At 42.1% G+C, this 144,179-nt stretch overlaps 2 protein-coding genes and 1 long non-coding RNA gene across 10 annotated transcripts in view; 2 read left to right on the top strand and 1 right to left on the bottom strand.

The window, feature by feature from the left end:
- Positions 1-12,952, bottom strand: part of LOC129059210 (basic proline-rich protein-like) — a 13,404-nt gene extending 452 nt beyond the window's left edge. The window contains exons 1-2 of the mRNA XM_063723730.1: positions 11,612-12,952; positions 1-6,455 (exon numbers count right to left, since the gene is read on the bottom strand). The exon at positions 1-6,455 is cut by the window's left edge and continues 452 nt beyond it. Of these exons, the coding sequence (XP_063579800.1) occupies positions 12,219-12,695 (477 nt within the window). The 5' untranslated portion in view covers positions 12,696-12,952 and the 3' untranslated portion in view covers positions 1-6,455; positions 11,612-12,218. The remainder of the gene's footprint in view (positions 6,456-11,611) is intronic.
- MFAP3L (microfibril associated protein 3 like) lies at positions 11,342-51,949 on the top strand. 8 transcript variants are annotated; one of them, XM_063723729.1, is made up of 4 exons: positions 11,342-11,386; positions 32,474-32,511; positions 32,593-32,904; positions 46,228-51,949. In XM_063723729.1, exons 3-4 carry the CDS (start codon positions 32,607-32,609, stop codon positions 47,157-47,159), a joined length of 1,230 nt encoding a protein of 409 aa, XP_063579799.1. In that variant the 5' UTR covers positions 11,342-11,386; positions 32,474-32,511; positions 32,593-32,606; the 3' UTR covers positions 47,160-51,949. The 8 variants fall into 8 exon arrangements, with proteins under 8 accessions (XP_063579799.1, XP_054410690.1, XP_009238728.1 ...); XM_054554715.2 differs by lacking the exon at positions 11,342-11,386 and adding an exon at positions 11,574-11,654; XM_009240453.4 differs by lacking the exon at positions 11,342-11,386 and adding an exon at positions 12,135-12,317.
- Positions 51,950-62,643: 10,694 nt separating this feature from the next.
- LOC129059137 (uncharacterized) lies at positions 62,644-120,474 on the top strand. The gene is made up of 5 exons (XR_008524868.1): positions 62,644-62,730; positions 95,394-95,531; positions 104,179-104,254; positions 115,034-115,160; positions 116,526-120,474. It is a non-coding gene; the product is annotated as an uncharacterized LOC129059137 (long non-coding RNA).
- The last annotated feature ends 23,705 nt before the right edge of the window (positions 120,475-144,179 follow it).

Genomic DNA, 144,179 nt, shown 5'->3' with positions numbered 1-144,179 from the left:
ATCCCCATTGTGGAAATGAGGTGGCGACTCAAAAGGTGGGAACACACAGGCGGGAGGAAAGAAGGATGCATTGCAGGCTGGCCAAGGATGCTGGCTGGAGAGCCGTCTGCAGAAGACTCCTACTCCTGAGTAATTCAGTGTGTGTTGGGGGGGCAGCTACTCTGCCTCCATGTAATGCCAGCCTATTGGAAAGGGGTTTATTACATTGCACTCTAGGTTGGAGGTATGAAGTGAAATTAAAATGAGAAGAGCACAAAAATTTATGGAGCCCATAGAACCATGCTCTCCATCACTTCGTGTTTGCTCAACAATGAAAGTGCTCTTGTGACCCCCAGGAAACCATTCTGAAGCTGAAGCTCTTCATAGAATTTTCAGGAATAAATCTCATTGCTCAGTCAGGTCATGATGGTTGCTGATATTTGGAGCTCGAACTTAAGTCAGCATTCCTGGCAACTAAACCATCGTTTCAGGATAAATCTTGCACCAGCTTTGACCATACAGGTTCTTCATACCCTGAGTTACAAACAAGTTACAAACAAGGCCCTGGATAAGCCTTAAACTGGTAAGGATCTCATTAAAAGAAAGGCTGAGAAATGTACAGCAGGCTCACAGCAATGGACAGAAATACTACATCTTTGCCCATAAGCAGTTAATGATGCACTTTGGATGCATAATCGACTTTAGACTGCTCACCAGATTTTGCATATTTTTCCTAATCATGGTGACACATTGCACTAGTGCACTATGCCTCATGCAGGCTCCCCTGTGACCATCTTAAGATGGTTGGACAAAGTCTTCCTAAGACCCAGAATAATGTGAAATTAAATTTCAAACATAAATTATATTTTGGTTTTACTGTCACACTGTAGTCCATCATGATCTGAGAGCATTAACCAACCAAACAGGACTTCATCAAGCAATTCTTCACTGGATCAAAACTTCTCTGAGCAAACCCCACTCCAGGATGGCTAAAGCACGAAGCTTTAGCAACTGCGAAAGGATAGAATTGAATCCGAAAACTGCCATGAATCTCCAGTCTCCTTTCACATCAGATAAAACCATATTCATAAGATAAAGGGCAGTGGGCTCCCTGATTTTAACATCTGGCCCTTCCCTCCATAACATACAGAAAAGGTGACTCCTTAGAAGGTTTAATCCTCAAAGTGATACATATTAAAGCCATCAAGGCTTAATATTAAGGCTGAATGGAGTAAATCCTGTGGGCAAGCACGAGCCCCTTGGACATCTCACCCTAGCCTCCACTCACCTGGCAATTTGACAAATCCCTTCAAGACACATAGCTCTGATTGTCACCCAGACATAGGGACTTTCCTTTTAGCCCTCATTTTGGAAGTTTTTGTGTGCATAAGAATTACTGCATAGATTATACACTCAAACATATGTTAAATTTTATGGTCAATGTAAGGGATTTTCTAGATTCATTTTTACTATGTACTAACTTTGGAACCTAAACCTCCATGAGAAGCCACTTCCGTGAATACCAACTGGCTTCTAACCAAATAATCTTTTCTTTTTTCTTTTTAGGTGAACAGCTACTCAAAATGAAGTCATTGCCTTTCTTTCACATATCTAGTTCCTAATATAGAAGAGTTTATTTGAAAACTGTATAAATCAATAGTAAGTTTATGTTTTCATTAACAGGCACTCAGCAATACCTTTATGTGTAGGACAATACCTGGATGCAACAGATGCAAGAACATGAGATGAGTCCTTTGTTCTCAAGGGGCTTTAGCCCTAGTTTGGGAAGATGGGCAATGCACATCAATATAGTTTGCATAATGAAACAATTTTAATGTGAGTGATAAAAATAATACCACTTATTTTGTTGTGTAGCAAAATTCTTCAGACTGATTAAAAATATAAAATTCATTTTATTTTTATTGTTGCTAGTATTTTTTTTCTGTAATGCTGTCACTGAAAATACATTCATCATGCTTAATGTTTTTATTAATCTTCCACCATAAATAAATCATGGGATAAGAGTCACTGTTCAATTTATTTTATGGCTTAAAAAAAAAGACATTCTAGTTCTTTCGTAAATGAACTGTCACTATAAATTATGCAATGTTCCTAAACTGTTAGACAAATCTGGCCTATTTATTTTATAATGAATTAAAATGTACGCAATGGACTAGATTTCCCGACTTATTCACAATACTCGTTTCACTGGTCCGAAATATTGAATCTAATCCATTCTAAAATGCATGAATCATATGGCTAATTTCTCTTGGTGACATTAAGAGCAAATCGTACTGAAGCTCATACAATATTTCCCGATTTACCACTTCAGTGACATGGTGATGTGTAGTCATCTTAATGTCTAGAATGATACAGCCTGAGAGTTAATGCAACAAATGAAAAATATTCTCTCCCCAAAACAATCAATATGCATTTGTTTATATTAAATATATTGATTCCATTAAAAAGTTACACTCGGTTGACAAGAGTATAAAATGAAGACATACCTACCTGCTTCTTAAATTCTGTTTCCTGTCATTCCATGGTCCCGCCCCCAGGCCTCTTTCAAGCAACTGCTTGTTCTAACTGTAACCCCAGACAGAGCTGCAATTGAGAGGTGGACTAGATTTTAGGGGATTCTGAGGAAATCCGCAGGGGTCATCCATAGCACCCAAGGTATCTTGAATAAAACTGGGGCAGGTGTAACAGTGCCTGAAGAAACTGGCAAGAAACTAGCAAGCCCGCAGCCCATGCTTGGGGAAGCAGGGGCAAGAAGAGGACAGTGGAAGAGTCCTTTCAGCCCTAACCTCAGGCTTCAACCTCTTCTGCCATCAGGAAGGGCTGGGAGGCCATCAGGTAGTTAAGGGCAGTGGTGAATGATCACCACATTCTTCCATCATCCTCAACCCTGGTGACCAAGGACAGGGGCCAGGAAGTGGCTGGTACATGAAGCAGGGTAGGACGCTCCTGACCAAAGGTGACCTTGAGCACTCAGTAGGTCTCCATCCTCCTGGACTGCTTCTCAGCTTCTGGGCCCCCAGGCACTGCTTACAGAAAGGTATACTCAGACCATGGCCTTCTCCTTGAGGAAGTGAGATCCTGATGGAGCCAGGGGCAGAGGAACTTTAGGGGAAGCTGGGGAGGTTAAGCAAGGACACCTTAAAAGGGAGTTGGAAATACAGCAGCCTCTTTGAAGCAGGCAATATTGGTTTCTTAACAGTTAAATGCATTCTGTAGGTTGATCTCACAGATAAACTAATGGTATATTCATGGTGAGTCAAAGAGCCAGAGATCCTTGAATTATGTAACTTATGCGTTCCTGACTTGTGTATCACATCTTATGTCTAATGCCTTAGGTTAGACAACAACTACTATTTAAAGCAAACCTATGCCTGAGCCAGTGTCTTACAGGAAATAATCAACCACTTATGCCTGTAGCCTTTGAAAACTGTCCTGGAAGTCAGGCCGACAGGAAGGCTGTTGGAGGCTACAACCTGGCTTACATCTGAGAAGTCTCTTGGATGCTTCTAGAAATGGTTTTGGTTACTCATTTTCCCATAAGTCTTCCCATAACATTATGAAAGAGGGCAAATAATGCTCTCAAGAAAAATAAGTAGCATGAGAGTAAATGTGAGCAAAAACAAGAGGTAGAGACAGAAAACCAGATTAAGACCTTTAGAACCTGAAGCTTCCAAGTACCAAAACAAGTAGGCAGTCAATGCACAAACAAGTCCAAGCCGTAAAATGAGTGTAAGGCAGGGCGGAGGAGCGTGATTGTCCTGTGATGACTATTTTGGTACTCTTTTGTAATACTGACCTTTTTAGAGCTGTCTTTGGTTCTCCCGCTTTTCTGGTGCCCTCAGAACAGGGGCCTGGTGCTAGGTGAGTCACAGGCTGGTTAATGGCTAAGCGATAACCAGCAGTTGTGCTCAGAGTAAACTCATTACCTACCTTGTCTCTTATGGGCAATAAGCAATTAAATGTAATATTCATGTAACAGTCCAAGATTCCTAAAGGCATCTGGCAATTCCCTTTTTAATCTTAGTCCATTTTCAGTAATTAGTACTACAGGCCAAAAGCACATACACACACAGCAGTATACATCACTGAAATCAATCACATTGACACAGATCTGCAGGGTCCTTTTATACTCCACTTTCTCTCTCTCCCTGTCATTGCTAACCCACATCATTATGCTTATTTGCAATTCTTAGCTGCCCTTCTCACCCTATGCTCCATACTTCTGAGCAGCCAGTTGTAATTTCTATTCATTTTAGGAAACTGTCCCAGTTCATTCACAAACACAATGACAACATTCTTCAAATGTTAGGGATGGTTAATTTCAACATGCTTTTAAAATTACTATTAAAGCAGCAAGGAAGGCTCATTGGAACTAGCAGCGAGGAAGGCTCATTGGAACTAGCAGCAAGGAGGGTTCATTGGATTTAGCAGCAAGGAAGACTCTTTGGAATTAGCAGAAGAAATGCCCACCTATGATGAGAGAGCCCATAAACCATGATGCTGAAAAAACAGCCACTGCTTCAAGGTCATCCATACATTTGGCCATACATTCATCGTGGATTAATCAATTTTGCCTTTTTGCTGGCTGACTGAAGTCAGGAAGAAACATGTTGGTAACAGATCTGAAACATGTCACCAGAGAGAAAAGCAGAATCAATACCAAATAGACTTGAGGCCAAAGTCTGAATGATATTTCATACCCACCAACTGGACTGATGGTTGCCTGTATTTTAAAATGCCTTCCTCCAGGATTCTCCAGCATGAGATTCTTCCTGCAACTTCCAGCAGATAGTTCAACAAAATGTATTGGTATCTCTTGTGTGCCAGAAACTTTACTACATTAGACCAAAAAGACTCCTAAACAAAAGCTGCAGAGCTTATAAATGCCTGAATATCATTAAAAAAACATAATTTATTAAGAAATTAGGTCCAAATAAAGAAACCTACTTCCTCAGCTGGATAATTGCAGTTATGACATATACCCCACATAATCCATAAATAAAGAAAAACTATTGATAAGCATATTTATCCATGATCGAGAACAAAACAAACCAGCCAATCATTCCTGGAATGAAGGATAGAAATAATATTTATTATTTGGGGAAGACAGGGTCAGCAACGTACTGAAGGTGACAGCATTTGGCCTCTTATCATGGGGAAGAAAAAAAGGTCCAATTTGTTAGGAACTTCATTTCTGGGATTGGATCAAGTCAAAATTGTGACATCATCTAAAGTAGACTGTAGTGTCAAACACACTTTCCCACTGTGACAATCCACTTGCACATGGACTGGGCCTTTGGGCTCCCCACTGTGAGGCCTCTCACGGTGGGACCCAGGCTTTGGATAGCTGACTCCATGCTCTAGCAAAGCCTCACTTAGCAGTGGGGAGGTCCCAAGAAGAGAAGCCAGATACCCATATAAAGCAAGCCTGCTTAGCCTTCCAGTGTCCTTCGGATCTTACCAAATGAAAGCCAGCTTGCTCCACCTACTGTCAAGCGAGCATCTTATTCTCCCCATTCTTGTCTCTGTAAGTCCCCCAGACACCACTACAAAGGCCTTTGTACACCTCTACCATCCACCTCAGCCTCATCCCTCCTGGCATTGGCCATACTTTGGGGCTTCTCCTCAGCCTCTGCCCTCAAAGGAGCCGCTGTGCCCACACCAGGATTTTTGGTGTCATGACTATCCAAAAGATAAAAAGACAAGGCTGGAAGTTGTAACCCATGCCTGTAATCCCAGGAGTACTTTGGGAGGCCAAGGTGGGAGGATCACTTGAGGCAGGAGATGGAGGCCAGCCTGGGGAACATAGCAAGACACCCATCTCTACAAAAAATTGAAAAATTAGCCGGGCTTGACAGTGTGCACCTGTAGTTCCAGCTACTCAGGTTGTTCAGGTGGGAGGATTGCCTGAGTCCAGGAGTTTGAGGCTGCAGTGAGCCATGACTGCACCACTGCACTCCAGCATGGGCAACAGAGCGAGACCCTGTTTCAAAAAAATAAATAAATAAATAAAAAGATAAAATACAGAATTCTGTTTCTTCTCTCTTAATTCTAGTAAACAACTACTCAAAAAGGGAGAGCCATGAAAGTCACCAGCCTAGAAAATTACAATTGACTTCATGAGCTTCCTTTGGATTTCTCATCATGCAATAGCAAAGTCACAGTTATTCCTACTGAGATCACAGTGACGCTGCCAGAGCCTCCCCTGAGCTTGAGCCCCCCTCTTCTAAGCAGCATTTGGAGGTGAGTGGCGCAGCCTCCCTGTTAAGCCTGGGGACAAAGGATTCACCTGGTGGGCCACACTCTTGGAGAATATGTTGGCTTCTTTGCGTGTTTGTTTTTCCGTATGTTGACTGCTGATGTTTGTTTCCTTGATTATTTGTTTCCCTGGGTCATCCAACTCCAACATCCTCCATTGTATAGTGGGAAAGTGGATGTCTGGCTTTCCTTCCTTCCTGAGGAAGTTATGAATGAGATGAACAAACTCTAAGCTAAATACAAGTCACGACTTTTCCAGAATCCAAAAGCAAAGTAACTGTGAAGTCAAATTCTTTACAAAGTGGTCCCCTCTAGAGCTCAGCCATCCCCCTACTTGGAGTCTCCAGGGCTCTGTTTCATACTTCTCTCACCAAGACATTCCTTTTCTAACCTTCCTCTGCAAATATCCACCCACCTTTCAAGAAATGCCACCCCTACACACAGGAGGCAAAGTTCCAGATGCATCCTTTCTCCTGCCAATAATCCATGGCTCTACATCTGAGTTACTGACTAAAATGAAACCCTGGTGGGGTGGGAGGCTCAGCTGTGATGGTCATTAGTGTCCCAAGCTGACAAACCGTCCAGGAGGGAAGGGCTTTGGTGTGGTCTCAGAGGGAGGTCCAGGAAGGATGTGACCCTTCACGCTGGGTCTTCTGCTGCTGTGAGTTGCAGGCATGCCATTTGATCTCCTGATTCTTCCAGCTGGATAACCACTTAACCCACACACATGCACACCCCCTCTAAGGGACCAATGTCAATGCTGAGTCCAAACCCAGAATGAGGAAGGGGAATATTTTCCTAATACAGTATTGACTCAGCCTTTTCAAGAGGCCTTGCTCTCCTCAACCAGCAAATCACAAGACTAGAGAGAAGTACTGGCTTTCTTTCATTCTTCCCCTAACCCTCCTTCTAATTGTGCTGTTTCAAACTCCCAGGAATAAGGGATAGCCTAATGTAGGTAGGATCATACACCTCTTATTGTCCTCTTCCAGGAAAAGTGTGAGGTCAAAACTTAAAATGCTCCACTCACTCTCTGTTGCAGGGGTTAGAATTTAGAAAGGAGAAGCTGGAGAGTACCATTGGGCCTGCGTCGATTACCAAGTAAAATCTCTATGTGGCTCAACAAGTGCAAAAACAAGCAGCTACTTTACTAGGTTACTCTCCTATGTTCTCCAGACCCTCTAATATAAGCCAAGGCTATGTAATAAGCACAGATATAAATAACACTTTTATTAATGGGCAGACACCTCTCCCACCCACATAGATCTCTCTGCCAAAGAAAACCCAATACAGGAGCTACCTGAAGTTTTTGACCAAGAGTTATTATTCTTCCTTTTATCCATATGACTTAGAACTGTTTCTCACATAGGGTGTGCAGAGTCACCAGGAGGACTTATTAAAAATCACTGCCTCTTGGACTACTCTATCCAGAGGTCTGTAATGGGAACTTCATCCACCAGGTGATCCTGAAGCTGGTGATCAGTTCGCCCATAGTTAGTACCAGGTGCCCCCAGCAGACATTATGAGCTGATAGAACTGTAAAAATTATGCTAATTCCCAAAAGGCTAGTCTGCCCTCCTGGGGTGCCATGCTTTCAACAGAAAAAAATAAACTAAATCTATTCTAAGGAGTAACCACATAATTAGAAGGTTATTACCACGTTGTGAAAAGAAATAAATACAGTGATAAAGAACAATGGAATTTGTGGGTTAATTAGTAATACAGTGCTGAGCTTCATGCTGTTACAGACCAATAAAACAAGGACATCAGACTGGCTCACAAAATACTTCCTGATTTCCGAAGCTGAAGAAAATTCATTGGGCTTAAGGAGGTCAAATCTGACAGCTCAATTATCTTAGTCTCCTAACTTATTGTTAGGAGCATAACCATTCAGCAGGTTGTATATGATGTGACTGTTCTGGCATTTTTTCTTTGCAATCTGTTTATAATTCTCAGCAACTTTTTTTTAAATTAATAAACTTTAAACATTATATCAGTCCATATGTTAAATATTTATTTATTAAGTAAAATTCTATTGAAGACTAAGAACGAAGACACAAAGATGGCTGAGACACAGCCCTTGCGATCAGGTTGCCTACAGTGTAGTGGAGGAGATGAAAGAAAAATCAATCAAGGTTAGGTGTCAAATGAAAACAGGTGAAGTACTCAAGAGGCATTCACCTTGGGAAGATCAGAGGACACCCTGCCTGAACTGGATCTCCAAGGCTTAACAGTTTGTCAGGTGAACAAAGGAGAAAGATTGACAAAAGAACTAACAGATATATGGAGGTGTGAATTCCCATGGCAGGTAATTTGGACTGGTGAGGATATGGGATATTAGGGGACACAGGCTGGAGACTAATCTGGAAAGGAAGGTAGCAGCCAGTTCATGCTTAAAGTTTGGACCTTATCTTGAAGGCATTATGAATTCACTTAAGGATCTTTAGCAGACATATTGTAATATAATTTGCTTAAAAAGAAAAGTCTGAGGAGCTATGGAGGCTGGATTGGAGGGGACACAGAGAGAGGATCCATCAAGGAGTCTGTTGCTCTGTGGTTGATCAGGAAGACGATGGGGACTGGAGTAAGACAGGCAATGAGGCAAGAAAGAGAGGTGTTCCAAAATGAATAAGGACAGGATACATAATGCCAGACAACCAGCTGGATGACCAGGGAAAGGCAGATGAATGAATCTAGGGTAACGCCCAGATTCATCATGTAAGTGACTGAGAAGATAGGGGTACCCGCTAACCAAGCTAGTAAATACAAGCAGAAGAGCAACTGCAGGTCATGAGTTCTGTTTGGGTCATACTGCGTTCAAGTTTCCTGAGGATCATACCAGTTAAGATATTTGGTAGATCACATATGAAAATCTGAACTAGGGGAGATGTGGAGAGGAAGATGTGGTTTAGGATAAAGATGATATCCAAAATATTAACAAACAGGCCTGTAATCCCAGCACTTTGGGAGGCCGAACTGCGCGGATCATTTGAGGTCAGGAGTTCCAGACCAGCCTGGCCAACATGGTGAAACCCTCTCTCTACTAAAAATACAAAACAATTAGCCAGGCATGGTGGTGTGTGCCTGTAGTCCCAGCTACTTGGGAGGCTGAGGCAGGAGAAGCGCTTGAATCTGGGAGGCAGACGTTGCAGTGAGCAGAGATCGCGCCACTGCACTTCAGCCTGAGCAACAGAGTCAGACTCCATCTCGAAAATAATAATAATAAATATATACACACACACACACACACATATATACACACACATACAAATAGTATGGATAAAGGGAAGACGCTGACCAATCAGAACAACTGCCTGATCAACCAGAAAGGATTCCAGAAATGAACACCTAGCATGGCCATGTGAGAACATACCAGCTAACACCCCTTTGACAGCAGCAATCATTAGAGAGGATGACAGCCCTCAGGAAGAAGAGACCACAGAACACCTACAACGGGGCGGTGCAAAGGATGAGAACCTGGAGGAGGAGGATGAGAAGAAACAGTCAGAGAGCGAGGTAGGAGAACCAAGAAAGATTAATGTCATGACAGACTCAGGAACAGAAAGCTTCAGATGGATAGAAGCAGCAGTACAGACTGTTGAAAAGACATCTTGTCCACCTTTGTAAGGCTAGACTATTTGTGGTGTGGATGTCAAGGGGTACCTGGGCAAGTTCAAGGGCACTGCTCAAGGGCATACCACCAACAATGGATTCTCAAAGCACAGGAGGAGGATGAAGGGGACACTCCAGCACAAGCTAGGATTCCATGGCGGAAGCAGCTAAGAAAAGGTATTCTTCCAGGAGTGACCTTCCATAGAGATAGTGTCTCTGACCACGCTGAAGCTGAACTGGAGCCGGGCAAGGCAGAGAGGTCCAAATGAAGGGTGACTCCCACTATCACACCAAGCCCCACTGGGCAGCTAACCTGCCTGCTCACCCTCCTCCTCCTTAGACAGAAAACAGCGAATTCCACTCGCCTTCCTGCTCTCAATGAAAGGCTCTCTTTGGGTTCTTTACTAATCTCGAATCTGTAAAAGTACTTTCCCTGTGACTTTTCTCCATTTCAGTACTGTCTTCTCTAAACGAGAATTAAAAGCAAGTTTCCCACACCGACCTCAAGTGGTTTCTAAGATAGCAAGAGTGCATTTTGCAGGTTCTCTGAGAATTTAAAAGAGACGGGGGAGGGGAGGAAATAGAGTCAGAGTGAAGGCAGAAATGCTGGAAAAGAAAACGGGATATAATACTGCGGAATATTTTAATAGTGGGGACACAAATGTAATAATCACTAAAGCAGGTGGAAAGTTCGTGCTCTGGTGCAATTGTAAAGAATGCTTATTAAATACTTAAAAACAAAGAAAATTTACGTTTCTCAAAAGAACAGCTGAAAAATTCCTTGAGCTAAAATGTGGTGCTATTCGAGATGCCATAAAACTAATGTTAAAATATATCTCATTTCAATCTTTTTGGGGAAAAAAATCAGGCTTTGACTCACTCATACGACAGATCCCACGCACCCATCCACCAACATGGCCCTTGGCATTGGCGACCTGCCCACGTGTCGATGCAATCGTGCCTCTCTAGAGCCCTGCTTCCATCCGTTTCCCGAGCTTCGATGTCGTGACGAGAGACCGCGGCTACATCAACCTTGGGCAACCAGATGCAGCCGCGTGCGGCAGCCTGGCACTGCCCGGAGCATGCTCATTCGGGTCCTGACCCACTTCTGCAGGTCCGACCTCGGGGCGTGGGGTCAGAGGCACTACTTTGTCAGTTTGCCAGGAACAGAGAGGAGCAGAGAGACTGAGAGTTGCTAAAGCTCCTCTCTTGGCACAGCAATCCCTGACCCGGCGGCGGAACATGCCCAGTCGGCCTGCCGGAGCCGCCAGGACCGTCAATGTGGAAAGTCCACCTTTCCGGGTTTTCGCAGCAACCCACCGGGAAGAGGGCGGTACGGGAGTAAAAAGGCCGGAGTGGGGTGTGGCCAAGGGGGCGGGCACTAAAAAGCCGGAGGAAGCAGCCTGGTCCCGCCCCAGAAATTGAGTCTGTCCTCTTTTTTAAAATTGAAAAAAAAAAAAGGAGGTAAGGAGGGGACGAAGCCACTAACATTGCAGGATCGTGCAGCGACACTTCTGTAGGTACTTAATAACTTTAGAGTACTCTACTTTTTAATTAAAAAAATCAACTTATGGTTCATTAGAAAAAACGTGGAAATTACAAATAATTATTTTTAAAGAAAATCAAAAAAAAAAATTCCTGGAACCCCACCACTCGGAAAGTCACCAGGGAACGTCCCGCTGGGTTTTCTTCCAGACTCTTCCATCTGTGGACTTTGCTTTAAGAGACATTTAAGACTTACAGCGCAGTCGCCCGGGAAGGCCTGAGAAGCTTTCGGAAGCAAGGTGGTTTGCTCGTGATTGCATTTATTGCAGGGAAACAGGGTAGGCTTCGGGGTGGGTTGACGGGTTCCCATTTAGCGCCCCAGGATGGGACCCTATGAAGCCTTTTCCTGGGTGTCCTTGAACACGCGTGCGATGCGACGCCCACAAAAGTTGCGGTGGAAGCCCCGGGCGGGAGAGAGAGCGGAGTGAGAGTCCCGCGCTGCCGCGGAGGCCCTGGCTTGCGGGTGTGGGGCTCGGGGGCCGCCGAGGCCCGGCCCAGAGGCTGAGCGGACTGAACGCGGGACTCCCCGGCAACGGCAACCTCTGCTGGCTCCTCCGCGGGGCCGGCCCGCAGCTCCGACTGGCTCGCGCCGCACCGCCCGCCCCGCTACCCCCGCCCGCGGCTGCCGCGAAAACCCGGCGGCTACACCCGCGCCTCCGCGCCGCCCGGCGAGCCGCACTGGGCATGCTCGGCCCCGGCCGGCCCAGGCTCCTGTAGGTGGGAAGCTCCGCGCTCTCGGCAGCCGGCGGCGCAGCCCGCAACGCTGTGAGGCGCCGGCGGAGGCGGCTCGCCCGCAGTAGGCGCTACCGGGCGTCCGGCGCAGAGTGCGGCGCAGCGGCCGCTGTCGGGCTGGCCATGGCGAGGGGTGCACGGCGGCCACCTGAGTGGCGAGGCGGTATCAGGTTAGCGGGGGCGCCCGGCGGGCCGGGGCGGAGGGGCACGGGTGGGAGCCAGCCCCGCACCGGGTCGGCGCCCGAGTCGGCGCCGGGGCCGCGGAACTTTCGGGTGTTTGGGCTGGCGGAGACTGCGGCGGAGGCTGCGCTGCGATACGCCGCAGGGTCCCGGCAGCGGGCTCCAGGGGGTCGCAGGATGCTTCGAGATCCGTGCGGGGCGGGGGCTGGCCGTTTGGGGACCGCCGCATCCCGGGTTCGAACCGTAACCTTCCGAGGGCGAGGAGCGCGTAATCCACTGCCAGCTGCCGGCGAGTCTCCTAGGTGTCGTGGGGGAAGGGGACGCCGAGCAGCCGTAGGGGCTTTAGCTGGGCTCTGGATCCCTGGCATCGCTGTGCCTCAGTTTCCCCGGACAGGGAGGAGCGTGGGCTGGCCAGGGCTTCGGAGAACGTGAATGCGGGTTCCGCGTCGGGAGGGCGCCGTGTCCTGATGCCGCAGGAGTGCGGGCGGCTGTGGGTGCTCGAGCCGCCGCCTCGCTACTGAAGCTCTCGGAGTTTGTCGCATTTGACTCCATAGCAAGTTGACATCGAATTGCTTCATGGCGTGGAATGGGGAAACGTGCTTCATCGGATTAAAATACAGAGTGATTGCAGAACCGATTTATTTTAAGCTTGATCATTCATCTGTCTTCTCCACCCCTGAAAAAAAAACTTATCTTGCAAGCTTTATAAAGCAAGGTAGCAAAAAAAAGGTTTGCAGGTGTATTATCTGCTCACATTGTAGAAGACAGTTAAGATCGAACTGTCATTATTTTTAAGGATACTTAGCAGCAAACTTTGGTTACTGTGGCAATCTTTATTTTGCGTTATCTTCGATTTAATGTTAAAAACTTGGAAACCGAGCATTGCAGAAGCTCAGTGTTTTTTGTAGTTTTCTCACTTTTGTTTCTAGATGAAACACATTTTTTCAGTTGCTACTATGTTGAACATAGTAAAATCCTTCAAGATGAAATACAAGATGGAAAAAAATGTCTTTTCATGAGACCATAAGTTATAACAGTGTAGTTCTTCTGACATTTTACTTTCACAGAAAGTGCAATTTGTAGGTCCCAGTGTGGTTTCTACAGTTGTTTATTCCTAAAACACTTAGTACCATTAACACTAGTAGGATTATTGTATCTAATAGGGGCAAGATAAAAAATCCTATTCTAGTGGGAACTACTTCTGCTAACTAAAGCTAAATTCTCAAGCCTCTTTTCTATAAGTACCACTTAGTGGGTTCGGTTGTTTTATTCATTAAGCTTATTACAAAACACTTGTTTACGTTCTTTATAGACCTTAATAGACTTTAGAAATGCATTGACTTTTCATTGAGTTGTGGGTAGGCTTTAAGGTTGGTGCTTGCTTGCAAGCCTGAGATGGCTCCAGCTCTAATTCTGGATACTCTCTGGGGTGATTTCCCCCAGTATAGAGTTGGCTCTGTCCTGTGATGCTGCATAACCGAGGTTTAATAATAGGAAAGACTTGAAACATCCAGACAACAACAGCAGTAGCAACAACATGATTACCATTTTTATGAATTAGAACCTGCAATCCCCCATTTTAGCCAAATAGTCTGGTTGGTGATGTTCACTGATCCTAAATTTATTTCTAAATACATTTATAGAAAAAGAAGTTTGAAAACCCCAACACAGATATTGAATAATTGTGCTTCTCTTTTCTATAAAAATGCATCAAGTTTAAAATCTTTCATGAAGTACTGCCCGCATGTACACCTTATCCTGAATAGCAGGTCTCATATCCTCAGGTGACATTCCCCAGTAGAAGTAGATAAGAGTCTCCCCTTAGCCTTGGGTTCTTCCTGACCTGGAGGAAGCAGCAAGGCCTCAGTTTACTTTTTGTGAATGTGAGGTTTAATATGGATCAATAGGCCCCCTTCTCGATCCAGAAATCCTAAGTACAAATCCTAAGTATTTTCTCAGTGTTAAGAGACACGATGAAATTTAATCAAAGACTTATTTACATACTGCCCTTGGCTTCAAAAAGTCCACATTTCCCTAACCTAAAACTCAAAAAAAAACAACAGGAGTTAGGTTGAAAAGGGGTTTTATTACTGCTCATGAAGAAAAAAATAGACTTTGTAGGCATGTTACAAAAAAAGGTAATCATTTCTTCTCTTTTGTAGTTAACTATTGGGTTCTTGCAGCTCACTTGCTAGGCACGTGATTTTTAGGTTTATTTCCATGTGTTTAGATTTCTATACTGTATGATGTTGTTGGTGACATTAGACATTTACAGCAAATTACTCCCTTTAAAAATAGATCTACCCCCCAATCCCTGTGACCTTAATTTATCCAACTCCTATTTGGCTTGCAATTTAAATACTCGAGGCATTTTAAATTGTGCTTAATTTGGACTTTTTATTCTACTTTTTAATGCAAGAACTTTTAGATACTGGAATACAAATAAATATTGTAGCCAAGTTGCTTTTAACCTCAACACAGCCTAGTCAGATTTGTTAAACAAGTGTTAGTTTTTGGAATTTAGAAATCATGCAGATACTATCACTCCCCTAAGTTGGCATCTAACCCAGCACTTGCGGTGTGACTTGTCTTTTCTAGCAAGGCCAGGAAGACACTTAAAACTTTGACAATATTTTCAATCTATGGCATATCACATTGCGGTTAGAAATGGCCTTAAAATGCCAGTGGTTAATTTTAAGTTTGGTATAATACCTCCCTGGCATGGTTGAAAGATGGTTACAAAGGGTTTGGTTGATTATGTCATGGTGTAACCACTGAAGAGCTATCAGAAGTAGTTTATAAGTTATGCTCCAAACAGAAGTCCTGTGAATTTATTGGTCTTACCTCTGCTTCCACCTGAGGTCTTTACTCATTAAAATATCACATTAATTTTTTTCCACAAACTTTTGTAGTTAGGCCCCTGAGGCCACAAAAATGAGTAAGAGTAAGTCACAGTCGAGTCAGAGAGATATGCTTGAGGACAAATAAAACATAGTACAGGATGAGTGCTCCGGAGAGGTATGCACATGGGACTGAGGAGGCAGGGAAATGAACCCCATAGATTGGAGGAGGAGAGGACATCATGCTTGGAGTGACATTTCCATGGGAAAAGTCATGATATTTCATTAAGGAATGCCCGAAGAATTAGAAGTCTTCTAAGCAGAGAAGTAGACACTCCAGGAAGAAGGAACACCATTGGGATAGGCAGAATAATGCCCCCCACCATAGGTGTCCACTTTGGAACTTGGCAGATGTGATTCAGTTAAGGGTCTTGCCATGGGGAGGTTATTCAGAATTATACAGGTGGGCCCAATGCACTTCTGTGGTGTGGGAGTTCAACATGGGTCTTAGTGGGCAAAAGTCAGAGACTCTGCAGGGCCTTGTTCCTTCGGGAGGCCCTAGGGGAGAATCTGTTTCTTTGCCTTTGCCACCTTCTAGAGGCCACCCGCGTTCCTTGTTTTGTAGCCCCATCCGTCTTCAAAGCTCAGAACGGCCAGTCCAATCTTTCTCTTGGGGCATCACTCTGACACTGACTTCTGCTTCCCTCTTTCACGTGAAAGAACCTTTGTGATTACATTGGGCCCACCTGAATGATGGCTCGTTAAGACCTGTTTGAACTTCCATGCCCCAGAACTGCAAGACAAATTTGTGTTAAATCCTTCAGTCTGTGGAAATCTGTTACAGGAGCCATGGAAAGCAAATACAGCCATATCCACCGAAAGGTTTGGTGCAGTGGACTAATAGACAAGGGCAGGAGGAGGGGAATGAAGTGGTCCTTTTACTGTGATGAGCTCAGTGCTATGTGAAGGAGTTTGGATTCTGTCCTATTATAGATAAAATATGGGAAACCGGAACATGAAATGAACAGACCGATGCCAGATTTACTTCTTAAAAACACAATGGATAACTAAACCCCAGGTTTCACAGGGCAGCTTGATAAAGAAAGTCCAACCAGAGGTGGTCAGTGGCCAGTAGAGGTGTGGAACCAGCATGCTGTAATTCAGGTCTCTGGATTCATCGGAAATGGCAGCATTTGTATGCATGTATGAAATTAATAGCTTAAAAGTTTTACTCACAATAAGAAGGATATCATAAAGCAGAAGAGGCAAGTCACATTTCACTGTTTCTGCTCATTGTCCTCTAACAGTAATCAGCTGTTCTGCTGTCTGCGTACCATGCATACGTGAGCAAGGAGCTGTGAAAGCTAAAATTTAACATAATTAACTTGAGAATGATGAGATTTCACATGGGCCAACTCTGACCAGTTGGTAATAGCTGCTTGCAATGTCATGGGCTTGTACTGGTTCAGCTGGGAAAGTGCCACAATCAATCACCAATGTTTGCGATGGGCTCCATATTTGACGTTGGTGTTGGGGGATGTGGGAGTTGACAGCTATAATACTACATAAACTAACTTTTGGGTTTCAATATTAGAAATCTAGTAATTCTTTTTAAACATATTCATTTAGTCTCTTTTATGTACAAGGCCTCAATATCTACCTTGCAAAAATGTGTTGTCTCTGGTTACATTGACATCTCTGTGTCCAGAAAACCTAAACTGAAGGATTCTTCTATCTTAGTGTCATAAAATTGGCTTTGAATTGAAACTGAACTGTGTGTAAGAAAAAAATTTTTCAGACAATGTGGTAAAAGAAGGCCTGGGTTAGCAGTATCTGATACTGGGAACAACAGTAAGGCTTGACTAAAATTTATCCTAATAAAAACAAAACTTTATATTGTATAGCTAGCATCCATTGGTATAACTTCATAAGATTTTTACCCAAATGTTCTCGTAGAATGATGCAAAAATAATTGTTTTCTATTGTAAAGTACTAGGTCAGTGTAAACCATTCCCTCTGTCTTAAATCTTAATAGGGAAAAACCAGGATGTGGTAGCTGGATATTTAGGAGTGAGAACCACTGGGACTCAGTGGTAGAGTTGTACTCTATCTGTGGGCAGGGAAGGAAAGGAGGCATTTTAAACAACTCCCATGTAATTAATTGGATTATATGTGTCAGGCTCTGCAGAAGTGCAGAGGGCCCACCTGCTGTGGCCTTTGGAATACTGTGCCCTTAGCTATTCCCAATATTTTTTTTGTTGCTCTTTCTCCGAGGGCTTGTCCTCTGCTTTCCCTGGGTTCTAACCTGGGTCCTCTTGTCTTGCTTGTGGCCCTCTGTGTTCTTTCTGGGTGACTTATTTTTCCTCATGACTGCATCAGTCACCCATGCACCAGTGTCCAGCATTTCTCAAGTCCATATTCCATCCATTCATTGATTCATTCAACAAGTAGTGACAACCTGAGATTTTAATCTAATGAAGGGTCAAATGTGCTAAAAGATAATTGTAGCGAAAATAGGAAGTTATGAGTAAAGGGTGGTGAGAAAAGGAGTGTCTGGGGCTACCTCGGGAGTCCTGGAGGGCTTTTGAACCAAGACCTCAAAGCTAGGGGTTTGCCAGATGTGCAAGGTAAAGAAGGGAACGTGGCTGGAGGTGGTGCTGTGGAAAACTACTGGGAGTTCAGGAAAAAGAACTTGCTGGGGTTGGGGGGATGGGGGGGGGGGAGGCTCCAGAGATGCAGTCAGGGAGGTGGATGGGAGTCAGACTGTGAAGAATCACCTAGGTCCTGCGTAGGACTTGAGTTTCACACTGTTGACACAACGAAGACATGGAATATGTTTTAGATCTTTCACAGTCAGCTGACTTTAGTAATGACATGGTACATGGATTGGAGGCAGGCAAGACTAGAGGCAGGTCAGCAAGGAAGGAGTCCAGTAGAGATGATGAGCACATAACCCAGGGGAAGCCCAGGATGTGGCAGCCTGATATTGAGGAGTGAGAGTCATTAGAACTCAGTGATTGATTTGTTTCTCAGGGCAGGGAAGGAAAAACAATGTCTTTGTAGTGAATCAGATTCTGTCTCAGGTACAGCAGAAATGTGGAAGGCCCACCTGTCTCGAGGGATAGTGGGGTTGGAGCATCTCTCAGGGGTTTTCCTACCAAAGGCAAGACTTTGCAGCACCGGAGAGACTAACTTCCACTGCCTGTGCCTAACCAAAAGGGACTTCAGGCAGGGGAGGAGCTGCAAAGCCCACACACAGCGCCACATGTGAGGGAAGAAGTCGGAACCTTATCACAGGGCACAGACTTTGTAAGAGAGATATAAAAGAAAGAAGAAATTAATTCCCTGATGGACCCTCAGCTTTTGGACTGAAGCATTGGGGACTTGCTAATGCGGCTGAAAGAAAGTTGTTGTGGGTTGGGCTTTCCTAATTCTGGATTGAGACTGTAACTTACTTAGAGGCTGTGCTGAAATTGACTCTGTAGGAAAGAGGAAAGCTTGCTGAGCAGATACTGAAATATAATCCCAACCCCTTCCTTCCACTGGGGATTTGAGTTTGCTGATGGTGTGAAGAAGAGCATAAGGGAAGGGTTTGCTCCTTGAGGAAATAAATGGGTTAGAATAAAGTGCTCCAGAAGTGTCCACTTCTGGGACCCACCTAGTTCAGGTACAGGCTGAGACTAATTCAAATCATTCTCGTCGGTTTACGAAAGCAGGACCTCTTCTTAACAAGATAGGATGCATCTGTTCTCGAGTATCTACCTTTCATATGTGTGTATATATAGATGAGGTCTCGCTCTGTTGCCCAGGCTGGAGTACAGTGGCATGATCATGGCTCACTGTAGCCTCAAATTCCAGGGCTCAGGTGATCCTCCTACCTCAACCTTTGGAGTAGCTGGGATTACAGGCGCATGCCACCATGCCCAGCTAATTAATTTTTTTGTAGACATGAAGTCTTGCTGTGTTGCCCAGGCTGGTCTCAAACTCCTGGCCTCAAGCTATCTCCAGACTCAGCCTCCCAAAGTGCTGGGATTACAGACATGAGCCATTGTACCAGGCTGCATCTGTACCTTTCTGTTCCTTCTTGAAATTAGCAAGGGCTCTATGTTTGTGGCCGTAATGACCACCCTGAGGAGACCATCCAAATCCTTTCTTCTCCAAAGGCCAGACTCCCATGCAAGGAAGTAGATAGATACACAGCGACTGTGCTTAAAGATTCAAAACCCATTTTCCCTGGTCCTAGTCAGGGAAAGGTATTTGAGTGAAGACTAAGTTAGTGTTTGGCTCCCAGCACTTCCTGTTAGGTCTTTACTGCCCAGGATGGCTGTGGGTAGCATAAACTCTTTAGTAACCAGTGAGCATTCTTGCTTCTCAGCTGCTGTTACTGAGTTCATCTTGAAAATTGCTGCTTACCTGCTGAAGCTAGGCACTGGGCTTCACTGCCCCACCCCCGGCCAGGCATGCAATTCTGTCTGCCCACTCCCTGCCATTTCTGCTGGCAGCCCTACGTTGGCGGGAAGGTGTTTTTTGTTGTTGTTGTCGTTTTGTTTTTCTTCAAGGTTTGGACAATCCTAGATTACTTGGTCTTTGAGTCCAGCTCTGATTAGAACTTCTCAAAGGTAACCTGTTTTTCTCCATTTCAAAACACTTTTGAGGACCTTGAAATTCATTTCCAGAAAACATCTGAGTATTACCAATCCTTTGCCTTAATGGAGGCTGGTCATTTCTCATTGTGCCTCTGTACCCAGGACCTGCAGTGGACTCTTGATATCTTCTTGCCTTTGTAAGGCATCTCATCCCTACCTCCAAGTTATGGCCGCCTCTCCTCTTTTCACTGGGGTGTTAGTTCTTGTGCCTAAGTAGTGGATCAAATGTCCCAAAGTCCCCTTTATCGTTTCTCCTAAGACGCCCCAGAGGCCTTCATCTGAAATAGAATTTCTGAAGGAGTTCCCTGCTGTCCCAGAGCTCTCCAGACAGCCTTGCACAGCAGATCCACTGCATGACGCTTGCAAAAACCGGTGCCACCTAGGTTTTTATTACTTGCATGCCATGTTTCTTTCTACCCTTATTTGTCTAGACTAAACCATTACTCCTGCTAGGAGAACTGTCTGGTCTCCTTTTATTCATCCTTCAGGTCTTGGCCAACCCCAGGGAACATTCTGTTACCTTCCCAGCTTGGCCTCCTCTGAATTTCTATGGCATTTACCTAGTTTAGCGCATAATTGCATATTGCTTTGTATGCAGGTGTCACCAAGATTCTAAGCACCTTTGGGGTAAAGGCCTGGTCTTAAACTGTTTTTAATCCCCATAGTAATTGGTACTAAGTGGATAATAGTGGCCTCATAACTACTTTCAGTTCATTTAATTGATATGACTGGCTCCTAATTGTGTTTATCACTTAGATAAAGCTGACTGCCCAGCGGAGACATCACCTGGAAAGTGTGCGCAGCCTAACAGGGCCCCTTTCCATTGAAGCTGAGAGAAAAGCAAAGTGGAAACCACTGAATCCCTATTTTCAACTTTCTTCTGGTGATTTTATTTAATTGCAACAATTTGCCATGTTGTCACACTGAAAAACACTTAGGTGGAAGACTGATCTTAACCACTAAAGTCAGGAAGATTATTAAGATGGAATAAAATTCTGAAAAATATTGGTTTTATGAACAAAATTTTAAAATAATTAGCTACACTGTTATGAGGGTTGCCGAAGCTTTGGTGGGCACTCAGTGACCACTGTGTGCAGGTAACAGGAGCCCTGGACTGAGAGAAGATGTGGGCTCTGCAAGGGGCTTTTCCTGCAGCGTTGATGGCTTGGCCCTGGATTCTTACACTGTTGTGTGGGCAGAATCACAGGCCTGTCCCAGCCTTAGAGTGGTGCTGAGGCTCCAATGAGATAACATCTGTGGGGGTGTTTTGTAAACCATAAATGCTAGGTGAATTGTAAGGGAAGTTAGTTATCATAGCACTCTTAAGAATTAAATCCAGTAGGGTTTGAATTACAGGATCTCTTCTGATCTGTTTTTCACCGAGATCCAGTTCTTAGTGAAAGAGCCTATAATGACACTTTACATGGGAGATTCAGGGAAATGTTCATGATGCAATTCCACTTTGTGATAATGGGCTGGTAAAGAGGAAGGAGGAAATGCTATTTAACTACCCTCTCCAGTTATTGAGTGCATCTTTTCAAACAGATGAAATTTCATCCTGATGAAAGAGGAAACCGTAGGTGATCTAGTTCCTACGCTGTGAATTTGAATGGTCTTAATCAAACAACCACAGACACAGAAATGAGGGACTGTGCGACATTTTGAAATATAAATTAAGTAGGCGATTGCTTTTCACTTCAACAATAACAACAGCATACATTTCTGGCATCTCCGCCTCCTCTTCTGTGTTACCCTGAGCCTCTGTTCTCAGGCCTGTCTTTATCACCAACCTTTCAAATTCCACTGTAAGCAAATGATGCATTTCTGAGGACTGACTTAAAGAAATTTTGTTTTACTTAGTTCTGTGGTTAAAGAATAGACATTTTCCAAAACTGTCTAAGAAATGAATCTGTACCAAAGGCGAGCAATAAGTTAGTAATAGGTCTAACTTTGAGGGCATATAAGTAGAATAAATTCACTCCGCAGATATTCAAGTGTTTGCTTTGAGCAAAGTGTGTTTCTGAACAGTGGGGATACATCAGTAAACAGCGGCAACGACAGGAGCCCAGCCCTCTAGGAGCTCCCATCCTAATGGGGGCACAGTATGTAAATACGTAGTAGTTAATGCTCTAAAGACAAAGGCAGGGTCGAGGTAGGTAGAGCATGATGGGGTGGGCACTGTTTCAAATAGGTGACCAGGAAGGGCCTCGTTGGTTAAAGGCCTGAGGGTTCCAAAGGAAATGTTCCAAGTATCCCAGAACTCATTTCAGATGGTGGGAATAGTAAGTTCAAGGATGCCGGGGTTTACCCATTTCAGGATTAACAGAGCCCAGGGAGGCTGGTGGGGAGTGAGCGAGCGTAGTGAGGTTGGTTATGGAGGCTGTGAATCTGTCAGAGGCCTACTGTCAGGCCATAGCAAGGCTGCCTCTGGCTTTTACACTGAATGACGAACTGCTGGAAAAATGTACATTGTAATAATTTAACAATTTTAGCGTTTTATATTCATTATATTTTGAGACATTCTCCATGCACAGATCGTTACTAATCATTAAATAATAAAAGTAATGAATGCATGGTGCTAAGCACAATCAACAAATATTTGAATACCAACCCTTTTTTTAAATGGGACAATTTTGTTAATGATAAAAATTACATTCCCAAATTGCCAGAGTAGACTCAAGGCCTCTCTGCATTATCAAGTGAAATGAAGGTTTCAAAGCCCAAAGACATGGGCCTTGGTCAGACCCCCTGTGGAACAGCTCAGATTTACACAACCAGCAGTTCTTGGTCTGAACTTGTACAGAAATAGACTCTAGAACATGGACAAAGGTTGGGTCCATGGCATGACCACAGGCACTAAGTTCATTACCTACCCTTAGTCCAGGTAACAAGGTAAAAGTAGTGAGGCTCAGGCTTCACTCCAGCCTGCTCTGGAGGTGAAGTTGGAGGGAGAAACCTGCAGCTGTGCCCAAGAGGACCGGCCCGTCTTCCATATAGGAAGTCCTAGAGGAATCTGGGCTGATTCACATCTGCAGTGAGATGAGAGCATCTGGAGAGGGTATGAATGGGGGGCATCCTAATACTTTGAGAGCTTGAATCCATTTACTCCCTCATTTTATTGTCCAGAATGTAAGGGACACACAAGAAGTTGTCTTGCCTATGGAGAACAAGTTCTCACGGGCTGCGTGGTGCACAAGCTGTGTCTGTGGCCATCTGCCAAGTCACAAATGACTTGGCCATCACAGTGCTTTGCCCCAGTTGTATTTACTGCAATGGAATTTTTAGCAATGCACCAAGAACTCTCTTGTTCTTTCGCTTTTCTCTTTACCCCTCACCGTTTCTTCCCTTTTCCAGCCCCAGTCTTACTCCTGGTTGTCATGATCATACTATGATAGGTTTGGAAAGAACCTAAGAGATGGGTCTGAAGCTCGGAGAGATCAGCTGACTCCCAGGCGTCATCTCCTAGTAAATAAAAAATGGAGGAAAGGAGTAAGTATCCTCACTCCCAGCTTGTGGGTCTTAATCCTAAAATTCTAAACTCGTCTGCTCTTCACACGTCACCCCAGAATTTCTGTTCTTGACCTTAACCTCAGAGCCCAACCCATCTCTTATCCCAGGCACCGGATCCTATCCATTTGCTGTATTATAATCTCAGCTCCACGGCTGCAGGGAGACCTGCAGTGAATTCTTCACACTGGCTGTCGCTAAGAACACTCGATGTGTTTCTGTTAGAAGTTATTCTGTGTCTCGGTTGGGTACTATTAATACTATCCTTCAGGCTCATCGTGAGTTAAGTAGCTTTATTATGAGCTGTGTCCCACCACAAAATAATTAACCACCCTTTGTAAGATTGTATGTGAAATTACCCTCCCAGTTCCAGAAAAGGGAGTTTGTTTGGCCAGTTGGGAAGCCTTGTGTGCACAATCAAATGTGAGGGAGACGTAGGAATTGAGAAAGGCACTTTCATTATCAAGGCCTTAAGGGTTTGCAAAGGATCCAGAATTAGCAAGAAAATGTAAACTCACAATTATTTCAGGTCCTGAGTCATATTAGGAAAGCATATTAAGAAGATTGCCCTCTGATTTATAGACAGTGTGCTCTGTGGGCTGAGAGAGGACGGGGTTTGCTTCCTCCATCCAGGCAGAGCGCGCACAGCCTGGACTTGTGGGCAGGCAGCCAGGGATCACCACCTCCATAAAGCACCTCCCTGATACATGGCATCTTCTAGCCATTTTTCTAGCCAAAAAAGAGTTCTGACTCACTGATGTGTCCAGGCTTCCAGACATGCATCAGCTCCTGCCTGGTTTCACTGTGAATATAGGAGCTTCACACTAAATACATCAGGAACTTCTTGGAAAATGGGCTTGAGATCAAATAAAAACAATTGAAAGCTGGCAGAAGTAGTGCCATCTACAGATTAGCAGGTGACATAAATTCATTGGACTAGAATGAAAATTCGAATCTCTACATGCATCCTCCAAATGAGTAGAAGAATGTTTTGAAAGGACATGATTTTTTAAAGGGGGGAAATGTTGCAACAATATTCTAATGAAAAGAAAGCAGCTAGAGATGCTTCTGTACCAGCTTAGGTTGAATATAGACTCTAATAAGGACGGTGTCAGAGATCAAAGAAAGATGTGAATACAGCATTGTAACCCTCTGATGTGCACTGTGATCCGTTTTAGGGATTGGCCTGGCAGCATAAAGGCCCCATGCATCAGTGTGTCTGTCCCATTTCTATTCAGTTTCCAGATTTGGCTAATTCCTTGGATCATCAGATTTCTGGAGAAATGTCTCTCTGATCAATTAAGGATGACCCAATTAATATGATGAGCCATGATGGTGCCACTGCACTCCAGCCTGGATAACAGTGAGATGCCATCTTAATACACGAATGAATGAATAAGAATAAGAATTTGACATTATGTGCTCAAACATCAATAAACTCTTCTAAATGGTATACCTGTGATTAGAATAGCCTTCATTGCATGTTTCAAGTGCTAGAACAATTTAATAATTGGCTTTATGGAACCAAGAAAACAATCCCAGGTCTGATCTGAGATTATGATTAGCAGTCATGGTCTTTTTATTTTGGTTCTAAGCCACTAAATTAATTGCATGACCGTATGCAATACCATACCTTCTCTAGGCCTCCATTTTTTAGAGTAAAGAAAAACGTTTGTGAAAATATATCCAAGTTTTTCCAAGTCTAATGTTCTAGTTCTGAGAAGAGATGTGTAGACCTCTTTTTATCTTGCTTGATAATTATATAGCTATAGAGAACAACCTTTAATGTAATTTTTTCCCTCCTCCTTTATAAGGGTTTGTGGTTCTCTTTTTCTCTTTAAAAGACTGTAGTAAAGGTCCCTTGAGTGTCTCCCTTCTGATGATCAGGCTTAACCAACATTTATGTTTAGTAGGATGTCAACAGTATCTCATCTCCATATTAGAGTGATTTTTTAAAATAATGATTTGATGACCCTGGGCAATTTAAACAGTATATTTCTGAGAGCTTTATTTTGTGTTATTTTTACTTTTAATCAGAAAAACATACCATGTGAACAAAGTGTGGCGATTCAAGAATGGTTTCTTAATATTATGCCCCATTAAAAATAAAGTTTTATGAAGATGGCATCTCTGGGCCTATAGTTTGTTTTTAAGTTTGAAAAACAGTGATTTAACACAGATCAGTTTTTGAAAAAGTACATGCCTTCTGTGTATCAAAAAAAAAATAACAGCATAAAATAAAATTCTGTAGAGGCCAAACGTTGGTGTAGTTGGAGGAGTAACGTCGTACCCCTCTTAGTTGTTCCATGGGCTTAAACAGCTCATCTGGTGGCTGTTCACAGCAATCCAGCAAGTCTGGGTGTATATTTAGTTCTACCCATTAAGTAGCTGGAAATTATCCTAACACTACACAATTAATAAGTGCGTGTTGTACCAAGAATGCCATGAGGTCTCTCCTGAGTCTCATTTTCCTCCTAAGGGCCAAATACTTTAAAAAGACAGGCTCTAATTCTTCTCATGGTGTGCTGCTGTATGGCTCTTAATTTGTGAGTTTTTATATGTAAATGTCATGACTGTGGCTTGTCATCACAACACCGTCCATCAGCCAGGGGTACAGAGAGAGGAGATGGTGAAGCTAGGAGGAGCAGTGAGGAACCAGGCGGGAGTGACTGTGTACTCTGCCAGGTCACTGCTAGCAGACAGGCCCTCATCCAAGAGTGGCAGCAGAGTGCAGAGTGCTGCCCAGGGGAGTGGTTTGTTGAATTTCTTAATTTGTGTATTCCACTGACAGTGCCAGCCACTGGTTTTTAGTAAATGAGAAACTTCCTTCCTAAGAGCTGTCTGTATAATCATAGGTGCCACTGGTCAGGAGGTCTTGTACTACTTCAACCTGCTATCAGATAGTCATTCTGTACATTCTAATTCCTGTACCTCTCTGCATCTGCTCACTTCGTTCCTTCCCCACTGCTTTTGTTTCAGACCCCTGTTCACTTCCTTCCTGGATATTGTATAATACTAGTCTCCTAGCCAGCTCTACATTGCAGCCATACGAGGATCAAGCTGATCTTTGTAAACACAGAACTAGCCCTGTCACTTCTCCTTTTCAAAACCTGTGAGTGCCCCCATCCTTGGCATTGCATACTATCCGGTCATTTTCTAGGCCAGCCTGCCTTTCCAGCCTACTTCCCCCTCCTCTGTTCTTGCACACACTACCTGGCCATCAGTGCCTAATGACAGACATTTCCCCAGGTTCTCTGTAATCACTGTTTCTTTCAATATTCTATTCCTCTTTGGGTCAGCTTCTCTCCCGTGGTCCACTTGGGTACTTCTTTAAAGAATCACTTTGAGAAAATTCTTCCTGGCTCATCCAAACTATTAATACTTCGATCTCTTGTCTGGTGCCCCAGTGGATCTTTGACACCCGGTGATGGGCAGCTGTCACACTGTCCTGTAACTGTTGATATATGTTCTTGTGTCCCCTGCCGGATTCTGACAAGAGGGGAAAGGCCTGAGTCTCACCTCTGTGCACCTCAACCCCTGGCAGTGCGCCCAGCACAGGTCATTTCTCAGGTAATGCATATCGATTTGGATTGAACTGATCCCCTTTAGATGCTTCTAAAAGTAACCTAAAAGCAATGCCCTTTCATACTTTCCTGGGATTATCACATTTGCCATCTGAATTAGGTATTACCTTTGTGTGATTAGAGGCATCAAGAATCTCTGTACAGAAATAGACTCTAGAACATGGACAAGAAAGGGCAATATGAATCTCTGTAATAGGACTTTGGGCATTGAGATAAGACTTAACTGATTTATCACATAAATGATTTGACTCTGGACTGCAGTAATTGCTAAAGGAACATTCTTGTTCCATAGATTTCTTGGCCCTTGACTTTAGATTCCCATATGCATCTGTTTGTTTTCATGCTGCTAATAAAGACATACCTGAGACTGGGTAATTTATAAAGCAAAGAGGTCTAATTGATTCACAGTTCCACATGGCTGGGGAGGCCTCACAATCATGGTGGAAGGCAAAGGAGAAGCAAAGGCACGTCTTACACGGCGGCAGGCAAGAAAAGAGCTTGTGCAGGAGAACTCCCATTTATAAAACCATTAGATCTCATGAGACTTACTACCACAAGAACAATATGGTGGAAACCACCCCCATGATTCAGTTATCTCCACTTGGCCCCACCCTTGACACATGGGGTTTATTACAATTCAAGGTGAGATTTGGGTGGGAACACAGCCAAACCATATCACCATAGTTTATATTCAGAGATCACCCTAATTACCTAAAATTCAGTATAGTTGATGCCTGAGCAACATGGGTTAGGGGCACCCACCACTGCCCCCCATGCAGTGGGAAATCTGTGTATAATTTTTGACTCCCCAGAACTTAACTACTAATAGCCGGTTGTTGACCAGAAGCCTTTCTGATGACATGAACAGCTCATTAACACATATTTTGTATGCTATGTATATTATATACCATATTCCTACAATAAAGGAAGCTAGAGAAAATACTGTTATTAAGAAAATCTTAAGAAGGAGAAAATATATTTGCCGTTCACTAAGGGGAAGTGGATCATCGTAAATGTCTTCAGCTTTGCCATCTTCAAGTTGAGTAGACTGGGGCGGGGGGAGGGGCTGGTCTTGCTGTCTCATAGGTGGTGGATGTGGAAGAGGGGGAAGGAGAGGCAGGCACACTCAGTGTAACTTCTGTTAAAAAAGAAAAAACCTACATATAAGTGGACCGAGTGGTTCAGACCCATGCTGTTCAAGAGACTCTATGCTGATCCTGAAAGATGTTAGGTGGGATAGAATGGGCCAGTGAGAATTTTATTCTCATTTTTTTTTAATCGCAAAAGAAAATATTTTTAATTTTTGTTTAAAAAAGACATGGATATTTTGAATTCATTATGATATATGGGAAAGGAAGTGGCAGAAACTTATTCATAACTCAAATGGCTTGAGTTGACTACCAGTTTTGAAAAGTTAGTATTCATGTCTTAATGAGTATTTTAGTGCCACTTTCCAATTCATATGAAATGGGGCTTCCCTCTCCATGCTTCATGAGTATAACCCTATGAAGAATGTGTTTTCATCCAGAAGACAGCTTATGTGCCTGTGGCATCATTCCCATGCAAATTAAAATAGGGGTAACTCTCAGTAGGTGTTGCAACAAAATCCAGTTGTATCACTCTACAAATTATTCATCAGAGTAGTTGGGGCAATACCCTAATTGACTCTGCCAAGAAAAAACAATAATATTCGTTTAGTACAAAACACTCCTTACACAAGAGGTCCTTTTCCTTCTAGCTCCAGAAATACATGGGCAACAGTCTTATTGATTATAGGTGGAAAAAGAAGAAATAGGACTGAACAAAGCATTTTATTAAACATTTTTAGATAAAATGCAATGGCTGGGAGGTAGGGAAGGGGTCAAAATAAAGAACATTTGATATTTGCTAAATATTTCTCTTTTGTTCTATTTATAGAAAATAAAGTAGTCTATCAAAGTTTTCCCAAAGATTATGAGGTTTAACAACTTGTCCATTGTAGCTTTTGTTAAGCCCTGGTTTTGAAAGCTGTGGTCTTTGTTCTTGTATTTTGAAGGACTGCATTTTAAGCTGCTGGATTATAGTACTTAGGGTTTACTCTTTGCTGGCTCAAATCCCTTTCACAATGTTAGATTGTTATTTTACTCTTTGCTGGCTCAAATGTCTTTCACAATGTTAGATTGTTATCAGCTAAACTTTTTTTTTTTTTTTTTTTTGGGACAGCATCTCGCTCTGTCACCCAGGCTGGAGTGCAGTGATGCCATCTCGGCTCACTGCAACCTCCGCCTCCCGGGTTCAGGTGATTCTCCTGCCCCAGCCTCTCAAGTAGCTGGGACTACAGGAGCATACCACCATGCCCGGCTAAGTTTTCTATTTTTAGTAGAGATGAGGTTTCACCATATTGGCCAGGCTGGTCTCGAACTCCTGACCTCATGATCCATCTGCCTCAGCCTCCCAAAGTGCTAGGATTACAGGCGTGAGCCACCATGTCCAGCTCAACTAAACTTTTCATGGTGCTGTCTGTAAGATCCTAATCCAACAAGCTGAAAAGGTACATTTGCAGGATATTTTGCCAGCGTCCAGAGTCACGTGACATCTTATGTTCTTCAGGCAACACATTGTAATTTGTTCTTAAATAATTGCCTTTGGATTACATATAAGCATGGCTTCATACAGCAAGTGTGTAAACATGATTATGGGGGCCTAGCAATAAGGAAATCCTACTGAACTATATGTGCAAGTTTTTGCTATCCAGGAGCTGTCCTTGTAATCGAGAAGGAATTTACTCAAAACAGAAAAGTACAAGATCATACACCAGGGAGCAGTGTCAAGTTTGGTAGGTGCACATGCCATGGGGTGATGAGAAGGACTAGAAGTTTCTACCCTGTGAGCCATGGGACTCGCAGAAAGGGAAGGGCAGAAGAAGGCCAGGATGCTGGATGGGCAGTCAACAAACATCATCTCTAGGTGGCACCCAAGCTGTTCGGTGCCCCTCCTTCCTACCCAACTCTAAGCCCATAGCACCTAGAGAACATATTGAAGTTATCTGTATGTCTTTCCCCTACTAGACTGTGAGTGGACATGGTCTGTGGTTTATTGAGCTTTGTAGCACTTCCCATCCCCTAAATCCTGGCAGTGTGCCCAGCACATAATAAATACCTTTTGAAAAATCTGAAGTGAAAGAGTAAATTGAGAGTAAATTCTTACTAAAACTATTAATTCATTAGTGTTAATTCAGTGCTTACTTTGAATCAGTTTTCACAGAATTTTAGAGTAAAACGCTTTGATACAAACAACCTGTAAATGATGCATTATGTCTTCTGTACCTTAGTGACTTTTCCAGATGGGAGAGGATGGGAGTAAAAATGAGGAAGAGGGAAAACATTTTGCTAACTGAAATCCCTGCATAAAATGAAAGTCTCTGCTTCTGTATCTCGTAAGGTCTCTAACGGAACTAGATTCCATTTCAGAACAGTTGCTGTGTTTCTAGCCCAAAGCACCTACTGACATTATTAAAATATAATAGCACAGCAGTATCCCCTTCTCTTTACTCTGCTAGCACAATGTGTTTGAACGTAGAAAGCCAAATGTGGAGAGCCTCTGTTTGAAAACAGCTCTTGAGATACACACTTTAAAATTCAGTTTGATTTTCCATTTGTGGCATTCTCTTTAATTGGGGGGAAAAGTTATATTTACCACCCATATTTATTAAAACCCATCTCCCAACCTGTCTTGTCTCTGATTCTCCCCCGTGGTATTTAGCCAGGCATCTGCTATGGCTCGGGCAGCAGGGAGTCAATAATGAGTGACCCAGCCCCTGCCCTCAACATGCTCACCACAGAATACACCTAAGGGGGTAGCTCATGCATTCTCAGACTTGAGCCCCTGCAAAGGACCCAGTGCTGAAAGTCATTTATAGTTATTTATAATTTATAATAACTTTTTAAACAAAACTCAAGATCTGGCTTTTAGAACACATAACTTAAAAATAGATTTGAGAAGCATAATTTCAATAAAGGATGCTTTATACATTGTGCTAATAATTCTTGTTTATCAAGGCAGCAGTACATAGGTGTTTGGTATACATTTGATTTTGAATCCTTATAATTGTCTTGTACTTGCCCAAGACACACAGCCAGCGAAGGTGGTTATGTCCAGAATCCTGGCCTGGTCTCTCTCAAACCTGAGGCCATGCTCTTCACAGCTGTTCTGTATTGAATAGGTCAGCTTTCCAACCACAAAGGAAACCACAAGTTTAGCCAAGTAAAGAAAGACATTTGCAAAGTCATGGCAGGGTGTCTATCATGCCATTGCAGTCTGTGCTATCTCCCTTCGCCACAGGGTTTCAGCTGGTGGCGTAATGTGTTGGCTTCCTAGGGCAGGAAAGCACTCCAGTTTAGTGGGGTTTATGGAAATCTATGGCAAAACAAAACTCTTTTCTCTCCTACTGAAAAAAATATGATCTGAAACTAATTTATCATCACCAGGTAACCCTTCAGTGTTGTTGTAGGCAGAATTGAAATAATAACTTCTGCCTTTGAAGAAGGCGTGACTATAGGATTAGAATTAAATGGAGGATAGAGGACTAGGTGAAGGTTAGATCTTTGGACATAGAAGTGCAGCCAACCGTAATGTCTGGTGATGTTCCCCAGCCCGTGGGAGGCAGATGAGATTGAAACCAGGGTGTACATGAGTGACCTGGAGCCCATAAGTAACAGTAACACAGAGCAGAGAGTGCTAGATGAGGTGGAGCTCAGAGGAGCATGGGAAGTTGAATGAGACAGTAAGGAGCATTCTGGAAACTGTAATGGGGAGTTAGGAGAATGCCAGAGTGATTCTGATGCAGTCCTTCCAAATGCCGGCAGAGCCCAAGCTGTGACCAGTGACGTAGACTGGAAGTCACGTTTACTGGGAGAGAAGAGGTTAAGGAACACCCAGGTGAACAATTAGGTCCTCCACAATGAAGACAGGTAATGTGGAGGAAAGAGAGCTTGTCATGGTAAGTGAAAGCAGCCTGAATCCATTTTTGAGCTCTACGAAGTAATATATAAATTTAATATAAGAAATATTTGTTCCTATAAAAACTATATGTTTTGATAGCAAAAAAAAATTATGATTTCTGTGAAAAATATAATTCACATCCGGAACATCTTATGATTGTGTTTTGTTTAAGAAGTATGTAGGTTTGGCTGGGTGCGGTGGCTCACACCTGTAATCCCAGCACTTTGAGAGGCCAAGGTGGGTGGATCACCTGAGGTCAGGAGTTCGAGACCAGCCTGGCCAACACGGTGAAACCTCATCTCTACTAAAAATACAAAAATTAGCCAGACATGTTGGTGGGTGTCTGTAATCTCAGCTACTTGGGAGCGGAGGCAGGAGAATCACTTAAACTTAGGAGATGGAGATTGCAGTGAGCCAAGATTGCCCCACTGCACTCTAGCCTGGGCGACAGAGCGAGACTCCATCTCAAAAAAAAAAAAAAAAAGTATGTAGATGTTTGTATTTTAGCTGCATTGCTAACCATTTATAGTGTTTTGAATGTATGAATGCTAATGTTTATGTGTATATATTTTTGTTTTCTTAAAAACAGGTTCTTGCTCAAGTACCAACTCTATGGACCCAGGACAGGTTTGTCCCATGACCTGCTGTGAACAGTGTGTTGTCTGATAGAAGATTCGGTTGGCAAACCATCTCTCTATTGCCTTACAGAGCAAGCAAAGAAGATGGATCGATTGAAGAGCCATCTGACTGTGTGCTTTCTACCTTCTGTGCCCTTTTTAATCCTAGTATCCACTCTAGCCACCGCTAAGAGTGTGACTAACAGCACTTTAAATGGCACTAACGTGGTCTTGGGCTCTGTGCCCGTAATCATTGCCAGAACTGACCATATCATAGTCAAGGAAGGGAACAGTGCCTTGATTAATTGTAGTGTTTATGGCATCCCTGACCCACAGTTCAAGTGGTATAATTCCATTGGCAAGCTGCTGAAAGAAGAAGAGGATGAGAAGGAGAGAGGAGGAGGTAGGCTTTAAAGTTGTATCAAATGTCATAATAAAATATAAACAGGAGCTTTGGAGCCAGCACCTGTGATGTTAGTTCTTCTCATGCAAATGATTTAAAGATCTCATCTTGTCTTGTTTTTCTAAGGCAGGAGAGAATATATATCCTTAAGGATTCAAAGAAGCAATTAATTCATTCTTTTCACTCATTGACACAGAAGACAAAGGACAAACACAGAAGTCTTTTAAAAGGCTTCTTGGAATTTTGTAATATAATACATCCAATACATTATAGAGACAAATGTAAAATGGATTTTCCTAAATAATATATTCAATTTTTAAGAGAGTTTTGTTTTCTTTCATGGAGATGGCTGGAATAAACAATATAGCCGTTGTTTATCATTAAATGTCCATTTAATTCATTGGCCGTTGATTTAAAGACCACACTTCTGAAAAGAAACCTCAGTGCAAGTCTCAGCCACTGGCTGGGATTCCTGGAGACCTGGCTGCAGTTTCTAGGCTGAGGCAGGGAGGGAGGGAGGATGCAATAACAAGGAAGGATGTGGGACAACAGGAGACTGCTTGGTTTTTAATAAATGCATTTCTGACCAAAAAGTGTGAATCACCTCACTCCGGGAAAGACTAGCCAGAGAGAGGATTGGGTCTTCGGAAATCAGTGCATTTCTTGTTTTAGATGCGAGAAGTAATTGTCTGAAAACCCAATCCTGGTCAGATTGACCAGAAGGAGTTAATCTGCTTTCCTAGGCATTTACTGTGTGAAGTAGAGGGGTTGGGGTGGGGGAGTGAAAAGATCATTGTTCTGAAGTAGCAGCTTATTAGTTTCTTCCATTCACGTTGCCGTCCTGTTCCACAATTCTTTAACCAATGAGCAATCCCCAGAAGAGTTTCTGCTCCAGGAAAACCTACATTTTAATCTCTTTCCCTCACTTTATCTTAATTGCCCTGAAAAAAGAATAGAGGCTAATGCTGTATATCTCCTTAGGAGCTAAGTGAATGGAGTTTTCTTGCAGTTGCCTACTTCTGGTTCACAGCTGTGTTCCGAATGGTTAAGGCTGCTAGCCGTCTAATTGGCCAGGATGTGGGGTTTGCTGTAGTGCTGTCACTTACATTACTTTTGGTTAGCCAGTCAAGGTTGTAGAGCATTATAAAGCTTCTTCCTTTAAGTCAAAATATTACATATTATGAATCATGTTTAACCTAGGAGAGTTGAACTTTTACCCACCAAGAGGAATTGTGGGACCATAGCAAAGTTAAATTAGAAGGCACCTTGGAGACATTATAGTTCAAATGCACATTTACTGAAATTTGCCCGAAGTCCTGCAATTATTAAGTGGCTATGACTAAGCCTGTAATCCTAGCACTTTGGGAGGCCAAGGCGGGCAGATCACCTGAGATCCAGAGTTTGAGACCAGCCTGGCCAACATGGTAAAACCCCATCTCTACTAAAAATACAAAAATTAGCCGGGCATGGTGGCACGTGCCTGTAATTCCAGCTACTCAGGAGGCCGAGGCAGAATAATCTCTTGAACCCAGGAGGCGGGCGTTGCAGTGAGCAGAGATCACACCACTGCACTACAGCCTGGGCGACAGAGTGAGACTCTGTCTCAATTTAAAAAAGTGGCCATAACAAGAACCTTTACTACTGACAGTGGAAAGATGAGGGAACACAACCCCTAGCCCACACTGGTTTTGGTTCCTACAGCCACTTCCTCCAGGACAAGTCAGAAGGCAGTGACGTCACACTTGTGAATGGAGGGCAATAGCCATGGTAACAAAGACACTGCAGGCCAGGTACCTTAGCAGGTCTTTCTGCAGGGCTGAGCCATCGCTAGGGAACCCAGGGTGACTGAATCAAAGGGAAGAAAGACCCAAGACCGGAATCTCCCTTTTACATGGACCCTGAAGCAAAGGTTATCCCTGGGTATTAAAAAGCTGGGTTGGGGCACTGAACTCCTCAGTCCTAGAGAGGAAGAGAACTGTGGGAACAGCATAGTGCTGGGGCCTGAATTTCAGTTCCAACATTTTGAGGATTATCCCAAAGTGTAGTATCTTACTGCGTCTGAGATACATATGTGGTATCTTAGCGAAAAGGTCCTTGTAACTGCTGACTCAGCGTTGGCAAGCTGACTCTGCACCGTTCCTCCTTCATCTGTGTATTGAGGGCATTGAACTAGTTGGTAGTTATATTTGGCTCCATTTTCTTTTGTTTGTGGGTGCTAAGATGGACTATAGTAGTAGCCTGTCAGTAGACCCCAAGCTAGTGGCCGCCAGTCAAAAGCCTTTGCTACAGAGAACTGCTCCATCAGAATTCAGCACTCTGGTTGTAGCCAGCAGCCTTGCTGATAAATCAGTTAGCTATTTTAAATCTCTTTAAAACTTTCAAGTTTTAAAAAGAACTTGTGATACTAGTACTTGATGTTCCAGCTCAGCTTTTGTAATTACAATGCATGGTGGTAATTTCAGAGCATAAGCAACATGGGATAATATACAAAGCAGTGTACCTAACAACAAAGCAATACACAGAAAACAACAGAAACGAGAGATTCTTGCTCATAAAATATCAGAATCTGAGAGCTGGAATGGCCTATTGGTAAACCCATAGTCTTTAACTTTTCATTTTTGGTGGGGGAAATGTCCATATTATAACATGGACATAGATTTCCATTTTCAGGCCAATAGGCTAGAAGTTTATATGGAGCGGTGTTTTTTTGTGTTTTGTTTTTTGGTTTTTTTTAAATCAACAAAGAGTTGATTGAATATAGTATGAAAAATACTAGGCCAAGCGCGTGGCTCATGCCTGTAATCCCAGCACTTTGTGAGGCCGAGGTGGGTGGATCACGAGGTCAGGAGATTGAGACCATCCTGGCCAACATGGTGAAACCCTGTCTCTGCTAAAAATACAAAAATTAGCTGGTCATGGCGGTGCATATCTGTAATCCCAGCTACTCAGGAGGCTGAGGCAGGAGAATCGCTTGAACCTGGGAGGCAGAGGTTGCAGTGAGCTGAGATCGCACCACTGCACTCGAGCCTGGTGACAGAGCGAGACTCTGTCTGAAAAAAACAAAAAAAAAGAAAAATGATACTAATATCCTAGAACCTTACCTAGGTACACTAAGACTACTGTTAGAACCAAACTAACAAAATTATAATTTTCATTAACAACCACTGTCATTTACTAAGTCCCTGCACCAATTAGAAATATTATTTCTAATCCTTATAATAAGCCCTACAGTGAAGTGTTATTAATCCTCATGTATACAGATGAGAAACCAGTTGAAACCAGAGGGTATGACACAACCAGAGTGTGGCCAGCGGGTATTCATTCTCCCTCTGTGTCCCACCACATCATCCTTTAGGTCCTGTAGGTGAAAAATGTTGAAGAGCCTCTCACTCAGACTGAGTGAATATGAGAAGAATTCCTAGATGGAAAAGGCATCCTCACTACCGATAGCAAGGTCAGACAGTGTTAGGATTTGTGCCGGAACATGTGTGTGTACATGCCATGCACATGCACAAAAAGGCGTTCAGAAATCATCGGTGAGTCACTCGAGGAGCACACTGCCGTTCGCTTTGTGATTAGCCTGGAAAGGAGCAATTTCATGTCTCGTTTCTGCTGAAAAGGTGAGAGAGCTGTTATTCATGCCAGCCCCCTCCAGGCCCAGAGAGAATGGGGCTATTTCCTGTCATTGGCAGGAGCAGCAGCTGGTTTGCTTTGCTTGCCTGGTGCTGTCACTTCAATTCCACAGGATCAGGAGAGGCTAATGTGTGATCTCTATCTGGAAGACTTTTGTTTTTGTAGTTCAGCAAAGAGCCTGTTTGGGGTAGTCCACCCACCATAAAGCAGACAACATGAATAACCACAGATGGCCACGAAATATACTGTTTTCAGTTTTCCTTTTGCTAGAAGTGAGTAGAAATGTATAGTAGCCAGGAATTAAGTCCTAACTATTTCAGGCACTAATTATCCAATGTGTTTTCACTGTTGCTTCTTACTGTGACTTTAAACCATTTACATTAACATTAGCACCTCTCTGAGATAAGTAACAAGGATTTCAAGAAAGTCAACTGGTTTCACCCCTTGTAAACATGTCTGGGTTTGTTAGAGATTAAGTTTGAAATTCTTCCATTAAGTTAGGTTTTTTACTTTTCCTGTGGATTTGTTTTCTGTACTCTTGTTGTGTCTGGTTGCCAAAAACACTTAAGCACTGAGTCCACAATTGTCACAACTGCTACTATAGTGCTATGGAATTCATTATTATAAATTTTGCCTCTAGTTTACTTTGCTTTATTGTTTTTATCCCTCTACTTTTGCAGGTTTCTTTGAATAGGTTGTAATATGCCTTTTAACTAGTTCTGCAAGGGACCATGACAAGCTGTGTCAGCCAGTGATAAGACTGTAGTTATCACCTCCCTACTTAATATTTATATATCAATAGGTCGGTGTCCACAGCATTAGATGTAAATTATCCTTTACCTCTAAGATCAGTGTGAAGTGGTCTATTAACCTGTTATACTGAATTCTTGTTTAGTATATTAAATACTTAAGATTTAAAACACTCATCAAGACCATGTGCAGTGGCTCATGGCTATAATCCCAGCACTTTGGGAGGCCAAGATGGGAGGGTCACTTGAGCCCAGGAATTCAAGATCAGCCTGGGCAACATAGTGAGACCCTGTCTCTATGGAAAAAAAAAAAGTTAGCAGGGCTTGGTGGCACATACCTGTAGTCCCTGCTACTGGGGAGGCTGAGGTGGGATGATTGCATGAGTCTGGGAGTTTGAGGCTGCAGTGAGCCTTAATCACAATACTGCTTTCCAGCCTGGGCAATAGCAAGATCCTATCTCAAAAACAAACAAAACATCAAATGGTACCAAACACAATTTATGATTTGTGAACATATGTACATATTATTGGAAAATATGTAATTATGAATATATGATTGGAAATTGAGAAGAATCGCTCTATATAGTCTTTAAGGAAGTTCTTTGACTTTTCTCAACCACGGTTTTCTTGTCTGTGAAATAGAGATCATCCTTTTTTACTACAAGTGGGGTTGTGAGTCTTAAATGCTTAGCAGAGGTACCTGGAATATAGCAAGATCTCAGTAAGTGGCACTGCTATTATTATTGTTAATATTATACTATATCCTCACAATAATAGGTTTCAATTGCTAAAAATCCCTGTTTCTTAATATAGTGTGTTTTGTAAAGAAAGAGTTTTCTGGGTAATTTAATATTCTCTCTCTCAATTTCTCAACCTTTCCAAAACTCAGTAAATGCAAAAGAAATTCCTATCCCTTAAATGTTATTTGAAATTTCCAAATAACGTCCTGATTACTATGACAGTGAGTTTGGGATTCTCTTCTCATCAGAGGCCTGCTTTCCTGGTGCATCACTTCTGTGTACAAAGGGCCCTTTGATATCTAATGTGCTTCTACCTCGGAAGAAAGCAGTGTATGTGGAAATTACAAAGTATTATGCACCAGATGAATTTTGCATTTGCCTAACCCCGTGGTTCTCAGCTGGGAACTGTTTTCTCCACAGAGGACACGTGGCCAAGTCTGGAGACATTTTTGGTTGTCATAACCAGTGGGGTCAGGCTGGTTGTGCTCCTGGCTTCAAGTGGGTAGAGGCCAGAGGTGCTGCTAAACAGCCTACATTGCACAGGACAGACCCCTACAATAAATAATTATCCAGCCCCAAATGTCAGTAGTACCCGAGTTGAGAAACCCTGCTGTAACCCAAAGGAGCAACCCCTTGGCTAACTAAAGAATCATTCCAAAGTAGATCCCATAGAAGCAGTTTAATTTACGTTACTAAGGTTAATTTTCTGAATTGAGCCATATCAAATGCCAACCTGTTAACCACCATTTGTGTGTTTCTTCAGTGAGTTGTGCTCCACTTGGGATGTGAGCCCAGATAGCTTTAGTCTTAGCAATGAAAAGACCCTTCCAGATCCATTTCAGATATGGATGACAGCTAAGGTTCCCAAAATGGAAGTGATTAATGTGAACTAAGTGTAGGGTGCTGTTATTTTGGAGGACCACCTGTAGCTACTCTCTAGAAAAGACTATTATGAGCCCATGTATTATGATTCCATGTTCTATGGAATTACATGCTTGGCACTTCTTTAAAAATTAAGATTACCAGATCAAATTAGCTAGAGGAACAGATGTTTCCTTTTCCAGGAAATAAAAAGACAGTAGGTTATTTTCAGGTATTAGTACCTTGAAGTAGAACAGAACTACAGATTCTGAACAGCAAAATCCTTCCATCCCCACCTTCCTGAGTTGAAAGCTTAGCTAAGCCTATATTATCCCAGGCCACCTTCGCTCTACATGATGTAAGAAATAGCTTGTTAGAGCTGCCCTAGTCCTCTCTGAAGAGGTCTCTTGGGAGGGTTGTGGGTGGGGTTGGGGAGGCACAAGAGCACTTGCAGCTTCTGGGATTCATAACCTGATGCTGCAGTGGCTTCAAGGAGCTGTCATCTTCTGCAGAAGCCTTGTAACAGGTGCAGCCATGCAGTGCTAAATTTGCTTTCAATTATGTTTGGTAAAAAGGCATGAATCCTGTCTCTTCAGTAGCCTATATTTCACAAAATATGTGCCACATTTATAGATACAAACACATATGCACACATTTTGTGCTTCTTTGAAGGGTGCCGATTCTACGCAATCCTCCTTTGAATGAATGTTGTATTTCATTTATTGTTTGCATAAACATTTACTGGAACTCTCACTATCTGAATATTTTTAAATTAGTTTCAAGAAACTAACATACTCATTTTGGCAGATTTAATTCTTCTCCTGGAAAAGCATGGGTGTGTGAGGCTTAAGAGCCAAAGTGTCTAAACAGGATAGTTAATACAGTTTTAATCTGTTTATACCACTCATTGGGAATATAGACAAACCATACATCCATCACTGTTTACACACACGCATTCATAAAATGATTGGAAATTTTAAAAGCTTAGCATTTGGGTATAATTTTTTTTTTTTTTTCAGTCAGCTTTCTCAAGTTGAAAATGTTAATTTTTAACGCTTAGTGATCCTAAAGTAAACCTGGAAAGATTTAAGGTTTCGGTAGAAGTGGTGTTTGGAGAAAAGCTGTGATTACAGTATCCGTGGAGGTTGTGCTCTCACTTTCCCTGTGATTCTTCAGTTCAGAATGCATTGCTCATTGCTGCTCCTTGCTGTACAGCAATTATTTGCTCAGAAGTTGTTTGTGTGAGCGTTAGTTCTGATGTTGTCATCTGTTGGTTTCACACTAAGTCACAGTCACCCCTGTACCATAGAATCTCTTGCATTTACAGGTTTAATTGTAACCATAGGATGCTATTGATCTGTTCTCTCACTGCCAGATGGGCTACCTGGCACTGTCCTATTGAGGAGACATTGGGCCATACCACGTGGGCATGCCACCACGGCGAGCACCGTGGTCCCAGGTCAGCTGCCTTCCCGGTGTGGAACCCACCACGGTTATGACTTCTCCCAGAGAAAGTGAGCTGGAGAGGAGAGCTCTGAACTATGTCCCTGGGAAGAAACACTGTTCTTAAAAAGATTTTTTTATTATTATTACCTTGGTTGGTTTACATCATTACTGTTTTTCCAGTCAACCTAGGCTTGCCTGATTTGAAGAATTTCAAGAAGTCTAAGAGTGGGTCATAGGCTACCTTCATTTTAAGTTGTGATCAAATCATCCTTCCAACAGTGTTACCAGCCTGATGACTACCTGCAGTGCATGGGAGTGTCCCTTACCCTACATTCTCAGCAATATAAAAAAAAAAAAAAAGGAAAAGAATTAAGGAAAGGAGGCCGAGCTGGGCAGGAGTCGGCCATCCAGGCTGCGGTGAGTTGTGTGTGATAGAAGGGCCGTGAGCTACCGGGCCTGCTCCTTATGCCTACCCAGCCAGGCAGCCGTCACTTTCCACTGCCGGCAATGTCACTAGCGACTCCCCTTTATTCTGGCAACCTGAAAGATGAAAAAGTTGTTTTAAAAATGACTGTAATCTCTATAAATGTAGTCATAATTTACATATTAGTGATTTTCTACACATAGACACCATTCACATTTCTTGTTTTTGCCAGTGATCTGTTCATAGCCTTTTCCCATTTTTTCTTTTGGGTTTGTCTTGACTTGCTTGATTTATAGCTGTTCATTATGTTTTAGAGTCATTAAGTATTTGTCTGTCAAACATTCTAGAATTTTCTCCTGGCCCGTCATTTGCTTTTAACTTTAATATGGTGTATGTTATATTGAAAAAAATTAATTTAGGGGAAATCTGATCCAGGGGTGTTTTCCTTTACAGCTTCTGAGGTGTTTGAAATGCTTAAAAAGGACTTCCTATTTCCAGGTTATAAAAATATTTTATATCCTGTATTAACTTTATGCTTCTAATTTTACATTTAGATCTTCCGAGTAGTTGGAATTTATTTTTATGTATCACATAAAGTAGGAATTTGCCTTTATTTTCTTGCAAATGAACAGTCATCTATCCCAATAGCCTTCCCCCCTCCCCCCACCCCACAATTTGAAATGCTGTCGTCTTCATCTTTAAACTTCTCACGCTTGGCTGCACCTGCTTCTGGACTTTCAGGTTTCCTCCACTGATTTAATCAGAGTTCACACAAGGCTTTATTGGGAAATGGAGCAAGACTTGAGGATGGGGTCTTAACTGGGCTAAATGTGTGAGGCTGGGACTTGGGGTGGGGAGGAAGAAGGCCTTGCAGGCAGAGAGGGAGCATGAGGGAAGGTCCTGTGGCCCCTCTAAGAAATACAGTAAGGCAAACCTGTCAGGGGAAAAGTCATGTAAATGAGGTCGTGAAGCAGGCAGGGCTCCAGTTCTCCTGCAGGATGGATATAAAGCTCTTGCACATTTGGGGGTCCTCCTGTAATCCAGCCCTGCTTTCCTCCATCTGAGCCCTTCTCGGTTTTCTAGTGGTCAGCTCCAGCGGCTCACAGTGTTCCCTCTTGTGCTCATGTGCTCCCTGTGACCTCAAAAGTTCTTTCTCTTTTACTCCCATTCCTCTCCCTACCTGTGCCAGTGGATCTGGCTTAGCAGTGGCCTCCTCTAGGAAGCCCTTGCTCTCTGTCCCCTTCAGTCCCTCCCAGATGCCATTATACTTACCACATGATGCTGTGGTTGTGTCTCAGAGTCTGTTTTTCTCTTAGAACTGGATGTTTTATTGCAGTCAGGGGTCGTGTCTAACTCATCTTTGTATTCCCATCATCTAGCATGGAGCCTGGTACACAGTTTGCTCAATGATATTTGTTGACTGAATTAGTGAACAAGATAAAAAAAGATCACTGCCCTTCTACAAATGTCAGCTTTGTTGTGTGGCATAACCCATGCCCTGCAGTACAGCTCAGAAACAACATCTGCTAGCTTTTGTCTTTGCAAAGGAGAGACTGTCACCACAACACTGTTATCTACCTCTGGGAGATTTTCACATTTAACTCTTGTGCCTGGAGTTTCTTGGGGAAGAGTGTGACAGGTCCCTGGCAATTTCTAGTCTCCAGGAGACGTGAGATGCAGCAGCCTTTGTCCTGCAGCGTGTGTGAGCATTTTAGCCTAAAGCCTCAGGTGTGCATCACTTTCCAGAACAGGAGCTGAGAGAGAGGGGATGGAGGAAGGGTATTTCAAGGCAGGGGGTGGGGGGGTGGCGGGGCTACAGTGTGTGCAAGGAACAGGAAGTGTGTAACTGAGCCCAAGTGCAGGAAGAGCGTGAGAGTCTTTCCTCTTCTATTCAGAAGGTCATGGCGAGCTGGCTGCCTGTTTTTTCCTCCAAAATCATTGCATGTAGAACTGACTTGGCATCTGCTGCTGACATTTTGGGTTTTATTTGTGCTGAAGTGATGCAGCTTCATGAACATTCAGTGCATAAGCTTGACATTCCCACTCAGCTACAGTTTAAAATACATGAGGACTGCACTGTGTATCCCCATTTCACGTGTAAAGCACCGAAGATCTGTGATAGTCACCGTGGGTGTTTGTATAACTTTCTGGCAGCTGAAGTCAGGACCCTTCTAGAATGAGATGCAGGGCCAGGTATTTACAAACCGATGCGAATGGTAACGTGCAGCAGCGAGAACGTTTTTGAGATGTTCCTATCTGGACAGGTGCCGTGTGGATGGAGATTATTCTTGAGCATGAGCCCAAAGCTGATGTGGGAGGAGCCTCCAAACAGAATTTGCACCGTCTTTAGTTTTCAGAGCTGTATGTGGCAGTACAATGTGCATAAATCTTTATTTTTCACTAATGGAAGGGTAGGCTGAGGCTGAGAGGAAATATTTGGAGTCTTGGTTCTCAGAACAAATTAATATATTGGCCTTTACAAAAAAGGGGGTGGGGGAATACAGAAATACACAACCTTCGAGGCTGCAGACCTTAGTTCTGTTCTATGATAGTCTTAGAACTGTGTTGGCTTCCAAAGACTTGGACTCACTTTGTGGTCCGGTAATAGTATGTTTTAATCCAGGTCACATACTCATTTTACCATATCTCACCCAGAATTCTAAGTGACATTAACATTACCTTAACCTATAAAATAAAGATGACGATTGTTTCCAGAGGAATCTAGTAATGGACTGAAAACGAAAGAGACGTTTTGGTATCCTTGTCCTCCATTGGAAACAGGAAATTGCTGGCAGAGAGAGCTGTGATGATCTCATTTAACTAGATTGTTACAGCTCATGCTATAGGTAATAACCCACCTGCTTTAGGATTATAATATATGCACTCACATTTGTCATGGTTTATAGTTAATATAGTCACTTCACAGATACATGACTGGGCTTCAAACTTTCAGAACAAATAAAATTAAATATTGGATAAAGTATATGAAAACCATTAGTCTGTGGACCCAATGTGCTGGGCTAAGAATCTGAATATACTCCAAGTGATAATTTATCTGCTAGACGTCTCACAGATTTCCCCAAAATGAACCACACATATCACCTAATTAGACTGCATTTGATTCCAAGCTATGCCTCTTTTAACAGTGTCACAAGAAATGTTTGAAGTGTCTTTAAGTAGTTGTCTGAATTGAACTACTTGGTTGTAGATTAGATAAATGCATATCAATAGACAATTAAAAGCATATCTGAAAACTCAAAGTTCACATTCAGAAACATTTTTAAATATTCAATAGAGGAAAGCATTGGGATGTTGTAGCTAGTATTTTCACATTTTACTTTTCTGTAACAATTAGAACATAATGATCACTAAAGTTGTTACTTAGGTTTGGGGAAAAAGCTGTTGATATTACCATCAGATGCCTGTCTTGTTAGTGTTCTCTTCTTCTGTACCCAGGTTCAGACTACTTTGTCCTTATATTTACAGATAATTGTTCCAAAAAGTGGTACAGATGGGGAGGAGGTAAACAAACTGATCCTAACCATTCTTCACACAAATAACCTCACCTTCTCACCCTCCTCCACTCTATTTTCTGCTATATGTTCCAACAAAAGGAAGGTAAATATGAGAAACTACAAGCATAGCCTGTAAGTCTCTAGAACCCAACGTCTTCTCTATGGAATAAGCTTTCAATCAGTTAGACTTTTGTTCTGTTTTTGTCCATGCCTGCTGCAGTCTACTTTTATGAGACATGCAAATTATAAGAAAATAAATTGACAAGGTAACTTTCCTGGCCTCAGGTCATTGTATATTTGAATAAATCTGCAGCTGAAATATCAAAATTTATGTTCATGGGATGAAAGTGTTAGAAGCCTTGCCCATGTCCCATCTGAATTAGCAAGAATTTCACAGACCGAGTAGGTTGGTTTATTCATACACATTCACAAGAAGCTGAAAATTCACTAGATTTTCCAAGCCAGTGTTTTCTACTCTTGGAGGAAATACACTGGCTGAATTGTTAGAAAAGGGTTACTCAGGGACACCAGAAACTGCTCTTCACAGATGTTCTTTCAGAAGGCACAGTCATGTGACAGCATCCACCGAGAGGCTCCCGCTGGATTCGCCCTGGCCAGTGGGAAGGAGGAACTGTAGAACCCCAGGAAGTACCTCATTGACACGTCCAGCTTCCTTAAGAAAGTTCCTTGAAGCAGAGGACACTGCGGGAAAACAGGCCCTGTGTTGCCTTATTCCGTAGTCCATTGGAACCCTGTATTAACAACAAAAAACAAAACAAAACAAAAATTGCTTTTGGGAAATACCAGGCTTTCTGTTAGAATTAAAACTCACTACCATAAGGAGAGCAAACAAATAATATACAGTGCAATAATAGATTCTTAAAAGGAAACTCTGCGTTCAGTTGCCCCAGCTCTCAGGAGAGGTTTCTCTAGTCGGTTCGGGGAACTAGAATGTTTTTATGGAGAAATAATCTGCCTGTTCCTTAGAACTCCCCAAAAGCCTAACTGGGATCTTCATTTGCTCTATGGGACAGTCCAGGGAGGTAGTAGGGTTTCAGAAGGGTTCAGACCTAACACCCTGAAGCCACATCTAGTATCATGTTTCACGGGGGTCTTTGCTAAATTCAAACCAAAGTGTTTCACTGAATTCAAAATATCATTCCTGAGGCAATGCTAGATCCTTTCCAGAGAGGGTGGTGGGGGTAAGAAGACTCACATTTATTATCAATATGTGTTCTCCTTCGTGTCAAGCTTATTTTCAACTTGATGGGTCTGTAATTTATTTGCAAGGCTAAAACAAATTGATATTAATTCATATCCAGCCTCTGAATACTCACATTGTTAGCTTGTAACTTTAAATAGTATAGAATATTCACTGTGGAGTCTCAAAATGAATGACACAAATTATGTTTTAATTAACTGAAATCATACAAGGATTGCTTCAATCTTAAATTTGAGAAACTCAGGTAAACAATTTAATTGCATTAACCTCCCCAGTGAACATATATTCAATGGCAGCATGCTCACTGGCAGGTTAGAGAATCAGTTGCTTTTAAAGTTAAGGAACTCTTCAATAAGAGCACAGTGTCTTCCAGATTGTTTCTCTCATTTTTCACTAGGATGTGGAGTTAGACAATATGGTTTGGTAGTTAAGAGTGCAGCCTCTGGAACTCAAGTTCATCTTCCAGTTCTACAGCTTCCAAGCTGGTGCCCTTGGGAGTGTTGTCTAACCTGACTGTGCCTCAGTTTCCCCATCCTGTAAAGCGGAAGGAGTGTCAGGGGCCCCCTTGCAGAGTTATTGTGAGGATTAAATGAGCTGATGCATGTCACTGCCTGCCACATAGTAAGCATGTGAAGTCGACGTTCACAGTAGTAGATGTTCTTAGAAACGTATCAGTTTGTAGTCATGGGAGCTCTGTGTCCTTGGTTGAATTCTCTTCTCTCCTTTCCGACAGGAAAATGGCAAATGCACGACAGTGGCCTCCTGAACATCACCAAGGTATCCTTCTCAGACCGGGGTAAATACACGTGTGTGGCTTCTAACATCTACGGCACCGTGAACAACACGGTGACCTTGCGCGTCATCTTCACTTCTGGAGACATGGGTGTCTACTACATGGTCGTGTGCCTGGTGGCCTTCACCATCGTCATGGTCCTCAATATCACCCGCCTGTGCATGATGAGCAGCCATCTAAAGAAGACCGAGAAGGCCATCAATGAGTTCTTTAGGACCGAAGGTGCAGAGAAGCTGCAGAAGGCATTTGAGATCGCCAAGCGCATCCCCATCATCACCTCCGCCAAAACTCTAGAGCTTGCCAAAGTCACCCAGTTCAAAACCATGGAGTTCGCCCGCTACATCGAAGAGCTTGCCAGGAGCGTGCCTCTGCCGCCTCTCATTATGAACTGCAGGACTATCATGGAGGAGATTATGGAGGTGGTTGGGCTGGAGGAGCAGGGACAGAATTTTGTGAGGCATACTCCAGAGGGCCAGGAGGCCGCAGACAGGGATGAGGTCTACACAATCCCCAACTCTCTGAAGCGGAGCGACTCCCCCGCCGCTGACTCGGACGCCTCATCGCTGCACGAGCAACCTCAGCAAATTGCCATCAAGGTGTCAGTTCACCCGCAGTCCAAAAAAGAGCATGCAGATGACCAAGAGGGTGGACAGTTTGAAGTCAAAGATGTAGAGGAGACAGAACTGTCGGCTGAACATTCCCCCGAAACTGCAGAGCCTTCTACCGATGTCACGTCCACCGAGCTAACATCTGAAGAGCCAACACCTGTTGAGGTACCAGATAAGGTACTGCCGCCAGCTTACCTGGAAGCCACAGAGCCAGCAGTGACACATGACAAAAACACCTGCATTATTTACGAAAGCCATGTCTAATACCAACCCCAAAAAGCTATGCATATCAAGAAAATCAGGGGCTGCTCCTTGTAATACAGATGTAGTACGCACTTGCCGCTAAGCCTTACCAGGAGACTCTCATCCCTTAGGTAGGAGTGATGCCACTTTAAAAGGAGAAACACCTGCCTGCAGTGAATGGGACTGGAATTTTCCCAGTAGAAAAGGGTGCGAGAAACATCAGGGTGCAGAATTGATATCAGACAGAAGGTGTCTATGTGATAATGAGTTTTAGAGGCTGATCTCTGCCAAATACCTTAATTGGTGATGCCTTCTTGGCAAAGAGTACACCACTGTAAGATTTCTGAGTTCAAGAACCCTGTCCAATGCACCCTGCATTGCTTTTCCTTTTAAAAAGTATAGGTCTGCTACAATAGCAAATGCACGTACGTGGGTTTTTTGCACTTTCTTCTCAGTTTTAATTTTGCTTTTCCTTTATAATGAGGTCACTGTTATTAATACTAATTGTTCATTCTGGTTTAGTCCTCATTGCCATTTTTGTCCTTATGTTTCCCTAGAACACGTACCTCAGAGACTTTGGTATCAGTCACCAGTACCAGGGCTGATATCTACAAGTCACATTACATTTGTCATGTTCCAAAGTAGTTACGAGGCTTGTTATTTTTTTTTCATTCCCCAGGCCTATTTTCATAGATTGCTTTTTTTGTTTGTTTCCAACGAAGCTGCTGTTAAACGAAACTGAGAAAAACTTTGCCCCGGAATAGCACTTTAATAGTCAAAAATGTGTTTACCTGTCTGATTCAGTGAGCCTTTTGGTGAGCTCAGCTGAGATGTAGAGGGAGACTGTAAAAGGTTAAATATACCCACACCACCCATGAAAGTCACTGTTTAAGTTACATCATCCTCCAAATAAAGACTGATTCTTTACCTGGAAAATGTATTGCTTCCAAAGACATCGGATTCAGTGGATTCCTGTAGATTATAGAATATTGGCTTCCAAACAGGCTTACAGGGACCATATGCTGTTGGATGACATATAACCAGGTCCACTTTTGTGAACTGCATAGCTGACTTGGTTGTCCTTAAAGGAGAAAGCGAAAGGTTAGGGTAATAGTAAAGGGAACTGTGCCATCAAATTTTATGCCAAAACGGTTGAATAATTATTCAGTCCTGCAAGAAAGTGGTTATATGTGAGGTGCATGATGTTACAGAAAGAAGACAAAATTAGTCATCCAAAGGCTTAATACCCACTGTGCCAATAACCAGCTGCCTGGCTTTGCACAAGTCTGGGCCTCTCAGGTCCCTTATCTGTAGAAGGGGCAGATGACATGAGCTCTGAGCACTGTTGAAATGGTGTCACTATCTCACAGAACCAAACCAATATTCACATCCTTGCTCCTTTTCACAATCACTTTAAAGATTTTTGCTTTCATCTCTCGGTCCACCTAACATTTTCATGCCGCATTACTTAAATAAGAATGTTGGTTTTGAGAAATCATAGCATTTTAAACAAATTGTGGATCTTCTCCTTCCAAAAAAGCCATTAGGAACACATCTGCAATTAAGATTTAATATTGGTGAGAATGAGTGGTTTTATTTAATTTTCCCTTATAAGCAAAGGAGACAGTAACCTTAATAAACTCATAGAGGCCTTGGCCACATCAGGTAATGGGGTTATGATGTCCAAGATTGCATGGATCACATTGGTGATGAGAGCAGACCCAGATGTTTAGTCCTCACTCTGTCACCATCTGAGGAGGTGACCTTGGGCAACTCACTTCCTCTCTCTGGGGTTTAATCTTTTTCATCTGTAAAATATGCAGATAGTACTTGAGGGTCTACAGGATCCCTTCTAGTTGAAACATTTATAGTTCACAGAAAGTTTGCAGTCTTCCAGGATAACCAACCCCCGTTGCATGAGACAAGCAAAAAATGGGTCCATGAAGTTGGATGCTTTTGCCATCCAAACTTTACAACAAACATTATCTGGCTCTGTAATTGAGAGCAGTGGGCTTGGTTTTAAACCTAGCCTTGATTTGTTTGTTTATAGATAACTGTTGTGGAAGGTGATAGAACTAGTCATGGAGTTTGATCAGACATCTCTTGAAAAGGACTGACCTGTTGACTTCTGGTTAGAAGTGCTTTGGGCAGTCACATAAAGAAATGAGCAGTGAGAAATCAGGAGAAATTATGACTCCTGTTGGGCTTTCTGGACTAGCATTGTATGTTTTTGGGTTGCAGAAAAGTTTTAACACCACCTCTTAGAATATAAAAATTTTCCAGTTGTCATGGAGGTCCACATATTCTTTACCATGGGTTTATATGCCCAAAGCAACAACAGAGGACTTAAGTTCATTTTGTGATACTGTATAAATGTTACCCCATTCTATTCAGTTGTCATTCCACCCAAACCCGTGTGTAGGATTCCACATGGAAAGGAGAAGGCATCCATTCCACCTAGACATTGAATAGTGATAATAAGCTAAAAATGGGCAGATTTTCAGTGGAGCAAGAGCAGAAATATGCGGCTAAAGAATGTTTCCTGATTGGTTTTGCTGCTTTAGACTGCAGTGGGGAGAGCTTATGTAGATTTTCAAAACTTTCTCCCTCTTTAAGGCATCATAATGCTCTCGGTTTTGATAATAGCTGACATAAAGGGAGGTTGACTTAAAATGGGAATTTCTCCTTCCAAAAATGCTACACTCTTCCTATCCATCCTACAGCTTCTTTATGAAATAAGAGAGGCCCTCCTGCTAGAATATGAAATGCAGAAGACCTCATGACTTTCAGCTGATTTTTCAAAGATAAAGTGAACTGTTCAGCTTCATAGAAATTCATGCGAGTGTGACTGAACGTGTGTGCATACACACTCGTGCACATTGGACTCATTTGGGCAGTTTTAAAAGCTTCACACTAAATCCAAAGCCTCGTCCTTTGGGTCGTATGTAGTCATTTGTAAAATCAATTTCTGGCTTCAGAGTCATCCTGGTCATATCTCTAGCAATGTTTTTCTTGAAATTCTGAAAATGATTCACATACGTGTGTACATTTAATTCACTTAGATGATCTGTAAACTTGGATGGTATTTATTCTAAATGGGGAAAACAATTTTATATGGAAAAATCTATGTAATTTATAATGGTTTTGTTTTATATATTATATTTTCATATCTTTAGGGCACATCTACTATCCTCATCTTTTTGTATACCATACTTAGCAAAAAGAAATACTAATACTTGACTAAAATCTCTAGGAACCAAATGTGGTACATGTGATATATAGCTTATAGAAATCGCTCTAAAAATCTCTGAATGTCTCATCCATCCCAAGCATTATTGTGCTGTGTCATTATGTCCAGAATGATTTGTCTTGGATGCTTATGAGCATTCCTTTTTCACAACTAAGGTTGAAAGACCTGACATCTCACACAATGGGGTTCTGGAATTCCCCTTTCCTCCTTTGTCTGTTTTTATTGTTTGTTTCATTTTTAATTGCACCAGTCTATGTTGTCGAAACTTTGTTTTGAAGGGCAAATGTGACATAACAAGAAAGCAATGTGATGGAAAGACTGGATGAATTTAACTATGGCTATGTAAATTATTTTAATGGACTGATAAGATGTTTCAAGTCTAATGCTTGGATCTTTATTTATTGGTGATCTAGGATCTGCTCAGCTCTTTAGCACATGAAGAAAATCAGGTACAAAGGACATTTGCATGTTTGGAACAGCATGCTCTAAGCCCCGTGCAGCCAACACAAATTAACTTGACAGTAGAAACACCAATTCCAGCTGCTGGAAGAAATGGTTTAGAAAGGCAAACCAGATACCTTTTATTCTGCGCTAGGAAATACAGTGTTGATCAGTGCTAAAACTCTTCAGTAGCAGTCACTGTCGTTCTTTTAACTGGGGATTTCCTTTCAGTGTTTGATTTGGTACCAAAACGGAGCATTTACCTTACATTTCAGATACTCTGTTTTATCAGCATTGTTCAGATACTTTCCTTTACCGCTCTTCACATATCCTTTTGGCATTGAGTAATTCTATAAATGTTTCTATTCTTGGTTTTCAAACCAAGTTATTCATACTCTTAAAATATCTACCAAATCTCATTGTATTTTCACATATTTTGAACATCAAGATACTGGTCATTTTAAAAAATCCTTCAGTAAATAACACAGTTTATTTTCCTAATGACATTTTTAGGGTTTCTTCATTGATCAACCAGGTTTGGGTTACACAAATCAATTGTGGGGGAAAAATCAAACAAAACAATTGCTTATTATATTTTCCGAAGGACTGAGCATTTATCTTTTATTCACAAAGATATCATATGAGGATGATAATGATCTTTAACAGATTTTTTAGAGATAGAATTTATAAAGAGGCTGATACTAAGAATACTACAATCAAAATTGAAGCTAGAGAATGTAAAAATAGAAAGTAAATAGTTCTAAGAATATTCTGGCATAAATTATTTTTATTTAGCCAATAAAATAGCCTCCAAATGTGTATCTCAGACACCATAGAGCTGCTAACAGTGAGAATCAAGGAAGATGCTTGCACTTAGATTTCGTTTGTTGTATTTCAGTAGTTCTGGATGTCCTTTGTTAAAATTGGAAAATGGAAAAATGTCTCGACAGAAATGTCAATCTGGTGATTTTGTGAACTGTAAAATGTTCACTTTTAAAAATAAAGTTGTAAACAAATGACTCATATAAGTTGGTATTACAGTAGCAAAAACAGAAAACCATGTGATCTATCCTGTATTTTGATTGATGCTTTAATAAAGGGTTTGCACAGCTGTGTGGAATGTGTGTCGTGTCCCACCTGAAGGGTGTGTAACTGTGGTTTGACTCATTCTTTCCAGTGGTATAAAACCTGCAGTCAGCTCTTACCCCTACCCTTTGCATCTGCAGCATTTCTTGGGAAAAGAGAAAACTGAAGTAATTTGTATGTAAAATCTGCATAATTTCGTCCCACTACAGAAGCCTAACTCTGTCCTAACAAATCTTACAGCAATTGATTTTAATCTATATCAAGAAATAATTTCTAGCACATCACATTGAGCTTGCTTTAGAGAATCCAAGAAAGAAACTCACATCCCTAAAACATTCCACAGGAAGAAGGCATCAGTAGCAGAAATGCCACAAAGCACCTAGACAACACCAAATCCAAGAACATGCTAAATAGGTTTATTTGACAATCAGTAAACAGCAAAAATGAAATTCCTCTTGGTTGAGATGATTTTGTGGAGTGTATATAAGTGAACCAAGAAAGGAGACTACCAAATGGAAAGTGCAACAAAAGAAACGGGCGGCAAATCAATATTGTAGTGCAGGACAGAACAAACAGGCAAACAAAATAGCTGAGTGAGTTATCCAATAAACTGTGCTTGCAGCCATCCACAGGTTTGCTCAAGTAAAAAAGGATTTAAGCGAATTACATTGGCATAAATGGAAGAATTAACAGCGTGTCATCACAAACGAGAAAACAGGAAGCTTTTGTCCTAACTGGGAAATTCTGGCTGATCCCTATTTTCAAGACCAGAACAAACTGCTAATTTTTTTTTTTCAGGTTTTGGAATGTCGTGTTCTGCATGGGTCTAAAGGGGATATATCAGTCAGGCTTAACATTAACAAATGATTTTCAAAGAAGCGTATAGTCACAGAGTTGGAAAATATGAGTGAGGGTATCTGATTTATTTCAAGATTTGTATTATACAAATTTATTCTACAATATCCCTGGCAAGTAGTAGTTCAGCTCTGTCTGAAAATCTCTGAGAAATGGGGAGCTTATGATCTCATGCATGTTCTGTTGTTAGGTGTTAAGTGTTGAGTCAAAAATCCTAATAGTAGTACCCCACCAGTCCTTGTTGAGCCATCTGGAGCTGGAAGCATGAGTTAGTCCTGCCACAATAAAATCATCTTTACTGTCAAGACAAAACTAAAATTATATATAAAAGAGATGGTTACAAAAAAAGATTGGGTGCACCTGATAATACTACATTAGCTATGTGCCATGTGGTGAACACCCTTTTGAATGAATGGTTTCTGCCAACAGGGATGTTAAACACAGAATCAGTTATACCCCCCATCCCCTGAGATGCTGTAAAGCTACAGCTCCTTAAAGAGTTGTTCAGTAACCAGGGAAGAAAATGAGTGAACCAGCAGATTAATTGCCTTGGTTGATTAGTATGTTTTTGAAGGACCATTAGAATTGACTCCCTGAAAAAAGGATGGATGGATAGATAGGTAGATAGATAGATAGATAGATAGATAGATAGATAGGATAGATAGATGATAGATGATAGATGATACAGCTACAGATAAATATGTTTATGAAGTGGCATATTGTGGTGTTTTAAAATAGCAATTGAATTACAGCTGGCACCAATTGCATTTACACTATTAGATAAAATAAGGACACAAGGGGAAAATAATTTTCCTAAGATATGAAGTAACAAATATTACATAATCTTTAAAAATGAAGGTTGATACAGTAATATGAATTTTTCAAAAAACAAATTGCTCACTACCAATGTATTTTCTACCTCTGGCCCAGTTCATTGAAAAAGGTGAATTGTTTTGGTGAGCCCTTGCAACTAACTAAACGAAGTGGATTTTCTTGCAATTCATTTGTGTTTTAAGGTTCATTATGGAATAGGAATCCCAGTGAACCATGCAAAAAATCACCTGAGCATAGAAATCCAACAAAATTAGGGGACTTTTTGCTGTTCAGCATAAATGCTGCACAGCATCTATTTCCTGAAAGTTTTCATGATTTATGTGAAGCTGATGTACATTGGAGACCTCTTGAGTGATCAGTGCCTCTGATTTAAGTCAGATTTACTACTGTGTCTGCTGGTGCTGTAGACTTCTGTTTAGACACTTGGTGAGATGGATGAACAAAGTCCCAGAGCTTTAAGAGGATTCATAATTCTGCAAACCACCAAAGGTTTTACACAAAATGGAAATAAAAACGTGTGTCTGAAGAAGGTAAAGTAATCCTGTAACAGCTGCATAGATTCCCTCATAGTTAGCTGGTGTTTTCTATTTTCTTCCCTGCTAGCATTACCTCAGCTATCTGACCAGCAGACCAACTACTTATGCATGATGTAAAATGCTTGGTTATAGAATAGATTCCAAGAGAAAATTCATCTGCCATGTAGCAGGCCCTTTGTCAGTTTAATGCTGTGTGTGTCTGAAATTATTTAAAACAAACCATCCAAAACTAGGACCTGGCATCAAATTTATGGAAGTGTTTTCATCTAATAAGAAATTTGATCTGTGATGATTGTTGAAAGAAAAAAGAAAAATTTAAATAATAAATCTGAAAGTGTTAAGACCTCAGAAAATTTGATTGCATAGTCTACGTTCTATTTGTAGGGAAAAAATGACAGTCACTAAGAGGAATCTGTGATTGTTAGATTGTTTAATGTGCAGAATAACTTTCTGTATCAATTCAGCCTAAATTGTTTTCGCAATAATAGAGATACACTAATGATATTTCTGAACGCTGACAGATCCTGAAAAAAAATCCAAATTTAAAAATAAATATTTTAGTATCATGTTGACTATTTTATTACCTTCTCTCATTCCATAATGAATTTGAGGTGATTGGATTAAAATATATTCGACTTTCTTTGAATCCCTTGAAATTGGTAATTGCTGTGTTTCATACAAGCTCACAAACTCTCAGTAACCTATTAGTCAAACATTTTATTCCCAATCATTTTGAATCAATGAGAGATTTACAGTATGATTATAAAAGCAGAGCAGGTGGGTGATCTATAAATGTTTCTTTATCTGAAGCTTAAAAAGAAGACTTTCTGCTATCACATAAGGATAATATATTGTTATGCTATGCTCACAAATGGGGTATGTGATGGGGAAAAGACTGCAAGAACCCATAAAACATTTAACACTTCCTCCAAGTTCTTACATATGGAATTGAATTTGGCTTTTTAAACCTTTTTCTTTATGATATTTTTAAAAAATACTTCAATATAAAAATCAATACAAATATAGAGTTACAAACCTTCTTTTTTTTTGAAATGGAGTCTTGCTTTGTCACCCAGGCTGGAGTGCCGTGGCACAATCTTGACTCACTGCAACCTCTGTTCAAGCGATTCTCCCACTTCAGCCTCCTAAGTAGCTGGGATCACAGGTGCCTGCCACATTAAACAATTACATTCACCAGCATAGAGAATTTCTAATATAGACATGATTTTCCTGTGCATGAGAGATCTAAAAAGGATGGTTATGCTTTATGATACCTAATTTAGATTCAGTCCATTGCCCAAACATAAAACCGTCTCACTAACAGGTAGCAAAATGTGTGTACTCACTGTGGTGGGCTGAACCCTGACAACTGTCGTGAACATGTGTGTTTGCTTATCTGTTGCATGTACAAATTTTATCTTTCTAAATACTCCAAGCCTGGGACATAGAACACTTTTTTTTTTTTTTTTTTTTTTTTTTTTTTTTTTTTTTTTTGAGACAGAGTCTCACTCTGTCACCCAGGCTGGAGTGCAGTGGTGCAATCTTGGCTCACTGCAACCTCCACCTCGCAGGTTCAAGCAATTCTGCCTCAGCCTCCCAAGTAGCTGGAATTACAGGCACCCGCCACTACGCCTGGCAAATTTCTGTATATTTTAGTAGAGACAGGGTTTCACCCTGTTGGCCAGGCTGGTCTCGAACTCCTGACCTCAGGTGATCCGCCCATCTCGGCCTCCCAAAGTGCTGGGATTACAGATGTGAGCCACCGTGCCTGGCCAGAACACACATTTTTAAATTAGACTTTTTATTTTGAGATAATTGTAGATTTGCATGTAAGAAACAGTACAGAGAAGTCCTGCGTATCCTCTACCCAGTTTCTCTCAGTGATAACATCTGTAGTATCATTACCAGGATATTGACATTATACAGTTTTCAACTCTGACTCAGATTTACCCAGTTTTACATGTACCTATTTGTGTGTGTGTATGTGTGTGTGTGTGTGTTTAGTTCTCTACAATTTTATCGCATTGTAGGTTGTGTATCCACCACAATCAAGATATAGAACAGTTCCATCACCACAAAGATCCTTCATATTTCCATATATAAACACACCTCCAACCATCCCACCCACAGAACACACTTTTTAAAAAAATCAGTAAACTCTGCTTAATTAGATAACTGAAGCATGTCTGAAACCAATTGTAGTGAGTGTGTTTTTCCATAAAAATATGTGCCAATTTATCAGTTTCTTGGTGTCTGATTTCCTGTCACTTTAAAATAACTTGTACAATCCAGACAGAGACCTGGTTTGTGAATCGGGGACGTCCATACATTAGAAGTCCTAGAAAACCCTTGAGAAGCAGGGCCACCTGCTACACCTACCCTCAGGCAGCTGTAGGTCACAGTGGGGGACTCCTGGACGTCCAGTTCACACCCTAAACTACCCTTGCAGCCAACAGATGTAGAACTCAGAAGAAAGACATGGTTCGAACATGGCTTTTAAAGTCTCGAAGAGAAGTACACCCTCCATTATCAAAATGTCTAGTACTCACCATTGCTCCAGAAGGCCACAGAGTGCTAGAAAATCACAAGTAAAGGCTCAGACAGCCCCTGTGATATTGGTGGTCTTATCCTTACATTCTTCTCCCTTGGCTAAGACAGGACTTAGTATGAAAAGTCCAGCACCCAGGCCATAATGAGCTATCTCCCAATTCAGATGTTATATTAAGAAAGGCTTAAGGAACTTGGTAAAACGCCTAACGCCAATTACCATCCCAAGTATTGAAGTTAAAACAACTGGCCACAGTGTTGAGGGAAAAGAACCTTGGCCCAAACTCCAAGGAGGCTGCAGGAGGTAGATCGCTGGAACAGGGTTGCAATGACACTGGAAGGGTTCTCATTCAAAGCCACTGAAATGTCACCATGAAAGATTTATTTCTTCAGTAGAACATTGTTCTTTTTATGCAAACACCCTAGACTTGTAATCACCATTAACGCCTGTCAGGAATTATTAATTCATAGTATGAGCTGATTTAATCCTATGACTCTACCTAACAACCCACTGAAATCAGAGAGCCTAGGAGGACAGGGGTGTTGAAGAAGGTAAAGAAGAGGGATGTTGACTGCTGCAGGACTTCTGGGAGGGCTGGCCTGGCTGGAGGACCTGAACAGACAGAAAGCATCAGAAATGCAGACCTCTTGGAAGCACAGGACACGAGTTGCCTAAGAGAAGCATGAGAAAACTGAAAAATAACTTCTACTTCATCCTGCTCCGCAGGATCAGCCATGGCCGGATAGCAATGAATTTTTAAAATACGGCAAATAATCTGTCTGCTTAATGTAAATTAATCCTTACAATCACAGAAGATTATCCTCATTAACCTAATTTCCAGTCAAGATATCCCTTCAGTCTGAATCTTGTCTCCTCAAGGATGCAAACCTCAATCCTTAAAGCATTTTGGTCTAAGCTATCTGGTGTCCTGTTATAAAAATTAACTTGTTGCTGGGCACGGTGGCTCATGCCTGTAATCCCAGCACTTTGAGAGACTGAGGCGGGAGATTACTTGAGGCCAGGAGTTCAAGACCAGCCTGGCCAACATGGTGAAACCTCATCTCTACTAAAAATATAAAAATTAGCCAGAAATCACTTGAACCCAGGAGGCAGAGGTTGCAGTTGAGCTGAGATCGTGCCACTGTACTCCAGCCTGGTCAACAGGGCGAGACTCCATCTCAAATTAAATAAATAAATAAAATAAAAATACAAAAATTAGCCGGGCATGGTGGTAGGTGCCTGTAATCCCAGCTACGTGGGAGGCTGAGGCAAGAGAATCGCTTGAACCCAGGAGGTGGAGGTTGCAGTGAGCTGAAAGCCAAGATCATGCCACTGTACTCCAGCCTGAATGACAGAGCAAGATTCTGTCTCAAAAAAAAAAAAAAAAAAATTAACTCGTCAAATCATTTCCAAGAAATTATTCCCTGGGATAGTGGAGGGCCGCTTGTCAGTTAAGTAGCAACATTAAAGCATTCTTCAAATGCTTATTTATTTTGAGAGTGATAAACTAGGATACTTTATTTCCATTAAGCTCAAAAATGTTCTTTATACTTGTAGCATCAATAACATTGCTATACTGCATTTTCCACTCGAAACTCAGGACTAAGCACAAAAATCTCTAGTCCACACTCCAACTATGATGTTTAATTTTATTCAGTAATACCTAACTTTTGTTCTGTTTTCTCTGCACATGATGTATTTCAGTTTTGCAAAATTGTTTATACTTATTTATCAACAGCAGGATGTAACGTTTCCCATCATTTTTTTTGGTATCAAAGAGTATTTAGATAAAGCCAGGTAAACTGTTAAGTCTTCGGTTTACCCTCTATAACAATATTCACTCTCCTTCCTCCTTGTCTTACAGGCAGTTTAGCTCAAGTAATAGACAGTTCCATATTCTAAAGAATGAAAAGGTGAAGTAATTTTCCCAAGTCCATAATAAATTCTGCAGCTACTGGCTATGAGCTCACATCCCTATGTCCACAGTGCTTCCCAGGGAACTTTAAGGATTGCTGGCTTTAGTAACTGTTAATAAAATGAAAACAATATGTCCTCCAGCTAATTAGGATTTGGGGGACTGGATTAAATGTGTTTATTCATAAGGCCCAGTGAAAGGTTAAAAGTACATTTTGAAGAACCTCTTTGGACCGAAAACCATGCTTGTCCAGACCCCTTTTCCCGGGATGGTTGCTCTGGTCTGGATGTCTGTGTCCCCCCAATGCAATAAAGAGGTGGGGCCTTTAGGAACAGATTAGGGCATGGAGGTGAAGCCCTCATAAGTAGGATTAATTCCTTTATGAGAGAGATCCCTTTCGTTTGCCCCTTCTACCATGTGAGAACAAAACAAGAAGGTATCATCTATGACAAAACGGGACCTCACTGTGTCAGCCAGCACCTTGATCAGAAACTTACTGCTCACAGTTCCAAGCAATTTATTGCTCACCTTGATCTCAAGATTGAGAAGGGAGCAGATATAGATGTTACTGGCATGGCTTGAGCTGGGCAGTCCAAGCCCAGTGTTCCAGCCCAAGCCTTGGAACTGGGAGCAATAAATTTCTGTTGTTTATAATCCACTCAGGCTGTGTTATTACAGCAGCCCAGAGAGACTAAGACAATGGTTTCTCTGGGTAGATTTCTTTTTTCGAGAATAGAATGTAACTTTTCCCCCCATTTTCTTTTCTTTGCTACTTGGACCTAATATTTGAAAGGACTGTTTAAAAGGCTTTTGTCCACTCTAGTCTTGTCATGGTGAGATGATTTTCTACAATTAGAAATCTACAGTGAATTCAAGAGAAATAAATTGTGACACTGAAATTACTTTCATGTTATTACATGTCATGGTCTCTCCAAGCACTTGACAGTCACTGGAGGGTCCAGCAGAATAAAACCACATCCTTTCTGCAGTGCAGATATTGGCAGGGACAGTAAATGCACCACGACTCCAGGTTAACACATTCACTGTCCAGGGTGCCCTCCTGTGTTCTAGGTTTCTTTTTCCTCAAAAGAAACAAAGCAAAATTCTAGTGGAAAACAGAATTGGAGAATCCAGTTTCTAGAGCCTGTTCTGCCTTCTCTGCAATCCTCATCAAGCTAGAATGCCTTCAATAGAAAAGTAACCAGCCAGGTGCGGTGGTTCACGCCTGTAATCCCAGCACTTTGGGAAGCTAAGACGGGCAGATCACCTGAGGTCAGGAGCTCGAGACCAGCCTGGCCAACATGGTGAAACCCTGTTTCTACTAAAAAGACAAAAATTAGCCAGGCATGTTTTTGGGCACCTGTAATCCCAGCTACTCAGGAGCCTGAGGCGGAAGGATTACTTGAACCCGGGAGGCAGAGGTTGCAGTGAGCTGAGATCGCACCATCGCACCCCAGCCTGGACAACAGAGCAAGATTTTGTCTCAAAAAAAGAAAAAATAGAAAAGTAACCCATAAGCAGCTGATGAGTTTAAATTTTCCTTTCCTAAATGAGAAGGTGTCTATCTTCCCTGATTTGCTTTCAGGCCGCAAACAGGGCAGCATTGGACATGAATCTCATTGCTGCAAGAAGAGGAAAATACGACTCGTTAAGCGAGGGAATTATTTGAAGACTGAGACGGGAGCAGATATAGACATAACTAGCATGATATGCCAATTTAAACATGTATTGACTCCAAAATCTCGAGCCTGTGCATTTTGATATCGATCACATTTTGTTTTACCCAGCCAGTGCCTGTGGGTGTTCAGGAGCATGGTTCACACCACTAATGGAAAGAAGGACTTCTGTAGCTTCCTGCCGCTTCATTTTTCCAAGAAATTACCATTACCTCCTACTTCCTCAGAGAAGTCCAGTTTCTCCTTGTCTTTTTTTATTGTCAGATAATAATTGCACATATTCATGGAGTACCATAGTGATGTTTTAGTACATATAATGTGCAGTGATCAGATCAAGGTAACTAGCATACCCACTGTCTCAAACATTTATCATTTTTTTTTTTTTTTTTTTTTTTTGGAGATGGAGTCTCACTCTTTTGCCCAGGCTGGAGTGCAGTGGTGCGATCTCGGCTCACTGCAACCTCCACCCTCCAGGTTCAAGCGATTCTCCTGCCTCAGCCTTCCAAGTAGCTGGGATTACAGGCACCCACCACTGCACCCCACTAATTTTTGTATTTTTAATACAGACGGGGTTTCGCCATGTTGGCCAGGCTGGTCTCAAACTCCTGACCTGAGGTGATCCACCCACCTCAGCCTCCCAAATTGCTGGGATCACAGGCGTGAGCCACTGCGCCTGGCCATTTATCATTTCTTTGTGTTGAGAACATTCAATATCCTCCTTCCAGCTATTTGAAAATATGTAATATATAATTGTTAACTTTAGTCATCCTACAATGGTATGGAACACTGGAACTTATTCCTCCCATTTAGCTGTAATTTAGTATCCTTTTATCAAATATATCCCTATCTCTCCCTTACCTCCTTCCTCTTCCCTCCCTTCCTCTTCCCAGCCTCTAGTCTCCTCTGTAGCACTTTTTACTTCTATGAGGTCAGCTCTTTTAGCTTCCACATGTGAGTGAGAACATGTGCTGTTTACCGTTCTGTTCCTGGATTATTTCACTTAACATAACATGGATGGAACTGGAGAACCATGTTCCTGGTCTTCGTATGCCTCTCTGTCTTGGTCTTCTTATGGGGAAAGGCTGGACCAGATCTCTGGCTTTGTCCTCAGCCTCCAGGGGGTAATGAATTCCTTTGTTTTCCTTCTGTCTTAAAATCAGCCAGATGCTCACAGATAGGCCAGTGCTTAAATTTACACAGGAAATTGCTGATATCCTCCAGGAAATATTGGCTTTTACTTGTTCTCATATTTCTGCCACAGTTATCTCTGGTCACCTCCAGACATTCTTCATCACCATATGCACCCCCTAACACACATAAAAAATGTCCAAACATCCGTTTTCAATGCTGTGAGTTAATTTTTCCACATGTTTTATAGGGGGCTTTGAAGGATAAGCCTGTGTATCTCCTTAATTCCACCTCTCTTCCCAAACTTCAAGGTGATCAGGCCTAATTTATCTCCACTCACCTGACTCCTTATTGTCCTATCGCTGGACCTCACAGCTCATTTTAACTTTCCCCTTTCTGAGCCTCCACTGACCTGCACCCCGCTGCTGTCACCACCATGAGAACACTGCCTTTGTTCACCCTTGTTCTTCAGGACAAGTAAACTCATCTCAGAGGCCTCAAGCTATTGGGCCCTGAACTGCTTCCCTATGCGACAGACTGCTTACACACCCATGTGCCCCCTTCCCACCGCACCTGCACGTGTTCATTTGTGCACGTGCACACACTTCACACACTTTCAACCCAGCACTTTGCTGGCAGCCAGAGGCAGGTAAGGAGGAGAAAGAAGTGCTAACAGGTTTATGATTCATTATGATTATTCTCAGAAACAGTCACTATATCAAGAGGGCTGATCTTACAATGGCAGAACCACATCAGCCTATGACACACATGAAATCTCCGTGTCCCCTCTCACGTCCTGCATGGCACAGCATGTGGACAGAAACGCCCTCTCAACCAAAGACAGTTCTTTGTCTTGGTTCTGACACTCCTCTCCTCTCCTCAAGTTTAATGACATTCTAGAGGCAGTAATGAGGGTGGGATTCAGAGCCAGATTCAAAACTTATTTCTGCTAGAGGCCATCTGCCACCACTCTGTCACACTCCCCTAAATGGCTGAACTCTATAATCGCTGCTCCAGGAGTCTAAGAAGGGCCTTGGATCCCTGAGCTCCTGGCTGACCTGGCATCTGGCAGTGTGCGTGGTTCAGTGGCTGCTTTCTTATGTAACATCAGCCCCACCCAACCTCACTGTAAATCCTCTTTCCCAGCATTTGCAGGGTCACAAGAGTCTGGACTCTAGGTGTTATTTAACTAAATGGTAGAAATCCTTTTGAACTCTCTGTAAATCACTTCTTTCTACTTATTTGCTGTGCTTCTCTGAGTGCCTTGTGGCCTCTTTATCACCACCTGTTGAAGGAAATGTTAGATCCAGATATGGATGGAAGGTGGGCTCAGTTGTTTTTTACTTTTATGAGAATATTGTGTAAATAAAATCTTCCTTGTTCTTACTAAATACTCAGGAATTTAATTTCACCAATTATAAAAGTGCTTACTTTGTAATCTGTTCTTAAACTGAATGGGAACAAATCCTATTGTGGTATGGAGTTGCATTCTCTTCTTACCCAGTAAGCAATCAGTTCATAGAAATGAATAGGGCGTATTTACCCTGATCAGTTTCTCTGATCTAATAACCCTGGGTCTATTTCTACTTCATACTGTGTATTAAATTTAAGATAAATAGCTGGAAAAATGTGTGAGGATAAGAAAACGTGGACAGTGATTCCAGATATTTCTCATAATTCCCCCATGCGCGCCTGTGTGCTGTGTTGATTTTCTGCAGACCAGCCGAGTAGGGATTCCCAAAATTCCACAGGATCTTCTTTATGTTATTTGGTAACGAGGTAATTGCGTGTCTCATCAGGATTCCTACAAGTGAGGAGCAGTGGACTCATTCTGATGAGTAGAAAAGTTGGCCAGGAAAAAAATAGACATTTGTTTTTATAAAAATATCCCTCATCTTGATATTGGTACATCCTGACTCATCAGAAAGTGATGTTTCTCAGCAAAGCAAAGCAATCAACCTTTTGTAAAGTTCAAGTAATAATCTTCAGATGAAAGCCAAAAAATGCTTATAAATTTGGTGAATAATCCTGAAGCGCTTATGTTATTAAAGTGTCTTTCTGATTAAGATTATCTCTGAAACAGAAAACTAAGATATCCTGTTTTGTATCTGACATAACTCTAAATTCATCACTCCTTAAAGAAGTCTCCCTCATGACTGATCAGCTGAATCAAATAATTTTCCTTTTTTTCTTTTTTTACGTTTTAATTAATCAGCTGATAAGGTTTGGACACACAGAAGAAGCAGAAAGCCAGTCACTTTGCAGTAATTCAATTTTCTTTATTGGGGTTGCAATTGTCAAGGAAATAACAAGCTCCCAAGATAACACAAAAGTGAACAAAAATGGTTCCTGTCCTGAAGGACTTCACCTTTTTGGAGACTGCATCAGATATGCAGTAAATCACTATTATAAATAGAAGAAAGTAGTAAATACCAGTAATAAATGCCTTCATTGATAAAGAGATAAAATCTTAGTGAAATTCAAGGGAGGGCATAGCATACTTCTGACTGGGAGGAATCAGGAGAACCTTGTGAAGAAAAAGATAATTTCAGATAATCTGTGAATGGTAGATAAGATTTGAACAGATAAATGTAAGGAAGAAAGACTTTCCAAGAAAGAGACTCAATGTCAAATAAGAGGGCACGGTCATAAGGGCAAGGCTGCACTTGACTAGACTCTGGAATGTGATGCAGGTGGCATGAGGAAGAAGGCTGGGCATCATCAGCTGGAGCTGGCTCAGGGACCTCGAATGACCATGTGCAAGCTCTGGCCCTACCACTCGGACAGTTGGACTCACTAAGAAGTGAGTGGGCCTGGCAAACCCCAGCTTTAGAACGATGAATGGAGAAAAAGTGGAGGCAAGAGGGCAGTTCAGGAGGCTGCTGATGAGGTCTGACCTAGGTTAGCGGCAGCGAGGGTGGTTCACAAGGAAGGGTTGTAAGAGAGATTTCTAAGATGGCATCATCAGGGACCCTGCAACAGATGGTTTCCGGCGCAAGAGAGAGGGAGGAGCCAGCCACGTACGGTGGCTCACGCCTGTAACCCAAGCACTTTGGGAGAACGAGGTGGGTGGATCACAAGGTCAGGAGTTCAAGACCAGCCTGACCAGCATGGTGAAACCCTGTTTCTACTAAAAATACAAAAATTAGCTGGTCATGGTGGTGTGCACCTGTAATCCCAGCTACTAAGGAGGCTGAGGCAGGAGAATCACTTGAACCCAGGAGGAGGAGGTTACAGTGAGCTGAGATCACGCCATTGCACTCCAGCCTGGGCAACAGAGCAAGACTCCATCTCAAAAATAAAAATAAAAAAGAGAGAGAGGGAGGAGCGGAAAATATATCAGAGATTTTAAGTGTGGATGACTAAGAGAATGATAGCACCAATAGCAGAAATAGGAAGGAGAACATAAAGGAAAGAGAATGTTTGGAACAATTATAAGTTATTCCTGTGATTTAAAAAAATCCATTTTAGCTACTTAAGAGTGACATAGATGTATATATAAACATGGGATTTGACAGAAATGTTTTCTTTCTCCCAGTACATTTGGGATTATTAAATATCTTCTTGTCCTTGGATTTCTTCACATGGCAGGACTTTCAAAGCCTGCTGAAATAGAAAAATATGCAATGGCATTTTGTATAGTGAAAATACAATGCAAAAACACTGAGTTTTCTAGCACTTAAAAATAGACTCAATAATTAGTCTTCTGTTGGAAATGGAGCTCAACATCTTGATAACTTGACATAGTAATTACTAGAAAGTCTCATTGTTGTTCAGAAGTCCCCAAACCAGTGAAGAGAGGGGAATTAGAAAGACAGGTTGAGCAAACAAGGAGAAATGAAATGGTTTAGGATGCTTTGAGCTTGGCTGTCAGTAGGAGAAAACCCAACTCAAATGACTTAAACAATATTAGGATTTTTTTCTTTTAATCTCACATAACAAGAACTCTGGAGGTAAAGAGGTTTCCAGATTGGCAAACTCATCAGCACAATTAAGTACCAAGGTTTTCTCCAGCCTTCACAGTCTCACTTTCTCCTTGGTCTTTCAACTAGGTTCCGTCGTGGTGTCCAGATGGTAAAAGCACCTACAGGTGTTATCTGATCACACCTGCCATTTGGAAATGAAAACACAAAAGGACTAGTTTTGCTTCTTCTTGTTTGTTTGTTTGTCTCATTTTGTTTTAAGGAAGGGAAATTTTTCTCGTAAGTGTGCCAGGCAGACTTCTCCTCCCATCTCACTGATGAGCACTGAGTGAAATGCTCATCCCTAGGTCAGTCACTGGCTTACACCAATCATAGTAAACACCCTGTGGTTAGCGCCAATCTTTCCTGAAATCAATAGCTACTAAAAGGGGCAGGCTGAGTGCTCTGGCTCACTCCTGTAATCCCAGCACTTTGGGAGGCAGGTAGATCTCTTGAGGCCAGGAGTTTGAGACCAGCCGGAGCAACATAGCAAGACCCCCATCTCTACAGAAAACACAAAACTTAGCTGGGCATGGTGGCACGCGCCTGTAGTCCCAGCTACTTGGCAGCTGAAATGGGAGGATCGCTTGAGCCCGGGAGGTCGAGGCTGTAGGGAGCCAAGAGACAGAACAAGACCCTGCCAAAAAAGTTAAAAAAAAGAGGGACCAGGCGCGGTGGCTCACACCTGTAATCCCAGCACTTTGGGAGGCCGAGGTGGGTGGATCACGAGGTCAGGAGATACGAGACCATCCTGGCTAACACAGTGAAACCCCGTCTCTACTAAAAATACAAAAAAAAAAAAAATTAGCAGGGCACGGTGGCAGGTGCCTGTTGTCCCAGCTACCCGGGAGGCTGAGGCAGGAAAATGGTGTGAACCCGGGAGGTGGAGCTAGCAGTGAGCCAAGATCGCGCCACTGCACTCCAGGCTGGGCAACAGAGCGACACTCTGTCTCAAATAAAAAAAGAAAAAAAAGAGGTTATATGAGGGGCTACATGAGGAAGGGGGACAGGAGGGATGAATGGCATTTGGGGAGCAACCAGTGATATTTCTACAATCCCAACAGTAGGCAAGAAAGAGAAAAAGAGCATGAGCACAGGAGTGCACCAAAAGAGAAACCGATCACCTTAAGAGTGAATTTAGCGGTGCATTTTTTTTTAGCATTTCATATCAATGAATTCAGAAATTGAGAACAATCTGCTCTTATTTTCTGTCACTGTTTCAAGGGACTTTCATAGCTATAGAAACGAGGACTGATTGGCACAAAGTTCCTGGGCTCTCCAGCCACAGTCGTCATTTGGAAGGGAATTCTAAGTCACCAGAGAGCTAACACTTATTCTTGGGAGAATGTGAGAGCAAACCCTCCTTATGCTGCCAAACTGGCACAGGATACTGCAGCCACTCTGCAAATGAACAGTGCACAATAAACAGGCCGAGGGAAAAAGCTTAAAGTTCTAAAAGCCCTCTTGAGGGAAGTGAGAAGGCAGTTCCTGGGAACTGTGAACAAATGCCGTCAGAAAGTGGAATCATTGATTTCTATCATGAATGACTAATGATAGTGATGGTGTGGTTTAGAACAGAAATGCAGCTTCTACAGCCTGAAGAACTACCGGCCTTGTCTTCTGTGATGTTCCATTTATACTTGCTTAATAAAAGCATCCCAATAAATTAGACCATCTCACGTTTGTTTAAATTTGTACATTTCTCATTCATGAAGTATCTACCCATGAATCCAGTTTTCATTTTCATTTGCCATGCCTCTAAGACTTTTTTTATTCAGTTAAGGATGGCTGATACATGTATAAGGTTTGGGTAAGATAAATACTATGTATGCAGCTGAACTGTTGGCATCTTCATGTCAAAGCGCCCAGGGATTTTTGGCATGCCTGTTTGATTGATTCATGTATTTGCTGTCACTAGGTAATATGAAAGCCTCGAAAAATTCATGTGAAAGTATCCAAATCCAACTGAATAACCACCTGTCCTTGACCAGAGAGCTCATAGACCACCCTTTCCTGGATTCCCAACTCACTACCATATACGAGCACTACCATATACGAGCACTACCACAGCCAGGCAGTCAAGGACACCTTGGTCTATTTGTTGGCTGTACCATTCTCCATTCTCTTCCATTCATGTTCTTGCAAATCAGTAGGAATTATTTATTGGTATACCAAAATCAAAATATCCTACTATGGCAAATAATGGTGGTGATGATGAGGGTGATTAAAGTGATCATTCATTCAACAAATGTTATTGATCACCTTCTAATGTATATATGAGGTACTATTCTGGTTTCTGGAGATGCAGGAATGAACAAAGCAAAGTCCCTACCCTTACGGAGCTTATGATCCTGTCAGCACTGCCAGTAAACACATAACCAATTGAGTAAGATAACTCTAGAAAGAAATAAGTAATGTGAACAAAATAAATCAGTACAGTGGTGTATAAAGTTATTATATACATAATATGTTGTGTGTGTGTCTCTTCCCCCTCCATACATACACACACAACACACATACACTTGTTTAGAAATTATTACTAAAATTTTTTTTTCTGTTTTTATTTATTTATTTATTTATTTTTCTTTTTTATCATTATTATACTGTAAGTTTTAGGGTACGTGTGCACAATGTGCAGGTTAGTTACATATGTATACATGTGCCATGCTGGTGTGCTGCACCCATTAACTTGCCATTTAGCATGAGGTATATCGCCTAATGCTATCCCTCCCCACGCCCCCCACCCCACAACAGTCCCCAGAGTGTGATGTTCCCCTTCCTGTGTCCATGTGTTCACATTGTTCAATTCCCATCTATGAGTGAGAACATGCGGTCTTTGGTTTTTTGTCCTTGCGATAGTTTACTGAGAATGATGATTTCCAATTTCATCCATGTCCCTACAAAGGACATGAACCCATCATTTTTTATGGCTGCATAGTATGCCATGGTGTATATGTGCCACATTTTCTTAATCCATTCTATCATTGTTGGACATTTGGGTTGGTTCCAAGTCTTTGCTATTGTGAATAGTGCTGCAATAAACATACGTGTGCATGTGTCTTTATAGCAGCATGATTTATAGTCCTTTGGGTATATACCCAGTAATGGGATGGCTGGGTCAAATGGTATTTCTAGTTCTAGATCCCTGAGGAATCGCCACACTGACTTCCACAATGGTTGAACTAGTTTACAGTCCCACCAACAGTGTAAAAGTGTTCCTATTTCTCCACATCCTCTCCAGCACCTGTTTTTTCCTGACTTTTTAATGATTGCAATTCTAACGGGTGTGAGATGGTATCTCATTGTGGTTTTGATGTGTATTATTACAGACACACTTGCATCCATTCAGAAATCTTCTCTTCATTGGCTGCAGTTCAAAATTATTTTACAACAATAAAAAGTTGCATCAGAACAAGGGCATCAAATCTAACAATTCTTTAATTCATTCAACAAATATTGACTAAGGGCCTGCAACACACCAGGCAGGCTCTGTTCTGGGCACTGGAGATATGGCCTCTAACAAAAGAAATTTCCTTCCCCCATGTAGCTAAAATTCTAGGGGGAGAAAACAGGCAATAAGGAAATACACAAGTCTGTATTATATTGGATGGTAGTAAGTGCTAAGGTGAAAAATAGTGCAGGGTAAAGAGAAAAGGAAGTATGGCAGGTGAGGCCAAGTCTCTGTTTCATATGTAGGGGTCTTTGTATGAAGGCCTCAATAAGAACAAGTGTAAAATCCCTAGAGGGACAGTGCTTGGGTTTCTCTAGGAACAGCAAGGGTCCAGTATAGTTAGTGAGTTGGGAGCCAAAGGAGCGAAGGCAGGGTTGTCGAGGCAGCACTTACAGGATCTCATCAGCAATATTAAGAACTGTGGCTCTAATTTGAGATGGGAAGCCTCTGGAGGCTTTTGAGCATGTGAATACATGATCTAGGAAATCTGCGAGATGGGAAACTTAAGTACTACCTTAAAGTCCAAGGATTAAAATGAAATTGCAGGGGTTAACAACCCTAAAGACTTGCCTTCATTCAGCTGGCTCCAGTAGGGGATAGCACCTCCTTCTTGGAGCCTAGATGCTTTGTACCACAGCGTCTTCGGCCTGTGTTCTCTGCAGAGTCTGACCAGGAGTAGTTTACTCCACTCTTTTTCACACTTTGGCAATGCACCCTGGGGCAGATATTCTTTCAGGCAGCTCAGGATCTAAACTCCTCTACTGTCTTTGAGGAATCTCCCACCCCATGAGACAGAGCCTGCCTCTCACTCTAGAAGCTGAAAAACTTAATACTCTACGAGCTTCCCTTGTAACTAAGATACGGCTCCACAAATAAGATGATAACCTCCTTAGAGATTGAATAGGACAGCAGGAGCCATGCAGCATCCATCCTTTTGAGGTGGATCAGTGGTAGCACTCCACTGCTCCAGGGCCAGCAGTGACAGAGACTGCCATCCATGCTGGCATATGTGATGATGGTGGTACAAGCTGCAGGTTGTATATGCAGCCACTGAGGCTGTGTGTTGTTCTGGTTATCTATTGCTGCACAACAACCCTTCCTTATACTCACAGATTCTGTGGGACAGGAATTTGGACAAAACACGGTAAGGATGACTTGTTTCATAATAGCTGGCTCCTTGGATGAAACTCTAAAATGTCTAGAGGTGACTCTAATGTCTGGGTATTAGAGTCATCTGGAGACTTCACATGTCTGGGGCTGGGCTGGGATGACTCAAACAATGAGAAACTCACTGAACATTTCTTTCCATCTGTAATCATAGGCCTTCTCCTTATTGTCTCTGTGCAAAACTGGGGGGAAGCTGGACCTCGTACGTGGTGACTCAGGGCTCTGAGAGCAAGTGACCTAGCCTGGGAAGTCACATAGCATCATATCTGCTATAATCTATTTTCCGAAACTGTCACAATGCCTATCAAAATACCAATGACATTCTTTACAGAAATAGGAAAAACAATCCTAAAATCTCTGTGGAATTACAAAAGACAGAGCCAAGAAATCCTGAGGGAAAAGAACAAAGTTGGAGGTATCACATTAGCACACCTCAAAATATACCATAAAGCTGTAGTAACCAAAACAGCATGTTACTGGAATAAACACAAACACATAGACCAATGGAACAGAATAGAGAACCCAGAAATTAACCTACATATCTGCAGCCAACTGATTTTTGACAGAGATGCCAAGAACAATCATTGGGGAAAGGACACCCTCTTCAGTAAATGATGCTGGGCAAACTGGATGGTCATACTCAAAAGAACAAAACTAGACCCCTACCTCTTGCCCTATACAAAAATTAACTCAAAATGAATCTAAACCTAACTGTAAGACCGAAGACTATAAAACTACTAAAAGAAAACATAAGGGAAATGCTTCAGAACATTGGTCTGGGAAAGAATTTTATGAATAAGACCTCAAAGGCACTAACAACAAAAGCAACAATAAACAAATGGGAGTATATGAAACTAAAATGTTTCCATATAGCCAAGGAAAGAATCAACAGAGTGAACAGACAACCTATGGAATGGGACAGAATATTTGCAAACTACTCATCCAATGGAGGATTCACATCCAGAATGTACGAGGAACTCAAACATCTCAACAGCAAAAAACAATCCAATTTAAAAATGAGCAAATGATCTGAACAGACATTTCTCAAAAGAAGATATACATAAGGCAAAGAAATATATGAAAGTGCTCAGCATCAATAATCGTCAAGGAAATGCAAATCAAAACCACAATAAGGTATCATCTCATTCCAGTTAGTATGGCTATTATAAAAAAGGTAAAAAAAAACAGATGCTGGTGAAGATGTAGAGAAAAGGGAATTTTATATACTGTAAGTGGAAATGTACACTCATACATAGTACAACCACTATGGAGAACAGTATGGAAGTTCCTCAAAAAACTACAAATAGAACTACCATATGATCCAGCAATCCCACTACTGGACATTTATCCAAAAAATGAAATCGGTATATGGAAGAGACATCTGCCTCCCAATGTTTATTGTAACACTGTTCACAATAGTCAAGAAATGAAATCAACCTAGGTATTCAACAACAACAGATGTATAGATAGAGAAAATGTGGTGAATATACTCAATGGAGTACTATTCAGCCATAAAAAGAATTAAATCCTGTCATTTATGGCAACATGGATGGAACTGGGGGACATTATGTTATATGAAATAAGCCAGGAACAGAAAGTTAAACTCTCACTCATATGTGGAAGCTAAAAAAAAGTTTATCCCATAGAAGTAAAAGTGCCTTATTAACTATTTATGTGATTATTTTTAATAAAATATTTTATTTGTAAGTTTTACACCTATAGATTTGTCTGCTTTTGTTTTTTTTTTCTTTTTTAAATTTGTGTGTGCTATTTTAGTCAGGATTTGGTATTATGGTTATTTGGTCTCCAAAATGGAGTAATCCACCTAAATAAACTAGAAAAAAGCAAAAATAAAGCAAGCGGAAGGGAAGAAATAATAAAGTTAAGCTGGGTACGGTGGCTCACACCTGTAATCCCAGCACTTTGGGAGGCCAAGGTGGGCGGATCACCTGAGCTTAGGAGTTCGAGACCACCCTGGGCAACATGATGAAACCCTGTCTCTACTAAAATACAAAAAATTGGCCAGACGTGGTGGTACCCTCCTGTAGTCGCCGCTACTTAGGAGGCTGAGGCATAAGAATCGCTTGACTCCCGGGAGCAGAGGTTGCCGTGAGCCAAGATCACGCCACTGCACTCCAGCTTGGGCTACAGAGTGAGACTATGTCTCAAAAAATAAATAAATAAAAATTTTTTAAAAGTTTAGAGCAGAAATCAATGAAATTGAAATCAGAAAAATAGAGAAAATAAATTAAATCAAACACTGATTCTTTAACAAGAAAGAGAGAGAAGACATAAATTACTGACATAAACAATGACATAAACAATGAAAGAGGGGACCAGGCGCGTTGGCTCACGCCTGTAATCCCAGCACTTTGGGAGGCCGAGGCGGGCAGATCACAAGGTCAGAAGATCAAGACCATCCTGGCTAACACAGTGAAACCCCATCTCTACTAAAGATACAAAAAATTAGCGGGGCTTGGTGGCGGGCGCCTATAGTTCCAGCTACTCAGGAGGCTGAGACAGGAGAATGGCGTGAACCCGGGAGGTGAGCCGAGATTGCGCCACTGCACTCCAGCCTGGGTGACAGAGCGAGACTCTGTCTCAAAAATAAATAAATAAATAAATAAATAAATAAATAAAATAAAGTAAAATCACTACAAGTGTCTTTATTAAACCATGTGCCATCCTTAGAAACTCTGTGAACTACTCAATATCCTTTAAGAACCCTTTCTCTGATTAAATTATACAGAGTTCTTTCACTTGCCTCTAATAATTCTGACTGGCAAAAACACCAGCCTCACCTGAAGAATTATCCTGCCAGAAAATTCAATAAAAGATGATATATGCAAATGAACTAGAAGCTATGGATAATAATTCTGATTGGCTAAAACACCAGCCTCACCTGAAGAATTATCCTGCCAGGAAATTCAATAAAAGATGATATATGCAAATGAACTAGAAGCTATGGATCATAGCCAATCTCTTCATTCCTAGAAGGCAAGCCCTGGCATCAGGGCCAACTGCACACCTTCTACATATTGCTAAACTCAGCCCCCTCATTCTATTGCTACTACTGTTTCCCATCTTCATCCTTCATCTTCTCTTACTTCCCTGTGTATAATCTCATCCAAGTCAGCTAATCTGCCATGTTTGCCCTCTACTTGAAACTCTCCTTACTTGGCCAGCCATACAATGCTCTGGAGAACCTGCCACCTGCTCACCTCCTTCGCTATCCTTATCTCAGTCTTTCTAGTCACATCTCTCTTGCTCCAGCCATAAGCTTTCCACTCCTTATCTCTGGGTTGTTTTTTTGTTTTGTTTTGTTTTGTTTTGTTTTGTTTTGCTTCAGGAACAACAGACAGCTCAAATACTCTTGTGCTTCCTCCCTCTGTGTCTTTGCTCAGGGGAATCCCTCCATTTGCAATACCTTTCTTCCCCGCTTTCTTTTCCAACCTCCCCTTACAAATTCCTGGCTAATTCCTACTCATTCTGGATCACCTCTCTGAAATCCTTCCCTTCTGTCCTATATGAGTTGGTGCCTCTCCTTTGAATATCTCTGGGGCTGCAGTTAGCATATTGTATCTGTTCACAAATCTGCTGCCCTTCATGCTTGTGCATCTATGAAGATAAGAGATGGACCTTGAGCATCTATGCATCCTCAGTATCACGATTAATATTAGCTCACTGTAAATAAATTTTGGCTAGACACATGAAAGAAATAGGCAGTGGGTTTTGTGTCTGATTGGATTTGCACTCATATCTCCAAAACTCTTTGATGTTTGAATGGACACAGATCACAATGAAACCATCAAAGCCCAAAAGTCCATTGAGTCTTACTTGTTTTAACACGGAAAGACAGTATTTAATAAATAATAGCATAGAGAGAGTTTAGTAAATAATGGCATTTCCTTATATGGTAACACTTCTGCTACATGGAGTATTTATAACATTTCACTGACTTTCCACTGTGCTCTTGAAAAGACTTGAGTTATCAAATCCAAAGCATTTCGGCTTCCATTGTCATCCCTGAAATCAGTTCATGGTTTCTGTAACCATAGAATCTTGGGTCTATGAAAAGTGTGAGGTGTGTGTGTGTGTGTGTTGTCCCTTTTCTCTGATCCAGCATTTTGACTGTTTCAGTTACTGCTGGAGAGAAAAAAAATTCTGGAAGTCCCTCTAAATTTGAAACCTCCATCCATCTTCAGTATATCAGACTACATAAGCCTTACTAGGGCTGTCAAAGGACAATTTTTCAGACTGCTAAGTCTAAGGGCACACACATGGGCAAGTCAGTTCAAACAACAGGGAAAAAAAAGGAAACTAAGAGTAGATGCTGCTGCCTATTTTGACCATTCATGAAATCTAAAATTTAAGAGTTTTCCATATGCAAAGCAACATTTGGCCAGGCATGGTGGCTCACACCTGTAATCCCAGCATTTTGGGAGGCCGAGGCAGGCAGATTGCTTGAGCTCAGGAGTTTGAGGCCAGCCTAGGCAACATGGGAAAACCCTGTCTCTACAAAAAAATACAAAAATTAGTCAGGTATGGTGGCATGCACCTGTGGTCCCAGCTACTCAGGAGGCTGAGCTGGGAGGATCACTAGAGCCCAGGAAGCAGAGCTTGCAGTGAGCCGAGAGTGCACCACTGCATTCTAGCCTGGGTGACAGAGCCAGACTCTGTCTCAACAAAAAAAAAAGCAACATTTTACAGGGAGACTCAGGTGTTTAAATCTCACCTATCTACAGATTCATTATTTGTGAATAGCTTCCCACTTAGATGGCCCATCTTTTGTCTGGAAATAGCACCTTGCCATTACCTCATACATCTCAAAAATATCTGTCTTAAGGATCAGTGAGCAAATACAACCATCAAACTTCATGAGCTCCCCAGAATATTAGAGGTATAAAATGTCAAACTTGATGGTGGCCGTTAATATAAAATGCTGGGAAACATGCTTCATTTGTTTGTGTCTTTGTGTGTTTGCTTTCCAGTGACGTATAAACGTCAAATATCAGGGGAGAAATGTACTGATTCACCAGGTTTAAATCTTTCAGAGGCTAAAATACACTTCCAATATTTTCCCATGTAGCTATTTTAGACCATAGACTGGACTCGTGCCAAATCATACAATCAGATTGCTTCAACTACCCAGATACATGTGGGCAAAAATAGTAATTCCTCACCAAGTTATTATTAGTTTTTGCTGCCTGAATCATGGCTAAGACCTATTTGTTTTTAGAAGGGATATTGACATAATTAAATTATAACCAATTTGAATATTTCCTTCCTAGCTTGTGCCTGTATTAGCAGCTTCTAGTTGGAAATCCTCTCCTAAATGAAGTTTCCTTTCCTAAGCATTGTCAGTTTCTGTGTGAAACTTGAGGCTTTAAGGAAGCCTGACATACCGTGCATGTTACAGGAACATGCTTTCTATTATAAAAAACATTGGTATTGTAATAGCTACTACTGTCTGTTATTTTAGCGCTTTAACGTTAAAGCCAATCACCCAGCAGAATAAGAGATTCTGCAATGGTGAGAATTTCGTATTACATAAAATGTTAGAATACTCAAGTTGATAATGATAACGATGCCCTTTATCTAACACGGAGCACAAGGGGATCACTACATAAATATGAAGTGTGTGTGTAGAATTGGAGTGACCACTTTTGGGAAGTTTTATTTCACTTGATTTGATACAATCTTCATGGCCTGTTGTAACAATCCTAAACCACCTGAACTCATTTCTGTTAGTGGATGTAATATAACTGTATTAATTTGAAGAATAGCTATAATAACAAAAGGTGCTTCATTATTTAGAAGGTATGAGTTGGGTGGTACTTTTAAAACAGCATTTGTTGTTTCCCCAGTTCAGGTTTAACATGAATTAGTGGCCCAATTAGCCCTTTGTTATGAAGTAGGTCTTTGTGAAAATCAGGCCAAATTTAAAATGTATGTGCGTGTGCACATGCAAGAGTGCCAGCGAAAATCGTACAATTGAGCCAATCTCAGAGATTTCATGAGTTTTATTAAGCGAATACTATAAATGCTTTGACCACATGAAGAGAATAGTAATCATCTAGTTATTCTGGTTGCTGCTTCCAGTCTCAAGAATGTATTCACAGAATGTCTTCTTGCAAGGGAGTCATCCAAGGCCCAGGAGGACTTGACTTTCCTCCTGCCCCTAAGGCACATCACTCACAGCCTGAGGACCAGACCTGTGGACAGCAGGGAGAGGAGGAGGTGAAATGGGTTATCCTTGGCTTTGTCAGTTTTTCATTTTCCTTTTATTCCTACCCACCCCCCGATTCCTAATCCCTCTGTTTTCACAAACTCCCTATCCTGTACCCCATTTCTTCTGGGTCTCATGCTTATCCAGCTGTTCAGCAAATCTCCAGTTAACTTTGAATCTGATAACTTATTAAGCAAGATCAAAGTAATGTCTCTGATGGTGGAATTTCAGGCAGATGGTGATGGGCAATTGGACTCAGGACAGGTGATTGGAGCTAATTTGAGAAAGGAGTTTTGGGCCCTTATCCCTCCCAATCTATCTACCCTTAGGTTCTAAGAGCGAGAGGTCAAGAATGTTAGAAATATCCTTTCATTCCTGTTTTTGCCCATCACAAACCTCACCAAATCAAACCCCACCCAATGCCCTTAAAATAGATAAGCCAGAGATATTGGCTTAATCTGATATATCATTCTCCTGTCAATAAAATATTTTTAATACCTATTAATAACTTAGAGCTCATTCTACAGTGACAGATAAAAGTAACATTTTAAATCAGATCAGATAGAAGCACTGACAACACTTAATAAAATGTTTCTAAGCAACGGGGTAAAAAAATCAAAGAATTTCAATAGAGCTGACATTAATAGAATAAAAAAGAATCCAAAAATAGCCTCTTTTTCTTATAAGCAATTTGCTCTGGAAGGTAAAACTAACTCCTTCCCAAAACTCAGCCTATTGAATAATAATGTTTTTCCAAACATCTGACATATAGTCTAACATGGAATGACCATGTAGTAGCCAAGGTTTAATGTGTATCAAAAACTTGGAGAGTAAGCACTGGGAAATAGCAATAATTTAAATGCACTGGCCATATGATATGCCCTTCTTCAACCATTGGTTATTAGCATCACTTACAAATAAAAAGGAATGCTTAATATTCCCCTTTATGTATGCTTTGGGCCCATCCAGGTAGAACTTTTGATATTCCACTAGCTTTGTCAGCAGGATAGACTGATTTCTAGAGAGAAATGAGTGTCTGTAATAGACCCAAATAAGTACTTAAAAGATTCTAGTCTAGAGGAGAATATGTAATGTATTTGTGTCACCCTAATGTCCCAAAACCCAAAGCCCTTTAATACTTGTAGATCAATTTTCCCACCACTGCCTCTTTGAAATTATAACTTAGAAATCAGGGAACAGTCTCATTAGCTTATCCAAGAGATAAGGACAGTGTGTGTGAACAGTCTGCAGAGAAGGCATGTGGCATACAGATGCATATTGTCTGCTCTCTTTTACTCTGCACGTCCACAAAGACACACACACACACACACACACACACATACTCCCCCCCCACACACACACAGGCTTAAGAAAGAAAAAAAGGAGGCCCCTGTGCTGGTCATTGGTCTGATTGACAAACCAGTATTGGTTACTTTGATTTCTCCATTCCTGCTGCCAGTTGGAGGCAGATGGAGAGTCAACGTAGGGGGCATGTGCATCATTTTATTGGAGAAAAAGAAGTTTGTGTGACATACATACATACATGCAGGAAACATTTTTTTTGAGACAAAGTCTCGCTCTGTCGCCCAGGCTGGAGTGCAGTGGTGCCATCTCTCTTCACTGTAACCTCCACCTCCTGGGTTCAAGCGATTCTCCTGCCTCAGCCTGCTGAGTAGCTGGGATTACAGGCGCCTGCCACCACGCCTGGCTAATTTTTGTATTTTTAGTAGAGACAGGGTTTCACCCCGTTGGCCATGCTGGTCTCATATTCCTGACCTCAAACGATCTGCTGGCCTCAGCCTCCCAAAGTGCTGAGATTATAGGCATGAGCCACTGTGCTCAGCTGGAAGTATAATTTTAAGAGTTGTTTACTTAATGATTACCCACTTTTTAGAAAACTCACCAATGTCTATCTATATCTCATCTCTATCTATCTCTATCTCTATCTCTATCTCTATCTCTATCTCTATCTATCTCGTATGTCCACTAAAGCTCACCAGAGATCATTTATAAGATTAAGTGCTCAGGACTTTGTTCTGGCCCAAGTGATTGCACACCTCTGCCAAAATAAGCTTGATTTTTCTCCCATGTTATGTCTTTATATACCCCATATACAAATTCTAGAACTATTGTTTTGCTCTTTTAAACCACCTTCAATGTTCAAGATGATCAAAAATTAATGCATTCATCTGTTTCCACGTCTGCTTGGTGGGCATTTCTGAGACCAGGGCTTGACGTCATGGTTTTCATTGTTTCTATTATTCCCATCACTTTCTATGTAACTTAGTGAAAGTGTAAAGTCATCGCAAAGTGAAATGTCTAAATTTATGGAAAATGATTAGCACAAATTCCATTTAAAATTACTTCCACAAAACCCGAAATTAAGCTGCCAATTTCTCCTACCATTTTTCTGAGGTAGCCTATTATAGTGTGCCCCCAACTGTCCTTCAACCATTATGTATCTTAAGGTTCTATAATAACTACACAAGGAAGTCACAGATGTGAGACTAAAATTGAAAGCAAGGTTAATATTCTTTTTCTCAGCTTCCATCCCTAATACTCCATTTGCTGATCTAGCCATTTTTCACTTTGATAATGTAATGGTGTTTTCATTGAGACATATTGCCTCCATTAATGCTGTCCTGCCTGACGTCAGCATGTATATATAAAAGGCACTATACCATGCAGCAAAATATTAGGTCAGTTACAGCCCATGGCAGTAAAAAAACAGCACTGAATGGATGGACAAATGAAACTGCTTCTAATTACATACTGTGCTTCATCATTGAGAGTCAAACTACAGAGATATGTTTTGCATTGTCCTAGATTAGCCTTAAAACAACTATGTCGATGAGTCAACTAATTTGGCCTCACCTAGGAAGCACCCTGCAGATGAAATGGCAGAGCGTGCGTTACCTCCCTTGCTTGCTTCTTCAAGAGTCCAGGCTCTTAATTCATCATTTAAGAAGAGTCTCAGAAGTGGCACTGAACCATAAAATACTATCTCCAAGCACAGCGTTATGGAATAGTGAAGAATGTTGAACTAAAAAGCTAGAGACTTGTTTTCCTGTCTGCCTCAGCCAATAACTAGTTAGGTTAACACAATTTACATTACACGTACTGCCATTTCAGACGCCCTAAATGGCTCTCAGTTGTCATACAGATCAAAGTCAAGCTCCCCATGTTGCCTTTAATTTCAGCCACTGTTCTCTCTAGTTGTCTGAGGGTGACCTGGCGCCTGGCGAGGTGCTCAGGCTGAGCCTCACAACTTGCATTTGAATCCTGGGTGTGCCACTGATCCACTGCGTGCCCTTGGGCAAGTTACTTAACCTCTTTGGGATTCAAGTTTTTAATCTGTAATTGAGAGAGAATAACAATAGCTACCTTGTAGGGCTGTGATGAGGATTGAGTTGAAATTGTCCTGTCCTTAGTATGATACCTGACAGAGTAGGTATTATGTGTTTGTTAAAGAAAAAGTAGTCCTTTCACTTTAAATTCCAACTTTAACCTATCTGCTCCACAGTTCTTTTCCAAATGAGTAACTATGGTTTGGTTCTTTCCCAAACCCTATATATGGCTTAAGAATCAATGGACAATTATTGAGCTGAGTTAGCAGTTCAAACATGCTGATGTATTCAAGGTGTCTGGGACTTATGAGACTGGTTATCCTTTGATGCTTGATCCACTTCCTAGTTACCCCCTTGTACTCCTTCTTGTATTTCAGTATTCCCTGTGTATGTACGTGTAAGCCTAAAAGGTGACGTTCCCTATGAAGAATCATTTCTCTTTCACCCCACTTCTCCTGGCAAACTTTTGTCCCTCTTTCAAGATGCATCCCAAACATCACCTCTTCAGTGAAGTCTTCCCAATTCCCCAAGTTACTAAGGCACTGTCTTTTCATAGCAGTTTTTTAAATGGCCACAAACTTCTTTTAGAGTCCTCCCATTGAGAGTTAGATTATATGCCCCTTCCCCTTGCACCTGGGTGGGCTTGAGGTTGCTTCATGCAATAGAGTATTGCAAAAGTGATACTAGTGTTTTATGAGGCTGGGTCATAAGAAGTGACGTGGTTTTCGCCTTATTTGCTGGGATACACGCACTTGGAGCCCGAGGCTGCCATGCTGTGAGGAAGCCTGGCTCTGTGGGGAGTCATGTGCACGCACTCCGCTCAGCAGTTCTGCTCATTGTATCTTCCCAGTTGGGGTCCCAGACATCACAAAACAGAAAAAAGTCATCTCTTCTCTGTCTCTTCTGTGCCCTCTCCAAATTCCTAACCCACCAAGTCTAGGAGAATAATAAAATAATTGCTTTATGCCAGTAAGTCTCGGGCTAATATGTTACACACTGAAAATAACTGGAACAATTTTCTATGATTCCAAAATACTTTGTTTAGGCCGAGCACAGTGGCTGACGCCTGTAATTCCAGCTACTCGGGAGGCTGAGGCACAAGAATCACTTGAACCCAGAGACAGAGGTTACAGTGAGCCAAGATCATGCCACTGCACTCCAGCCTCAGCAACAGAGCAAGACCTCGTATCAAAAAAAAAAAAAAAAAAAAAAGACTTGGTTTATGCAAACATTATAGCCCTCGATTACATTGCAGAATAATTTTATTTGTCCTGCTCAATGGATTGCAAGCTCCCCAAAGGCAGGAAGTCTGCTTTATTCATCTTTGTATACCTACTGCCAACCATGGTGCCTGGCACATGACAGATGCTTCACATATGTTTGTCAAATAAATATGTTTGTCATATATGTTTGTCTATATTTGAATATATAGATGTCAAATAATATTAGATGAAATTATTTTAAAATTATAATATAACTTACATTGCCGGGCACAACAGTGGCTTCCTCCTGTAATCTCAGCATGTTGGGAGGCCAAGGCAGGTGGATGGCTAGAGCTCAGGAGTTCAAGACTAGGGTGGGCAACATGGTGAAACCCTGTCTCTACTAGAAAAAATACAAAAATTAGGTGGGTGTGGTGGTGCATGCCTGTGGTCCCAGCTTCTCTAGAGGCTAAGGGGTAAAGATCGATTCAGCCCGGGAGGCAGAGGTTGCAGTGAGCTGAGATTGTGCTACTGCACTGCAGCCTGGGCTATAGAGCCAGACTTCGTCTCAAAAAAATAAAAAATAAATTTAAAAAAATTTTTAAATTTTAAAATTATAATTTAAACTTATAATCACCAGAAATTTTTATCCAGTGCCCCAAACTCCATGGATTCTCAGAAACCCATACAATGGCTGGCAGTGCTTGTATATCTGCATATACATTTAACACACGTCACGTGAGTGTGCACACGCATTTTGTGTGCATTTGTTCTCCCCAGACTCCTCACCCCAGCCTCACCAGCATCTACGTATTATTGGACTAATCACTCAAAGAGATCCCCTAACTTGGGCTAGCTTACAGAAATCCCTTTATTTTTCCCTGCCACATAAATCGTGCCTGCACATAAAACCCTCCTTGAAGTCATTCCTGTTGAATTAGCACAGAACATGACAAAGAGCTGGCCTCTGCCTTCCAAACCAAGCCAGCGGTAAGCCTATAGGATTCTTAATAGGTTCTTTCATGGGATAGCCACACATCCTTTAACCAGCAGTGGCTTGCACATTCTTCCTTGATTGTCAAACACTTTATTTTTATGCAGTTTGAATAAGCCAAGAAAGTAGAGTTTTTGTTTTCATTGCCAGCTTTAGCTGACTATATATAGATACATATTATATGCTCACACAGATATGTGACATATATATGTATATTCACACCAAGTTTTCTCCGTCGGGTTAGCAGCCTGATTTGGCTCCACTCTGGAGCTTAGAGCTCCTGGTAAGACTTCAGGGAATGCTGTTCACTTGCTCCTCCATGTGCTATAGAGGAAAAATCTGTGCCAGCCCTGCTAAATGCCAGGCAAAAGCTTCATTCTGTCTTCATTTATTTTATTGGGTTTGAGGTGAATCTTGATTTAGTTTTCACGCAAACCAATTATGCCACCTTTCAAGTGTCTAATTTTGTAAACAGCATTTCAAGAAGCCACATAAATCAACAAGCCATGTAAAAAGGCCGAGATTAAAGTACACATGAAATTTACCCAGAACTGAAATCAAAGACTCTGAGATTAGAATTGGTGGAGGGATGATCAACTGTGAACCACATAAGTGGGAGATGGGATTTTTCTAGGATGAGACGGTGCCTGGGAGACCACACTATGGATGGTAGTGGGCCAAGAAGAAACTGGCCATTAACCTGTCTGTAGGCTCTGACATAAGAAGAATTCGGCCAGGCGCAGTGGCTCATGCCTGTGGTCCCAGCACTTTGGAAGGCTGAGGCAGGCAGATCACTTGAGGTCGGGAGTTCGAGACCAGCCTCACCAACATGGTGAGACCCTGTCTCTACTAAAAATACAAAAATTAGCCTGGTGTGGTGGTGCACGTCTGTAATCCCAGCTACTTGGAAGGCTGAGGCAAGAGAATCAGTTGAGCCCGGGAGGCAGAGGTTGCAGTGAGCCAAGATCATGACACTCTACTCCAGCCTGGGTGACAGAGCAAGACTCTGTCTCAAAAACAAAACAAAACAAACAGAAAAGTGTCCAGAATAGGCAAACCCTCAGAGACATCGTAGATTAGTCCTTTCCAGAGACTAGGGGGTGGGTAGGAGGGAGGTGACTGCTGCTGGGCAGGGGGTTTCATTTTTGGGAAGTGATAAAAATGTTCTTTTTTTTTTTTTTTTGAGACAGAGTCTCGCTCTGTCACCAGGCTGGAGTGCAGTGGTGCAATCTCAGCTCACTGCAACCTCCGCCTCCCAGGTTCAAGTGATTCTCCTGCCTCAGCTTGCCAAGTAGCTGGGACTACAGGTGCCCACCACCACACTCGGCTAACATTTATATTTTCAGTAGAGACGGGGTTTCACCATGTTGGCCAGGATGGTCTTGATCTCTTGACCTCATGATCCACCCGCCTCGGCCTCCCAAAGTGCTGGAATTACAGGCGTGAGCCACGGCGCCTGGTCAAGAATGTTCTTTAACTGAGAATGGTGATGGTTATAGCTCTGTATATTGCACACCTGAAAAAGATAAATTTTATAGTGTATGGATTACAGATCAAAATACTTCATGGCTTCAAACAACAACTCACTGCTATTTATCACAGTTTTTTGGATGACTGGGTTCAGCTGAGCAGTTCTCGTATGGGTTCTCTCTGAAGTTGCCGTCAGATGCTGGCTGGGGTGACAGTCACCCAAGGCTTTGACTGGGCTAGATGTCCAAGAGAGCTCGCTACATAGCTGGCAGTTGACGCTGGCAGTTGGGTGTTGACCAGGGCAACCACACATAGCCTCTCCATGTGACTGGGGCCTCTCACCAAAGTGGCAACTGGCTTGTCAGAGGGAACCAAGAGGCAGGAAGCTTCCAGGCCAGATGGCACAACATCATTTCCACCATGTTGTGTTTGTTAAAGGAGTCACAGATCCTGCTCACATTCAAGGCAGACGTCACAAGGTCCCATTGCAGAAGACCATGTGGTTTCGGAGATATTACTGTAGGCATCTTTGGAAAATACAATCTGCCATGCTATCCTAAATGTCAAGTTGGAAATAATAAGATCTGCAGAGTGTCTAGTCTATTGCCATGTATAATAAAGAACTGGGGTCCTATAATCATATCCGTGACAATCTCTGTGTGAATAACCTCTTCCCTATTGTATTTAGAAATAAACTCATCCAGAAACCTCAGTTGTCTCTGCAGGGCTCTGGAGGATGGAGAGATGATGGTTTCTGGGTTCCCCGTCTATGCAGGGTTTAATGATAATGGGTCTGGGAAAAGGCACTCAACATTATATCCCACCACAAGGTCAGCATCCTCAAGCACTGTGTTCTTATGGCTCCAAACATCTACAGGTATTTCCATAAAACCTTTGCTCGCCACGCCTCTATGCAAGTTCTAATAGGTTATACTTCAATAAATCTCTTTTTCTTTGCTTCCCGGATGTTAGCAGGGAAGAAAGAAAGATCTACTAAGACTAATCTAAGTAGAATTCCAATTCAGTGAAGTAAGATACTTAGGGTCACATCAACATTCACCCCAAGTTTATTTTACTTGCGTAATCATAATGCTGGGCTAAAAATACACTAATAACATGCATAATGAATAAGGAAACTCGATATTGGTAGGCTTTGGCTGTTACAGTAAAACCCGTTTTCTCCCATGAATCATTTATTCAAATGACCACCCTTCTTTACAGTCCATCTCCTAATCTATACACCAAAATTTTGGCCAGCCATGGCAGCTCACACCTCTAATCCCAGGGCTTTAGGAGGCCAAGGCTAGAGGACCACTTGAGGCCAGGAGTTTGAGACCAACCTGGGCAACATGGTGAGCCCCATCTTTACAAAAAACTTTTTAAAAATTAGCTAGGTGTGCTGGCATGCACTTGTAATCCTAGATACTCAGGAGGAGACAGGAAGATCTCTTGAGCCAAGGAGTTTGAGGCTGCGATGAGCCAGGATCATGCCACTGCATTCCAGCCTGCATGACAGAGACAGACCCTGTCTTTAAAAATTAGATAGATGATAGATAGATAGATAGATAGATAGATAGATAGATAGACAGACAGATAGGTAGATGATAGATAGATAGATGATAGATAGATAGATAGATAGATAGATAGATAGATAGATATAGATAGATAGATAGATTAGATAAAACTTTAATTCTGATCCCACTGCTCAACTGAAACTGTTCTCTATGTGGTCATCCAAACGGTGATTATGCCAAAATATTTAAGAATGCAGGAAGGGGCCCTCACAGGTGATCCTAGAGTGTGGGCCACTTCCTTTTGCATCTACTCTTGCTCTGTCCCCTATATTCCAGCCACAGTGAACTACGGTGAAATAGGCCCCAAACATCTTTCCTATCTGCAAGCCTGTGCTCATGGTGTCCCCTTCACCCAACATCCCCTTCCCATGTCCATCTACCTGTTGAACTTGACCTTGAGGACCGGTGCCAATGTTACTTCCTTTTTGTACCTCTCCTAGTCCATTTCTCCACCATTCCATCAATTGCTCCTTATCTATGTTTTCTGTATTTTATACACACCCTTATAATACCATTTATATCTAATTTTAGGTATTTATCTGTATTCCTTCCTCTCACATTGCATTGCACGCAAAATGATCGTGATTACTATTTGTTGAACTCATGCCTCCTAGCTTCCCTTAGAGTGAAAGTAACTGTCACCACTTTTTGTCCACCTCCTCTTACCCAATCTCAACGGGGAAGATAAACATGACGGGGCAGAAATGCTAGGAGAAAGTCTGCTCTGCAGCTTAGCAGAAACCCAGACACTTAAAAGTGAACTGATCTCATGATTTCAGGAAGCCTAGCAAAAAATAAAATTAAAAAGTGAACTGAAGTTCATGCGAGTGATTGTGGTGAATGCAAAAAGGAAGTGGGATGATTTTTATAGCTTTTACTAGAAAAATAATGACAGAAACCTGAGACGTGGCATGGTGAAGGGGGAAGTCAAAGAGGTAGGAGGCTCTCCTGCCCTGTTTTGAGTACTCTCTGGAATGGCGTTGACCAAATTGCATTGACCATAGAGCCGAGTTAGTGGCTGTTATGTTTTCTCAATGTTCTCAAGATATGTTTTTTCTTCATGATTACTTTAAAAACGTAACTTCTAAGACTATCTCAGTAGTAGAAATCATTTTGGCAGAAGAGAGTAGAAAAATAATCTAAGTATGTATTGCCTGTAGTTACTAAAGTACTCACGCAAAAACCCAACCCACTGAGGTTTTTAAACTTTGATATGTGTCAGGCTCACCTGAAGGGCTTGTGAAAACACTGATTGCAGTGCCTTACCCTGAACTTAGTAGATCTGAGTTGGGACCCCAAATTCATATTTCTCACAAGCATCATCCCAGGTGATGAGGATTTGCTTACCTGAGGACCTCACTTTGAGAACCAGTGCTCTCATTCATTCATGTCTCATGCTGTGACCTCAAGGCGGGGTCACACAGGTCTTCTTTCCCTGATCTGGACACCTCCTCCTAAACCCTCCCTTCCATCTCAGTCTAATGGGGTGTGAGCCCACGCAGTGAGTGTCAAAAGTGCCCAGGAGGCCTGGCGCGGTGGCTCACGCCTGTAATTCCAGCACTTTGGGAGGCCGATGTGGGCGGATCACGAGGTCAGGAGATCGAGACCATCCTGGTTAACACGCTGAAACCCCGTCTCTACTAAAAATACAAAAAAAATTAGCCGGGCGTGGTGGCGGGCGCCTGTAGTCCCAGCTACTCGGGAGGCTGAGGCAGGAGAATGGCGTGAACCCGGGAGGCGGAGCTTGCAGTGAGCCGAGATTGCGCCACAGCACTGCAGCCTGGGCAACAGAGCAAGACTCGTCTCAAAAAAAAAAAAAAAAAAAGGGCCCAGGAACACTGCATCTAAAATAACAGAAATGGAGTTAGAAAGTAGAGAAGTGAGGAAAGGCACATATTTATTACTAATTGATAAAAAAAAGAAAAAAAAAAACAGGCCAGGTGTGGTGGCTCACGCCTGGTTCATGTTCCCTAACAGAGGCTGAACCTAGGATAGGGGAGGCTCCCTGGAAGCAATAATAACCTTAATCCCAGCACTTGGGGAGGCTGAGGCAGGAGGATCACTTGAGCCCAGGAGTTTGAGATTAGCCTGGGCAATATGGTGAAACCACGTCTCTACCAAAAAATAACAAAAATTAGTAGCTATGGTGGCATGCACCTGTAGTCCCAGCTACTCGGGAGGCTGAGGTGGAAGGATCACCTGAGCCCAGGGAGGTGGAGGCTGCAGTGAGCTGTGATTGTGCCACTGTACTGCAGCCTGGGCAACAGAGTGAGACCCAATCTCGAAAAAAAAAAAAAAAAAAAAAAAAACCATGCATTCTACATCCTACAAAACCAAATTTTACAGTCTGTCAAGGATAAGGTATTCTTTCCTTTGAGCTCTTCTGCAAAGACTTAAAATTATCTCATCCACAGTTCTGTTTGATTATTTTAAAAAATATATTGCCCTTACCCAAATGTTTTGCTAATCCTCCCATCCCGTCCCTTCCATGTAGCTAAAAACAATGCAGAAATGCTTGGATAAGAATATAATGATCTGGACTGATTCTCGATATCTGGGTTTTTAAAAAGAAGAATATACTGATAAAAATAATTACAGATATGCATTTGACTTTCTTAACTCCGTATCTACTAGGGTCACTTTGTGCACTGAGATTCAAATAAAATTGGTTCAAATCCCCAGCTCATTTATTGTGGGAAATCCTCTGACCTTCCCAATGTGTCCAGGGACTTCACGGGCTTATGTTTTTGCCTAGTCACCTCTAGCTACTATGTTCTCTTCTACTCAATTCTAAATCTCTCAGGCCAGGTGCAGTGGCTCATGCCTGTAATCCCAGCACTTTGGGAGGCTGAGGCAGGCGGATCACGAGGTCAGGAGTTCGAGACAAGCCTGACCAACATGGTGAAACCCCGTCTCTACTAAAAACACAAAAATCCCAGCTACTTGGGAGGCTGAGGCAGGAGAATCACTTGAACCTGGGAGGTGGAGGTTGCAGTGAGCTGACATTGAGCCATTGCACTCCAGCCTGGGTGACAGGGCGAGACTCCATCTCAAAAAAAAAAAAAAAAATTCTGTCTTATTCCTTGCTTGTTGAATTTAACACTTGACTTGCATGGTCCAATCACCAAGTGGGGCATATGGCTGTTGAACATATATTTCCTCCCAAACACTATTCCTTTAAATTTCTGTTCTACTGTGGGCCCTGCTAAAGATTTGTGGTTAACAGTAGGGGATTATGTAACCTCACAATGTAACTTAAAATTCAATATTAGACTGCTTTTTTCTTTTTTATTTAATTTTATCATTTTTGTTTATTTATTTATTTTGAGACAGGGTCTCACTTTTGTCACCCAGGCTAGAGTGCAGTAGTGCCATCCTGGCTCACTGCAGCCTCAACCTCCTGGGTTCAAGTGATGCTCCTGCTTCAGCCCCATAGGTAGCTGGGACTACAGGCCCATACCACCATGCCTGGCTAATTTTTGTATTTTTAATGGAGACAGGGTTTTACCATGTTGCCCAGGCTGGTCTTGAACTCCTGAGCTCAAGTGATCTGCCTGCTTCAACCTCCCAAAGTGCTAGAATTACAGGTGTGGGCCACCGTGCCCCGCCTTAGACATCTGTTTTTTAAACATATAAAAAAGGTTGTCAACATAGAAAAAGCTAGGGGGGAGGTGTGGAGCCACACACAGTAGAACCACTCCTTTGAACTCTATCCATATGTGGAATTGTTTTACCTTCAAGATTCACTCATTCATTCGGCAAATATTTATTGAGCATCTACTATGAACTGGGCACTGTGAAAGACAGTGTAAGTGTAGACACTAATAAGACAGAGTTGTGTTGGAGACAGACAAATGAGAAGGTTAATACTGTAGACTGTGATGGGTTCATGTTCCCTAACAGAGGCTGAACCTAGGAGAGGGGAGGCTCCCTGGAAGCAATAATAACCTTAAGCTGATTCTTCAAGGGTGATTTGGAAGGAGCCAAGTAAAGAGGAAAGAACAGATAAGGATAGGCTGGAGAGTTAGACTAGGACCAAATAACGAGCCTCCTGAAATAGCATGCTGATGGATTTGTACTTGTAAAATGTAAATTACATACAAAAATTAGCCGGGCGTGGTGGCGTGCACCTGTAATAGCAGCTACTCGGGAGGCTGAGGCAGGAGAATCACTTGAACCCGGGAGGCAGAGGTTGCAGTGAGCTGAGATCATGCCACTGCTCTCCAGCCTGAGCAACAGAGCAAGACTCTGTCTCAAAAAAAATAAAAATAAAAGTAAATTATAGTGCCTGGCACAAAGTAAAGTTCTCAGCAAATGCTTGTTCTTTATTACTTATCCTATGGGCAATAGGACAGATTTTAAGTGGTGTGTGTCCATGTGTCAGGGTGAGAGGGTGAGTGGGGAGGTGTGTTGACATAATAAGATTTGCAGGTTGCAAGATCCCTTTGGCTACAGGGAGGAAAATAGGTTGTAGGAATCAGTATTAGAAGTAGCAAGGCAGTGTAAGAGCCTGATAGAGTGATCTGGCAAAGTATGATGGAAGAGAGAGTAGAAGAATGGCCGTAGAGAAGGAGAAAGAAAGTGGTAGAGTGGTATAGAGATAGGGATGGGGTGAGGGAAAGGTGGTGTCAAGGATGACACGGAGTTTCCCAGCTGAGCAAATAAGTAGATGGTGGTGCCCTTCCCTGAGATAGAGAATTGCTGGAAGAAGACGGGTGCTGAAGAAGAGGGGAGAGGGTGGTGGGGAGAAATAGTGCTTTCTATTTTTTGAAATGTCCAGCTTTAATGCCTGTGGGTCATGCAGACAGCTGGGCATAGACTGAAATTAATGAGGAAATCTGGACTAGAAACATAACTTTGGCAATTTGGCAGCCTTTAGAGAGTAATTAAATCCGTGGGAGTGGAGGAATCACCCTGAAGCAGTCCTAGGGGAGAACCCTGATGGTCACCTTTACCTGGAGGATGAACAGAGGAACTAGAGAGGCAGAACAAGACCAAGATTCCAGAGAAGCAGGAAAAACACAAAGCGCACAGGCTAGAAGCAAGGAGGAGAGCATTTCAACAAGACAGGGTGACACATTTTGCTGGAAATTCAAGTAAGATTAAAAATTTTTTAAATTCCCTTTACTATTCCCTCAGCCTCGTTGAGGCTACGATCTGCCCTTATGGAAATCTTCTCTTTAAGCTCTGTTCTTACCATGTTTGCTTATTCTTGACCTCATTTGCCTTCTTACATAGCTTAAATCCCATCATCAGCCCATATCTAAAATTCTTGGCCAGCAGTTCTAAAACGATTCATGTGAAACAACTTAAGCTGACTCTGTCTGCTGTTAATTTTCCTTTTCTCTCCTTATTTTCACTTTAATCACCATCTATGGCATTTCCCATAGTATCCGTTTCAAATATTTTCCATTTTCATCAAAGCACGAATTCCTTCTCAACTCTCAGACTCAGCAAATAATCCCATCTCCTACTTTATGGGGAAGAAGGAGGTTCATTGGTATGAGCTTTTCTAGAAATTTCCCTTCTCCGTACTTCAAAACTTCTCTCATCTTCTCCTATTTGCTCCCTTTTCCTATATGTTGAAAACAAAAAATTCCCCTTTCCAAATCTAACTTACATGTAACCTTAACCCCTGTCTACCAATTGTCCGCGACCTCTCTCTTAAGATTGGTTTTCTTTCTATTCTCGCCATTGCCTTCCAGACTATTATCAAACTTCAGCCTTCTGTGGTAGGCAGACTCTAAGATGGCCCCATAATTCCTGCCTCCTGGTGTTCCTGACCGTGTACGTCCCCTCATAGGTAGGACCTGTGATTTGCTTCTAACAATTAGAATATGGCAAAGGTAATGGGATGTTACCTATACTGTTATATAGCCGTACGCAGCTAATTCACCCTGTATACCTAAAACAATCCTTCCCCAAAACTGTGCTCTCAAACATCCATTGTTCTCTTTTTCCCTTTTTTATAATATTTCTTTTCTTTTTTTTTTTTTTTCCGACAGAATCTCCCAGGTTGGAGTGCAGAGGCACGATCTCAGCTCACTGCAACCTCCACCCCTGGGTTCAAGCGATTCTCCTGCCTCAGCCTCCAGAGTGGCTAGGACTACAGGTGCACGCCACCACGCCCAGCTAAATTTTTGTATTTTTAGTAGAGACGGGGTTTCAGCATGTTGGCCAGGCTGGTCTCGAACTCCTGACCTTAAGTGATCCACCTGCCTTGGCCTCCCAAAGTGCTGGGATTAAAGGTGTGAGCCACTGCATACAGCCTGTATAATATTTCTTGAAAGGAAAAGAATCTATATTAGCTACATCCACATTATTATCATCTATCCTGTGATGAATTTTAAATAGACTCAAATTTTTGGCTCCTCCCATTGAGAAGTGGAGTCTACTCCTCCACTGGGTTGAACTTGTGGCTTCCTTTTACTAACAGAGTGTGGTTGAAACAATACTATGTAACATCAGAGACAGACTTAAGAGATCAACTGCTTTGACTTTTATGCACTTGGAACAGATCTTCCTGGAATCCCACCACCATGCTGTGAGAAACTCAACCTCATGCATAAAGTGTGTGCAGGGGATAACTGAGGCTCTCTGGTCAACAGCCCTAGCTGGGTTCTCAGCCAACAGGCAGCACTGACAGCCAGTCAGGTGAATGAGCTATTTGGGATGTTTCTGTGCAATCAAGCCTCCAGATGACTGCAGCCTCCCAGTGCCCCAGCCAACACCACTTGGAGCTGAAGGACCACCCAGCTAAGCCTAGAGCCTAGTCAATGCTTGGAAATGTGAGAAACAATAAATGATGCTACTACTTTCTTCTTCTTTTTTTTTTGAGACGGAGTCTCACTCTGTTGCCCAGGCTGGAGTTCAGTGGCACAATCTCGGCTAACCACAACCTCCGCCTCCTAGGTTCAAGCAATTCTCCTGCCCCAGCCTCCCGAGTAGCTGGGACTACAGGCGCATGCCACCATGCTAGGCTAATTTTTGTATTTTTAGTAGAGATGGGGTTTCACTATGTTGGCCAGGCTGGTCTCAAACTCCTGACCTTGTGATCCTCCCGCCTTGGCCTCCCAAAGTGCTGGGATTACAGGCATGAGCCACTGCGCCCGGCAAATGACGCTACTATTTTAAGGTGCTATGTCTGGGGTTGTTTGCTAAGCACCACTAGGAAACTAAACATTCACTTTTCATCCTTACCTCTCTGATGAAGCAGTTCCTTTCAAGAACAGTAATCTTAGTCTCAAAATTTAGTAATCTTTTTTGTTTGTTTTTCTTTCTTGACAGCTCCAAGGCATATGATACTAATGAAATTCTTTTAGTTTCTTCATGCTTTCTTCTCCTTTCATTTCTGTAACATCCTCCGGGACTCCATTTCTTCCCCTCATCCCCTAGATTAAATGTTCCCCAAGGTACTGTACTTGGACATTTCTCTCTATGCCCTCTTGCTTGATAGTCTCATCCAATCTCATTGTTTTAAATATCACCTCTACGCAGGTAATGTTCAAATCCTTTAAGAGGCACAATGATTAGAAGCTCAAGGTCTGGAAATGGGCCAGACAGAGTTTTAATCCTGGATCTGCCAATTACTAGCCATGTGACAATGAACGAGTGGCTTAACCTCTCTAAACCTCCATTTTCTCTTCTCTTAAATCTGGATAATAATTGGATCTTGCTCGTAAGAATATCACTTCAGCCTGCCACAGAGTAAGTGCTCAGTCAGTGCTTTTCAGCATTTTAGTTTCTCATATTACTGCTTCCATTAGAAAAATGATAATGCCAGTATGCATTCTGGGATAAATGGAAGTGGCTGCTCAGGCCAAAGACAATTGGTCTGGGGGCTTTGGCCTCTCCAGCCCCTGCCCAGCCCCCACCCTAGTGCATAATCAATATTTGGGCCCATCAGCTCATTACTGGCACACCAAGGGGAAGCTTTACAGGCAATGGTAGCAATTATCCTTGTATCTGGCCCTGATCTCTCTCCGGGGCTCCAGGCCCACAATAATAACTCTCTGCTGGGCACTATCCCCCCACATTCATCTCCAAACCAGATGATGATTCTCAAAGTGAGGTCCAGGGTCAGTAGCATCAGCACCACCTAAGAACCCTTTAGAAATGCAAATTCAAGCCCCAACACAGACCAACTGAATCAGCAACTCTACAGATGCGCCCAGCAATATGCATTTTAACAAACTATCCAGGTAATTCTGATGCAGGCAAAAGTTAGAGAACAAGTGACCTATAGTGATATCAACTCCAAGGACCAAGGATGCTCCTCCGGCTTTGCTTCCTACTTGGGTTAATTGGTTCTCCTACCCTCCCAGCTACCTGGACTCATAAACCGCCCATTCATTCTTGACTTTTCCATCCTGCCTCCCTGCTGTATCTAGTCAGTCACCAATCCTGTCTTTGCCTCTAACAAAGTTAGTCATTATTCACATATTTCTTTCTTTGTATCTTTTTTTTTTTTTGAGACAGAGTTTTGCTCTTGTTGCCCAGGCTGGAGTGCAATGGCACGATCTCGGCTCACCGCAACCTCTGCCTTCCGGGTTCAGGCAATTCTCCTGCCTCAGCCTCCCGAATAGCTGGGATTATAGGCACCCACAACCACGCCCGGCTAATTTTGTATTTTTAGTAGAGACCGGGTTTCTCCATGTTGGTCAGACTGGTCTTGAACTCCTGACCTCAGGTGATCCACCCACCTTGGCCTCCCAAAGTGCTGGGATTACAGGCATGAGCCACTGCGCCCGGCCTCACATGTTTCTTTCTTGGCTCTGTTCCCACAACCACTCCCGAGGAAGTGCTGGCCAGTTTCTCTCAAACCAATTCATTTAAAAGCCAATTTGCCTGTGACCAATTTCACTAACAGCCAGTTAGGATAAAGCAAATTCATTTAAAAATTAATTTCATGCAGATAAATTGGCCCATTATTTTCTTTATGACTTCTACCACTTCTAAGTTTACTAAGTCTTTACCGCTCCAGATGTTATAAATCTACAAGTATCTAATTCTATTTGTCCAGTGTTTTACACTTTAATTTTTTTGCACTTGACTCTTGAATTGTCTGGAATGTGTTTTGGCTTCTGAGTGTCAAGCGAAGGTCAAATTGCTTGCCTGCTTACCATGCAAAGCAGAAAGCTCCTCATTTACAAGTCTAAGTTCTGAGCTCTCAGCCATTACAACTTTATTCCCCTCACGGCCAAGCAGAAAGATCAAAGACCATACCCAGGAAGGCTGAAGTGCTGCGATTGTTGTTTCACAAGGGCGTGATTGTCCCACTTTCCACATTTTGTAGCAGGACAAGCCGCAGACAAAACCCCTCAGACACCGAGTTAAAGAAGGAAGGGCTTTATTCCGCTGGGAGCTTCAGCAAGACTCACGTCTCCAACAACCGAGCTCCCCGAGTGAGGAATTCCTGTCCCTTTTAAGGGCTCACAACTCTAAGGGGGTCCGTGTGAGAGGGTCGTGATCAATTGAGCAAGCACGGGGTACGTGACTGGGGGCTGCATGCACCGGTAATTAGAACGGCACAGAACAGGACAGGCATTTTCACAGTGCTTTTCTATACAATGTCTGTACTCTATAGATAACATAACTGATTAGGTCAGGGTCAGGGGTCGATCTTTAACTACCAGGCCCAGGGTATGGCCCGGGCTGTCTGCCTGTGGATTTCATTTTTGCCTTTTAGTTTTTACTTCTTCTTTCTTTGGAGGCAGAAATTGGGCATAAGACAATATGAGGGGTGGTCTCTTCCCTTAATTTGACTGACTTCCTGGGAAGAAACATACTTTCTTATTAGCATCTTGAAATGAGCTTACTTGCAAGAAAGTAAGGCCAGAAGTGTCCTTGGACAAATTAGCTTTTAAAATCCTTAAATGTTCAAAAATTAGTATAAGGAAACGACAGAACCAGCGTGGGCGAGGTCTGGGCATGGTGGGCAGTGTCATCATCTCACCTTTATTTCTTCATTTTTTTAAAAAAATAGGCTGGACATGGTGGCTCACTCCTATAATCCCAGCACTTTGGGAAGCCGAGGTGGGTGGACCACCTCAGGTCAGGAGTTCGTGACCAGCCTGGCCAACATGTGAAACCCCATCTCTACTAAAAAGACAAAAATTAGCCAGGCGTGGTGGCACACACCTGTAATCCCAGCCACTCGGGAGGCTGAGGCAGGAGAATTGCTTGAACCCAGGAGGTGTAGGTTGCAGTGAGCCAAGATTGCACCACTGCACTCCAGCCTGGGCAACGAGAGCAAAACCCCATCTAAAAAACAACACCACAATAATAATGTAAGGAATCTAAACCTTCTAGATATTCCCTTCCTCTGAGGCACTTTCTCTCCCTGCTTTTCAACTGCCATTGTGGCCCGAGGAAAGGCAGGACAGAGAAGGAGGAAATGGGGAAGGAGAAGTGACTGTCAGGTAGGAGATGGTGGGCCCACCCCTTCTGCCCCCAGAGGATGAGGCAGGGACTGGAAAGTATAGGGGAAAAAAGTAATATCTTTTCTCATTCAATGCTAGGCTCATGGCTAAGACTCAAATAACAAAAATCAGATTAACAAGTGAGTGCATACAGATTTATTTAATATAGGTATTATGTGACACGGGAACTTTCAGAAAATGAAGACCCAAAGGAACAGGAGATCTGTGGATTTTCATGGACAGTCATCTGTGGATTTTCAAGGACAGTCATGCAGAAGCATACTTGGAGAACGGGGATTATCTTGAGGTAATGAACTCGGGGGTGGGAATTTAACAAAGCCTGCTTGTTCACATTCCTCTTGGCCTTTGTGCATGACATTCCTTCCCTCTGGGCATAGGGCAGGACACCTGTCATGTGAGGATTTTCAGGGGAGGAGGGTAAGGTCGGACAGTGACCTTCCTAGGTTTTAGGACTTGCTTCAGAGAAGAAGGGCAAGAAAAACGTGAGGTAGGCTGGGCGCAGTGGCTCACGCCTGTAATCCCAGCACTTTGGGAGGCCGAGGCGGGCAGATCACTTGAGGCCAGGAGTTCAAGGCCAGCCTGGTCAATATGGTGAAACCCTGTCTCTATTAAAAATACAAAAATTAGCCACACGTGGTGGTGGGTGCCTGTAATCCCAGCTACTCGGGAGGCTGAGGCAGGAGAATCACTTGAGCCTGGGAGGTGGAGGTTGCAATGAGCCACAATTGCACCATTGTACTCCAGCCTGGACAACAGAGCTAGACCCTGTTGAAAAAAAAAAAAAAAAGAAAAGAAAGAAAGAAAAAGAAAGAAAAGAAGGAAGGAAGGAAGGAAGGAAGAAAATGAAAGAAAAAGGTGAGATAGCCTTCCTGTTTCTGCTTTTTCAATTTCCAAGGTGCCATATTTTGAGGCAGTATTTCCTACACCACTTCAGGAGCTAAGAGTTTGACACATTTGGGATGACGGCTCCCTTTCTGGTGTCTATCCGGAAGGGGTGTACAGCATCACATAAAAAGGAGGGGGAAAGCCAAAAACAGAGGGCTCCATGTGGGGAAGTCTCCTGTATGGGCTGGCTCCAGGCCACATGGGCAACTGTAGAACTACAATAGGTTTGTTGCCTGATGTACCCAGTAAGTCAATACTCTGAGACTCCAGGTTGCAGCAGAGAAAGAGGTGTAATCTCAGGTTCGCTGAACAAGGAGATGGGAGGAAACTTCACATTCATCTCCCCAAGGAGTGTGGGCCTAGGGCTTTTTGGGGATTTGGAGTGGGGTGAAGTGTGGGGATCATTGTGTCACACACGTCCGTGTTAAGAGACCACCAAACAGGCTTTGTGTGAGCAACAAGGCTGTTTATTTCCCCTGGGTGCAGGCGGGCTGAGTCCGAAAAGAGAGTCAGTGAAGGGAGATGGGGTGGGGCCATTTTATAGGATTTGGGTAGGTAGTGGAAAATTACAGTCAAAGGGGGTTGTTCTCTGGCAGGCAGGGGTTGGGGGGAGGGGTCACAAGGTGCTCAGTGGGGGAGCTTCTGAGCCCAGATGAGCCAGGAGAAGGAATTTCACAAGGTAATGTCATCAGTTAAGGCAGGAACCGGCCATTTTCACTTCTTTTGTGATTCCTCAGTTACTTCAGGCCATCTGGATGTATACGTGTAGGCTTGGGCTCAGAGGCCTGACACATTGATTGGTTGAAGAACGCAGGGTGAAGTCATGGGAAAGGGATATGAAGAAGCTGTATCCTTATGTGGCTCCTGCTTCTCTGTAGGAGTTGTCAAACGGTTGCTGGAATTCCGGGTCTGAAAAATATCTTAAGTGATCCTTAAGCCAAAGCCTTATGATTCTAATGTCAGAGATTCTATCTATAGAAACAACGGGGGATGCAAATGGTCAGGATCTAGTGCCACATGATTTTCGGCAAAAAGGAAGTGTGCAAAAGAGCAGCCTGATTAATACTTATTATATTCCTGTCCAGAACCCTGCGTGCAATTCTTGTCAACCTGGTAGGGACGGCTTCAGCTGCAGCCAAGGGAAAGGGACAGGAGCACCTGGTTAGACACAGAGAGTTTTGGGGACCTGTCCCAAGTTGCCCCCAGCTCCTGTGTGACATGAAGGAAAGTTCTTTCTCACCCCAGAATGGAGAGGAAGGCCACTGCACCGAGAGCAGCAGGCCCGGCCTGGGAGCTGTCATGGCTGGAGAAAAACACGTCCCTCCTGAAGAGGCCTCAGAGATTTGACAGAAATGCAGCTAAACTCAGAGCAATTTCTAGAACTCCTAGGATCCTGTGGGGTCGCATTAGCAGGGGAAAACCACCAAGGGCTGTTGTAGCCAAGAGCCAACCAGAAAGAAGTTTCTCACGTTTACCTTATGGACACCGGCCAAAGGCCCTGGGGCCAGCCCAGAGCAGCAGCCCCCCATGGACACCAGGAAGCTCCAGAGGACAGTCAGAAGGTCTAGATGAGAGCCCTCTTCCCCTGTGGACACCATGTCACACTCCCAGGTCCCTATACCCAGAGAGGAAGAAAAAGGATATTGAACATTTTCCTAAAATGACTGTTTAAACCTGTATTAGTCCATTCTCACGGTACTATAAAGAACTGCCTGAGACTGGGTAATTTATAAAGGAAAGAGGTTTAATTGACTCACAGTTCTGCAGGGCTGGGGAGGCCTCAGGAAACTTACAATCATGGCAGAAGGGGAAGGAAATGGGTCCTTTTTCATATGGCAGCAGGAGACAGAAGAATGAGTGCCCAGCGGAGAGGCAAGCTGCATATAAAAACATCAGATCTTGTGAGAACAAACTCATTATCAGGAGAATAGGACAGGGGAAACCACCCCATAATCCAATTATGTCCACCTGGTCCCTCCCATGATGCATGTGGATTATGGGAACTACAATTCAAGATGAGATTTGGGTGGTGACACAGCCAAACCATATCAAAACCTATAGGTACAGAGGGGCTGATTAAAAGGCTTGACTGTGCCCCCACCTCCACTGTCCATCACCACTCAGTCGGGTGAGGGAGGGTGAGGAAGATTATATCATTATAGAAAATAAAGAAATACATTTTCTTTGCCTTCTTAGTAGATGTGTGCAAATAGCCCCCATTACATAATAAAAAGAAAATACAGTTAACCCTTGAACAACACAGGTTTGGCTGTGGGGGTCCACTTATACATGGATTTTCTTCCTCCTCTGCCACCCCTGAGAGAGGAAAACCAACCCCTCCTCTTCCTCTTCCTTTTCCTCCTCCTCAGCCTACTCAATGTGAAGTTGACAAGGGTGAAGATCTTTATCATGAGCCACTTGCACTTAATAAATAGTTAATATATTTTATCTTCCTTGTGTTTTTCTTCATAACATTTTCTTTTCTCTAGCTTACTTTCTTGTAAGAATACAGCATAAGATGCATATAACATGCAAAATATGTGCTGATTGATTGTTACCAGTAAGGATTCCAGTCAGCAGCAGGCTATTAATAGTTAGTGGGCAGTCATAAGTTATATATGGGCCAGATGCGGTGGCTCACACCTGTAATCCTAGCACTTTGGGAGGCCAAGGCAAATGGATTGCTTGAGCTCAGGAGTTCAAGACCAGCCTGGGGAACACGGTGAAACCCTAACTCTACAAAAAAATACAAAAATTAACCAGGCATGGTAGCACATGTCTGTGGTCCCAGCTACTTGGGAGGCTGAGGTGGCTTGAGCCTGGGAGGTAGAGGTTGCAGTGAGCAAAAATTGCACCACGGCACTAAAGCCTGGGCAACAGAGTAAAACCCTGTCTCAAAAAAAAAAAAGAAGTTATATATGGATTTTCTAATGCAAGGATATTGGTACCCCTAACTCCTGCATTGTTCAAGGGTCAACTGTACATCCAAAAGCCTTAAAAACTCATAAAGGTCTGGAAATTTCCTACCATAATTTTTTTCTTTTTTTTTTTGAGATGGAGTCTCGCTCTTTCGCCCAGGCTGGAGTGCCGTGGCACGATCTCAGCTCACTACAAGCTCTGCCTCCTGGGTTCACGCCATTCTCCTGCCTCAGCCTCCGGAGTAGCTGGGTCTACAGGTGCCCACTGCCAAGCCCAGCTAATTTTTTTTTAAGTATTTTTAGTAGAGACGGGGTTTCACCATCTTAGCCAGGATGGTCTCGATCTCCTGACCTCATGATCCTCCCGCCTCAGCCTCCCAAAGTGTTGGGATTACAGCGTGAGCCACCGCGCCCAGCCATTTCCTACCATTCCCTCCACAAACAGGGCCAACTTGCATTACTTTTAAGTTTATTAAATATTTAATAAATAAAAACTAATATTTATAAAGCAATATATAATGTATGAAAAACAGGAATTTAATAAAAACCAAATACCCGAGGATCTGTTTGTAAAAAAGGGCACGCCCATAACCCTGAAGACCATCCCAGCCCCTTTGTTTCTGCAGAGAAACTACCATCCTTGGTTTCGCATTCATCGTTCTCTTGTTTTCTCAATAGTTTTACTACATATTTTTGTTTCTCTAAACAATATGTCATTCAGCTTTGCAGGGTTGTTTTTTGTTTGTTTGTTTGAGATGGAGTCTCGCTCTTGTTGCCCAGGCTGGAATGCGATATCACAATCTCAGCTCACTGCAACCTCCACCTTCCAGGTTCAAGCGATTCTCCTGCCTCAGCCTCCCAAGTAGCTAGGATTACAGGCTGTTGGTTGTTGTTGTTGTTGTTTAAACTTTATATAGAGTCTTTGTTGTATGTATTCTTTGGGTCAGCATTGTGCTCCTCAGATGCTCCCATGTGGTTGTCAGCAACTCTAATTCATTCATTTTTCACTGATTAGTCTTCCAGTGCATCTAGACCACCATTTAGTCACTCACATTTGGAGTCTCCTATTGTTAGTTATTGCCAACAGTCCTGATCTGAACATTCTTGTATGGACCCTGGACTGCACGACCCAAGAGTTTCTCTAAGGTAAATATCTAGGCAGGACCAGCTGATGCTATGAAACCTGTACAGACATATAGGCTCCCCATGCTTAGAAGGACCCTATGCTTTGGAACTCTACTGTCTCTTTCTTGAAATCTTAATTTAATTTAATTTTATTTATTTATTTATTTTTTTTTTTGAGACAGTCTCGCTCTGTCACCCAGGCTGGAGTGCAGTGGCGCAATCTTGGCTCACTGCAACCTCCACCTCCAGGGTTCAAGTGATTCTCCTGCCTCAGCCTCCTGAGTAGCTGGGACTACAGGCGCCCACCACCACACCCGGCTATTTTTTTTTTAATTTTTATTTTTGAGACAGAGTCTTGCTCTGTCGCCCAGGCTGGAGTGCAGTGGCGCGATCTCAGATCACTGCAAGCTCTGCCTCCCAGGTTCACGTCATTCTCCTCCCTCAGCCTCCTGAGTAGCTGGGACTACAGGTGTCTGCCACCATGTCCGGCTAGTTTTTTGTATTTTTTTTTAGTAGAGATGGGGTTTCACTGTGTTAGCCAGGATGGTCTCGATCTCCTGACCTCGTGATCTGCCCGCCTTGGCCTCCCAAAGTGCTGGGATTATAGGCGTGAGCCGTCATGCCCGGCCATACCCAGCTAATTTTTGTATTTTTAGTAGAGACGGGGTTTCACCATGTTGGCCAGGCTGGTCTCGAACTCCTGACCTCAGGTGATCTGCCTGCCTCAACCTCCCAAAATGCTGGGATTACAGGAGTGAGCCACTGCGCCCGGCCAAAATCTTAATTTTTTAATAAGCGACTTTGCATCTTCATTTTGCAGTGGCCCCCACAAACAATGTAGCTGGTCCTGACCTTAGAGTGGACTTTCTGAGTCACAGTGTCAACTTTAGTAGACCACTGTACTGTTGCAGACTTTGCAAATGGTTTTCCAAAGGTGTTACACCTGTTTATGTTTCCTACCAGCAGCAGATGAAAGTTCATATTGGTCCACATCCTTGCCCACACTTATTGTCCAACTTGAACATTTTTGTCAACCTGGTGGGTATGAAGTACATTTTGTTGTATCAGTTTTTTTTTGTTCTTTTTTTTAGACAGGGCCTCACTCTGTCAACGCCTTGATCAGCTTTGTGAGACCCAGAGCAGGAAAATCAATCACGCCTACCCAGACTTCTGACCTAAAGAACTGTGAGATCATATATTTGTGTTGTTTTAAACCTCTAAGTATGTCATCACTTATTAGCACAGCAATAGGAAACACAAGTGCCTGTTGGTGGGTAGAACACTGAAGTCCGACAGGTGTGTTCAATCCTTTCACTGTCTCTTAAGAGCTTTTCAACCTCTCTAAGCTTTTGTATCCTCACTGTAGAAAAGAATAAACGGTGTAAATTCCTATTTAGCATATCTCACACAGGTTCTGGGGAAATTCAAAGTTATAACATACCAAATGCCTCATGTGCAATAGATTCATAAGGAATAACCTCCATTCACAAGCCGTGCTCCTGCATCCACGCCTTTGTCTTGCTTCTGATGCTCTAATTTCTTCACATCCACCTGCTGCCCATTCTCCAAGGCCCATCAACAATGTCACCTCTTAGGCAGAGCTTCTGTGACCCACCAAATACAAGTAATATCTTTCTCTTATGAATTCTTGTAGCATGCCATGTTTATCTCTCTCTTTCAGAGCAAGATTAAAGCTCAGGTCTCTTATTTCTGTCGAATATTAGGAAACAACAGAAAGGAAATGCAGAACATTAAAAGTTCCTATGGCGCCCTGCTCATTGCACCACTGAGCTCTGGGAGCAGGTGCAGGTGGAAGGTAGGCCTCGTCCCCCAACCAGCAGTCTATGGATTCTCTGAATTCCAATCATCGCCTCTCAGGATCAAAACTATATACTAGGATCAGGAAGTGTTATGGGTTGAACTGTGTTCCCCCAAAATTCATATGCTGAAGCTCTAACCTCCAGTACCTGAAAATGTGACTATATCGGAAGCTAGGGCCTTTATTTTATTATTATTATTTTAATTTTTAATTTTTTTGTTTTTGAGACAGAGTCTTGCTCTGCTGCCCAAGCTGGAGCGCAGTGGCACGATCTTGGCTCACTGCAAGCTCTGCCTCCCGGGTTCATGCCATTCTCCTGCCTCAGCCTCCCAAGTAGCTGGGACTACAGGCGCCCACCACCATGCCCGGCTAATTTTTTTGTATTTTTAATAGAGATGGGGTTTCACCGTGTTAGCCAGGATGGTCTCGATCTTCTGACCTCGTGATTGGCCCGCCTCGGCCTCCCAGGGTGCTGGGATTACAGGCATGAGCCACCGTGCCTGGCCTAGGGCCTTTAAAGAGGTGATTAATTAAAATGAAATAATTTCTTAACTATGCTTAAATCATTATTGTGAATTTATTTACATACTATTTACCTCCTCGGAGAGATTACAACTTCCTGGGGCAGCAGCTGTGATCTCTTGATGACTGTTGAGCTCCAGCAACGAGTACAGGGCCTGGTGCTTAGTAAACAGTTAATGAATATGTGTTTAATGAATGAAGCCCAGTTCACAAGAAAAATAGCAACTGAGCTTTAGAGACATGAACCCAAAATATCTGGAATCTGAGACGGGTCTCGATCAATCTAGAAAGTTTGTTTAGAAAAGTGAAGGGCATACCCATGTCACAACCTCAGGAGGTCCTGGCAACATGTGCCCACGGTGGTTGGGGTGCAGCATGCTTCTGTACATTCTAGGGAGACAGGGAGACATGAGACATCAATCAATATGTGTATGTGTAAGATGTACATTGCTTTGGTTCAGTCCAGAAAGGAGGGACAATTTGAAGAGTGGGGTAGTGGTTTCCAGGCCACACAGGCTAGACAAAAGAGACAAAAGGTTGCATTCTTTTGAGTCCTTGATCAGCCTTTCACTGAAAACACAATTTAGTCTGGCTCAGTGAATCTGCATTTTTACTTAAACAACAGAACAGAGGAAGCCATCAGATATGCATATGTCTCAGGTGAACCTCATAGGGATGACTTTCTGTCCAGGGAGGTGAAGATAAGTTATCAGTTTACATTGCCAGGGTGAAATTCAACAGAATAATTTCAGGATAAAGAGCTTGAGGCTCACAAGGAATTTCCTTGTGGGCCAATTGTGAGGGAGGTATGTGGCTTTTTTATCTTTGTAGCTATCTTACTTAGGAATAAGACGGGAGGCGGGTTTGCATGACACAGACCCCAGCTTCACTTTTCCCTTGGCCGAGTGATTTGAGGGTCCTGAGATTTATTTGCCTTTCATAGAGAGAAAAAGAATGTTTCAATAAATCACCTTCAGTTCCACTAATTTGTTTCTGTAGGCCCAGTCTGAATTATTTTGGATTCTAAATATTTGAGCATTTTAAATAGGCATGGTTTGTGCAGAATCTGATTCAGTCTCTTCTTGACTTTCTAAGGCAAAATCTAGCCCAAACCAACACTTGTTACCACCTCTTTTCTTTCATTCATGTGATAGTTTCCTGGCATTTGAAGGGCATTTGGTGTTAGCAGACATTTGCATGCATCCTATATATGTATTTTCCTACATATGCATATATATTTGTATATACATACGTGCTTCTCTATTAATATTTTTAATACCCACCCCAAGTAAAAGAACCTTATTTAAAATATGTTGAGATTCTCAGGCCTGGTGCTGTGGCTTACATTCTGAGAGACCGAGGCAGGAGGATGGCTTGACCTCAGGAGTTTGAGACCAGCCTGATCAACATGGTGAAACCCTGTCTCTACCAAAAATACAAAAAATTAGCCAAATGTGGTGGCATGTGCCTGTAGTCCCAGCTACTCAGGAGGCTGAGGTGGGAGGTTCACTTGAGCCTGGGAGGGGGAGGTTACAGTGAGCCAAGATTGTGCTACTGCACTCCAGCCTGGGCAACAGAGCAAGACCCCTTCTCAAAAAGTAAAAACAAAAAACAAAATAAATAAATAAAATATATTGAGATTCTCTTTATTTATGTTTCCTCAGGCTCTAGAGGCTAAGTCCATGTTTGAGCGAAAGCTATAAAAGAGCTAATGAGCACAGAATCTAGAAAAAAAAATAGGTAAGTGTTCTTTCCCTCTCATGAGAAATGAATCAAAATCGAAGTTTTCCCCAAAGGAGGACAGCCTCCCGCAAAAAGACTACTCCTGTTCTTTTCCTCATATCAGCAGTTTGTGCAGTGACTGTGCATTTTATCTGAAGAAACTAGAGATTTTTGTTTAAAGGCCCGAGGAGAATATATTTGGCACAAATCCTTAGAGGAGTAGAAAGCTGTCTCTCTACTTGGCCTCACTTATCTGATTCTCCTCCCCAGAGCAGAATTTCTTATGGCCTGGAGGCTGATCCTCCAACTCGGTACCCAGGAGCCCTGCAAAGATTTAAAGGCTTTGCAAGGCTAGTCTTTGTGGCTTAGCACCAACCCAGCCTGGTTTTGAGCTAACTGTCCCAGTTGACTGAGATTTCTCTCCTTTTTCTGTTATCAATCACTGGCCCAAGTGTTTTATATCCTTTATTTCTCACTACGTGTGGCATTTTCCCCTCAGTATTTAAATTGTTGAGGATTTCAACAGTGCCAATATTTAAGGTATAGATCCAAGAAGACGCCCCCCACCCCAACCCTCCCTCCCCCAGGTCACTCTAACTGAAGTGCTTCTCTCTGCACCCCACTTAATTTTTAGAGGCAATATCTGAGATCTTGTGTGATTTTCAAACTAAAGCTTAATTTAATGGAAGGAGATAAAAGAAAATTAAGAGCATTTCTGTGTTTGTGATTTTAATATTTACAACTCAGGATGGGTGTAAAACAGAAATCAAAGCAATGTGCTCGCCCCTGGTTTTTTGGGTTTTGTTTTTGGTTTTGGTTTTGTTTTTTTGAGACGGAGTCTCACTCTGTCACCCAGGCTGGAGTGCAGTGGCGCAATCTCGGCTCACTGCAACCTCCACCTCCCAGGTTCAAGTGATTCTCCTGCCTCTGCCTCCAGAGTAGCTGGGATTACAGGCGTGCACTACCACACCTGACTAAGTTTTGTATTTTTCGTAGAGACAGGGTTTCACCATGTTGGCCAGGTTGGTCTCAAACTTTTGACCTCTGGTGATCCACCCGTCTCGGCCTCCCAAAGTGCTGGGATTACAGGCGTGAGCCACCATGCCCGGCCTCACCCCTGTTTTTTGTGGGTGTTTTACAGCTCATCAGGAGGCACTGGCATGTGCCGTCTTTTTCCTTTCCACCCTTTCAACTAAAAATAACTTCTCTTGAAGGTAGCCTTTCTTACAGGTGTTACACAATGTTGTTTTTAATGTAATTTATGTGGAAGGATAATTTTGAAGTGGCTATCAAGTTTGCTTCATGGCCATTTATCATAACAGTATTTTGTGATGATAACGTGCCACTGGAGACATAGGGGATTTCTATTTCAGTAAGGAAGAAGAACCTATGAAAGTTTCTTCCTGACTTTGATGAAGTGGAGGTCTAAATGCCATCCTAACAGAAATGCAGGCCACATTTTTTAAAGCTACCCCAGGAAGAAGACACAACAAACACACAACAGTAACTATTTTTTTAAATCTCAGCATTTAAGCTATAAATATTATCTTCTACTTGTCTGAGCACTTTACCATTACAACAAGATTTCTCATTCATTCTTTTGTGTATTTCCCACAATTACGTTGTGATAACAGAAGAAAAGCTATTATTATGTCTGTCTTCCTCATGGGCAAAACCATAGTTCACAGGCTCAAGGTCACATAGTTGGTGAGCCGCAAAAGCTTAAACCTAGTTCTAGAGCTTTCTCACCATATTAATAATGGACTGTCCTTCAAATATAAGTCCAAGCTCTTCGTGTTGCTTTTTCCAGTAATTGTGACAGGCAGTATGAACCATAAACATTCTGTAGCCCCAGCGTTTTATGTCCTGTGATGCACAATGCTTAAAAGCCTGGTCCCAGTTGGGGGCCCAGCCTATAAATGTGAAGTAGACTTTTTATTTAATTGGCCTGTGTGGAGATGAAAACTGTCATCTTAGTTATGTCAGTGCCAGGCTTTAACCATCATATTTTTTCCAGATTGCTAAAATCGCTTTATAGGTTATCTATTCACACTCCTGCTGTGATACAAATTTTTAACAAGAACAAAAATACAATCTCTGATCAGAATGGAGAAGATGGCATTTCACTCATCACAGTAATTATGAAATATTTGTTATGTTCTGTTGAGATTGGGGCCCTAATGATACTACAACCTTCTCTGGTCATCATCCATATTATCCAAAGAAGTATTTTACAACCGTTCTGCTCATCTGAATAATCTCCAAGGGCAGAACATATTGATTTGGAGTGCTTTTAAAAGGATGGTAATTAATGGATTTAGGATGAGCTATGTTCACCCAAATTACAGAGCAAAGATTTATTTCCCTGGATGGTACTTTTATAGTTTTCCAGTGTTGTGTATTTTGTCTCACCAGATAGGGTAACTGGTTATCATTTGCATTCTACTTTAACTTAGAATAATGTCTTCAATTTTCTTCTATTTCGTGTGTAGGATTTATGTGATTTTGGTGTTTTTCTGTCATACTAGGGCTTGACCATTAGGGAAAAAACATATGGATCCAAATGATACCCTTGATACCAAGATTTCTTGGATCCATCATGAACATTCCAAAGCTTATGGAAGAGCTGTAGGTCACAGGACGGCTAGAGAAGGAGAAGAGAAGCTTATTGGATACAACTTCTGAATTAGAGACAGGCTTTATGTTCAGGCTTATTTCTCCTATTCATTTTGAAAATGGCTCGATTAAAACAAAAATTATTTTTAAGTTCAGAAGTACACTTGTGCCAGGGGGATTTGTTGTGCAGACTATTTTGTCACCCAGGTATTAAGCCTAGTGCCCATTAGTTATTTTTCCTAATCCTCTCCCTCCTCCCACCCTCCACCCTCCAATAGGCCCCAGTGTCTATTGTTCCCCTCTATGTGTCCATGTGTTCTCATCATTTAGCTCCCACTTATAAGTGAGAACATGCAGTATTTGGTTTTCTGTTTCTGCTTTAGTTTGCTAAGGATAAAGGCCTCCAGCTCCATCCATGTTCCTGCAAAGGACAAGATCTTGTTCTTTTTTATAGCTGCATAGTATTCCGTGATGTATATGTACCACATTTTCTTTATCCAATCTACTGTTGATGGGCATTTAGGTTGAATATATGTCTCTTTTCTTGTGAATATTGCTGCAATGAAGATACATGTGCACATGTCTTTATGATAGAATGATTTATATTCCTTTGGGTATATTCCTGTTAATGGGATTGCTGGGAGGAATGGTATTTCTGTTTTTAGGTCTCTGAGGAATCGCCACACTGTCTTCCACAATGGCTGAACTAATTTACATTCCCACCAATAGTGTGTAAGTGTTCCTTTTTTTCTGCAACCTCACCAGCATCTGTTATTTTCTGACTTTTTAATAATGGCCTGTAAGGAACACGGCTGTCGTTTGTTCAAGGACAGGCCAAGATAGGATGTTTACATCCTGCGTGACTTGCGAGTTTAGAACGCACGCGTAGAACTCCACTTGTTATCACAGCTATGTAGCCATAACATGGGAAGGCCATCCCTTGCTCTAAGCCAGTATTGTTTGCAAAAGGTATAATTGTCCTGCTGACACTGTACAGGTGTACTGGCACCCAGAGAAAGAGAGAGAGAGCCAGAGGGGTCTGTCTTTGTAGATAGACAGGAGGGAGCCAGGACACAGCTCAGCTCACTTGTGCCCAGAGAGAGAAGGAGTTAAGCTGCTGACCCTGAAGGCAAGGGAGGGCCGGCGGTGTAGCTGTGTGTGTGGGAGCTGCTGAACTAAGCAACTGAGACAGGGCAGACAGTGTGAGAGAGCTAGTGTGAGAAAGCTGTTAATGAAAACTGCTGCTGAATAAAGCCATGTCTCATCTACCTGCTGTCTCTCGAGTGTTCTTCCAGCTCCCTGCCCCATGTCCACCCACTCCCCTCAGCCCTCAGCTGGGGCTGGAACCTGACCCTGAGCATCACATAGCCAGAAAGTGGCTCAATTTTTATAGTGATAAGGATAGGAGGACTGTGAGAAAAAAAAAAAAATCTTTTCATGGAGAGAAAAGGTTTAATTTTAGAAAACTTTCAAAATACACTCCTTTGAACTGGGCACGCAGCTTCATACTGTTGTTCCCACGATGCTATGGACATCAGGAGGCCAATCAATGGTTCTAAAAGCCCGTGTGCCTCACTCTTTCCCTGGAGCCCCACAACATTTACAGCCACAAAGGAGAGATTTCCAGGGTGGAAACTCAATTCCATTTTCTTGATGGTATGGTAGTGGGAGAAAGAGAATAGGGAATTGTAGAGGAAGGAAAGAATTTGGTGACAAGGCTAAAAGACTCAGCAGCATTCTAAAGTATGCCAAGACCAAAGTTGCTGTTTCCTGGTTCTGAATCTAGAAATAGGCCCAGGAAGCAATCAAAACATAACTTAATTCTTTCTATATTAATATTCATAATTATAGCTAACAAGTACTGCACAAAGCACTTTACTTGAATTATTTAATTTAATCTGCACAAGAAGTCTTTTAGGTACCATTATTATCCTCATTTTACCAACAAGGAAAATGATGTTTAAAAGAGGCTAAGTAACTTGCCCAAATTATACTTGTAGTACGTTCGACAGACTGTTACCAGTCCCATATCTCCTTGATTCTGGAGTTTATACTTCCACTAGACTTCTGCCAGAGGATGTTTTGTGGAAGACGCTTCTGCTCTGTGGGGCTTTCCTAATTTGCCCCTAATACTAACGCAGGTTCCCAAGTCTTAACACTTCTCAGGGACTTAGATAAAGGGCAACCGGGTGTAACAGAAAGAGGCTGAACTAAGAGTCAAAACCTTCCCCAGCAGCTGCACTTGCTAGTCACATGAACCTGTGCTACTCATTTGACCTGTTGGAACCTCAGATATAGGGTAGGGATGATATTTTCTCTTCCAACCTGACATGGATGTTGAAAACAGCAAATGTGAGAAAACTGTAGAGATGAACATGATTTGAAAATTATGAAGTGCTTTCTAAATGTATTAGTGTAAGAATCAGAGTGGATTTGAGGGGTGAAATCAATTTGGGTAATCTTACACATCTTACACATCACCCCTACAAGGTGGGTGGTTTCTAGGCATCTCAAGAGATTTAAAATAAAAGTTGAATAAGGGAACAGTCTCAGAACACTAACGTACCCGTCGGCCAGGCGCGGTGGCTCATGCCTGTAATCCTAGCACTTTGGGAGGCTAAGGCGGGTGGATCACCTGAGGTCAGGAGTTCGAGACCAGCCTGACCAACATGGAGAAACCCCATCTCTACTAAATATACAAAAATTAGCCAGGCATGGTGGTGCGTGCCTGTAATCCCAGCTACTCCGGAGGCCGAGGCAGGAGAATCACTTGAACCCAGGAGACGGAGGTTGCGGTGAGCCAAGAACACGCCATTGCACTTCAGCCTGGGCAACAAGAGCAAATCTCCGTCTCCAAGAAAAAAAAAAAGAACACTAACGTACCCAATTTATTTGTCTTCCTTCTTTTCCCTAATCTCTCCTTCATGAAAATTGGTTGAAACTATTAATGCTATATTGGCCCACTGTCTTGAGCTTCTCAGCCTCTCTCTTGATTTCCTTATCTGCCAAATAAACATGATGGTCTAGATCTGTGCTGTCAACACAGCACTGGCCATGTGTGGCTATTTAATGGAAATTAAGTTAAATTAAACATTTAGTTCCTCAGTCACACCAGCTACATTTCAATTACTTACATAAAGCTAGTGGCTACTGCATTGGCAATACAGAGATAGAGCATTTCCATCATCTCAAAAAGTTGTACTGGAAGGTGCTGGTCGAGATAATTTGTAAAAGCCAATCCATTTCCAACTCCTATTGAATTAAGCTGGTTAATTGTTTCTTGTATGCTTTGAAGCCCTTTTGCAACTGATATGTGAACACCTGTGCACACCATGTCCAGGAAGGTATTGATTTAGTCAACAAAATATGTAACAACCGTGGTACATTATATGTGCTGAATATTTTTAAAATTTCTAATTAAAACATTTCCCAAGACAATATATTTACATTAAAAGTCTAAAACAGAGCTGGGCACGGTGGCTCATGCCTGTAATCCCAGCACTTTTGGGGGCCGAGGTGGGTGGATCACCTGTGGTCAGGAGTTTGAGACCAGCCTGGGCAATATGGTGAAACCCTGTCTCTACTAAAAATACAAAAATTAGCCAGGTGTGGTGGTGCAGGCCTGTAATCTCAGCTACTCAGAGGCTGAGGCAGGAGAATTGCTTGAACCTGGGAGGCGGAGGTTGCAGTGAGCCAGGATTGTGCTACAATACTCTAGCCTGGGTGACAGAGCAAGACCCTGCCAAAAAAAAAAAAAGAGGAAGGTTGAAAAAGGGAGACTTTAATGTGCTTAAAAAGAGAATTCTTATTTATACCAATTTTTTTCTGACTTCCTTTTGAACCTAGAAGGGGGTTTCTTTTATATATCTTTGTTGTTTGTGTGACCTAATTCTGTCTTAGACAAATAAAGAAAGTGGGCACCTCTGCCAAATAACCCTGCAACCTAAAACCTGGAGCAGTTCTCTGAGAAGCAGCCACTTCATCCCTGAAGGTATCTGGCATTTCAAACACACTGAACAAAAAAAGAATACATTTGTTTTTATTCCATTGTTTAAGATGCTGACACAAACACCACTCATTCATAAACTGAAAATAAGCACAAAAATCCTCTACTACTTCAAGACAAAAATGTCCAAGTTTAAAATTTTTCAATACAGTTATACCAGGGTTTTTTTTTCTGTGACAATCTGGCAATACTTGAGAATATCTAATTCCACTTTTCTCCTTTTCTCTCTATCTCTCCTTATCCCACTCCTACCCCTGCTGCTTCTTCTCTCTCTCTCTTTGATTTGTCATCATAAAGTAGACTAGTTGTATTTATGTTTTCTCCCTGAGTCCTACACTTTCAAAAATCCTTATAGGCATAATGACACCACATTATGAAAGTGTGAAAAACAGGAAATGGTGAGGAAGACAGCATCTGTAACACCACCAGTTCTTCAATGGCTATTAGCACTGTCATGTATTTCAAGTTTTCTTACATAAATACTTTTTAAAAATTTTTACTATATAGATATCTTTAAAATATACTTGCAACTGTACACTTTTTTTTGAGACAGGGTCTCACTCTGTCACCTAGGTTAGAGTGCAGTGGCGTGATCTCAGCTCACTGCAACCTCCACCTCCCAGGCTCAAGCGATCCTCCTACCTCAGCCTCTTGAGTAGCTGGGACCACAGGCATGTACCACCACACCTGGCTAATTTTTGTATTTTTTATATAGACAGGGTTTTGTTATGTTGTCCAGGATGGTCTCGAACTCCTGAGCTCAAGCAGTCCTCTCAATTCAGCTTTCCCAAAGTGCTAGGATTATAGGCATGAGCCAACATGCCTGGCAACTATACACTTAAAACAATTTTTTTTAATTTCTTACATTTACCGACATAAAATTAGTGCTTTAAATAGAGCACTTATTTATTTTGTTTACTCATTCCTCCTAAAACCAGCCCTGATGGTTAAGGGAGGAAACAAGAAGCACTGTCTCACTGTAAAAATGGCATTAAGCCAGATAAGCCTGGTCAAGTTTCATGATGCCAAGTCATTAAATAAGCTCTCCACAAGGACACAGTGGGAACTTTCTACACAGAAGAAGGTCTTATGGAAGTTGGGAGTGGTTAGAAGAAAGCACAGCCATTCCCCACCCACCTCTAAGAAAACACAAGGTTGGTCTTAGACTGTGTAACTATTTATTCAGATTCTCACTGGGATAGTCCAAATCCCACAACCTCCTAAGGCATATGTGGGCTGCAACTCTTATTTTTAAGAATCCTTAAAATTCTCAGTGGATTTGATTTACAGTCCAAAAGAGGATAGTCCACTCCCCTGTCCTAAAGACTTACTTAATAATTAAGGTTTTTGGGGGACCAAATAACAAAAGCTACATCTGGCTAACTTAAGGAAAAACGGAGTGAGATGTCATTGGAAAGATACTGGAGTAGCCCATGGAATTGAGAGATGGATTAAAGTACATGATCCTCTTCTTTAGAAAACTGCCGTCAATGTGACTCAGCTCTGAAAACTCCCAGACTCTCTGCCTTCAGGTCCAAATTTCCATTTCCAAGGCAAGAAATTGAAACAGTTCAGTTGAGTCAAGCATGTACCAACCAACAGTATCACATGGAGCCGGCTTGGATGCTGGAAGCTCCTCAGTGACCCCAAGGCATCCATGGTTATCTAGACTCAAAGAGCTCCATCTTATTCTGAGCAACACGTTTTCTATATATATATATATATATCTCTAACTAGATCTTTCTATTAGGCTAAATATAAATATTAGATTGGTGCAAAAGTAATTATTGTTTTTGCCATTGAAAGGAATGGGGTGGGTGGGAAATGGCTGTGGTTTCTTCTAACCACTCCCAACTTCCATAAGACGTTCTTCTGTGCAGAAAGATTCTGCTCTGTCCTCTAGAGAGCTCATAATATAATAGGGGGATGAGGTCTGCCTTAAAGAGGAGAAAGCCTGTGCAGGGAGGCGGGTGGGGAGGAAACGCGGTTGAGGAAGAATTCCTGAGGGAGACGTTCCTATGTCCCTCAAATTCAAATACCAACTAGAGTCACATTTGATCAGTAGAACAACTATCCTTGTCCCAATAGCAGCTATACTGAGAGCAGCACCAGCTCCCAGTCACTGCCTGGCAATCTGACAGTGTGAAGCCTTCAGAGACATTCTTTTTTGATTTTTTGTTTTGTTTCGTTTTGTTTTCTGCCTCCTGGATTCAAGTGATTCTCCTGCCTCAGCCTCGCGAGTAACTGGGATTAAAGATACCCAACACCACGCCCTGCCAGTTTTTTGTTTTTGTTTTTGTTTTGTTTTTGAGACGGAGTCTTGCTCTGTCATCCAGGCTGGAGTGCAGTGGCACCATCTTGGCTCACTGCAAGCTCCGCCTCCCGGGTTCACGCCATTCTCCTGCCTCAGCCTCCCGAGTAGCTGGGCCTACAGGTGCCCGCCACAACGCCCGGCTAACTTTTTGTATTTTTAGTAGAGAAGGGGTTTCACCGTGTTAGCCAGGATGGTCTCAATCTCCTGACCTCTGGCGATCCACTGGCCACGGCCTCCCAAAGTGCTGGGATTACAGGCGTGAGCCACTGCGCCCGGCCCTTCAGCTACATTCTTATACTGCAAAGTTTAGGAACAGAGAGAGCTGATAACACCAAGTTCAAATGCAGTTTCACCAGTGGAATCTTCCCTAGGCATCCAGCGAAAACTGATCTTCTTCCTCAAACTCCTGCAGGAGTGGTTACCTTCTGGGGCCTGGCATTACTATAAAGTGTTCTGTGAATCTACATGCTCCCCCCAATCATTATCACTAGGCCGAGCGATATATCTCACCCATATATTTCCCACTGCTTTCAAATATGTATCATTGTTGTGATCAAGTAAAGCATTCCTAGGACGTGTGTAGTGGCTCATACCTGTAATCCCAGCACTTTGGGATGCCGAGGCAGGTGGATCATCTGAGGTCAGAAGTTCGAGACCAGCCTGGCCAAAATGGCAAAACCCTGTCTCTAAAGAGGAAAAAGCCTACGGGGCTTTTCTCTACTAAAAATACAAAAATTAGCCTGGCGTGGTGGTGGGCGCCTATAATCCCAGCTACTGGCGAGGCTGAGGCGGAGGCTGAGGCAGGAGAATCGCTTGAAGGGCGGGGCAGTGAGGAAGGTGCGGTGCGGGGAGGTGTGGAGGTTGCAGTGAGGCGAGATCACACCACATCACTCCCACCTGGGCAAAAGAGTGAAACTCCATCTCAAACAAACAAATAAGGGCCAGGCGTGGTGGCTCACACCTGTAATCCCAGCACTTTGGGAGGCCAGAGGCGGGTGGATCACGAGGTCAGGAGATCGGGACCATCCTGGCTAACATGGTGAAACCCCGTCTCTACTAAAAATACAAAATTAGCCGGGCATGGTGGCCGACGTCTGTAGTTACTCAGGAAGCTGAGGCAGGAGAATCGGTTGAACCTGAGAGATGGAGGTTGCAGTGAACCAAGATCGCGCCACTGCACTCCAGCCTGGCGACAGAGCGACACTGCATCTCAAAAAACAAACAAACCAAACAAAAAACAAAAAAAGAAGAAAAGCATTCCTGACTTCACAGTAGTTTTATACATATATACGTTTCCTCGGCCAACAAGTAATTTCAGTAACCATTACATGTGGGGTTATCTCAAAGGTTTGCTGTTAAGAAAGGGCCACTCTAGATATGATGTGATAAGGAATAATATGGAAGATCAGCAAATGTCCTGGTATTGGCTGGATAAAAAGAATAGAGGAAACAGGGCCAAGGCAAATATGATTTTCTAGGCAACACCTGGCTTAGTCAGGAGTAACTGGAACTAACTCTAAAGCCATTCTTCATAGTAATTGCACTTTGTGATATATAAAATTATGTCTCATAAAAGCTGTGTTTAAATTAATGGCATATTAAATAAACATGTATTTACATTGGGTTAACTTTAGTAATTAAAATTAATTAGTATGCTAACTTCATGAAGTTAAACTCAATAAAGCTAAACTTGCTAGGAAAACAAAAAAGGTGGCTCATGCTAAAAAATGTTGGGAATCACTTTAGTCTTTGCCATTCCTGTGACAAATACGACCTCATAAGTGATCATTGTCTCTCTGAAAAAAAAATTCCATAAGGAAAGAAAAATCTCACAAGCCTATTGCTAATTACTTCACTTCAGATGTAACCAGACATAAAGGAAATTCAAATGAATTCGAGGTTGAAATTGGTCTAAGGAACAATATTTAGCTTTGAAGGTGAATTTCAGCATTGCTTTCCCTTTTGCTGAATTTGCAGTTTCCCATATGGTAAGTGATGCTGATTTGAAATTTGATTTTACTGTCATGTTTTTCCCTAGCAGTTCTCTTAATGGCTGGGTTCCAAATTTCACCTAAATGCTCCAATTGTTGAGCCGTAAAGCTGGTACAGTTCTAAAGCTATTTTTCAGACAAATTACCATACAGAGCAATGTTTTAGTGTCACTGTCTGGAGCCTGTGTGGCAGGACAAGGAGTCTGAGGCAGAGGTGGGAGCTTTGCCAGCTGAAATACGGGCACCTAGATTGTGCAATTCTGCATCATGCCTTGTTCTCAGGGGATGCCACAGTCACATTTCAGGAACAACTCAAGGCTCCAACAGCAGCAGGAGCATCTTGTTTCCTGTTTCCTAACTCACAGCCTTGCAGTGCTTGTCAAGTCTTCATTTCCTTTTGTGCTTCAGGAGAAAAATTGTAGCCTGGTGTTAGCATGGTGATTACCTGGCCAAAATGGAATTACGCTATAGACTGGTAGAGCTGTACCTTCTCATTCCTTTTAACAATGATTTCAATCCCTTTTCTCCCTTTCTATCACCCTGCATTCTCTTCAGTCTCTCTTTCTCCTTGCAGATAGATGATAGATAGATAGATAGATAGATAGATAGATAGATAGATAGATAGATAGACGGATAGATAGATGGGTAGACAGACAGATCTCCATTTCCATCTTTTATCTCTCTTCTCTTCCTAATACAATTCACACCAACAGGACCGAAGGCTCCTAGGGCCTCAAGAATCCAAATAGATAGCTAACAGAGTTTTGCAGCACTACTCAGAGTCAGGCAGTCTAATTGTAGGTAGCACCATCATTTTCCATCAAAGAAAAGAGAACAAATCCAGGAACAATCAGAGGGAAAATGAAACATTTTTTGTTATTGCTTTTCTTTGGGACTGTGAATAATGTTTTTAATGTCTTTTTAGGTGCTTAATATTTCAGGTCTAAAACTGCCTGCTTGTCCAATTGAAATATTAAGTCAGCAGATCAATGATGATACAGTCTGCACTGTTACATTTTAATAAATAGTAATGATAATAACAATTAACCTCCCCTATGCATTCTTTGTACAATGCACTGTGCGCTGAAACTCTCCTCCCACACCCTGTAGTACATCTGCTGTTTCTCATGCTGCCTGGAGAGCAAACATATTTTCACTCCATCCTACTCCATCCTGTAACATGGTTATCAGGTGTTGGGGGTGGGGACGAGGGAAAGGATGAGAGAAGGGGACAATGATAAACAGAGAAAGACAAAAAGGGCACAGAGAAGCAGAGAGAAATGTATATATACGCATACATTCTGGACTTCAGGAGGAAGAGAGGTACTGCCTAACTGTTCTCTCCCTGACACATTCTCTAAGGCATCCAGGCATACACACAGCTGCATCGTGTCACTGCAAGTGGCTCCCAAAGTTGTTCCTGTTCATCCAGGAAGAAAGAAAATCCCACCAAAGATTGAGAGAGATCAATGAGTGTATTTCCAAAGAACCTGAAAGAAGATGTTTCCATTTGGCCCTCTTACCCTCTATCCAAGCTCAGAGGGAAATGCACTCAGGAACTTTAACGGCCAGCACAAATTCCATTCCAAGCCATGGAGCGGGAAGGGTACATGACACCAAGTGTCCCACCAGACGGCCATCTTGCTAACTAATACACCTCGGGATTACATTTGCATTTACACAAAATGTGAGCTTTGGGAGCCAGACGTATTATTTTGGTTAATAGTTTGGCATGTTCTCAGCTTGGAAGCCTGAGCGTATGTGATGGGTCAGTAACACAATAAAAGTAAGGGGGAAGCATTTCTTTCCCCAGTGGTGAATTTCTACCCTATTCAGGAAACAGACTTTCCAAATCAGCCATTACAGCTGTCTGGATCGTTCATACCATTTGCCATTAAATATACCCAAGAAGGAAAAACAGTGTCTTTGTATTTGCTGTTAAATGTAATCAGAGACAATCTTTACGATCATTCGGGATCATTATTATCAGCGTAATTACAGCTTTAGAGAACAATAATCATACATATGTGTGGTATAGATATGCGGGGAGTCCAATGCAGAAATGCAGAAGAGACAAAAGTGCCTGTTAATATTTTACAAAAGTTGTAATTTTATTGAAAATTAAGTAATTTACATAAAGGAACAACTTCATATAGGATTTTTTAGCTCAATGTGTTCAACTAAGTAGAAAAAATTACAGGGGGAAAAAAAAACCTTACCCAGTACATTGATGCCTGACATGATGCGATTAGAAGTAATCTATATTTTGCAAGTTTAAGAATTATCTCTAGTTAAGATGTAATATCTTTGTATGAGAATGTGCAGTGACTCCTAGAGTCAATAACTGTGTAAGTATCTGTGTGTGTCCATTTATTTTGTAAAAGAGAGATGATATGTTAAAACATGTCCTCTTTCTTTTTTCTTCCTCACTTGCTTGCATATGACATTTCCCCTCTTCAACCAGAGGATTCCATCTGCCTCAGGGAGAATTAGAATTACTGCAGAAATGCAAAGAGAAAGAAAGTTTTTGACTGCCAGCATAGGATTTTGAAACCCTTAGAAACAACAGTCTTGAAAGCCTATAAATTTGAGAGAGAAAAGGGATTTCTAAAGCCTCAAAAATTTCCTTTACATCTAACAAGCAAAACTAGCAGGACTGATCATAAATTCACACTAAGCCATTGCCAGGAAGAATTTAGAATGTGCCATAAAGTTTCAACCACAGAAATAAAACTGAAAAAGGCAACAAGAAAAGCAAATATAAATAAAAAATAAACAGACCAAAACAAACAAACAAACAAAAAAACCAAAACTACAAAAAAAAAAGTTCCAACCAGAAAGAAAAGGTTGCACTCAACAGGTTGTTTTGCAATTATAAGTTTGTGACTGTCACACACGTCTGTGTGAAGAGACCACCAAACAGGCTTTGTGTGAGCAACAGGGCTGTTTATTTCACCTGGGTGCAGGCGGGCCGAGTCCAAAAAGAGTCAGTGAAGGGAGATAGGGATGGGGCACTTTTATAGGATCTGGGTGAGTAGTGGAAAATTACAGTCAAAGGGGATTGTTCTCTTGCGGGCAGGGGCGGGGGTCACAAGGTGCTCAGTGGGGGAGGTTCTGAGCCAGGAGAAGGAATATCACAAGGTTAATCACTCAGTTAAGGTGGAGCAGGAACAAATCACAATGGTGAAATGTCATCAGTTAAGGCAAGAACCAGCCTTTTTCACTTCTTTTGTGATTCTTCATATGCTTCAGGCCATCTGGATGCATACGTGCAGGTCACAAGGGATATGATGGCTTAGCTTGGGCTCAGCGGCCTGACAGTGACAAGGGAGTTGTGAGAATGAATGGGATAATATGCCTGAAGCACTTAGCACAATTATTGTCGCTGAAAAGAGTCAAGCTGTAAAATATTTGAAAAGGTTTATTCTGAGCCAAATATGAGTGACCGTGGCCTGTGGCACATCCATCAGGAGATCCTGAGAACAAGTGCCCACGGTGGTCAGGAAGTCATGAGACATCAATCAGATACATTAAGAAATACATTGGCTTGGTCCAGAACAGCGGGACAACTCGGGGGGCGGGGCAGGCTTCCAGGCCATAGGTCAATTTCACGTTCAGATTTAGATTCTGGAGACCAAGGTTCTTCTGAAGTCTCGTAGTGGCTGCCCTTAGAGACAACAGAAGACAAACGTTTCCTATTCAGACCTTTAAAAGGTGCTAGACTCTAAGTTAACCTCTTCAGGATTGGGAGGGCCTGGAAGAAAAAGATCTAGCTATGTTAATAGAGTTTCTCTACAGATGCAAATTCTCCGCCACAAAGGACAGCTTTGCAGGGCCATTTCAAAATACAGCAAAGAAACATGTTTTGGGGTAAAATATTTTTATTTTCTTGTTTGTCACGTAATGTTATGCAAGAGTCCGATTGGAAAGTAAGTCACGATATATAGGCTTAAATAAAACCCATCTGATGAGAATTTATGGTTTGTAGGGCATGCCTCTCCAGACCCCTTAGATAGGAATTTGGCTAAGATAAGAAAAAAATCAGAGCTTAGTCCTCAATTCCCAGCATTTGATAAATACTCTCATGTTTATAAAAAACGTTATTACAGTTAACACATTACCTGGTAAATATTACCTCTCTACTTGTCTGCTCCCATCCCACTAGACTAAAATGGATTGAGGGCAGGGATTCCGTTTTATTCATTCCTTCATCCTTAGCTCCTATCACAGAGCTTGGTACTTGATAAATTTTTGTGGAGCGAATGAACCTCACTAGTTCTCTGAGACAAAGAAAGCATGCAGTAAGAAGGTCGAGTGGTCCCTGCTCTTTGTTGTTCATTTACAACACACCATCATCTCAAGCACCAGTTTGTGGTTGGTTTTGTAAAAAAAAAAATAAAAACCTAACCAATCTGAGTTTTAGATTGGGTAAGGATGAGATTTTTTTAACCTTCTGATGATAAAATAATCAGATGGGCTACCCCAAAATGTGGAGGACCCTTTATGCTGAATGAGCTTTTTGAGATGTCAACAATATCTGTCCTGGATGATTTAGACATTCCCTTGCCTGCAGAGAGAGAGCTGGGCCGGATCATCTCTGAAAGTGCCTTCAGCTCTCTATTATCACTACATGATTCTATTAACCAGTTAATATTTTTCCTGTAATTTGCCCTTAGCAACTGCCTAACAACATTTCAGGTCCTTCCATAGGATGCAATGATGTGACATTAATCTAATATCACGTCCCCTCTCTGCCTGTTTCACCAACACCTCTCATTCCTTGACCCTGAATAATGATTCAAGGACATCTTCTTTCCTTTTCTTCAACTAAACTAAGACCATCCTTAGGGCTTTAAACCAGTACCCATCATAGGCTCAGTGCTTACTAAAAATCTACCTGGAGGTTCAGATACTTCATTCACCAGGCCTTAAGTTCTTCTGTTGGATACAGTGAGTTCTAGATTTCTCTTCAAAGAATCAGTATGTCAGTATGTTCAGTTTTTTGTCCCCCATTTTAAAGTTTAGGCCGGGCACCGTGGCTCACGCCTGTAATCCCAGCACTTTGGGAGGCCGAGGCGGGCGGATCACGAGGTCGGGAGATCGAGACCATCCTGGCTAACACGGTGAAACCCCGTCTCTACTAAAAATACAAAAAATTACCCGGGCGTGGTGGCAGGTGCCTGTAGTCCCAGCTACTTGGGAGGCTGAGGCAGGAGAATGGCGTGAACCCAGGAGGCGGAGCTTGCAGTGAGCCGAGATAGTGTCACTGAAGTCAGGCCTGGGCGAAAGAGTAAGACTCCGTCTCAAAAAATAAATTAATTAATTAATTAATAAAAAATAAAGTTTAACTTCCTCGCGGTTTCAGTAAACAACCTTTTTCACCAGTTTTAATCAGTAGTTCACATCTGTTCCCCTGGTCACCAGCTCCATCCTGACTCATCCCAGTCACCTCCTTTGACCTGCCTGAGTCACCCCTGGTTACCTGCTCTGACCTAAGTCACCTTTAATTACCTGTTCCTAACCATCCTTCCTACCAAACTACTGACCCTGCCACTCTGGCTCATACCCCTGCTCTCTTTAAAATAGCCATTTGGAATTAGCTTAGACTGTGCAGTCCAACCGTAGCCAACAGAGGAATGACACAGCAGTAGGGGCTACCTGTGTCAGGAATAAGAACCCCTTCCCCTCCCTTGTTCAGGTATGCTCTTGCCATTACTCCATTTGTGAGTCGTACCCTTCTATAGAAGTAAAAATTGCCTTGCTGAGAAAATTAAATTTGTGTTCAAGTGCTATTTCTTTGCAGCACCGAGGAACAAGCATTTTGTTTCTAACACTTCTGTTTCCTTCTTTCATCCCATCCAAACTATATTCTTTTTTGCTGTTATAAACTAAAACCAATGGCTAATGATAAAAATTGGATTCAGAATCTGGATGCCCTCACATTTCAAAATATCTGAAAATGCCCAAACTCACTGTAAGCTTGTGTCTATCTTTGCTGGGTAGTACCAGCTGACATCTGTCCACTCACAAAGACAGACTGGAGAAGAGAATCCAAGGGTCAGAGGATCAGAATAACATGGTAGCTCATTTCTTTCTCACCTTCCAACCTTTCTACCATAGGACAGAGATTAGAACTGTTTATTTAAAAGGATTTACTGACACAATTGCTGTTACAGCTTCACAAAATAGCTGACTTGTCCCTAAGGAGAATTTGAATCTGTGTAGCTTCACAAGGCCTTGAGCCAAAGGTAGCTCTTTCCCTGCCAACGACTTACATGTGGTTCAACTTTGCCTCTGCCGGGCATGTCTTCTTTAAGCTTGGTTAATCAAATGAATGGGATTCAGTGATAGCAATAACTGCCCTCTATTGAGTGCCTAATATGTACCAGACCCCCTAGCCAGGCAGTGCCACGCACATCGTGGTCTGCATGGATGGCGGCCCTGGAACCGTGCGATGCTGCAGCCAGGCCTGCCATACAATCATATAATTCAATTGTAACCACACAGGGTAGAATTATCATTCCCATTCCAAATGAAGAAAAAGGCTCATGAAGGTAACTAAACTGATCAGGGTCACACAAATAGTAAAGAATAGAGCTGGATTTGAAACTCAAGTCTGGTAACCAAAGACCCTGCTATTGTCAGGAATTCTGCTCCATGCTGTGGAATTCAAAAATAAGCAAGGGGGGCTGGGTGCAGTGGAGGCCAGAGGATCGCTTGAGGCCAGGAGTTCAAGACCAGCTTAGACAACATAGCAGGATTCTGTCTCTGCAAAAATTATTTTCTTATTTTTTTTAAATTAAAAATTAACAAGTGGACCGGACTTTAAAGACCCTGAAATGCAGTTGGAGAAAACAAGACACATTCATGTAAAATTAAATAGCAATGAGGCCAGGCACAGTGGCTCATGCCTGTAATCCCAGCACTTTGGGAGGCCGAGGCGGGCAGATCACAAGGTCAAGAGATTGAGACCATCCAAGTCAACACGGTGAAACTCCATCTCTACTAAAAATACAAAAAATTAGCTTGGCATGGTGGCTCACACCTGCAGTCCCAGCTTCTTGGGAGGCAGAGGCAAGAGAATCACTTGAACCTGGGAGGTGGAGGTTGCAGTGAGCCGAGATGACACCACTGCACTCCAGCCTGGGTGACAGAGCAAGACTCTGTCTCAAAAAAAAAAAAAAAAAAAAAAAAATTAAATAGCGATGAGATGTTGAAATAATGGCTCAAGTCAAAAGAGAAAATGTGTCACGGGGCAGACCATGATTCATTGCTAAATGGACCATGTAGCAATAATTGTTACAACCGTTTAGAGAACACAGGTTTACAAATATTTACAAGTTTTGGTAAACATAGTCCATGTACTGGAAATTTCTAAATAAGTTCCTAAAACTGGCGGCAACACAAAAGCAAATAATAAGAGAAAGACATGACCTTGTTTCTACTGCAAAAAGTCCTCGTAGAAGAGAAGCCACCAGGCACTTGTAGGGAAGCAAAAAGATAAAGGGTCTATGGCAAAAATTTCAGAACTCTGTGAGAATGATTAACATGATTTTTTTTTTTTTTTTTTAGAAAGTTTTGACTTCAGATTTAGCTTATGGCCTTGGGAGCTCAGGTTTAAAATGTGTAAATTATATTATTTGAAGTGAAAATGTGATACATGCTTTGGGTTTTATTTTATAATTTAATAATTTAATATAAAATAAGCTTTAAAAGCTATGGTTTTTACAAAGAAAACTTGAAGGATTTTGTTTTTTAAGTTTAAGACTGATAAGTAGGAGTTGCACTGGCAAAATCTAAATAGTAACTTCCAATTTAATTCTAATGTTGATGGATATAACAACTAAAGTATTGTGTTCTTCATGTTCTGATCCTGTGAGTAAAGGAGATGCTGATAAATGCTACTGTTCTCTCTTTCAAATCTGCATCGCAGATAGTAGTCATGTGCACTTCTGACTAAGACTAAGTAGATGAGAGTTTATAAGAAGCCTAGGAACCAAACGCCAAAATTAGACTTGGGTTTTGAATCCTTCCTATGCCAGAATGATGATGCTTTCCTTAAATAGTTAACCAACTGGTTTGTTAAGCAAAGCATGTTACAGTAATAAAACTAAGGGGGCAGAGATAAGTATGCCTCTACATAGTTATATATGACTAGAGAAGAAAGACTAGTATTTTATAGACCAGGGATGTTTCTTCCAAAACACTAGTCCCATAAGGCAGGGGTCTCCACCCCGGCTGCCACAGACCGGCCCTGTTAGGAACTGGGCCACACAGCAGGAGGTAATTGGCAAGTGAGCATTACGGCCCAAGCTCTGCCTCCTGTCAGATCAGCGGCAGCATTAGATTCTCATAGGATCGTGAACCCTATTGTGAACTGTACATGTGAGAAATCTAGGTTGTGTGCTCCTTATAAAAATCTAATGCCTGATGATCTGAGGTGAAACAGTTTCATCCTGAAACCATCCCCTTTCCCCTCCTACCCATCCTTCCATTCCCCTCCCATCCCCCATCACCCCACCATCCATGGAAAAATTGTCTTCCATGAAACCGGTTCCTGGTGCCCAAAACGGTTGGGACTGCTGTTATCGACCTTAATATGCAAATCACTTTTACATGTGCGTAACCTTGGAAACCACCTCTGGGATAAACATTATTATTGGCTCCATTTTATAGATGAGAAGTTGATCTTAATGGAGTTAAGTGATTTGCAGAACCATACTTAAACACAGATTTCTGGCCAGGCGCGGTGGCTCACGCCTGTAATCCCAGCACTTTGGGAGGGCGAGGCGGGTGGATCACGAGGTCAGGAGATCGAGACCATCCTGGCTAACATGGTGAAACCCATCTCAACTAAAAAAAAATACAAAAAATTAGCTGGGCGTGGTGGTGGGCACCCGTAGTCCCAGCTACTCGGGAGGCTGAGGCAGGAGAATGGCGTGAACCTGGGAGGCAGAGCTTGCAGTGAAGGGAGATCGCACCACTGCACCCTAGCCTGGGCCACAGAGCGAGACTCCGTCTCAGAAAAACAAAAACAAAAACAAAAACACAGATTTCTTAATTCTGACTCCAAGAATTAAAAAAAAAAAAAAAAACTATTGAAAGTGACTTATTCTATTAGAAATATGGGATAAGTGCCCTTCTTTATTTTCATTTACTGCTATGGGAAACTTGATTACCTCTTCTAAGCCAATATGTCTTCAACATCAAGACACACAAGATTTCAAAATGTAATTGCATTCTGATACACGTAAAGAGTAAAAAAAAGAATGAAATTAGAGACAGGTCATTCATGGTTAAAAACACTGGCTTTGGAGTCAGACTGGCATCAGACTCAGCTTCCAGCTTTTAATAGTAATGTGAGCTTCAGGAAGTTGTTTGACTTCTCTGGGCCTCAGTTTCCTCATTTGTAAAATAAAAGTAACAAGATCTAACTCATAGGGTAGCTCTAATCATTAAAGAACATATTACATTCCGAGAGCTTAGTTAATATGTGCTCAATAAATGTTTAAGTCTACTGCTATCATTTATTCAAAAAGCATTATATTGAGTGTGTATTAGATGGCGGGAATATGGAAGGAGAGAATATGGTGCTTGCCCTCATAAATTTTGTATTTTAACCCCAGTTGCCACCAAAATTTTTATCATAAAGTGCATTATTAAAAAATTTCTGAGCATTATACCCAAAACATGTATGTATATGTTAATTTATAAATTATATGTATCTATTACTATACTAAAAATTCTGTGCATTATAAAACATACACAATAAATAAATGCAAAAGAATAAACAATTAAGAGCCTACTGAATTATCTTGCACAATCTTTGGAATGTACATACCACACTTTGGAGACCATTGTTTTAGCCCAGGGATTAGCACATTTTTCTGTAAAGGACTGGATAGTAAATAGTTTTGGAGACCACACGAAGTCTCTGCTGCCCAATCTTCTTAGCTTTTTTAAAAAAAATTGTAAGCAACCCTTTAAAAATGTAAAGCAATACTTACCTCCAGAGCTTTGCAAAAACAAAGCTTGAGCTATAGTTTGACCATCCTGGCTTTAGATCGTAGACTGCTCTAGGGTAAACGAGTCCAGACAGTGAACTAGTAAATACATAATTACTATAGTAAGTTCTAGATGAAAGAAACTGTTTAGCTCAATGGAGAATAAGGGAGAGGTGGCTGACGGCAGCTAAGATGGTCAGAGAAGATCACATCTCAAGTGAGGCCAGAAGGTGGGGAAGGAGCCAGGTACAGAAGACAGAAGAAAGCCTTCCAGGCAGACGAAGAACAGGCAAGGACAAGGTCCTCAGGTGGACAAGAACTTGCTTGACCAAGAACTGACAGGAAGTCTGTGTGCCTGGAACTGGTGAAAGAGGGGAAAAGAGCAACATGTGAGATGAGGTTTGTGAGTTGGGCAGAAGCCAGCTTTGGGGAGTTTTGAAGATGATTCCCACCAAGTAAAGCCTCTGAAGCAGAAATGTAGTTAAAGAAGATAAAATCAGCCGATTGTATGTCCCCAGAATGTGAACAAAGTGAAATAACAACCAGAAGGTGGTGGATCAAGGACTGGTTCCTGGGGCAGAAATGAGAGTTAAAGAGAGGTCAATTGTTTTGATTATGTCCTCAAGCTATTGAAGACAATTATTAAACTTATAAATCCTTTATTGTTATTCAGCCTTGAAATAAAGTCATGCTGTTCTGACTATCATGAACCAAACCAACGGAGTTTAGAACAAAGCCCTTATATTCCCACGTACACATTTTTTTTAAGTTGTTCTCTTCAAATTAAAACTGCATTAAAACGTCTTCCTTGGAAGACCACACAGAAGCAGGTAACACTGGTTGCCTCCAGGGAAGGAAACTGGGCATCTGTAGCACAGAGGAGGGAGGGGGACAATACACCATGTATCTTATTGTGCTTCCAGATTTTGAACCGGGTCACTCTAATAACTAGTCAAAACGCAAATAAATAAAATTAAATTTAAATTTAAACTTTTAAACCACATTAATTTTGTGCAACCTCAGAAGAACGAAACAGTTCTCTAAAGATTCATTTGACTGAGACAAACAGGCACTCTTGCCATTCAAATAAATAATAACAAAACGTGATTAAGGTAACAACTTTGCAAAATGGGTGTGTACATGTAACAGCATGATACATAGAAAATGCATAAATTAATGAAAACATTCACTTTAACAGAGAATGGAAGCAGTACAGGTAATTTTTTTTTTTTTTGAGACAGAGTCTCACTCTGTCACCAGGTTGGGGTGCAGTGGTGCGATCTCGGCTCACTGCAACCGCCACCTCCCAGGTTCAAGCAATTCTCCTGTCTCAGCCTGCCGAGTAGCTGGGATTACAGGCATGTGCCACCATGCCTAGCTAATTTTTGTATTTTTCGTAGAGACAGGGTTTCACCATGTTGGCAAGGATGGTCTCGATCTCTTGACCTCATGATCCACCAGCCTCGGCCTCCAAAAGTGCTGGGATTACAGATGTGAGCCACTGTGCCCGGCCCAGTACAGGTAATATTTTAAAAGCCAATTTATACATTGGAAAACAGGGTTGGCAGTTCCTCAAAAAGTTAGAGTTACCTTATGACTCAGGAATTCTAGCTGAGGTATATTCTACCTAGGTATATTCCCCAAAGAATATGGAAACTTATGTGCCCATAAAAACTTGTGTACAAATGTTTATACTAGCTTATTTATAATAGCCAGGAAAGTAAAAACAATCCAGTTGTCTGTCAACTGATGAATGGATGAACAATATGTAGCATATTCATGCAATAGAATATTTTTCTGCAATAAAATGAAGTGCTGATAAATGCTACAACATAGATGAATTTGAAACCTTATGCTAAGAGAAAAAAAAGCTAATAACAAAAGACCACCTATTTTATGATTCTATTTATGTGAAATATCCAGAATAGTCATATTCACAGAAACAGAAAGGAGATTAGTGGTGGCACAGGGCTGATGGGGGAAAAGGAGGATGGAGAGTGACTGCTGGCAGGTACTAGGCTTTGTTAGGGGGCATAAAAATATCCTAAAACTAAACCGTGGTGATAATTGCATAGCCCTATGCATATTTAGTGAGTATACTAACACCCATTAAATTTTACACTTTAAATGATAAATTGTATAATATGTGAATTGTATCTCAATAAAGTTGTTTTGGGTTTTTTTGTTTGTTTTGAGACAGGACCTCTCGCTGTAGACCAGGCTGGAGTGCAGTGGTGTGATTTTGGCTCACAGCAACCTCTGCCTCCAGGGCTCAAGCTATCCTCCCACCTCGGCCTCCCAAGCAGCTGGGACTACAGGTGCACACCACCATGCCAGGCTAATTTTTTATTGTATTTTTCATAGAGATGGGATTTTGCCGTGTTACCCAGACTGGTCCCAAACTCCTGGGTTGAAGCCAACCACCCACCTCGGCCTCCCAAAGGGCTGGAATTAGTGTGAGCCACTGTGCCAGGCCTGTTTGGTTTTTTTTGTTTTTTTTTTTTTAAGTCAACTTACAAAGGGCTATTCAAGCACCACATTGTAATGTAAAGTATAGGTGAACTGCCACTGAAAACAAAAGAATAACAAGGTCAATATATGAACACTTGGATTTATAAAAATGGAAACCAATAAGACTTCTTTTGTTATCAAAAAAATCAGTTTGGGTTTCGTATTGCACAGAAAGTGCGATCTCTGTGGAGTTAGTTATTCTGAAACACATCAAGTTGCCTGCAGCAATCCTCTTTCCTAACTGCCCTTGATTGCGCAAGGTGCAGGCTAAAGAGGTGAAAATATTACAAAAATATTAAAAGCCCAGAAATCAATGAGAATGGCCTTTAAGAAGCACTTTGATACACACAGACATTCAACTTGTGTGCATCAGGACTGAATTCCCTTCTGCCTATGAGAGAACACACGTCACGAAACTACAGGAAATCTGCAAATAGATCATCTACTTGTGAATAATAAAGAGTTGGTGCACTGTACACGTATGGCTGATTCCTATAAATCGCCCTCTATTGCTAACAGGTTGTTATACTGATGAAGTTGGCAACAGTTTCTTTTGTTTTGTAAAACATTCCTATTTTGCTTTATAAAGTTTTGTTTTGCCAATTTTGAAAACTCCTATTAAGGGAGGAGACCACCCCCATATTGTCTTATGCCCAATTTCTGCCTCCAAAAAAAGAAGAACTAAAAGGCAGAAATGGAATCTACAGGCAGATAGCCCAGCACTGCGCCCCAGGCCTGGTAGTTAAAAATCAACCCCTGACCTAACTGCTTGTGTTATCTATAGATTTCAGACATTGTATGGAAAAGCATCGTGAAAATCCCCGTCCTGTTCTCTTCCATTCTGATTACCGGTGCACGCAGTCCCGAGTCACATAACCCGTGCTTGCTCAATTGATCACGACCCTCTCACCCAGATCTCCTGAGAGTTGTAAGCCCTTAAAAGGGACAGGAATTGTTCACTAGGGGAGCTCGGTTTTTGAGACGTGAGTCTTGCCGACGCTTCTGGCCGAATAAAGCCCTTCCTTCTTTCACTTGGTGTCTGAGGGATTTTGTCTGCGGCTCGTCCTGCTACACTATAATCAGTGTTTGAGAGATTCATACAGTAATTGAAGATATTATATACTATCTACAGTAAATCTCATTCTTGCCACATAAAATAATTCCAGTGAGTTATCATATACAGTCACATTCAAGTTCCCTTGAATTCAATGGTTAGAGAGAGGTCTATTTACTCTTTTCCCTAAAACTAAATTTTTAAAGACTTGGCTCAGTCTTAATTTTATAAGAGCAAATTATTTCAGGAATGATGTGTTCAAAGTATTTTTCAAACTTTTCCAAAGCAGAATGACAAGCTAAAACAAATTTATTTATTCAGTTTGTACTACAAGATAGAAAAGTATATAATAGGGAAGAACTTGTTACAAATATTAGATAAAAATTATGTATTTGCCAATATTGTCATCCATTAAAAGACAAATTATGGCTTATGGTAGCTCTCCTAAAATAATATAATTTATATCTTGAGTCCAGACATGTTTCTCCCCTGTAGACTCATATACCCAGCTGCTTATGTGACATCTCCACATGAATGTTTAAATAGACATCTCAACCTTAACACGTCCAAAATATAGCTGCTGATCTTTGACCCCCAAACCAACTCCTCCTGAAATCCTCCCTACCTCAGTTAAGGACAACTCGATGCTTCTAGTTGCTTAGGCCAAAACTTTGGTAGCAATCTTAATTCTAATTTTCCTCTTAAATGCCACATCCAGTCAGTAGCAAATCCTTCCAGCTCTATTTTCAAAATATATACAGAACTTAAACATAGACTTTCCTTGACTTCCACTGCCACTTCCTAAACCAAGCTACCATCATTTCTTACCTGAATGTCGGCAACAGATTCCTAATAGGCTCACTCATTACTAATAGGCCTACCATTAACTCATATAGCAGCTTTGTGCAAATTAGAAAAAGATGATCTTCCCCAAGAACATCTGCAAGAACACTGTAGAAATAAATACTACAAAAAACTCTGATTCAACACTGTCACGGCCCCCCCAGATTGTGGTATACTTGTGCAATGCACAACCTGCCTAAGTGTACAAAACTGCCTTGCTTGTTAGCATGGTATATTTCTATTTATTTTTCTCATTTATTGTCTATTTCTTCCAATAGCATTCACTCTTTGTGAGGGTCAGGATTTCAGTGTCGTGTTCACAGTTGTAGCCCCAGCACCTAAACAATACCTGATACATGATATACACTCAATCAATAGATGTTGACCAAAAATGTACAAAGAACAAGGGTCACATCACCAAAGACCCTGGGCATAAGCTGCCAGCAGGATAACCTAAATATTCTTCTGAAATCAGTTGATTAGATGTACATCCTCAAGTACTGTTGATGTGGAATGAGGATTTGAAAACAGGATCTCTTTGGATGGTTAGTTTCCATTGTAACAAACATTGCCATGAAGAAAATCCTTAGTAATGTGTAAGCCCCAGCTGCAGGCAGGAAAGTATAACTGAAAACAAAGTGGATCGAGAGGTCAACAACAGGCCCTCCAAGTCCACAGTGCGACAAAGCATGGAGACCTGAAAGAATGCACTGTGCTGGGTAGGAATCCAATTGCTTCTATGTGGAGAGGAGCAGAGAAAGAGGAAGATAGATAGATGGGGCCTTTGCCATCTCTTCTCTGGCCTTGAGATGATTCATCATACCTAACCATGACCTTTAACAAAACTTTACAGAAGATTGGAAGGTTAAGGACAAATCTGTACAATAAACAGATTTATTTACAACAGCTAATAGAAAGAATTGACCTTGAAGCCCAATGGCCCAACCCAATCCTTTAATCCCGAGCAAGCTCTCAGCAGGCTGGTTCAACCTCCACCAAAGGGATGCCCCTTAAATGGCCATGTATTTGTCTAGGTCCAACTCTGACAGCACCGCCCCCCCAACAAAATAAAAACTTTCTCTACTGATTTAAATGCCTATTTTTGAATTTCCTTCTCCAAAATGATTGACAGTGGAAATAGTCAGCCCCTACAAATAATATCTCATTGTTTGCTCTCAAAAATGTAAAACTAGTTGGGATGGTGGCACAGCTATAGTCCCAGCTACTTGGGAGGCTGAGGAGGGAGGATCACTAGAGCCCAGGAGTTTTGGGCTGTAGTGTGCTATGATTGCACCTGTGAATAGCCACTGCACTCCAGCCTGGGCAACACAGCGAGATCCCATGTCTTAAAAAATCCAATACAAATAAATTTAATTTTTTTAATTTAAAAAAATTTGAAATAAGATGAATCAAATAAGACAAACATACTCCTCAATATCTGAGTTATTCATCCTTATGTAATACCAATGTACGACTCCAATATCCTGGTCCCCACTGCACTGTACTTTTTCATTCCCTCCTCCAGAGTGAGTTGAAGAGATTAAGGCAGCACATTCCTCCAGCCATGCTCTAGCTTCAAATTCCACACCCCACATGCAAATGCTTAGTAAAAGAAGCCATGAGACATCCAGATTTGGTAGGTGGGAAGGATGTTTCTAATTCCGTAGGGCTTAGCCCTGCTTATGCAATGGAGGCTCTATCACACAGTGCTTGAGAGTGAGGACTCTGGAGCTAGATGTGTTGGATTCCAATCTGAATTCTACTGGTTACTCATCTGTGTGTCCTTGGGCATACTATTGAACCTCTCTGCGTCTCCATTTCATCAATAGCAAGGGATTGTAACAGAGTTACTATGAGTATCACATTAATACAAATAAAAAGCTTACAAGAGTACCTGGCACATAGAATTTGGCTCAATAAATTTTAGTTATAAATATTGCATTATTAAAGAGGGTATTTAGCATCCCATTTTGAGCATTTTCACTGGGACCCTTGTCAATTTCAGCCAGCCACAAGAATAATATTTAAATCCTCCTACTACTTCTGCATAACCAAAGGTGACTAGCAGAATGGTCTCTTTCTGAACATAGTCTGAACAAAAATAAATTCCAATCTCTATTCATAGAAGGCAAAAACAAACAAACAAAACAAACAAAAAAACCAAAAAACCCTGCTTGTAACTCTTCCAATGACAATATTTTCCAAGTTCAAACAATTTTTTCAAGACCAGTCCTCATTAGGCACCTAGTTAAGAAATCTGGACTTTAGACTGATGGCAATGAGGAGGCAATGAAGGATTTTCTTGCTTTGTTCTTTTTTTTTTTTTTTTTTTTTTGAGACAGAGTCTCACCCTGTTGCCCAAGCAGAAGGGCAACGGTGCAATCTCAGCTCACTGCAACCTCAAACTCCCAGGCTCAAGCGATCCTCCCACCTCACCCTCCTGAGTAGCTGGGACTACACAGGCATTGTGCCACCACACCCAGCCCAGAATTTTAAATGAAACATTACTTGATCAAACTTGTGTTTTGAGAAGAGCACTCTGGCAACAATGTGAGAGCAAAGGAAGGGCTATTGAGAAGGAAGTCCAAGTGCAGGCCACTTCAATTACCTAGACAGGAAATAAGAAGGACCAAACCCAAGGCAACAGGTGGAGGGGATTGTGCCAAACCATCTTCTATGGCCATCACACCTCCAGAATATCAAATTTAGTAATCACCTATTTTTCAGTTTTTTTTTTTTTTTTTTGAGACAGAGTCTCGCTCTGTCACCCAGGCTGGAGTACAGTGGTGCGATCTCTGCTCACTGCAGGCTCTACCCCCTGGGTTTATGCCATTCTCCTGCCTCAGCCTCCTGAGTAGGTGGGACTACAGGCGCCCGCCACCTCGCCCAGCTAATTTTTTGTATTTTTAGTAGAGACGGGGTTTCACCGTGTTAGCCAGGATGGTCTCAATCTCCTGACCTCATGATCCGCCCGCCTCGGCCTCCCAAAGTGCTGGGATTACAGGCGTGAGCCACCACGCCCAGCCCAGTAATCACCTATTTTTCAGCTGAATCTAATAACATTTGACTTGTATGATGTTAAAAAGTGGTGGGTGCGGCCGGGTGCAGTGGCTTATGCCTGTAATCCCAGCACTTTTGGAGGCCAAGGCTGGCAGATCACGAGGTCAAGAGATCGAGACCATCCTGGCCAACATGGTGAAACCCCATCTCTACTAAAAATACAAAAATTAGCCAGGCATGGTGGTGCGTGCCTGTAGTCCCAGCTACTCAGGAGGCTGAGGCAGGAGAATCGCTTGAACCTGGGACACGGAGGTTACAGTGAGCCGAGATCACGCCACTGCACTCCAGCCTGTTGACAGAGCGAGACTCCATCTGGAAAAAAAAAAAAAAAGTTGTCAGGGGGTGGGTGCATGGACTTAAACACTTGGCTTCCAGGTCTCATACAGGAAAACATGAGCAAATGTCATCTATGAATTTATAGTATGCTTCCTATTAGTGAATGGCTTTGCCTTTCCACAATGATGATTACCTGATAATAAAATTCAGCATTTAAAATAGAAAATTATTAGACTTGGGTAATGGCACCCTCTTCTCTGAAAACTTCCAGGACCTGGGCAGGAGGCAGAAAGGGCATGAGGCTCTTCTGGGAATCAGCACACATTCTCCAGTAGGCCAGCAGAGTGAGGGGCTTGGAGGGCCAAAGGCCTCTGTCAGAAAGAACCATTGTTGCCAGATCCATGGCACCTCTTTATTTTCTGAGGGCTCTAAGGATGAGCCTGGCAGCTACACTTTTATTGTAGAACAGAATTCAATTTTCAGTTCTTTCTCTTAACCTCTTTCCCTAGAACAGACACAAAAGCAAGAATTGTTTCTTCAATAATATGGTGCATCAGCATCTTTATTTTCTCAGCTGCACAAATGCTTTTTAGTATATCATTTGGTCAGCATTATCTTATTCCTATAGAACAAATAATGGAAGCACAGAGAATAACAGTGGGTTACCCAGTGTCATACAGCTAATCAGCTTCCAAGCTGTATGTCACAAAGCTAACCAGCTTCCAAGCTGTAACACTCAACGTTATCCCCACTACACTTAGTAGACGCCTAGTGAGTCCTTGAATTTCAATCCAGGGCTCCACTCAAATATTGTTTTTGTAAGCAAAAGATAAATTAATCCTACCTTTTGAGAGATAGGATGCAGAAGAAAAAAGAAAAGAAATGTTAAGATTAGATAATCTAAGTGAGAAAAGTAAAATAAGTAATAATTTTAATCAGTGCCAGAAAAACATTTTCAGCAAATAATGGTCTCACTGATATTTTATAAAACGTGAATCCCCATACACGGTATTTCTCTAGTTTCAAGAAGCACTGTAGATGAATTATTTAAAAAGTCATGTTTTCTTCAGCAAGCCTTCCCCTCTTACTTTGTTTTTGTTTTTTTAGAACTACATCTCTAAAGATTTTTAAAAATTTTTTATGCTAAAAGAAAATAGTAACTCTTGTGACTGATGTTCCAGTATCCTAAGATACACATTGTCAGATAAGCAAACTATGCAACACTGCATGATATAAAACAGCTTTCAGGAAAAAATATTAATTTTATCTGGCATATCTGGCATATTTGGGACCATAAGATTTGCTTTACTCACCGTTAGAATTTCTTCATGAGTCTTTTCTAAAAAATAGACAAATGGTGGTTTAAATTAACAAACTAGGTCCCTACAACCACAATTTCAAGCATTGTCTGTCTCTCCAGAAGTACACTAAGATTGATCTAGTTCTTTCTATTCTTAGATTTCTTCCTTTTATACTTCCCAACTGTCATCATCCTCCAACACCATCGAAAATCAGGTTAAGACAGAAATAAATGTATGTTCCAAGGGCATTTACCTGGGAAGAGTTTTGTTCTCAGAAGGACAAAGTGTATCATAGATCCAGCATCCCTCAGAGGCTGATTGGAGGTGAGTTACAATTCATACACACACTCACATGTTTTTTCCATAAACTGAAATAATACGGAAGGTCATAATATCTCTCCCACAAGGAAAAGATAGTATGTTATTCTTAAGAAAAGTCAAACGTTTGTGATTTTTTTTGTTCTTTATGCGTCTCACTAAAACATATTTCCATCACACTTGTGAATCAGTGATTCACCACCACCCTACACTCCTGGCTCAAGAAAAAGTACAGAACAGGATTTGGGCTGGAAAACTCTTCAGATCTGTAGCTAACAAAGAGCAGATTATTTAAAGTATAAACCAAGCTGAAATCACAGCCTTTATTGGGCACTGACTATGCGCTAGGCACAGGCAGGCTTGCATGTGCTGTATCCTTACCACAGTCTGTTGAGAAATGTATAATCGACCTAGTTTACAGAAGAGCAAAGTCAGGTTAGGAAGATTAAGTAATTTTTCCAACATAATACAACCAATACATAGCCAGCCCTGGATTCAAAACCATATCTGCTTTAGTCACTTGTCCCACGAACATTTTACTAAGATGCTGTGAGCCAGGTATTGTTCTAGGACCTGGAAATATAGCAGGGAGCTGACATTCTAGTAGGGGGAAAAAGCAATAAACAAACGCACGTGAGTGTGTGTGTGTGTGTGTGTGTGTATAGATATAGATATATAGTAGATGTAAAGTCAGAGAGTGAGGATTATCACAAAGAAAAATAAAGCAACTGAGAGGAGGATAGAGAGAGAAGAAAAGAGGGTGTGGTTTGGATGGGGTGTCCAGGGAAGACCTCTGGGAAGGTGAATCTGGGCGGGGCCTGGATGGAGTGAGTGAAAAGCAGTGTCAGCATCTAGGGAAAGAGGCTTCCCGGCAGAGGGGGCATCAGGGGCAAAGGCTGAGAGATGGTAGTGATTCTGCAGCATGGTTGAGCAATAGCACCGAGATCCATGTGGCTGTAACTGCAGGCAAGAGGAAACAGAACAGGAGATGAGGCTGGAGGCGCAGCCAGTCAGAAGAACTTTGGGTCCTCGCATAAGGAGATGACAAGCAGTTGGGGGTGTCTGAGGCAGAGGGCTAGATGATCGGTTTCACTCCATGCCACTGTCCTCTGTATGTCACTTCCATCCCTTCCCGTAGTACCCAATGTTCCCTCTTGCTTGACCAAAGCCTGAGTCTCTGAAACCTGTTCTAAGACCCATACTGCCCTCACCTGTTTCTCCGATCATAGTTGCAGCTACGTGGCCACTGGTGGCTTGTTACTGTTATCCATCCTTCTACCCTATGGAAATTATGGACCTCCTAGCTCATCCACTCAGGGCAGCTTTCTGAGTGCTGCCTGGAAAACATCAACCCATGAAGACTGTCATAGACTTTCCAAGGCACAGACCCATCACTTCTGCTTCTCTGTGTTAAAAACATCCCCACAGATTTTATGCCTTTATTTTCTCCTCACGGCACAAGATTCATCCAGATTCACAGCCACAGACACATCTTCCAGATGGAAGGACAAACATGAGCCCTGATTTTGCTCCAGATACTGCTAGAAGTTGGGGAAACAGCAACAAACAAGATACAGCCACTCCCCACGTGGAGCTCACATTCTCTGCATCCAGGTCACGCTCCTCAATCAGAAAATGGGAGGGGATAAAGAGGGGAATCTTCGTAGTTTGATGAAGTGATCGAAATAAAATTTTTGCATTGTTTTTAGTTGCAACTTTTTTTATTTTAAAACATCAAATAACATTAAAGGAAGGCATGTTTAATGTTGGCCAAGAAAAAATAGGCTTTAAAAGGCTGAAAAACAGTGGAATTGAGGGCTTTAGCAATGACTTTATTTGCATTATCTAGACTGAAGTAGTCCTCCGAGGGGAGAATTTCAAATGTAGAACAGGGGAGGAAGTGTCATGAAATATGGCTAGAGGAGATGATTTGAGGACAGCGGAATCTCCTTAAATCACTCACAGACTACTCTACATTTGCAAGGGCTGGCCCCATCCAGACATAGGATTCGCAGTCCTATCAGTGCGTTTGAGCATCCCTAACTCAGCAGTTACATCTCTGTTCTTACTGGCTCTATTTCCCTGACCAGGACTATTTGATGTCCCAATAAGGTTCTACTCAGCCTCTTTTCTTTATTAAAAACTAATTCTAGCTGGGTGTGGTGGCTCACGCCTGTAATCTCAGCACTTTCGGAGGCTGAGGCAGGCAGATTACCTGAGGTCAGGAGTTCCAGACCAGCCTGGCCAACATGGTGAAACCCCATCTCTACTAAAAATACAAAAATTAGCCGGGCGTGGTGGCAGGTGCCTGTAATCCCAGCTACTCGGGAGGCTGAGACAGGAGAATTGCTTGAACCCAGGAGGCGGAGGCTGTAGTGGGCTGAGATCGTGACACTGCACTCCAGCCTGGGCAACAGAGCAAGACTCCGCCTCAAAAAAAAAAAAGGCAACTAATTCTAAGGCAGGGCAATCTGGACACCTGTCCCTTTATATTTACCCTTCAGGGCACATAACAATGTAGATCACCCAGCAGAGTCCTTGAAACTGATTGACTGATTGACTTCCTCATTTCCTACTTGTCAATTGCCTGTAGGCCTGTGTGTGTGGTAGATCAGATTATATATATAATGTGTCAATTATCTATACATGTGTATATAAATATGTATACATACATCTCTGTATCTTACATTTAGTAACCGCTCATTTTTGGGTTAACGTAATTTTTTTTCATCAGGGCTAAAATTTCTTTCATTTTCTGACATTTCTCATGACCAAGATTCTCGCAGATTTTGTGCTGGGATTTTTTGTTTCATCATGGGAGAAAGATTCATTCAGAGTCAGTTGTATCCACTTCTTCTAAGACAAATACTCAGACCGCTGTTTCTGAGCCTTATTTTCTCTAGGAGGACAAAGTATCTCCTGGATAGTGACTCCAGATTTTTCTGTCTTGCTTTCTTTCAGAAACAAAGCACTGTCAAGAAATGCTTCCCAGTCTCTAAAAATGCCAAGAGGAGTTGGGGTGGAGGGGTGAAGGGGGGCTCTTATCTTGGCCTTTAGAAGGACTTCCATATAGAACCACTTCTCCACGCCCACACAATCTTCTCAACACGTGCCCCGTAGAGGCTCTTTCTGTTCTGGTGCACAAGTGGCCCCAGTATCCTACACCTGGAAGAACTAAGCCCAAGAGAAGGGCAGCCCAAATGACCAGACTGATGCCTGAGAAAGAGCTCTAAACTGAGATATTTTTACACTTCAGCTGTTAGACGTGGAAACAGATACACATTCGGCTGTCCTCCAAAACAGGTGAAGACATTTCACAAGCAAATGGTCAGTTGGGTAGCCTTAAGCTGAGTTTCCCCACCCCTCCTACAGTCCTGCTTTTCCTTTCTCTTCTTTCTGGCAATAAATTTCTAGCTCTAATTGTTCTCTATGACTCACACCTTTAACCGATATTTACCCAAGAACCCACTGTGTGCTACTCTGTGCTTGCCGCCACGTGGCTATAGAAGACATTTACTGAGGATATAATCCCACAATTGGAATTGCTGGTGTTTCAGGTGGAACACAAAAACATTCAGGAAACATATATGGAATCTGTGCAGCAGTGACAGAAGGAAGTCCAGACGTGTGGGTTGGCAGGCTTTATGGAAGACAGAGACCCAAGCTGAACTTGGCAGGTTTACACACTGATGTACCAGTGGCTCAGATGGCCATTCCCAGCCAGGCAAAAGCCAAGTCAGAGCAAGATGAGTGGGAAGATCCATGAGCATATGTGCTGAGTCCATCCCAGTTACAGCAGCGATGTTCTTGTGTGCTTGTCCAATTTAAAATGCCTAAATATTATTATTATTATTATTATTATTATTATTATTATTTGAGACAGGGTCTCACTCTGTCACCCAGGCTGGAGTGCAGTGGCACAGTCTTGGCTCACTGCAACCTCCGCCTCCTGGGTTCAAGTGATTCTCCTGCCACAGCCTCCTAAGTAGCTGGGATTACAGGTGCGCACCATCACACTCTACCAATTTTTGTATTTTTAGTAGAGATGGGGTTTCACCATGTTGGTCAGTCTGGTCTCGAACTCTTGACCTCAGGTGATCCGCCCGCTTCAGCCTCCCAAAGTGCTGTGATTACAGGCATGAGCCACTGTGCCTGGCCTAAATATTATTTTTTAATTCATCTCAAGTTATGGAAAAAGTGCAGAGTTATTCACGTCTTCTCAAGAAGGACCTGGAATAGTTCAACACAGACAGAGATCCCAAACCAGTACTATCACTCTCCCAGAGAAAACCACAGAAAATCCTCAAAGCAAAAGACAAATGGAACTAGAAGTCTAATTGTAACCCCCAATGGCTTATAACCCCATCTGATCCTGTATCCTTGAATGTCACTCTGCCCACAAAACAACCAGAGGAAATTCCCAAGATGTACATAGTTTCTCCTCTCTCCTCTCTTTCTCCCACATTCACTGGAAAAAATGTTTGACTGCTCTCTGTACCCCCTCTTGCTTTCTGCTTTTGTATACCACCTGTTCCTGTGGTGTTTTAATGAATACGCATAAGCCCTGACTCATAAGATTAAAATGAGCACCATTCCAAAATTCTGATTGTGCCATGGAGATCACAGCCAGGATATGTAGGCTGAGCTGAAAGCAAGAACTGGTTTCCTTTGTGATCTTCTTTAACACCTACAACTTCTCACTCTATAATGGACCATTGTGTTTCTCTGGGCTGCTCTATGACTCACCAGTCTATCATACAGATAGATGGAATTTGTTCATTTTCAAGGGATTTTTTTAGGGGGTGTATTAGTCCATTCTCACACTGCTATAAAGAAATACCCAAGACTGGATAATTTATAAAGGAAAGAGGTTTAATTGACTCACAGTTCCGCATGGCTAGGGAGGCCTCAGGAAACTTAAAATCGTGGCAGAAGGGGAAGCAGGCACGTCTTACATGGCAACAGGAGAGACAGACAGAGAAAGAGAAAGAGAGAGAGAGAGAGAGAGTGCCAAGGGGCAAGAGCCCCTTATAAAACAATTAGATGTTGGTTGGGCACGGTGGCTCAAGCCTGTAATCCCAGCACTTTGGGAGGCCAAGGCGGGCGGATCACGAGTTCAGGAGATCGAGACCATTCTGGCCAACATGGGGAAAGCCTGTCTCTACTAAAAATACAAAAATTAGCTGGGTGTGGTGGTGTGTGCCTGTAATCCCAGCTACTGGGGAGGCTGAGGCACGAGAATTGCTTGAATCCAGGAGGTGGAGTTTGCAGTAAGCTGAGATCACACCACTGTACTCCAGCCTGGTGACACAGCGAGACTCCATCTTAAAAAACAACAAAAAAATTAGATGTCATGAGAACCCACTCACTATCACAAGAAGAGCATGGAGGAAACCGCCCCCATGATCCAGTCACCTCCCACCAGGTCCCTCCTCGTCAAGTGGGGATGATGAGGATTACAATTCGAAATGAGATTTGGGTGAGGACACAAAGACAAACCGTATCAAGGGGGTCTGGAAATCTCAGACAGCAAGGAAGTGCTAAAGCTATATGATTTTCTGGTAAAAGAGCAGCTGCCTCTAAAATATTTCATTCTAAAATTTGGCTGATGGCAGAATTGCACTGATTTTTAACCACCTTGTTTGGCTAGCAGATGATGGCTGGATCAGCTATGGCTTATACCTCCTTCACTGTAATCAGTCCTATGCTATGAGGAGGAATTATGCTTGACAGGTAGTTAAGAAAACTGACAGGAAATAGCATTTGGCCTCTTTAAAGGTGAACTACAATCTGTAAGAGATAATCCAAATCTAATTTATCAAAATTCCAGATGGCAAAGCTGTGAGTAACATAGCCTCTGCCTGAGGTTTATATTAAATTATGACTTATTTACCTTTTACTGTTCTTTAAATTTTAACTTTCACATAAAAGGGAAGGACTAAAATTCTGCATACCCTGAATTTGGAGCACAGCAGTTTCTAGGCCACTGTTGAATAAAGGATGTAGATGCATTGATTGGGAATGCAGACTGCCCAGGCTGGAATTGAGACCAACTTGACCAAGGTCAAAACAGTGTGAGTGTTCATTCATGATGCTGAAGAATGAAGGAAAAGCAATATGCATTCAGATTTAAGCATCAGGAATGAAATCTGTTTTAGGGCCAGGCATGGTGGCTCACATGTGTAATCTCCGCACTTTGGGAGGCCAAGATGGGAGGATCACTTGAGCTCTGGAGTTCCAGATGAGCTTGCGCAGCATAGAGAGACCCTGTCTCCACAAAAAATAAAAATAAATTTTAAAATAATAGAAAATAAAAAGAAGTCTGTTTTAGGAATTTACCTTCATCTCAATAAAAGGGAAAGAAACAAATTATTGATCCCATCTGCAAACTCCTATGGAGAATTGTTTTATGCTTTTATTACTATGGTGGAAGAAAAGTATTTCATTTTTCTACATGTGGAAAGAGTTACTTCTCAAAAGTTTGGTCTCTATTTAAGTACCGGGACACATGGCTCAGATCTTCTGGAAAAGTATCAATTTCAAATATTCAGGTTGGGTCCAGGCTAGGAGTGGGAAAAAGCTGTCCAGTAAGTACTGTCATTGAAAACCAGTCTTCCCATACTCCCAAAGCAGAACCTGGACCTTTTTTTTGTTACAACCTGCTTTCCACCCATAGGAATGGTTTTTTTGCCCCATGCAGTGTCCAGGAGAGACTTATCATTTGAGATTCTTGGAAGATAAGGACGGAGTTCAACCCTGTACTGCCTACCCTTTGCTTGAGTCAGCAAAGACAAGAGGGGAGAATTTCCACCATAATTCCTAAGAGCTTTGGGAGTTATTTCCTAGCAAATATGGAGGAAAAAAAACAATTAACATCTCACATCTTTTTCACTTTCCATTCCAGGAATTTTATGCTAAACCCAATAACTCAACATTGTGCTGCTAATCTAGGAAAAATTATCTGTTGTAACCAAGAGGACAGTTGCACATTGCAAAGGGCCAGCTTTACGGAAATCAATTTTTTTCTTCCTTTGGACATCTTTGTGGGAGGGCCAGATGTCAGGATTTCGGAGGTGGCCTTTCAAGTTTGCATTTCTATATTACTCTTTGAAAGCAGTAAGTCTGGTGATGGTTCTTCACTGTAATGTGATGATGGGAGCCATCCATCTGTAACCTTTCCTTTATTCCCTTAAGAAGATGGAGGAATATGGGATGTTAAGGTTAAGCCCAGCAGCAAAGCCAAGCTCAGATACCTCAAGGGTCCACTCCTCCAAACCCATGGACTCTTCATAAAAAAAGAAAACAGATCTACAGGAGAAAAAAAGCCAAAAGCAAACCCAAAACACTTCTACTCCACCTCCACTGCATTGTGGAAGGTCTATGCCATGTTCTCTGCTCCTCTGATGGCCATGCCCAGACTGCCTTTCCTTTCCCCTTTCCCCTTTCCTTTCCTTTCCTTCTTTTTCTTTTCTTTATTTCGAGACTGAGTCTTGCTCTCTTGTCCAGGGTGGAGTGCAGTGGCACCATCTTGGCTCACTGCAACCTCTGCCTCCTGGGTTCAAGTGATTCTCCTGCCTCAGCCTCTGGAGTAGCTGAGACTAGAGGCACGTACCACCTAATTTTTTGTATTTTAGTAGAGACAGGGTTTCACTCAGTCTGCCCAGGCTGGTCTCAGACTCCTGAGCTCAGACAATCTGCCCGCCTCCACCTCCCAAAGTGCTGGGATTACAGGCGTGAGTCACCGCACCTGGACGAGACATTTTTTTTTTTTTTTTTTGTGACGGAGTTCCAGTCTTGTTGCTCAGGCTGGAGTGCAATGGCTCTCAGCTCACTGCAACCTCCGCCTCCTGGGTTCAAGTGATTCTCTTGCCTCAGCCTCCCGAGTAGCTGGGATTATAGGCATGCACCACCACACCCAGCTAATTTTGTATTTGTAGTAGAGACGGGGTTTCTCCACGTTGATCAGGCTGGTCTCGAACTCCCGACCTCAGGTGATCCGCCCGTCTCAGCCTCCCAAAGTGCTGGGATTACAGGCCTGAGCCACTGCACCCGGCCCAGACTTTTCTTTAAAAGTACGTGGTATGTGGAGTTTCTTTACCCCAGAATATGATACCATGTGACCAATATGATCACCTGTATGTACCAGTAAAGCTCCAATTTTTTAAAAATTGAATTGATTGAATCAAATTAAATTGAAACTCATTTCATAGTTTTTGTTTAAAATTTGGAACCCCCTGGAAAGATGATACCTTAAATTATCATCAGCGATGGCCTTACATATCAGTGAATGCATCAGCAGGCAAGGAGACCAGACTGCTAAAAGTAAGGGACTATGACAAAAAGAAGGGTGTTGGAAAGTGAAGAAAGTGACTTGGAGCCTAGAGGAAGGTAAGAAGCCCTAACACCAGGCATAGAAGACTCATTCTTCCCATTCAATAAGGAGACGCAAATTCAGAACCAGGCAACTGGAAAGTTGTGATCACATATCTGTATATATTATCACCATATATATTTACAAATATATTATATAAATATGTGATATATAAATAAGTATATTTATATATCTTATCACCATATATATTTATACATATATAAATACATAAATATATATAAATATGTATTTATATATTTGATGATACTATATACAGTATATTATATATCTGTATAGACTATAAAATTCATATATGTAAATATATTTATATATAAATGTATGTAAATATGTATTTTTTTCTTTTTTTTTTGAGACAGAGTCTCTCTCTGTCACCCAGGCTGGAGTGCAGTGACACCATCTCAGCTCACTGCAAGCTCTACCTCCCGGGTTCACGCCATTCTCCTGCCTCAGCCTCCCGAGTAGCTGGGACTACAGGCGCCCACCACCACGCCCGGCTGATTTTTTTATATTTTTATTAGAGATGGGGTTTCACCGTGTTAGCCAGGATGGTGTCGATCCCCTGACCTCATGATCTGCCCGCCTCTGCCTCCCAAAGTGCTGGGATTACAGGCGTGAGCCACCGCGCCTGGCCTATACTTTTGTAAATATATTATAGCATTGTATATTTGTATATATTACATATTATATTACTTTTTTATTATTTATATATTTGTATTTTAATTACTTTTATTATTATAAAATATAGATTTATATTTATATGTATATGTTATATTTGAGACAGGGTCTTGCTCTGTCACCCAGGCTGGAGTGCAGTGGTATGATCACAGCTCACTGAAGCCTCTACCTCCTGGCCTGGGCTAAAGCAATCCTCCCACCTCAGCCTCCTGAGTAGCTGGGACCACAGGTGTGCATCACCACACTCGGCTTATTTTTTAAATTTTCTGTAGAGATGAGGTCTCGCCACGTTGCTTAGGCTGGTTTCAGACTCCTGGGCTCGTGCAGTCCTTCCACCTCGGCTTCCCAAAGTGCTGAGATTACAGATGTGAGCCACTGCTCCTGGCCAGGTGATAATATGAACAGTACTTCCTTACAAAAGTGTTGTGAGGCAGGAATGGAATAATGCCTATTTTGAGCACTTTTAATTGACAAATGTTCTATCTGTATTGGTTTAATTCTGTTAATTCTAAGACTAGCCTTTGTTCTGAGACTTTGACTCATCTCCCATTTTTTGGTTGTCAGCCTTCAACCCTTTGGAAG

Source organism: Pongo abelii, chromosome 3 (assembly GCF_028885655.2).
Source record: "Pongo abelii isolate AG06213 chromosome 3, NHGRI_mPonAbe1-v2.0_pri, whole genome shotgun sequence".
In the NCBI taxonomy this organism is placed as follows: domain Eukaryota; kingdom Metazoa; phylum Chordata; class Mammalia; order Primates; family Hominidae; genus Pongo; species Pongo abelii.
The sequence above is the reverse complement of the archived record's forward strand: the minus strand, read 5'-3'. Positions and strand labels throughout refer to the sequence as shown.

Coding starts and splice junctions, on each gene's coding strand:
- MFAP3L (XM_009240453.4), top strand. CDS start 12,271: ATGGCGAGGGGTGCACGGCGGCCACCTGAGTGGCGAGGCGGTATCAG. Junction 12,318..32,473: donor GAGTGGCGAGGCGGTATCAG/GTTAGCGGGGGC, acceptor TCTTAAAAACAG/GTTCTTGCTCAAGTACCAAC. Junction 32,905..46,227: donor TGAGAAGGAGAGAGGAGGAG/GTAGGCTTTAAA, acceptor CCTTTCCGACAG/GAAAATGGCAAATGCACGAC.